This window comes from Lepus europaeus, chromosome 18 (genome assembly GCF_033115175.1).
Source record: "Lepus europaeus isolate LE1 chromosome 18, mLepTim1.pri, whole genome shotgun sequence".
In the NCBI taxonomy this organism is placed as follows: domain Eukaryota; kingdom Metazoa; phylum Chordata; class Mammalia; order Lagomorpha; family Leporidae; genus Lepus; species Lepus europaeus.
This window is the reverse complement of record NC_084844.1, coordinates 15,034,363-15,141,844: the sequence shown is the minus strand read 5'-3', so window position 1 is coordinate 15,141,844 and position 107,482 is coordinate 15,034,363. Positions and strand designations below refer to the sequence as shown.

Sequence of the window (107,482 nt, the reverse complement as noted above, 5' to 3'; positions counted from 1 at the left end):
AAAAAAAAAAAAGAATCATGTAAGAGAAGAGAGAGCACTTTTTGCTGCTCCACAGATTTTTGTAAGCTGAGGGACAAGGGACATCCCTTACCAGAACCATAGATCCAAGGTTTGTTAATCATTGCACAAGTTGCCAGTAGGTAATCTAGGACCAGTCTGTTGTCCATGACCTCTTTAGTCAGGGAATCTAAAGAATCTTGTAGTTGCTCTAGGGTCTGGCCAGTGGCCTAGGCTAAGTTGCCTGAGGCAACAGACATGCTTTTAAAACTGACTTCAGGGCATCTAGCAAGACTTTTTCCTGTTGCCATTATGGCAGAAAGATCTGCCAGAGGTTTTTCCTGCCAATGGCAGTTTTCCAAGAAGACAGAAGAATCAGGAAATGCATGTCAGTTGGGAATGCTCACAAGAGTAGGCCAAGTTATCCTCTGGGTGTGCCCATGAAGACTCGGAGTAGTGGTTTAATTCTTGACAGATGTACCCAGCTAGAAAGGCCCTGTCATCTAACTGCAGGAGAGGTGCCAAGGAGTACCTATTAGGCAAAGTGAACTGTCAGAAGAGGAGCTTGCCATCAACTTCCTTGATGACAACTCTTTAATGATGGGGTCACACATGGAAATTCAGAACAGAGTAGCTGCTTCATATATGAGTTAGAAAACTGATGTTCTTACCTGTGACGTCAGGGTCACCCAGGGCTCTGGGAGTGTGATGTTCATGTGGGTTGCGGGAGCTATCTAAACTCCCAGGCCCTTCAGTTTTCAAATGAGGACATGAGGGAACTGGGAGTCCTCCACTCCGTTCAGAGCTTGGGGCAATCCCATTTGTATATATAGCATCCCAAATGCTATAGCTAGCTTCTGGTTCATGGGCATTTGGGACCCCAATGCCAGTTTATGCAATTTCTTCTGAATATCTGGGACTCACTGATGAAATGGGTCCCGAATAAGACCTACCCTTCAGAGGTGCTGGAGTCCACATTAATACATCATTTTATGGCCTCTACCCACCGTCGCTGGAACAAGGCTTGATTGTCTTCCCTACATTGCATGACCTCCCTGATTTTGTCATAATTTATAGGTTTAAAATATATTTTTTTATTCCAGATACTAGACCAGACACCATATGTATGACCTCAACACTTTGAATCTTCATGACTTTGTGCATAGTTCCTGTTGGGGTCTCTGTGGAATTGCTGTGACTCCCACAGCACATTGGTTTGGACTGCTCAGCTGGCAAGCAGTCTACAAGGGCTTGGTCTTGGGCCCAGATTCGTACAAAACGTGGACTGGACAATGTGTAGGTCACCCTTGATCAAGTTAGAAGCCAGAGTCGGGGTGTGGAATTCCTCAGTAAATTTGCCAGGGTCTTTTGAAAATCTCCCAGGCTGTGGTTCACCTAGATTTAAGTCAGTCATGGAAAAGGGGAACTGTACTGTAATTATCCCAGCATGTCCATTAGCCACCACGCTCAGGGAACAAAGCCTATTTGTATCTGGATGGTAGGAGGCACCACTGCTAGTGATTCCCTCTGAGCTACCTTTCAGTAGTGGGAGACAGGTAGGCTTGCGCTGAGCTAGTAGGAGGTGAAGAGAATCATGGATTAAAGGAGAAGGGAAGGACTCATCACTCCCTGGGGACGGGTCCAGCAGTGGGAAAAGCTGAGTTTGAGGTGGTTGAGCCCTGGGTGGTGGAGGACCACTCAGTAGTTCTGGTCTTCTGAGTTTCGTGTCTCTAGAAGGGTATGGGCATAACAAACCCACAGCTTCCTCTGAGGGAGGAGTTTTGGAAGGGTCCATGCAGGCTTGGCTGTAAAGAATTTCTGACTATTTTTGTGGTCTCTTGAAGAAGAGGTTAATTTAGAGAATAATATTAAATTTGAGGTCTCATTTGATGGCCAGGCATCCCCCATTCTCTAGCTTATTTTGTGGCCAGTGTTGAAAGTTTTTTTTTTTTCCTTGTTTGGAACATCTGCTTTCCCAGTTTCCATGTGAATGGACAAAATCTCAAATATAGTCCATGGTGCCCAGGTGTTTGCAGGCCCCTTCATTTTGGTCAGGTGTCCAAGGCCCCTGGGGCTTTCTGTTGGGATGAGGGCTGGGGGGGGGGGTACCGGATTGGACGTAACAAATATTAGGTTGCATTTTTAGCTTTTAGCAAGGTGGTAGCATGTTTGGTACTTCTAGTCCAGCCTCAAGTAGTTCAATGTGATTTTAAAATAATCCTGAAAGTTAGCAATTGAAGGGGAGGGAGGTGGACCCTTCTTTTGAAGAACACAGAGAAACTGCCCTGTAGGCCCTCAGAGGCCCTCCATCCGTTGGTTCAATTTCCAAGTGGTTGTAATAAGGGCCAGGGTTGGGCCACGCTGAAGCCAGGAGCCTGGAACTCCATCCAGGTCTCCCATGTGGGCGGCAGGAGCACAGGTACTTGGGCACACCACAGGGAGGTAGATCAGAAGTGCAACAGAACCAGTGTCTGCATGGGGTGCTGGCATCACAAGCAGTGGCTTTAACCCACTGCCGCCACACGCTGGCCCCCAAGACTTTACTATTTTAAAGCTCCAAGGTTTATTTTGTGTTTTCAACCTTCCTATGTTGGTAAAGAAAGTATTAGCATCAGAGGGACAACCTGACTGAGCAAATCACCTCGCTGTTGAAGGAGGAGGTTGGGCCATATATATTATTTTGCAACAATATATTTATTGTTCTGGATCTGCTCAGAGTTACGAATCAACATGGAAGCAAAACCAGTTTCGGAATTTAGATCATTGTAGGTGCGTTCAGTGCTCGAAGGCAACTGGGAGGGATTAAGTACTAGGTCACCCTTCCCGTGAAGCGGCGGAACGGACTTCGCGGGCTGAGGGGACGTGTTTTTAGAACGGACCTAGGACAGGAAGTGTGCTACTCCATTAAGGGTCCCCACTCCCGGCTGACGCGGGGACGGTGGGGGGTCATTCCTTGTTGGACTGCCGGAGGCAACCATAAATAAGCCTTTAGATCTCCAGCGGCTGGAGCTGCTTTTTCTGGCTGCAGACAATAGGAGCTGACCTTGTCGACTGCTGTTTGTGGCGTGCAGCCCAGGGTCGGAGCCGATGGCAGCTTGGACCGCGGCCCGCTGGAGCAGGGCAGCTGCCCGGTGCTTACGGGCGCCAGGTCCCGGGTTCCGGGCGGCTCCTCCACGCGCCGCCCAGCCCGAGCCCCCAGAATGCGGCCCAGCTCTGGGCAGGATGCTGCACCTCACCGCGGCGGCCCCCGCCGGGCACAACAAGTGGTCCAAAGTCCGGCACATCAAGGGTCCCAAGGACACTGAAAGAAGTCGCGTCTTCACCAAGCTCTCTCTGAGCATTCGCCTGGCAGTCAAAGGTGAGAACCTGTTATTGCTGGCAGGCTGTGCCCTTCCGAGCCCAAGGCCTCACTTGCCTCCCGAATCTCGGGATCTGAGTTTTCTGTTCCTTCCACGATTCCCATCATCACCCACCTCATAAACCCTCCCAAACACCTTCCCACATTGGCTCTCCTCGCTCGCCTTTCCAGACACCTGTGCTTACCAGAGAAGGAGCCTAGGAAGACAGGATGGTAAGCGTAACTCCACCCTGGTACTCAACAGCTGATTTTTTGCTTTGCTTTCTTTTTATTTCTCAATTCTTGGTGCGAAGTTTGACCAACACTATTTTTTTTTTTTAAAGATTTTATTTTATTGATTGGAAACGCAGTTAGGGAGAGAGAGAGTCTGAGAGAGCTATCTTCCATCCACTGGTTCACTCGCAAATGGCTGCAGTAACCAGGGCTGGGCCAGGCCAGAGCCAGGAACCTGGAACTCCATTCTGGTCTTCCACGTGGGTGGTAGGGGCCCAAGTACTCAGGCCACCTGCTGCTTCTTTCCCAGGAGCATTAGCAGAGAGCTGGATCGGAACTGGAATGGCTGGGACTTCACTGAGTGCTCAGTGATACGCCAGCATCTCAGGCAGTGGCTTAATCCACTGTGCCGTAATGCTGGTCCCCGAATGTTTATTTTGTTTTGTCAGGCATTGATAATATAAATACAATAAGACACAGCCCCTACCCTCAGAGTCAATGAGCATGATTACAGTATCATTTAAACATTTCAGTATTATGTACACAATAATAAAGTAAGAGCAAGGGATATTAATAACTCCAGGAGATGCTGGTATATCCCCTAACTCCTTATTTCATACAAAGTGATGCTCACTAAAACATAGCAGAATAAAATTCTTAGCTAAAGACACAGTAAACTAGACACTTTTCCAAACTACTTCTTCTGCATATCCCACTCAAACACTAAATAAAAGTGTTCTGAACTAATGGAGAACTAAGTGGTAACATATCACTGTTTTGGCTGGGGGGGTGTGAGGACCTAGAAATCCCCCCTTTTTCTCCCATGTTGTAATGATAACTCACTGCTCGCTGTTTTCTCTTTATTTCAGAGGGAGGCCCCAACCCTGAGCTCAACAGCAACCTGGCCAACATCTTAGAGGTGTGTCGCAGCAAGCACATGCCCAAGTCAACGATTGAGGCGGCACTGAAGATGGAGGTGCGTCCTCAGTTTGGCATTCTTGTTGTTGATCATATCCCCCAGGATGTATACCTAGGAGACCACCAGAAACTCCTTAAGTGATCAGAGAAGGGTTGCGATGTGGTTGGCACCCTGAACCCAGAGGGTGCTGGGAGCTCTGCCCTTGACCACTGGTTGAAGGAGCATGGTTGGTAGCAGGCTGGCTAGACAGTGTGCAGAACCATGCAGCCTTGGGCTGCTTGGCTGAGTTGTGAGGAGATGGGGTGGAAAGAAGGAGCATGGTGTGGGGGAAGCCCTGGTGTTAGATTGAGGAAGGGTTTCTTTCTCTTTTTCAGATGTTTATACCCTAAGGGAGAAAAGCCAGTAGAAAGGGAGAGGGTAGAGGTGCTAGTGGTGGTGGGAGAGGCAGGATGAGGAACTCAGATGTCCTCTGAGACAAGGAAGAAGGACTGAGGAAGTTATAATCATGTTCATAGCTACCGAGTGCTTGCAACAGGCCAAGTACTTTGATAGGAACTCTGCATGCATTTCACTGCCCCTTAGGTGGAAATTGAGGCACAGAACGTTTAGGTGTTTGACTCAGTTCACACAGACAATGACGGACTGGGAACCAGAGAGTCCGCCTCCAGAGCCTGTGCGCTAGCCATGGCGCACACTGCCTTCATGGAGGCCACGGTATGGATGAGGTTGTGGAGACAGGGTTTTCCCCTCACCCAGGGCCCTGTATTTTCTTGTGAAACAGGAAAGGAGAAGTCATCAGATCAGAGTGTTTGGGAAGGTGCAGGGCAGGGTGCTTGGAGAAAGGAGCAGAGACTGGATATGGAGACAGGGAATGAGTAGGAAGGGGTAGAGGAATGAGCAGATGAGACTGGTCACTAGAGCTCTAGATGGCTTGAATTTTGAGACCACGTTGTTTTCTGTGGCCCCTGTGGGAAGGCCCAGAGGTGTGGTTTTTCTGCAGCAGCACTCAGCACTTCAGGGGTAGGAGTACTGAGGCTTCACAGGCGGCTTTCATGCAGAATGGGGGATTGGAGGATACATTTTGGTGGGAGTGACTCAGGGGCAGATTTGGGATTTGGCTGTGAAGGTGGGAGAGCAAAGCTAGGAGATGGCTGGATCGTTCTGGGACCAGGGAAACAGAGTTCATCCCAAATAGGAATCATAACTTAACAGCTACCTCCTTCCAGAGGATGGGGACAGAGTGAAGACCTGGGAGCCCACATCATGGAGTCAGCTTTGGGGCCTTATGATTCAGGGATGGCATGCAGGAAGAAATTGGGAAATAGGAAAACGTGCTTATGTTGTTGATTGCAGAAAACCAAGGATGTTTATTTGCTGTATGAGGGTCGAGGCCCTGGTGGCTCTTCTCTGCTCATTGAGGCGTTATCTAACAGTGGCTCCAAGTGCCAGTCGGACATTAGACATATCCTGAACAAGAACGGGTAGGTGTGTGTCTGGGAGAAGCTGTAGGGGGTGAAGACTTTAGGTTCCAATTCCATGCAAGGCAAGTACTAGTGGTCTCTGATAATACTTGTAAATAGCATTTATTTTTATTGTGTTTGACAGAGAGAGCGAGATCTTCCATCTGTTGGTTCACTCCCTAAATGCCTGCCACAGCCAGGGTGGGACCAGACTAAAGCCAGAGCCCAGAACTCAATCTGAATCTCCCACATGGGTGGCAGGGACCAAAGAACTTCAACCATCACTTGCTGCCTCCCAGGGTGTGCATTAGCAGGAAGCTGGATTGGAGTTGGAGGAGCCAGGGCTTTAACCAGGCACTGTGATATGGAATGCAGGCATCCCAAGGGGCTACTTCACTGTGGCACTTAAATGCCCACCCCACTGGTGGTGCTTTTAAGCATACTTCCTTAGCAGAACCCAGTGGGATAATTTATTTTCTCTGAATGTGTTCCGTACTAGGCAGGATCCAAAAGATGTGTTGTTCATCAAGTATAGAAGTAGATCTTTGTCCCACTCTTCCCATCTGTATCCTCTCTGTCTTAAAATGTTCCACCAGGAAGGCGTTTGATTGGCATGGAACATGATGAACAAAGTCTTTGATCCTCCAGGCTCCAATCTAGGCAGAAAATAAAAGGCGGGGATATTCCTGGACTGTTCCCTTATTGAGAGACAGCTGCATCTTCTAGTTCAGAGATCTTGCTGTAACATGTTTGTGTGTGCTACAGAGGCTGGGTGGGAAAGGGAATGTTTGCGTGCTGTGCTTTATGGAGGCTGAATGACCAGAGGCATTGACACTCCTCCCCTGGCCCGTTTGCTTTCCTGCCAGGGGAATGATGGCTGAAGGAGCTCGTCATTCCTTTGACAAAAAGGGGGTGGTCGTGGTTGGAGTGGAGGACAGAGAGAAGAACGCCGTGAACCTGGAGCGTGCCCTGGAGCTGGCAATTGAAGCAGGAGCTGAGGATGTCAAGGAGACAGAAGACGAAGAAAAGAGCTTCTTTAAGGTGAGTACGAAGCCTTTGTGTTTGGTGGGCTTCCGATGGGCCAAGTAGATGCTTAGCGCATTGTGGCCCATTAGGACACCTGAAATAAACTCAGATTCAGCAATAAATGTACCATTTATGGTAACTTTGTCAATTCCATTGACTTGTTTGCAGAATTGAAACCTTGGCACTTGATGGGTTAGCACATGCCTCTCTGTTCTTTCTGTACACTATGGCACAGGTGAAAGCAGAGTTCACATACTGTACATTTGTTAAGTGAGTACTGGATATGGACTGCTGTCCTGAGGACTACGAGAGGGGTTCATAACATTCAGAACTTGGGTCTGGGCCAGGGAGGAGCTTACACCCAGTGACACATTACAGTAGTTCCATCCAGGACTTTGCAGAGTTCTGTCTCGTTTGGTCTTATTACCTCCTGGCCCTCACCTCTTGACTCTCCTTTATCCCCAGTTTATTTGTGATGTCTCTTCACTGCATCAAGTGAGGAAGAAGCTGGACTCCCTGGGCTTGTGCTCTGTGTCCTGTGCGCTGGAGTTCATCCCCAACTCAAAGGTGCAGCTGGCCGACCCCGACCTGGAGCAGGCCGCTCTTCTCATCCAGGCTCTCGGGAACCACGAGGATGTGATTCGTGTCTATGACAACATTGAGTAACCAGGCCCGTGTGTCCCTAGGTTCCTTCCATAGACTCGAGCAAATGGGGGGCCTAGCAGGTTAGGAGACCTAAGACCAGGATTTGTGGTCTTAGGGCCAAGGGAATCCCACACTTCCGTGGAGGCCTTGTCAGCTCTGCTGGCATCTCAGAGTCTACCTGGATGAATAGGAGCCCCTGACACTGCTGGATGCAGGGTGAGACCAGTCAGCTGGTCAGGCTCTGATCTCAAGTAGTTGGCTCTTGTGAGTATTGCAGGTGCCCAGAGGCTCTGTGTACTAGAAGCTGCTCCTAAGTAATAACAGTGATTGAACTTGGTTGCTGTTGGGTCGCACTTGAATTTTCCTGAGTTTGTGTCTACCTGTTGGGACCCTCTGCTCAAGAGGCTTAGTTCTGCGACTCCAATCCCAGGCTTATTGATTGTGCTTTTACTTATTTGAAAGAGAAAGAGGGAGAGAGACAGAAAGAGATCTTCCCTCCACTGATTAATTCCCCAAATGGCTACAGTGGCTAAGATGGGGCCAGACCAAAGCCAGGAGCCTGGAACTCCAGCTCTCTTTGGCTGTGGGCAGAATACTGGGACTATTTTGCACTGCTTTTTCAGACATATTAGCAGGGAGCTGGATTGGAAGCAGGGCAGTTGGGTCTCAAACTGGCATTCTGATATAGGATGCTGTTGTCATAGGTAGTGGCTTAACCCACTATACCACAATGCTGGTCTCCTGTTTGTTTTGTTTGTTTTTTATTGGCCATAGAAATGTACCTCTATCCAGGTACTTGGTGGTCTCATGGTCTACACTTGTCTTTTATTCATGCAGCTAGTCAGCTAGTATTTCTGGAATACCTACAATATACTAGGAACTGTACTTTAGAGCACAAGCTGTTCAGATGGTGTCCTATGTTAGATCCTACTTTAAGACATGGAACCTTTGGCCGGCACTATGGCTTCATGGGCTAGGCCTCCGCCTGTGGCATCGGCATCCCATATGGGCACTGGTTCAGGTCCTGGCTGCTCCACTTCCAATCCAGCTTCCTGCAAATGGCCTAGGAAAGCAGCAGAGAATGGCCCAAGTGCTTGGGCCCCTGCACCTACGTGGAGACCCAGAAGAAGCTTCTGACTCCTGCCTTTGGATTGGCTCAGCTCCACCATTGCGGCCATTTGTGGAGTGAACCAGCAGATGGAGACCTTTCTCTCTGTCTCTCTCTCTCTCTATAGCTCTACCTCTCAAATAAATAAATCTTAAAAAACAAAAAAGCAAATCATTGTATACCATAAATATATCCAATTATTAAAAAAAAAAAAAAATGGAACCTCAGAGGGAAGACAAAGGACTGCTCCCTATTGGAGCTGCCCAAGGCAGCACGAGCTGCTGCACGTGCATCTTGGTTCACTTTGCGTGGCGTTGTGCCCTTCTTCCACCAGCAACTTAAGGCTGTAGCCAAGTAGATCAAGTGCCATTGATAAGAGACTCCCCTGGTAAGAGTTGACCTGTTAGCAGATTGGGCTTCTCTCAGGAAGAGCTGTACTAAGCTCATTTTGAAAACTGCTTTGTTCCCAGAAAGGCCAATGCTAGCTCCTTTTCACCTCTGATGCCAAATGACAGGACACTGATAACTGGAGAGAAAATGAGAACATGGCCAGGCAGGAATTAGGGCCCTTGGCACCTTTTGCTCAAGAGTGCTTCAAAAAGTTCACAGCAAATACATATTACTTTAACAACCACATGGATTTCAAAATGTTTTTCCACCAAAGTAAACTCATTTTCTAATTCCATTTTTCTTTTTGAAGTATCCTCATAGTCACTTCTAGCTTTAGAGAGGCCAGGAGTGCCAGCCACCTTTGGTGGAGCCTGTTAAGCATGTCAGGTCAGGAGTGGCTTTGGGATCCTTGTTACCTACCTACTTATTAGTTGTTCCAGCCAATTCTGGGCTCAGAGTAATTTTCCTGAAGGAGCTTCAGGCAAAAAAAGATGGAAAACAACTAAAATCAATTTGACTATACATAACTTGAGCTTCTAGAAAAAACAGATCACTAATTCTACAGTGACTTCAACAGTTGGAGAGCAGGGCCAGGGGTTGCGGGGGTGGGCAACCAATGAAGGAATCCATGATTGCATGCCAAAATATATGCTCTTATACCTCATTGCATAATCATACTAGCCAGGATTCTCTAGTTTTTGTAGGAGATATTCCATCCAAATATCTGAGTAACACATCATTAGAATCAAGGACCTTGAAGTTTATGTGCTGCTTCATAATTTACAAGATACTTTTATCTGTTATTTATTTGATTTTCCTAAAAAAAAAAAAAACTTACAAAATATCCCAATTATTCTACTAAGCAGGTGAGAACAGATCTAATACCACACCTTGTCTTTATAGACATTGGTTTATAAAATAGCTGTTTTGGAACTGTTGGATATAAACTAATTGGAAGGAATCTAATCATTTCTAATCTGAGAAATCTGTAGTGAGTGAGCCTGTTCTTGAAGGGAACTTGGCGACTCATGTGAATAGGCCTCTGCTAATCTAATGGAATTTATTAATATGGATTGTCGCATCACTAATTTTCTACATCAGGGCATGCTTGTAGTATCTCTTTGGCTTTGGGCTGACCCCTGGTGGTGCTCTGCAGAAGTGAACCTTTACTTTATCTCTCCTGCTTTCTGGATCCGGTAAAGATTTTGAGCTAGTTAAATAAAGATGGTTACATCCAGATGATGAGATGTTGTGCTGCCTCTAAAAATTATTTTTCAGGCCGGTGCCGTGGCTTAACAGGCTAATCCTCCACCTTGTGGCGCCGGCACACCGGGTTCTAGTCCCGGTCGGGGCACCGGATTCTATCCCGGTTGCCCCTCTTCCAGGCCAGCTCTCTGCTATGGCCCGGGAAGGCAATGGAGGATGGCCCAAGACTTTGGGCCCTGCACCCACATGGGAGACCAGGAGAAGCACCTGGCTGCTGGCTTCGGATCAGCGCGATGCGCAGGCCACAGCGGCCATTGGAGGGTGAACCAGCGGCAAAAAGGAAGACCTTTGTCTCTCTCTCTCACTATCCACTCTGCCTGTCCAAAAATATATATATATATTTTTCAAAGAATATATGATGTCAGAATATTTATAATATAATATTAAATGGGGAAAAATGATACAAGATTGTATGGTTCAACTTTTGAAGTATATGTGTAAATTTAAAAATATTAGAAGGAAATGTATCAAAATATCAAAACTGTCCTCAGGGTAATGATGATCTTACTGAGTTTTATTTTCTGTAGTCATTTATTATATGATATAGTGTCAAAATTATAAATATGACATATAATACTATATTATATAATATAATAATAAAAAAAAAAACCTTACATGGTTGTCCAGCTAGGAAGACAGCATCTGAGAGTTCAGCAGTCAGATGCACCTTAAAGTCAGAGGACTGGGGATCAGTACTGGCTGGCCTGGCCGTGTCTTTAGTAATAGTCTTAGCAACACAGAATCATTCAAGGCCTTGAAGCCAGCCTAGGCTTATTTTCAAGTGTCCTTGGTGGGATGAAAGTATCCGTGACAGGGTCAGCCCACAGCTTTGGCTCTTCTGAGAAGCACTCAAGTGTGAAGCTGCCTCCCTTTGCAGAAGGCCCTGGCTGAGTCGGAAGAGCCAGGAGAGCCGTGACGGCTTTGGCCACGGAGCTGAGTTGCTTTTCTTCTCGGAAACCAATAACACAAGCAGTCGGTAAAGCTTCAGACTCTAAAAGCCCCAACTCCCAGACTGTATCTGAATCCCTGTGGGTTCTCTGGAGACATTCTATGAAGAGAAAAAATTTTAAAAAGACCTACTGAGCGACCCAGTGGGCAAGAGGAACCTGATGCTAAATACCACACTGTCTTTACTCAGATCACTTTCCCTCCTTATTCCATGTCCAGCCGATGGACAGGATAGTAGTTTTCACTTTTCTTCTCTTTTTATCTTTTGCTGTCAAAAATATTTTAAAGGGAGGGAGTAGCGCTGTGGCATAGAAGGTTAAGCCTCTGCCTGCAGCACCGGCATCCCATATGTGTGCCAGTTCGAGTCCCAGCTGCTCCACTTTTGATCCAGCTCCCTGGTAATGCACCTGGCAAAGCAGCGGAGGACGGCCCAAGTGCTTGGGCCTCTGCACCCATGTGGGAGACCAAGAAGAAGCTCCTGGCTCCTGGCTTTCGCCTGACCCAGCCCTGGACGTTACAGTCATTTTGGGAGTAAACCAGCAGATGGAAGATTTTCTCTCTCTGTATTTCTGACTTTCAAATAAATAAATAGGTATTACCTTAAAAAGATAATATTTATTTATTTATTTATTTTAATTTTTTGACAGGCAGAGTGGACAGTGAGAGAGAGAGACAGAGAGAAAGGTCTTCCTTTTGCCATTGGTTCACCCTCCAATGGCCGCCGCGGTAGGCGCGCTGTGGCCGGCGCACCGCGCTGATCCAATGGCAAGAGCCAGGTGCTTCTCCTGGTCTCCCATGGGGTGCAGGGCCCAAGGACTTGGGCCATCCTCCACTGCACTCCCTGGCCACAGCAGAGAGCTGGCCTGGAAGAGGTGCAACCGGGACAGGATCGGTGCCCCGACCGGGACTAGAACCCGGGTGTGCCAGCGCCGCAAGGCGGAGGATTAGCCTAGTGAGCCGCGGCGCCGGCCTATTTATTTGTTTTAAAAAATAAAATCTTGGCTGGCGCCGTGGCTTAACAGGCTAATCCTCCACCTTGCGGCGCCGGCACACCGGGTTCTAGTCCCGGTCGGGGCGCCAGATTCTATCCCGGTTGCCCCTCTTCCAGGCCAGCTCTCTGCTATGGCCCGGGAAGGCAGTGGAGGATGGCCCAAGTGCTTGGGCCCTGAACCCACATGGGAGACCAGTGGAAGCACCTGGCTCCTGGCTTCGGATCAGCTCGATGCGCCGGCCACAGCGGCCATTGGAGGGTGAACCAGCGGCAAAAAGGAAGACCTTTCTCTCTGTCTCTCTCTCTCACTATCCACTCTGCCTGTCAAAAAAAAAAAAAATTAAAAAAAAAAAATCTTACAGAAATACATAACAACCAGAACAAAAGCATCCATTAATCCTACCTCCTAAGATACAACCACCATGAACAACCTAGTGTGTCGAGTTCTACTCTTTGGAGCCAGTCTGCTAGGGAACAAATTCTGGCTCTGCCAGTTACTAGCAACCCTAGGCAAGAACCTCTCTTCCCACCTGTTTCTGCCTCTTTTTTTTTTTTTTAAAGATTTATTTTATTTATTTAAAAGACAGAGTTACAGAGAGAGGTAGAGACAGAGAGAGAGGTCTTCCATCCGCTGGTTCACTCCCCAGATGGCTGCAATGGCCAGAGCTGTGTTAATCCGAGGCCAGGAGCCAGGAGCTTCTTCCAGGTCTCCCACGTGGGTGCAGGGGCCCAAGGACTTGGGCCATCTTCTACTGCTTTCCCAGGCCATAGCAGAGAGCTGGATCGGAAGAGGAACAGCTGGGACGAGAACCCACGCCCATACGGGATGCCAGCACTTCAGGCCAGGGCTTTAACCCGTTGCACCACAGTGCCGGCGCCTGTTTCCTTATCTTAAAGAGGGGAGTGGGCTAATAATAGCACCTATTTTATAGAGCTGTTTTGAGAAATAAGCTATGTATGTTAAGTACTTTTAGTGGGGAGCACTTGGAATTGAACCCTGAACCCTTAGATGGCTAAGCACATAAGACAGTGCCTGGCAATAGTAAGATTTTAGTAAATGTTGGCCTTTTCCCCACTAAGTATGAATTAACATTTTAAAACTGTGATGTGCTCACTGTGTACCTTTTGCTTTATAATCTATTTGGTTTTTTTTGGTTTCAATTCCACTTCACAAAATATATCGGATACCTTTTTGGTATCTACTCTCTTCATTCTTTTTAGTAGCTACCTAATATTGTATTGTATTAATATACCATAATTTCTTTAACTAGTCTTCTGTCAGTGGACATTGGGATGATCTCACACGAGATGCTACAATGAACATTCTTTTAAAAAAGAAAAAAAAAAGATTTTTATTTGAAAGGCAGAGTTAATAGAGGGAGAGACACAGAAAGAGAGATCTCCCATCTGCCAGTTCACTCCCCAAATGGCCACAGTGGCCACGACTGGGCCAGGCCAAAGCTGGGAGCTTCATTCAGGTGTCCCACATGGGTGGCAAGGCCCAAGCACTTAGCAGTCTTCCACTGCTTTCCCAGGCACATCAGCAGGGAGTTGGATTGGAAGTGGAACAGCCAGGACATGAACCAGCTCCCATATAGGATCAATATCAGAGGTGTTGGCTTCACCCACTGTGCCACAACACTGGCTCTGCAATGAACATTCTTTACCTTTGCTTGCTTGCAACATATCCTTTGGGACAAATTTATAGAAGTAGAATTTCAGGGGCTAGTGTTGTGGCATAACAAGTAAAGCTGCCACCTACGATGCTGGTATCCCATTTGGGTGCTGGTTCTTGTCTCAGCTGCTCTACTTCTGATGCAGCTCGCTGGTAATGGCCTGAGAAAAGCAGCAGAAGATGGCTTAAGTGCTTGGGTCCCTGCACTAACGTGGGAGACCCTAATGAAGCTCCTGTCTTCTGGCACTGGCCTGGCCCAGCCTTGGCTGTTGCAGCCATCTGGGTAGTGAACCAGCAGATGGAAGCGCTTTCTCTTTCTCTCTCTCTCTCTCTGATTTTCAAATAAATAAATCTTAAAACTTCAAAGTGGGCCGGCGCCGTGGCTTAACAGGCTAATCCTCCACCTTGCGGCGCCGGCACACCGGGTTCTAGTCCCGGTCGGGGCGCCGGATTCTATCCTGGTTGCCCCTCTTCCAGGCCAGCTCTCTGCTATGGCCCGGGAAGGCAGTGGAGGATGGCCCAGGTCCTTGGGCCCTGTACCCGCATGGGAGACCAGGAGAAGCACCTGACTCCTGGCTTCAGATCAGCGAGATGCACCGGCTGCAGCGGCCATTGGAGGGTGAACCAACGGCAAAAAGGAAGACCTTTCTCTCTGTCTCTCTCTCTCACTACCCACTCTGCTTGTCAAAAAAAAAAAAAAAAAAAAAAAAAAACTTCAAAGTGAAAAAAAAAACAAGTTTTATTTAGAAGTGCTAATTTATAAGACTTCCTGCTTGTCAGCATCTTGAATGAACTGTTCATTACTCCTTGATAACACAGATTAGCTGTTTAAACTGGTAATTCAAATATATTCTGCTTTGCCTCTAAATTAAAGGAATTTTCACCAAATCAGGTGATACGCTTGTTTTTTTTCTTTTTTTTTACAACAAATCTATGGAGCTTTCCTCTAAGAGCATTCATTCATTTGTGTTTATTGTTTTGTATCTTGTACCCAGGTGTTCCAAGTTCATGAAAGAAGAAAAGTGCAGCTAGTGTGTGCTAGGGTGGCTTGGTGGAACCAGCACTTTTTGTGGCTCTAAGCATTGGGGGCAAGTGTGGCTTGGAGCTTACCCAGGGGTATCCACTGCATGTAAAACCAGAGGGCAGCTTTGCAAAGCCATGGCCTGTCTGGGAAGCTTCACATAGGGAAAATGACAGAAAGCAATGTAGGAAAAGTTAAAATATACAACCGAAAAGCACATTTGTGGAAATTACATTCAATTACTAACATCTCCATTTGAGGTTGATTTATTCAACAAGCACTTATGTTTTTTGAATGTGCTAAGAAAGGTAGTAGGTGGGACCAGTGCTGTGGCAGCATCCTATATAGGTGCCAGTTTGAGTCCCAGCTGCTCTACGTCACATCCAGCCCCCTGCTAGTACACCTGAGAAAGCAGAAGATGTTCCAAGTTCCTGCCTCCTACACCCACATGGGCGAACCGGAAGAAGCTCCTGGCTTCTGGCATTAGCCTGGCACAGCCCTAGCCATTGTGGCCATTTAGGGGGTGAGCCAGTGGATGGAAGATCTCTCTGTCTCTCCTTCTCTCTCTAATTCTACCTTTCAAATAAATAAATAAATAAATCTTAGAGAAAAAAAAAGGTGGTAGGCATGCTGACTTGCTTACTTGGTTAAAGGCATTTACAATAGATTGGGACAAGTGCTTTGTTGAAGAAAGTACTGGGTACTCTGGGAGCATGTCAGAGGGCCTTAGCCCAGATTTGGAGGTACCTAGGAAGGCTTCCTGGAGGGAGTGTTGTTTAGGCTTACTTCCTTGAAAGAATGGGGGTGGGAGAGAATGAAGAGCTGGGTTTTTTTTTGTTTGGTTTGGTTTAGATTTATCTGAAAGGCAAAGTAATAAATACAGAGATCTTCCATCTAATGGTTCACTCTCCAAATGACCACAACAGCTATGTCTGAGCCAGAAGCCAGGAGCAAGGAATTCCATCCTGGTCTTCCACATGGTTGGCAACAGCCCAAGCATTTGGGCCATCTTCTGCCTTCCAAGGCACATTAGCAGGGAGCTGAATCTGAAACTGAGCAACCAGGGCTCCAACCAGCGCTGTGATAGGGGATTCCAGCAGCGTATGCATTGGCTTAACTCACTGAGCCACAACACTGGTCCCAAGAAGAGCTTTCAGTATAGACAACATAGCACATGCAGAGGTAGAGAGGCATGAGAGCTGTATTTGAGGAACCACCTGTGGTTCCATGGGGCTGGAGCATAGAATTTGAATGACAGGGTTGGTGCAGATGGAAAATGGGAAGATGTGTAGCTGGAGAAGGAATGCACTGGGTCCTGAAGGGCTTTGTAACTACATTTACATAACTAACTTACTTGAAGGGCGATGGGAAACTAAAGTTGTCAGGCAGCATATGACAGAATCAAGTGTCTGTTTTAGAAAGATGACTCTGTGATATGAATATCCACCCAAAGGCTGTTAGATTAATCTGAGTAAGAGATTTTGAGAGTTTGAACTAGGATAGTGGAGTGGGAATGGGAGAGGAGTGGACAGAGACATGGCCAAGACTGGCTGCAGGGGAAGGGAAGTGGAGAGGAAGCACTCTCGGGTGACTCAGAGGTATCAGTTGGGGAATGGAAGTTGGACAGATGAAATCTAGATTATGGAGCAAAATGACAGGTTCCATTTGGGCCTGTGGGTGATGCCCTGGAGCTCAGAAGACCCACCTGAACTAGAGACCCAGCCCAGATTCTGGAATCCTTAGCACATATGGTATGTGCAGTTGGAGATGTTCAAGGTAGCTGCTTGATGGACAGATGCTGGAAATAAAGCCAACGCAGAAGGCAGCTGTTGTAGGAAAGGTAGAAAGAAAACCAGAGGCTCCTTTCAAAGGCTGCTTGTGCTACAGTTTCCTGTGTGTGAGGCACTATTCTGAGTATTGGTGATAGAGTGTAGCACAAAATCCCTGCTTCTACACAGCTTATGAGTGTTGTAGTTGAAGGAAAGCAAAGAAATATATAACTTCAGGTACAATGAAGAAAAATTTTAGGCCGGCGCCGTGGCTCAATAGGCTAATCCTCCGCCTAGCGGCACCGGCACCCTGGGTTCTAGTCCCGGTCGGGGCACCGGATTCTGTCCCTGTTGCTCCTCTTCCAGTCCAGCTCTCTGCTGTGGCCCGGGAGTGCAGTGGAGGATGGCCCAGGTCCTTGGGCCCTGCACCTGCATGGGAGACCAGGAAAAAAAGCACCTGGCTCCTGGCTTTGGATCAGTGCGGTGCGCCGGCTGCAGCATGCCATCGGCAGTGGCCGTTGGGGGGGGTGAACCAATGAAAAAGGAAGACCTTTCTCTGTCTCTCTCTCTCACTGTCCACTCTGCCTGTCATAAAAAAAAAGAAAAAAGAAAAGAAAAATTTGAGAATACAGAATGACAAGGGGAGGGGCTATTTAGCATGGGGTGGTTATAAATGACTTCTCATAAGAGCTGATGTTTGAGCACACACCTGAACAGGATATAGAGGAGGGAACAAGCAGGCCAGGCAGAACAAATGGCAAAGGCAGAGATTCTGAGAAGAGGCCGGAGCCACGGCTCACAAAGCTAATCCTTCGCCTGCAGTGCCGGCACCCCGGGTTCTAGTCCTGGTCGGGGCACTGGATTCTGTCCCAGTTGCTCCTCTTCCAGTCCAGCTCTCTGCTGTGGCCCAGGAAGGCAGTGAAGGATGGCCCAAGAGCTTGGGCCCTGCATCCACATGGGAGGCCAGGAGGATGTACCTGGCTCCTGGCTCCGGATCAGTGCAGTGCGCTGGCCGTAGCGGCCATTTGGGGGGTGAACCAACGGAAGGAAGACCTTTTTCTCTGTCTCTGTCTCTCTCTCTCTGTCTAACTCTGCCTGTAAAAAAAATAATAATAAAAAGAGATTCTGAAAAGAAAAGCCTGGTGAGTTCAAAGAATAAGGCCAGGTGGGCAGTGATGGATGGAGAAAGAGAATGGTGGAAGAAAGAAGAGGCAGGAGACGAGGCCAGGGCCAGCTTCTGTTGGACTGGGTGGGTCATGAGAAGAGTTGGGGTTTTATTCTAAGGGGTGGGAAGCCATTGGAGGACTGACAGCAGGGAAGCCACGTGATGGGAACTACATTTCAGAAGGATTGCTCTTGGCTGCTGCTGGAGAATGATTTGTTGAACTGCCGCACCGGAAAGGGAGATCAGACAGGCATCCAGGAGACAAAGGCAGTGGCTTGGACCAGGCTGGTGGCAGTGGACATGGTTGGATTCAGATACATTTTGAAACAAGAGCTGAAAAGACTTGCTTGGATATATGGGTGGTAAGCGAAGAGAAGAATACAGGAAGATCCCCCTGCCCAGGTTTGTACTTAAATCAATTTTTAACTTGTATGTGAAATCAGAGGTGTGCACTAGACATTCCAGTGTAAGCTGCTGAGCAGACCTTCGCATACAGGCCTGGAGCAGGTACTAGATTTCCATTGACATAGTATGTACTTTATATATATATAAAACTCACAGGCCAATAAAACTAAGGGTCAGGTCCGGACCTCAGGTTAGCAAATAATGACTCCCAGTTTGGCCTGTTACATATATTGTCAGCAGGGTAATAATGTCCCCAGCAAAGCAAATATAGGTTCTCAAGGGGTAAAAAAAGAAAAAACCTAGGGGGTTGGTGTTTGGACTATGACTTAAGATGTTGGTTGGGATGCCTGCATCCCACAGTGCCTGAGTTCAAATGCTGGCTCTGCTCCCAATTCCAGCTTTCTGCCAGTGTATTAGATACTGGAAGGCAGAAGGCGATGGTTCCAGTAGGTGGGTCCCTGCCACCCATGTGGGAGCCCTGGATTGAGTTCTCAGCTTCCAACATTTGGGGAGGGAACCAGTGGACAGGAACTCTCTGTCTCTGAAAAAAATAAATTAAAAAAAATTTTTTTTTTTTTTTTGACAGGCAGAGTGGACAGTGAGAGAAAGACAAAGAGAAAGGTCTTCCTTTTGCCGTTGGTTCACCCTCCAATGGCCGCCGCGGTAGGCGCGCTGCGGCTGGTGCACCTCGCTGATCCGATGGCAGGAGCCAGGTGCTTCTCCTGGTCTCCCATGGGGTGCAGGGCCCAAGCACTTGGGCCATCCTCCACTGCACTCCCTGGCCACAGCAGAGAGCTGGCCTGGAAGAGGTGCAACCGGGACAGGATCGGTGCCCCGACCGGGACTAGAACCCGGTGTGCCGGCGCCGCAAGGTGGAGGATTAGCCTAGTGAGCCGCGGCGCCGGCTTAATAAATTAAAAATTTAAAACCTCAGATTATACAATGATGTATGGCCTTTGAAGCTCAATTCTGGCACAGTGTTATTAATGTCTCTTGTTAGGTAAAATTAACTAATTTAAATTTTTTCTTCTAGTGGAGTGAATAATGAGGATTGAGAAACACTGACCTAATATAAGAACATGGCCTTTAGGAGCCAGGCAGACCTGGTGTGAATCCTGGCTCCACCACATGGTTGTACCTGTTAACCTCTCTGAGCTTTATTTTCATCTCCTAAATTCCTGTGTAATACTGTATTTGAGGGGCAGAAGGAGAGACAGAGAATTCCCATCCACTGGTTCACTCCCCAAATAACTGCAGTGGCCCCTAGCTAGTGTCAAAGCCAGGGGCCAACTCAATCCAGGTCTCCCAGGTGGGTGACAGAGACCCAATCATTTGAGACATCGCCTCTGCCCCCCCCCCCCCTCCCAGGGTCTGTATTATCAGGAAGTTGGAGTCAGGAGCCAGAGCCAGGAATCAAACCATTGACACCCGTGTGGACATAGGTATCCTAATGGCTTTAAAGGTTAGATAAACGCCTACCACAGTATTATTAATTACCTTGGAGCTACTCAGATTAAATCAGGTGGTGTACATAGTGGTATATAACAAATGACGGTTTCTTTTCCTTTTACTCTTGTCTCCCCGTCAAAATAAATCGGGACTCAGAGACACAAGAGCTTGTTGGAGGAAAAAAACAAACAAAACCAACAGGACAAGGGAACTTATTACATATTGAGGGGTGGGGATAAAGATAGAAGAGCCCAAAATAATTCTTTAGGCCAAGCCACCATGAAAGGTTCTCAATTGACAGTGGCACCTGAGAAAGATTATTCTGGAGTCTGACATTACACTGAAACTGAGTCTGAAGATTTGGGTGTATAGAATGTTGAACAATGGAGAGGGTTGGAACAATTAATTACGGTCACTTTTTCTGAAATATTCAGTCAATATTGTTTTTGAAACAATGTTTAGTGGCACGGGAAAACGCTTAGAATAAAATGTACGCACACTACAAGACAATGCGAAGCCACTTTCGGCACACGGTGCATGATCTAAGTAGGAAACAGGTAAAGCCCTCTCTGGGTGGGATTTTCGTTTTCCTTTTTATATTTTTCCGTATCTTTCGATCTTTTCCTACAAAGAACTCGTGTTGCTTTCACAACCAGAAAAAAGGAAACTGTTTTCTGAAAGAACTCACCGAATTCCAGGAGCCCACACTGCAGGACTGTCCCAACCTCCGGGCCGAGGAACCCAGGCCGGAGGGCGTGGCCCCGGAGGTTTGAGACCCGGGGAAGAGGGGGTTAGAGACTCGGAAGAGCTACGCGTCCGGGCCGGAGGATCGACCCGGGATCCCGCGGCAGAGGTGGCCGCAAGCTGGGCAGCGCTCGGAGCCGGCGCCTCCCCGCTCATCCCGCGCACCGTGCTGGGCTCGGGAAGGAGCGGGATGCCGGCCTCCGGAACCGCCCAGCCCGCGGAGGACCCGGAGGGCGGAAGGCCTGAGGGGCCCGGCGGCCGCCTTCTCCTAACCCCAGCCCCTCAGTAGCCGGCAGGGAACCGCGCCAGCCCGCGCGCCCGCGGAGCCGTCGGGGACTGACGGGAGGTGGGAATGTGGGCGGAGCCTCGCGCCCGAGCCGTGATTGGAGTGAGCAACACCTCCCAGGGAGAGAGGGCGAGGCCGCCAGCGAGGGATGCGCAGAGGCGGGTGCTCAGAGCCCTCTCTTTGATTGGCTAGTAGCGCGGGGACCCGGGCGCTGTCTCGGTGATTGGCAGGCGCTAGACTGTCCTCGGAAACCGCCTTGGCTTCGCCCATTGGCATCCTGCGAGAGTGGGCGGGATTGGTTCATCGTGTGGTGCTGATGATTAGCTGGCGACTGAGAGTGAGGGTGTTGGGAGAGAGCGGGGGGGGGGGAACCAACGGGGGAGGGGCTGCCGACTTCCTCCTCGTCATTGGCTGATGAAGCGAGTAGGGGTGGCGCGAAGGTCCAGCTACTGCTTGGGATTGGCGAACGCTGGTGTGAGTGACAAGCAGGGGGGCGAGCTGCGCGACCAGCGGTTTGTTTTTCGGAGCGTTCCTGAGGTGGAGAACGGTGGCCGGACGGAGCGACTGCGGCACTGAGGGACTGGCGGGCGGGCGGGCCGAGCGGCGCCGCCGAGGCCGGGCTGGGCCGAGCCCAGGAGCGCCGGGGATGTAGCGGGCCACCTTGCCCATGCCACAGTCCCCGGTCGCGGCCGGAGCCGGAGCCGGAGCCTGGGCAGGCGGCGGGGGCCCCGAGCGCAGCCCGCGCCCCCCGCGCGGAGCCAGGCCCGCTGCCGTCCCCGCCGCCCGGGCCCCCGGCATGCAGCTCCGGCTGCGGAGGTGACACTCTCGGACCCGAGCCGCCGCCGCCATCGCCACCATGGGTGAGTGTCGCCACCGCCCCGGCCTGTGCCCGCGCTGCCTCGCGACGCCCCGCCCCGGGATGAGGGGAGGAGGACCCCGGGCCGCCGCCTGACAGGCATGGACAGCCCGCCGGGCCGGGAGCTGCGGACCGCCGGCCGGCGTCGCGGCCCGGGCGGGGGCTCGGGCTCCCCCCGGCCTGCCAGGGCGGCCCTGCCGGCGGCTCCCGCTCGGCAGCTCTCCTTCCGGGCGGCGCGGCGGGACCCGGGGCCCGTGCTCCGCCGGGCCGCCCGCTCCGGCCCCGGCGAGCCGGCGCGCGAGCCCGAGGGCGGGGGAGTGAGAGCGCAGTGTGGGGCCCGGGCTGGAGGCTGGTGCAGGCCCAGCTGCTGTTGTGTCTTTTCCTTGATTTGCTTTTTTTTCCTGCCTGTGTCATTTCCTTCCCTTTGCTCGCACTGGCCGGCCTGTGAGAGCTCCCGGGGCTTGCTCTCGAGCCTTGTGCGCGGCGCGGGGCGGCGCGGGGGGAGGGCGTGTGGGTTCGGCCGCGAGGGGATGGACGCGAGGCTGCGGGGCGGCGGGCGAACGCACGCTGCCCGCTCGGGGCTGGCTGGAGGCTCCGGGAGGCTGGGCGCTGCCAGTTACAGGGCATAGCCTACTTTTTGAACGATCCGGGGGCAGTGTCTTACATCTATTATCTTTATCTTGCGGTATCCCTGAAATTATGTAACTGCTGCACGAAACATTCGCTGCATAAAAGAATCTCTATGAAATCGTTTCCTTTTTGTCAGTATTTGCAATTTCTGCTGTGAAGATGTAATCTAAGAAAAGCTTTTAATGTCTTCCACACGCAGCGTCTGAACTGTTGTACTTAGTATCCTTTCTGGTACCTTAGCAAATGACTGTTGGACTAGATTAAGAAGCAAATGATCTTTAAAAAATAAAAGAAAGACATTGATTCGGTCGGGACAGGTGCTGTGATACTGTTGACCCCAGTAGCAAGCTTTGCAAGATCTTTTGTATTGTCCTAAATAATAAAGGGGGAAATGTCAGCGAAAGAAGGGGACTAAGTGCCCTGAGTGCAGAGGGAGCGTTCCTGTTTGCTTTGCCCTATAGCAAGGTCAAGTCATCTTTGTAGGAGGTTAGGTGTATATGCTATGTCACGTTGGCCACATAGTCTTCTGTGACCCCCCTCCACGCACTGGCTGTGAATGAGTTGCCTTGTGTTTCATGCTGCCCTATGCACAGTATGGGAAGGGTCTGTTGGTTTGCTGGAGTTACTCTTTCCTTCCTGTGCCCTACTTCAGAAATGCTTGCTCTTCTGGGGAAGATGGCCTAAGAGAGGAGGCATAACGGGAACCCAGTAAGGCCTGGAGTCTAATAATCTGATTTAACAAATTGAACATTTACTGTAAACAGGACACAGAATTCTTTATCTCTTCCCCAGGCTTCAGACATTTGTTCTGTGTTACAGAATTTGAGCCAACCGCTTGAACTGCTTTATGAACCTATATTGCCATAGTGTTTCTACTAAGTTTTCCTATGGTCCTGTAGGGGTAAGCTTCATTCTCAAGAGTGTGAAATACTTGAGGGGGTGCAAAGCTCTCCCCATTTCCTTGACTGTAAAACCAGTATTGGCTGCATTTCACTACCCAACATGAAAATAGATGTGAACCTGTATTCACATTTTAAGACATTTTTCAAAAAGTTTAACTGTGTGAGGATATGGAGAGAGAGTGATGGGAAGGAGGAAAGAGATATATGGATAGGATCCAGACCCCCAAAGAAAAGAGAGCAGGAACCCAGAATTTTTTCTTTTGTCCTCCTTGTCAAATTTACATAAAGAAGCAGTGAGGCAGCGAATTAACTTGCCTGGTGGCTGCAGTGTGTTAGGAAAGCTGGTATAAGAACCACTGCCCTGGCTTTCTTCAGCACCTTCCTCATGTACCATTCCCTTCCTCTTGTAGATGACCTTGATACATGATCAGAGCAAATGTGGAATTCTCCCCGATACCTGGCTATTTAGTTTTCTTTATATGGGGCTCAGTGAGGATATGTGTACATACAAATGAGTTTCCAGTTTGATGATGGAAATTCCCAGTATAGTTAGTTGTTGTAGTTGCTGTCATTCTAAATAAACTCAAGGGGTTGATAAGAGAGAAACATAGACTTCTTAATATTTTAGTTAACTTGTTAAACTCCAGCCCAGTGAGGGAAGGACTAAAACTAATTTGGCTCCCTGCCCTCAGGTTCTTTGGTTAGCAGTCATATTTTCCTGAGCTGTTCTTAGCCCAAGACTCAAGCCTGTTTGACAACTTAGGCTGTTAATAAAAACAGGTCAGATTTTATATTGGCTGTTAGCCCCAGTAAATTTCTAGTGGAAATGATATTTACCTTTTAAATAATAGGAAGTATTCCTTTTTTGGCTTTAACACTATCTGGCTGTTTAAAAAATGAGGATTGACTCATTTTTTTTGGTCATACTAGAATTCTCTCCCAGTTTTAGTAGTTATAGTGGCAAGTGATGTTATTAATACCTGAGACTAATTTTCTGGTATTTATTTCATTTTTTTTTAATAAATGCAATGTGAAACTTAGTGGGATATATTACCGAAAAATATGTAACAACTTGGAAATGTTACAGGAAATTGTAATGAACTGAGTACAGGATTAAAGATGGTCTGGTTCTGGTTTGGTAGCTTGGTTTGAGGTCAGAATCATGGTAACTTACAGACACCCTTCAGAGTTCTAAGTGTTGGGAGTCCCTTTTAGACAGTCTCAATTCAGTTTGGCTAGAATTCTACCACCTGTGTAGACTCAGAGTGGTTAGCAACTGTTTTGATAGAAACTTGGATCACAATTTAATAAGTCAACTTGGCTATGTCATGATTAGATTTCTGATATTTTTTAAAATAACAGATTTTTTAAAGATGTATTTTAGGTATTTGCCAAAAGTAGATACCTGTCCAGCTGAGCACTACTTAGGGAAATAAATGGAGGGGAAAAAAAATCATTTTCCTGCTTTTATGTAAACTGCCCATTTATTCTTTATTTATTGATTGCTTCTTATCTGTCAGGTGCAGTATAAAGCTCTGTACTGCATTATCCTGTCCTCAAGAAGTTATAGTTGGATGACCAGAAAAGTAGAAACAAATAAGCACAACAAAGTACTATAGGTACTTTGTCAAAAGTGTGTAAAAGTACACAGGAGGGAGAGATCAATTCTGTAGTTTTGGGTTTGGTACATCCAAACCTATAGTCTCGAGTCCTTTAGGTTAATTTCATCAAACTTTACATATAGTAGTGATGTAGATTGGTTTTCATGAGGAAGCAATGGAATCCTTTGTAATACATATTTTTGAATTTAGAGCCACCAATTAACACTGAATACTTATAATATATAAGCTAGAAACAGAAAAATAAACACTAGAATTTTAGTTTGAGATGTAGAAAAAGTTCAACTGTGTTCTTGAAGGAGAAAAGTTTCTTGTGAATTGACAACCAGGCTTTATTACATAAAGTTATTGTAAAAGGATGTTTGCTAGGATATGGACAAGGTAGAGGTAATGAAAATATATGAAAAGTCATGTAAAAAAGGTAAAATCTGACAAAGGGATAGTCTGAAGCAAGGCTCTCCTGTGCAAGCAGTATGATCAGATCTGGCAGAGCAGGGTAGAGCCTTGGCAAGATGAAGAAATAACATCATTAGCTAAATTAAAACAAGATTAAAATATTACTTTGGGGATTAGTATATATAAAGAAGAGAGTGTATGGCATAGTAAACAGACATCTTGCAAAATGACTGTGTTTATTAGAGGACCTGATCTTCTGGCAGCTTTTCTGGGTTTTTAGTCAAGGGAGCTCATAAATGGGAAGTGCCTTAAGACCTTGCTGTTAAATAGACTCTGCAAGGGTGACTTCCTGCTGGAACTGAAGAGAGGAATGTGTTACCTGGCAGCTTCCATACCATAGGTTCCACATAAATGAGAAGAAAAAGTACGTACCACTGTCGAATTACAGGTACCTGTCTGCTTACAACAAGTGCTTAAGAGCTTCTACTTTCTTCTTCTTTTTTTTTAATTTATTTTTATTAAAAACTTTTATTTAATGAATATAAATTTCCAAAGTACAGCTTATGAATTACATTGGCTTCCCCCCTCCCATAACTTCCCTCCCACCCGCAACCCTCCCCTTTCCTGCTCCCTCTTCCCTTCCATTCACATCAAGATTCATTTTCAATTCTCTTTATATACAGAAGATCAGTTCAGTATATATTAAGTAAAGATTTCAACAGTTTGCCCCCACATAGCAACACAAAGTGAAAAAATACTGTTGGAATACTAGTTATAGCATTAAATAACAGTGTACAGCACATTAAAGACAGAGATCCTACATATTTTTTAAAAATTAATTAATTTTCTATGCCATTTCCAATTTAACACCAGGTTTTTTTTTTCTTTCATTTCCGATTATCTTTATATACAGAAGATCGATTCTGCATATACTTAGTAAAGATTTCATCAGTTTGCACCCACACAGAAACACAAAGTGTTTCTTAGTTAAGTGGCTTAACAGGCTAATCCTCCGCCTTGCAGCGCCAGCACACCGGGTTCTAGTCCCGGTTGGGGCGCTGGATTCTATCCCGGTTGCCCCTCTTCCAGGCCAGCTCTCTGCTATGGCCCGGGAAGGCAGTGGAGGATGGCCCAGGTCCTTTGGCCCTGCACCCGCATGGGAGAACAGGAGAAGCGCCTGGCTCCTGGCTTCGGATCAGTGCGATGCGCAGGCCGCAGCGGCCATTGGAGGGTGAACCAGCGGCAATAAGGAAGACCTTTCTCTCTGTCTCTCTCTCTCACTATCCACTCTGCCTGTCAAAAAAAAAAAAAAAAAAAAAAAAAGAAAGAAAGAAAGAAAGAGCTTCTACTTTCTAAGCCAGATTCCTTGTTTCACAAGCCCTTCTTTTCTGGTTTCTAGGAGTACTCCTACTATTCCTAGATTATTCTTTTTAAGATAGATTTATTTATTTATTTGAAAGACTAACAGAGGGAGAGACAGAGCTCTTCCATCTACTGTTTCACTCCTCAAATGGCTGCAACAGCCAGGGCTTGGCCAGGCTGAAGCCAGGAGCCAGGAACTCCATCTGGGTTTCCTGTGTGAGTGGCAAAGGCCCAAGTACTTGGGACACATTGTACTAACTTCCCAAGCACATTAGTAGGAAGCTGGATCAGAAGTGGAACAGCCAGGACTCAAACTGGCACCCATATGGGATGCCAGCACTGAAGGCCAGGGTTTTAACCTGTGCCACAGAGCTAGCCCTGTGGATGTTCCAATTCTGATTCAACTTCCTATTATTGTGCCTGGGAAGGCAGTAGAAGATGATCCAAGTACTAGGGCCCCTGCCACTCATGTGGGACGCCAGGATGGAGTTCCTGGCTCCTGACTTTTACCTGGCCCATATCCTGTCTGTTGTGGCCATTTGGGGAGTGAACCAGTGGATGGAAGATTTCTCTGAATGGCTTGGCATTTCAAATAAATTAATTAAAAATATTTTTATGTGGCTAGCACTGTGGCATGGGTAAAGCCACCACCTGTGTTACCAAAATCCCAAGTGGGCACTGGTTTGAGTCCCGGCTGCTTCATATCCAATCCAGCTCCCTGCTAATGTGCCTGGGAAAGCAGCTTGTGCTTCTGCACCCATGTGGGAGACCCAGATGAAACTTCTGGCTCTTGGCTTTGGACTGGCCCAGCTCCAGCCATTGTGGCCATTTGGGGAGTGAACCAGCAGATAGAAAACCTCTCTCTCTTTCTGACTGTCTGTCCCTCTGTAACTCTACCTTACAAGTAAAATAAATAAATCTTTAAAAAATATTTTTAAGCTTTTATGTTTATGTGCTTTGTTTGATATATTTTTCCAATCTGTTTTTGTATGTAAACTCATATTTATTATGTTGTTTATCCTTTTGCTCCAGAGCTTAAAACACCTTGAAGTAACTTTTAAAACTTTTTTTTTAAGATTTATTTATTTATTTGAAAGGCAGTTACGGAGAGGCAGAGGCAGAGAGAGAGAGATATCTTACATCTGCTGGTTCATTCCCTGAATGATCACAGTGGCCGGAGCTGGGTGGACTGATGGGAAGTCAGGAGCCAGGAGCTTCTTCTGGGTCTTCCACATGGGTGCAGGGACCCAAGGACTTGGGCCATCTTCTACTGCTTTTCCAGGCCATAGCAGAGAGCTGGATCAGATGTGGATCAACTGGGACTTGAACCAGCACCCATACATATGGGATGCTGGCACTGCAGGCAGTGGCTTTACCTGCTACGCCACAGCACCGGCCCCTAAATCTTTTTAATGTATAATATATGATAAGTATTCAGTAAATGATGGTTGTTAATGATTAATAAAAATTCAGGAATAAAATTAAGTACTAGGGTAGATTAAGTGCCCTCCAGACTTTTTCCATTGACTTTTTCCCAATGATGATAATGCGGCTAGCATTTTTTTTTTTTTTTTTAGTGTTACTGTTAGGTACCATGAGAAATAATTTTTAAAAAAGATTTATTTTATTTGAAAGAGTTACAGAGAGAGAGGGAGAGATGGAGAGATCTTCCCATCTGCTTGGTTACTCCCCAAATGTCTGCAATGATCAGACCTGGCCAGGCCAGAGCCCAGAGTTTCATCTGGGTCTCCCACGTTGGCAGGGGCCCAAACACCTGGGCCATCTTCCACTGCTTTTCCTAGGTCATTAGCAAGGAGCTGTAACAGAAGTATAACAGCAGGACACAAACTGGCTACCATATGTAATGGCAGCGGCTTTACCCGCTACGCCACAACATTGGCCCCCATGAAAAATAATTTCTAAGTTTTCTTTTTAACTCATAATGTGAAATAATATATTTGTTGTCTCCATTTTACAGATGAGGAAATTGAAGTTTAAGGAGAACAAGGGATTTTCTCAAGGCCTCCTTAATGACTCCAAAGTTTGTGTTCCTGATTGCTTTACTCTAAGAAGTTGTTATTTGTCTTTAAGAGTTGTATTTGGAGTTTTGTTTGTTTGTTTTTGTTTTTTAGGAATGCCACACTGAAGGAGTACTGATAATTCAGTTAAAAATCTCAATCTAGGAAGAAATGCCTAAAAGAGAAACTTGGTTTACTTCCTATCTTTATCCATGCCATCAGTTTTTTTGCCTTTAGTAATGTGTTCTACTTTAACACAAAATCAAACTCTAAAACCCTGCTTCACTTGTGTCAGTTGTCCCAGATTTCAGGTGATAGTACCAAGCCATTCCTCTAGTATGTTTTCAGTGCTGGAACTATCAAGCAAGTTTATCCATTAAGTAAACCAGGAATTGGCTAGCTTCCTGGAGACAGAATTTGTCAAACTGATAAACCAGCTCTTATAATAGCATCATCTTACACAGAATTATAAATGATTTCTCTAATCACACTCATGGATTTTATTTGAAAAGTGTATGTGTGTGTGTGTGTGTATTCATATCTATCTTGGTTCAATATCTGAGTTTAGACAACTGAAATTTTGAATTCTCAGGGTGGTTAATGTTGATACTAAAGACTCTGTATACCTTATGCTCTTTAGAATATTGTTGGGTGCTCCTCAGAAAACACCTACCTAGTAATAATCCTCCTTATATTATTCCCAATTTATTGTTACTGCTTATATATTTACTAATATATAAGCCTATACATATTATATATAAACCAATCTTCCTAGCTAAGGTTTATGCTCTAATTTTAAAATCTTGGTTGTAAAGTTAAAAAACAAGATGTCAAACAAGTTCCCTTTTTTTAAGGAACTTATATAGAATTTGCTATAAAATGTAAAATAGTTCATGGGGTTTATGTGTTTTGATTTTGACAAGCCCCTTTTCTGTAGAAGCCTACTTCCTTCTCGTTCATTGCCCCCTTTACTGTGTGCTTTGGGCATTGCAGCTGTGTCATGCTCATGCATACTTTTGTATATGTTCTGAAGTAGAATCATACAGCAGTCTACTCTTGTGTTTTCCCTGCAAATTTTAAATCTATGAACAGACAAAAACCTCCTTATAGGCACTTTTTTCTCTTCCTTTACTGCACCTACTCAGAGGGCATGTAGGGCACCTAGGAAGAGGGGAGGGGCAAGTAGTATGGGAGAAGTGACTTGAGTGATTATACTTCCTATATTCCATGCTTTTCTTTCCTTTCCATTGGGTATTAGAATATTATCAAGGGATAACAATAAAGGACAAAAGATAGGTTCCCTCTGTGGGTGAGTCTTTAGTACTTGTTTCTTTTAAGTTGTGCCCCAAGTCTCCAAGTGATTCACTTGTCACAAAAGTAAGTTGCACAACTCATCCCTCATGTTCCTTCCAGATCAACAGTTTTTTGTGTTTTCGACTTCCAAATGCTATTTGAGTGGGCAAAGATCTCTTGAAGGACCTAGGAAAATTTTGCAAAACATGGAATTGGGATTGTCAGGTAGTGGGGTCCCTGGGTCAGGCCGTGTTTCCTGCCATCCACCTCTGTCCTCTGCTCTTCTGGTTGGTGCAGAAGGTTGGATGATCTGAGAAGTAGTATGCCGGTTGCCCCGTAGTTCACCTCACTGCCCCTCTCTGCAAGGCCTACCTTGGGAGCAACTTAACCATCTACTTAGGCCTGGGTAGCTGCACCATTTGGCCCTTCTACCGCATCATGTCTGCTCACAAGTGTCCCAGAGATGGCCATTTCATGGAGCAGTAGAACTGTTACAATCCACTCCCCAACAGTTATGGAGAAAAGTTCATTGCCCTCAACCTAAACAGGACCTGGCATTGCATTGGCTTTGGGGCCCACCTCTCTGAGCCTGTGAAAAAGCTTCTGGGTCTTGCTACCTTTTCCCCTCTGCATCCTATAATGATCACAAATACTGAGGGACTGTGAAGGAAATGGGTGCAGTGCTTAGCTCTTAGCTTCTCAGGAAACAGACATAAAGTCCTACAGAAACAGAGTACCTGGCTGCTCCACTTCCCATCCAGCTCTCTGCTATGGCCTGAGGAAGCAGTGGAAGATGGCACAAATACTTGGGCCCCTGCACCCATGTGGGAGACCAGGAAGAACTCCTGGCTCCTGGCTTTGGATCGGCGCAGTGCTGGCTGTTGTGGCCAATTGGGGAGTGAACCAGCAGATGGAAGACCTCTCTCTCTCTCTCTCTCTCTTTCTCTGTGTGTGTGTGTGTAACTCCGACTTCCAAATAAATAAATAAATCTTAAAAAAAAAAAAACATTGTGCAGAGCTCTTAATTTTGTTAGACTTGGAGGTCTATAAATTAAGTTTTCTGAGTCACCCCATTTCCCCCTACCCCCAAAAAAGCATGGAATTGGGCTACTTTGGCTTTTGGGTTTTGGCCATTTGTCTTCAGTGCATGAGAACTCTAGTACTCCAATGCTATTTCAAGAAAAGGGGATTAAAAATAATGCCAGTAAAATAGAGACAGTGCATTACTTGGTGAGTTAGTAAAGAAAAACACTAGAACTGCCTTTCAACTTCCCTATGGGAAGTAGGCCTATAAACTTGTAAAGGAACTGGTGTGGGGAGGCATTCCAAGGCTAGGCTTGTAAAACAACTTCTGTCAAAGCAGCTACCCGAGGTTTTTGGTCCTCTCCTACATATGTTTTAGGAGTACGTCTTGGACTGACTCTGTCCCATAGTCAGCTTTCTATGAATTCATTTTTTCAGTCAATACTTCACTATGCTGTGTTGTTCTTCACTCCAACTTTTCATCTATTTTCCTGGTTGAGTTTCTCTGGCACTAAACAAACTGTTCTATTTGAGTGCCTACCTTACTTGCAGTGAACTCATGTATATTGCTGTCAGAAATCTGAGTGAAGGGCTATTAAAAATTCATTAAAATTCAAGTTGCCATAGTCTGATCTCAATTAACTACTTTTGGGAGGCATGGTCTGTATGTGGTTATAATTACAGAGTCTGTCACTTTACCTGGGTAGAGAACTCCCTGAGTATCAGTCATATAATCTGTGAAAATGCTTTGTTGCTCTGTATGTACGTGTCTTATCCCATGTGCTCTCTTTCATCATTGCAGATGAACAAGAGGCATTGAACTCAATCATGAAGGATCTGGTGGCCCTCCAGATGAGCCGACGTCCCCGGGTATCTGGATATGAGACCATGAAGAACAAGGACACAGGTCACCCAAATCGGCAGGTGTGTGTAGCTCTGGAAGAGCTTAATTAGATTTGTTGGGGAGGAGTTTTGAAACGGGAAATATATGAGAAACCAAGGACACTAATACCAGAGGCTTGAACACTGTTGACCCATTTCTTTCTGGGTCTGTTACATGATAAAGATACTTGTATATACTAACCAAGCGTGGTTCATGATCTGGATTCCCAAAATCTTGTATATAGTGTTTCGCCTGTAAAGAAAAATTCCTTCACTTGTTATGGGGGCAATGTTCATATAATTTGTTTTCCTTTATTGATTATTTGGCAAATTTTCAGCTTTGTGATATTTAACCTAAGATAATTTTTAGCTACCTTACAGTAAATACTCAGGAAAAATTAATTTTGGTGTTAGCTTATGTAAAATATAATCAGGAAGGGAAATTTATTTATTAAAATATTGCATAATATGTTCTAAAGGCAATAATGAGTCATTTTGTTATTGTTGTTTACAATTGTTTCTACTCATTGACTCATGTAGTTGAGAGTACCTGATTTATTGAGAGTTGTGTGTTTCTTTAGGAAAACATTTCCTTTTTGTTAACATTTAAACTTGTAACCTCTAACATCATTTGACCTGCAGAAAGGGGTGAATGGTGGGGAGCTTCCATACCTAGTGGGTATCTAGTGCTATGTAAGATGGCTGTATTAGGCATGTTTAATGAAAATTTGTCCATGACATTTTCCCTTGTGGTAATCTTTACCAGCTTACCTTTCTCCTCATTTGCACCATGTCTACCAATTCTTCATAAGTGCCCTTGATTCCTAGGGAAAGTATAAGGCCTTAGATATTTTTCTATCTTAGGTCTGCTAGATAAAGCCTCACAGGGTATTTCCTGCTTTTAGGAATACTAGGAACTCTACAAAGGGATGAGTTTTTGTTTTATGTTATAATGGAATTAGTTTAGAAAGCTGCTTTTGTTACTGTGATTACTTTATAGAACTGAGGAAATACCAGATGAGGACCCACTCTTGTACTATTTTCATACATTATTCTGTTGGATTGTGTGGGTTCTCCCTTGCTGTAACTCATTTATATTCAAAGCCACTTTTGGAAGGAACATTTTACCAGAAGTGAGGCCCCTCCCCCAAGCTTGAGCCTAATGACCTCACTTTCCTTCCTGTCTTCCTATGTGAGTGTGCTTGCTAATGCCGCTCCAGTTAGCTGATTTTTTCTCCAAACTGAACTGTTACCATGGACATTAGTTGGTGGGTAAAAAGGGGAAGCTTTCTTGAGTTGGGAAGGCCCAAAGGGACCAGGCTAGGAAAAGAGGGTTGGAGTGGTCCCTGAAAATTCTTAAAAGAGGGTTTATATTTTAGAAATTCTTCTGTACAGAGCCTAAATGCTATTGTAAGAGAAGTCCCGATTTTTCACTCTGCCTGCTGCTGTGTTACTGGAGTGAGATCAGTAGTAACGAAAGTAGAAGACTGCAAAAAGAATTGACCAGTAGGATATAATCTTAGCAGAAAGGGACTGGCTCTTTTGATCCGCAATTTACTTGACTAATGTCAAACTGTTTTTGTTGCTTGGAGGATACAAATTATTAACCTCAGTTTTTTTGTTTTTAAAGAAAAAACACAACAGCAGCAGCTCAGCCCTTCTGAACAGCCCCACAGTAACAACAAGCTCATGTGCAGGGGCCAGTGAAAAAAAGAAATTTTTGGTAAGGACTCAAATTACCCATTAAAGCTAAAATGTACTTTTAAATCTGCTACTCATGCTGTAAGAGTGGAATTGATTTCCTAGACAAGTTGTTTTAATGGATTTGTAGGGAGCACTTGTACTTACAACCTGTGTTCTGTGCCTCTAAGTCAATATTTCTCACAGCAAAATTATAAGAAGCTTCTGTCATGCTGTCCAATAAATTTTCTATATAATAGAAATGTCCTATATCTGTGTTGTACAAGGTGGTGCCCACTAGCCAAAGAAACTGAATTTTAAATTTCATTTAATTAATTTGAATAACTACATGTGGCTAGTGGCTATTGTGTTGGACAGCATAGATGTATATACTGTGTAAGGAACTGTTGATTTGTTGGCTGAGAAATTTTTTTTTTAACTTTTATTTAATGAATATAAATTTCCAGTGTACAGCTTATGGATTACAATGGTTTCCCCCTCCCATAACTTCCCTCCCACCCACAACCCTCCCCTCTCCCGCTCCCTCTCTCCTTCTATTCACATCAAGATTCATTTTCAATTCTCTTTATATACAGAAGATCAATTTAGTATAAAGATTTCAACAGTTTGCACCGACATAGAAACACAAAGTGAAACATACTGTTTGAGTACTAGTTATAGCATTAAATCACAATGTACAGCACATTAAGGACAGAGATCCCACATGAGGAGCAAGTGCACAGTGGCTCTTGTTGTTGACCCAACAAATTAACACTCTAGTTTATGGCGCCAGTAACCATCCTAGGCTGTCGTCATGAGTTGCCAAGGCTATGGAAGCCTTCCAAGTTTGCCGACTCTGATCATATTTAGACAAGGTCATAAAAGACAGAGTGAGGATAGTAACCAATGATCCTAAGAGTGGCATTTACCAGGTTTGAACAATTATACAGCATTAAGTGGGGAAGAGGACCATCAGTACACACAGGTTGGGAGCAGAGCCATTGGTGGTAGAGTAGAGGTTATGATTACAAAGGAATGAGGCCCAAGTACGCTAGACAGGGTCTAGAACAAAGGACAGAGTCATTATTAGATGTGCTAAGAAAGGTGCTGTCTAAGCTACAATTAAGTTTTCTGATTGAGAGGCAAATAGAACCTGATAGAAGAGGCTTGATGGCTGAGAAATTAAGTATATGCTTGGTGATGTGTAGAGATTCATTGGTCCTTTCATTCCTTTCACACAGATCATGAGTTTCTAGGTATTGTGATAAGCCCACCAATGGGAATCTTATCTCAGATTCTATTCTAGGGGGAATCTGAAACTGTGGAACCAGCATGGCTGTTTAAAAACTGAATCCCCAAATTTTATGCTAGTATTTGGTATAAATAAATAAATAGTGAAAACATCAAAATAGTTTTTCCTGATTCTGAAGTCAAGCTTATAGAAGGTTCTTTCCTGGGAAATGTAGCAGATATTTGGCTTCAGATCAAAAGAGGTATTCTTTAGCAAAATCCTGACCACAGAAAGAGGGAGAAGGTTTCAGCAAGTGTGTTTCTAGGAAAGATGGGGAACAGGTTGGAGTGTGGAGAACAGGTAGGTGTGAAGGTGAGCTCAGTATTGCTAGGGTGAGCCTAGCAATGGTAATAATCTAAAATAGGACCTCTCTATTTACAGAGTAAATTCATATTTATTATTGTTCTTGTTTTTGTTAGCTTAGGTCTGGGACAGAATGAAACCGATTTCTTCATTATCAATTCTTATGCCAGAAGGTCCATATTTAGGAGGAGAGAGGAATGAAAGAGTAAAACCTAATTTAAATGGCAAGAGATGCCAAGTTGGGCTAAAGAGTCAGATTTCAGAGTCCTACTTGAAAGTAACCAAGTATTTTGGCTAGCAGGAAAGATTGTTTATTCCAGGGTAGAATGATGTTGGCAGAGGCAAATAGCCCTTGTGTGTGAGAGTGGAGTGCTGGCTACAGGGCTGAGTTGAGATTGGCACAATTTTTGTGGGGCTCAAGGTTGGCCTACCAAGGAAAGCCAGAGGAGTTGTAGGTTCACTGACAGAATGAATTTCCAGGCCTCAGCCTGGAAAACTAGAAAACCTAACTCAGTATCTGCTTGGCAGGACTTTAGAAATCCTCTTCTCTAAATAAATAACTTGGTAACTAATTGAAAGAGAGAATGCATTTGAGAACAAATAGGCATTCTGAGAAACTCCATAGACAATGAGGGGCTCAGTTATGAAGTATTTGGTAGGAAGTAGATTCTGTGTTCTCTGTCTTCTCTATTATGCATTAGGTCCCTGGAAGCCTACAGCAGACCAATCATTTAATGTGTGGCACATTCTAAGTGTGGCTGGGGACTGCGTGTGGTTTGCAGGCCATGATGTGCAACATCCCTTTAGCAGTCATCAACTCGCAGCACTTTATCAATGGGTACTAGTTCTCTATGGAGACTGACAGCTTAGTGTAGAGAAAAAAACACTGTCCTGGGAGACAGAGTTGTTAATCATTTATCAGCACAGAATTTTACTATTTATAGAGTGTTTCCCACAACAACAGTTTAAAGCATCAACCACTATGAGCATGTATATGATACTTTATGCTTTACAGGGCTTTTACACAAAGATATTGAGTAGAGCGAAGAAACATATCAAGGTTTTCTGAATTCCAGTCACAATAATTTTTACCATGTATAAGTCATCTATCCTTTCTGAACCTCAATTTTTTCCATCTGAAATAAAGACATAATACTGACTGTGTCTACCTCACAGGTTGTTATAAGGTCATTGACAGAATGTGAAGTATTATATTGTTTTGTAAAGCAACTGTAAATATGTAGTGACTGTCACTTCTGTTATGTTCCGGCACTGTAGGTACGAGTTTTGGGGAAACTCAGACAGCTTCTAACCAGAACTATGCATAGTGTCATATAACTTAAAAGGTTCAAGGTTTTCCACCATTATTGGATTGTCATTATTGTCTATCTGATGGTCCTTTGCAAATTTCTAAAGCTAGCCTGGTTTCTGAAAATCTCAATAGAGGAAGAAAGAGAATTCTTATTTCCATGGATTCCTGTTTCTTTTGAATCTTTATCAAAATGATAGGTAGATACTGGAACAGAGCCTAAGGTCTGGATCTCACTCTCCAGATGTTCACCAGTGAGTGCTTCAGAATGGAGTTCTGCCTTCCTGTGGCAGGCGCAAGTAGGGCAGGGCCTTGGGTATCAGTTCCAGAGGACAAGAATTCCAGGAGCTGTTCCCTCAGCAGGATCACTGAGTAAGCAGACCTGGCTCTTGAGGACTTCCCTTCTCTTTGAAGCGTGTAGAGGGCTGGCCAGTTTGAAAATAAGACATAAAGCACTACATAGCCTGGCATTAAATTTTGTAAGCTTGCTTTATAATCATGTCTTCTGCTGCTCTCTTATTGAGTTTCCTGGGTCACAAATAAAATTTTTATTTTTGTTGCCCTTTTATTTTTCTTTAATTTATTTCCTATTTTTGGCAAAATAAGAACTTCATTCCCAAAGATGTGGAAACCACCGATGGTATATAGCAAATATAAGGAAAGGGAACAATACAGAATCAGAGAGAGGGTAAGAGAGATGATAGATAGCTGAGGCTTTTACCAGGTCAGATTAGTCTACAAACATTTCTTTAAGAAACATTGTTTGATTTCTCTGGATTTTTTTAAAGATTTTATTTGTTTACTTGAAAATCAGAGTTATGGAGAGGCAGAGGCAGAGAGAGAGAGAGAGGTCTTCCATCCGCTGGGTCGCTCCCCAGATGGCCACAATGGCTGGAGCTGCACCAGTCTGAAGCTAGGAGCCAGGAGCTTCTTCCAGGTCTTCCCTCGTGGGCGCAGAGGCCCAAGGAGTTGGTCCATCTTCTACTGCTTTCCCAGGCCATAGCAGAGAGCTGGATCGAAAGTGGAGCAGCCAGGACTCAAACCAGCGCCCATATGGGATGCCGGCACTGCAGGCAGCAGCTTTACCCACTACACCACAGCACCAGCCCCAACAGGATTTTTTTTTCTTTTACATTTATTTTACTTATTTATTTATTTTAAAAGAGCTACAGAGAGAGAGAGGGAGAGACAGAGATATCTTCCATCCACTGGTTGACTCCCCAGATGGCTGCACGGCCAGTGCTAGGCCAGGCTGAAGCCAGCAGCCAGGAACTTCTTTGGGGTCTCCCAAATGGGTGACAGGGGCCCAGGCATTTGGGCCATCATCTGCTTTCCTAGGTGCATTAGCAGGGAGCTGGATTGGAAATGGAGCAGCTGAGACTTGGGATGCCGGTGTCACAGCTGGCAGCTTTACCTGCTACGTCACAGTGCTGACCCCACTGGATTCTTGAGAGTCTTCTTGGGTTACACGTTCAATCTTAGAGTCTGGACTTTAAGAAAGTCATTACTACTTAAGTTTGGTGTTGTCATTGGTTACTCCTGTCACCCCTGCTAAGTTCTGATTGTGGTTCTCACTTGTCCTCTCACTAGATTAACTGTGGTAGACAGAGAACTTGAATCTGTCTAGATCTGACTTTTGTGCTAGAACTTAAAAAAAAAGATTTATTTATTTATTTGAAAGTCAAAGTTACACAGAGGAGAGGCAGAGAAAGAAAGTGGTCTTCCATCCGATGGTTCACTCCCCAGATGGCCGCAATGGCTGGAGCTGTGCTGATCTGAAGCCAGGAGCCAGGATCTTCTTCCTGGTCTCCCACATGGGTGCAGGGTCCCAAGGACTTGAGCCATCTTCTACTGCTTTCCTGGGCCATAACAGAGAGCTGGACAGGAAGTGGAGCAGCTGTGTCTCGAACCGGCGTCCATATGGGATGCCAGCGCTTCAGGCCAGGGTGTTAACCCACTGCGCCACAGCACCAGCCCCTGTGCTAGAACTTTCTTCACAGCATAAGTGGTAGCTCGGTATTCAGTTCAACCTGTGCCTGTAGTAAAGCTTCTTATACACACAAAATAAATGTAAGTCACCTTCCCAGTACCCTGGGAATCATGCAGTCTTATTGGAACTTGAGAAATGCTTGAAAGAAAGAAACTAAAGTAGGTAGGATATGACTGCACCTAAATGTATGGTCCAGAGAATAAGTGCTGGGGGAAGCCATGAGAGTGAAGGATGGAGGAGCTTAGGCTAAAGGGGTTGCAGAGTCATCTCAGGTGGGGGCACTTTGGTTAGGCTGTGAAGAGTGTATAAAGTTTAGTTGGTTGGAATGAAAGAAGGGTGGCACTCCAGCTAAGGAAACAGAATGATTAAAGGTTTAGGAGAAGGAGTAAATAGGGCTGGGGTAAACATTTAGCCTAGCAGTTAAGACAGCTGTGTCTCATATCAGAATACCTGGTTTCAAGTCCCAGCTCTTGACTCCTGACTTCAGCTTTCTACCAGTGCAGATCCTGGAAAGCAGCAATGATGCCTCAAATGATTGGATTCCTGCCACCCACACGGGAGAACTAGATTGAGTTCTGGGCTCCCAGTTTTCTCCCAGCCCAGCTCTGGCTATTGAGAGCATTTGGGGATTGAGCCAGTAGACAGGAACTCTATGTCTCTCTCTTTGTCTTGCTGCCTCTCAAAAATAAAAAGATTTAAGAGAAAAAATATTAAAATGATGAGAGTATTTTTTAAAAACTAACAATGATAGGCTGGCGCCGCGGCTCACTAGGCTAATGCTCCTCTTCCAGGCCAGCTCTCTGCTGTGGCCCAGGAGTGCAGTGGAGGATGGCCCAAGTGCTTGGGCCCTGCACCCGCATGGGAGACCGGGAGAAGCACCTGGCTCCTGGCTTTGGATCGGCGCAGGATGCCAGCCATAACGCACTGGCCATAGCGGCAAATGGGTGTGTGTGTGTGTGTGTGTGTGAACCTACAGAAAAGGAAGACCTTTCTCTCCATCTCTCTCTCTCACTAACTCTGCCTGTCAAAAAAAAAAAAAATTGTTAAAAAAAAAAAAAAAACTAACAATGATAGGGACGGACGCCATGGCTTACTTAGTTAATCCTCCACCTGCGGCGCTGGCATCCCATATAGGCTCTGGGTTCTGGTCCTGGTTGCTCCTCTTTCAGTCCAGCTCTCTGCTGTGGCCTGGGAAGGCAGTGGAGGATGGCCGAAGTGCTTGGGCCCCTGCACCCGCATGAGAGACCAGGAGGAGGCACCTGGCTCCTGGCTTCGGATTGGCATAGCTCCAGCCGTAGTGGCCATTTGGGGAGTGAACCAACGGAAGGAAGACCTTTCTCTCTGTCTCTCTCTCATTTTCTGTGACTCTGCCTGTCAAATAAATAAATAAAAATCTTTATTAAAAAACTAACAATGATAAAAAATAAATCCCAAAGGGCTGTAAGTAATAGTGGAGAATTTAGACTTTATTCCATAGGTCATGAGTATCACTGATATTTTGTGTTTGTTTTTGAGATGCAGAGAGAGGAGAGAGAGCTCTCATCTGCTGGTTCACTCCCCAAATGCAACAGTGACTGGGGCCAGGATCAGCTGAAGCCAGGATTGGGGAACTCAAACCAGGTTTCCTATGTGAGTTGGCAGGGGCCCAAATACTTGAGCCAACATCTACTGCCTCCCGGGGCATGGAATAGTATGAACCTGGAATCAGGAGTGGGGCTGAGTCTCAGACCCAGCCACTCTGATTCGAGTGTCCCAAAGTGATGTCTTAACTGCTAGGCCAAACACCCACCTCTGGTTACTTCTTTTTTTTTTGACAGGCAGAGTGGACAGTGAGAGAGAGAGAGAGAAAGGTCTTCTTTTTGCCGTTGGTTCACCCTCTGTTGGCCGCCGTGGCTGGCGCCCTGCGGCTGGCGCACCACGCTGATCCGAAGGCAGGAGCCAGGTGCTTATCCTGGTCTCCCATGGGGTGCAGGGCCCAAACACTTGGGCCATCCTCCACTGCACTCCCTGGCCACAGCAGAGAGCTGGCCTGGAAGAGGGGCAACCGGGACAGAATCTGGTGCCCCGACCGGGACTAGAACCTGGTGTGCTGGCACCACAAGGTGGAGGATTAGCCTATTGAGCCGCGGTGCTGGCCCCCTGATTACTGCTTGAGCAAGGAAGGGACATGGTGTAAGAGAAGGTTGAGATGGCTGCACTGTAGAGGAATGTGAAGTGGGTTGAATCAGGGGAGCGTAGAAGTATAGAGGTGGCTTTCAGAACCTAGGGGAAAGTGTCTGAATAAGAGTGATGTCTGGAAAAAAACAAAACAAAATGCTGATGTCTGAGAGAATTAGAAAGAGTCTCATACCAGGGCCCTTTGAAGGGAGAACTGGAACTTATTGTTGGGCTGAAAGAACTCAGATGTTTGAGCCTATATAGCTGAGAGATTGGCAGTACCAGTATTAGAAATTGCAACACTAAGAGAGGAGATGAGTTTAAGGAGGGCAGTTGATGTAGATACATCAACTGTTGATAGGAAAAAGCTCTTAGAGTGTGTCGGGTATTTGTGTATGTAGAATTTTGTAGGTCCAGAGTCCTTTCCTCTAATTCTGAAATCCAGAGTATTGAAACTAAAGAGATTAAAAAAAAAAAAAATTTAAAGGAAACTCATTTGGCAACAAAACTCAGCCTGAATGGACACAGAGTTATTTATAGTCTCTACTTATTGTGAATATTTATACATTTTATTGCAAAAATTAGAGTATCTTAGAGAACTAGATTGTACAGTGTTAATAAAACCCTAAATCAGCCGGCACCGTGGCTCACTTGGTTAATCCTCCACCTGCGGCGCCAGCATCCCATATGGGCGCCAGTTCTAGTCCCAGTTGCTTCTCTTCCAGTCCAGCTCTCTGCTGTGGCCCAGGAAGGCAGTGAAGGATGACCCAAGTGCTTGGGCCCCTGCACCCGCATGGGAGACTGGGAGGAGGCACTTGGCTCCTGGCTTCGGATTGGCATAGCTCCAGCCGTAGTGGCCATTTTGGGGGTGAACCAACGGAAGGAAGACCTTTTTCTCTGTCTCTCTCTCTCACTGTCTAACTCTATCTGTCAAATAATAATAATAAAAAAAAAAACCTAAATCAATTTAGCAATATGTTGAGTACAACGAGAAGGAGGACAGTGTTCTCCACAGTCACTTGGTTACCTAGATTGAGGAAGATTCCCTGTCCTAGGATATGAGGCTGCCAGGGGAGAACGTATAGAGCTTAATGCTGTTCCTAGCTCTTGGTCAGAACGAGGCACAGTTCCAAACTAACTTCAGGAAATGCAGGGGAGTGAGGAAATACTTGTAAGCAGTGTGCCTCTGTCGCAGCAGTTCTGCCCTGGGCACCTCTTATTCCTGGGGGAGGCATCACATGGTCCACAGAACATACATACCACAGGACTCTAAATCCAAGTCATTCTGAAACAGTTTTGGTCAAAGGATAATGGACCTGTATTATTGTTATTGAGCACTTACTATATTTCAGGTGTTATTCTAAACTCTTTGCCCAAATTTATCATTTAATTCACTCAATTTTACCATTTAATTCATTCAGTAATATCATGAGATAGAGACTAAAATTCTTATCTTACAGATGAGGAAACTGAGTCACAAGTTTGAGATAGCACAGCGTGGAAATTGTATAACCAGGATTTGACTCCGGTGCTATGTTTTTAACAACTACAGATCTGCCTCAAATATGTGGCAGACAGATAAAGCTTTGCTTGAGGATTGGGCTAGAAATAGGAATTTGGGAACCATCTCTTCAGAGGTTGACTGATTAAGTTTATTCCTGCAAGGAAAAGGTGTGGGGAGAGGAGGAGAAAACCTGAAGGCAAAAGTCCAAATGTCAAGAAATGTTCACACATGGTGGGAGGGGTCAGAGAGGGTCTGGAGAAGAAGAACCAATGAAGAAGCAGAAGTGGTTACAAAAGTGTTTACAAAAGTGGCAGATTCCCTAGGCTTGAATAGAGTCACAGAAGTCAGAGGAGGACTTGGCCACCAGTACAGAGGGCCTTAAGAGAGGTCAAGAAGAATGATTGGCAGGAAGGAATCAGTTGGATTATCTTTATCTGAACTTTCCTTATCCATGGCTTTTTATGGTCAGTCTGACAAGAGAAACTCAGATTTAGGAACTCAGCAGATTCAAGTGCACCGTGTGGCACATGGAAGCCCATCAGGGCCTGCATCCTGCTCAGAGAAGCCATCTTTGGTTATACTGCTTACTTGTCATTTGATTATTTGGTTAGTCTTGAGGAGAGGTGATTTGTGGTTTATAGCCAAAGTTTAATTCCCTTTCTGACTAAATTCCTATAGATTAGTGCTTAAGTTATGGCCCATCATGAAATAAATTTGGTGCCTTGTAAAGGGTCTAATAAAATTCCTTGATAGGTGCATCTAAACAGAATGTTCTCCCAGCTTAAAAATGAGTATTATTTGTATTAACTTTAGTTAATATGCCAGTATTAGCTAATGAATTGTAGCAAAAAGAAATGTGCTATATAGTGTTAAGATGTTAATAATAGGGAGAACTGTGTGTGAGAGAAGGATATATGAGAACTCTGTTCCATTTTCTCAGTTTTTCTGAAACACTCTAAAACTGATCCAACAATAAAACACATTAATTAAAAAATGAGAGCTACACCAAGGTGTGCAGGCATGCAGTAACCCAAAGCTGGGATAGATAGACGGGACTACAAACTTCGGTGGACACTTGGGGTCCTCCAGAGCCAGATGTGGAGATAGCAGAGCTGGAGATGACATGTCACTGGTGGCAGCAGATCTCACGTACCCTGCTTTAGAGGGGCTCTTGTCATGGTAACTGCTAGCATTTGAGGGAAGTGAGAAAGAGAAGACAGAAAATTGCTCTCTCTTTTGTGTACCTTCAACCCAGGCAGTACTCCCTCTGAAGTCCTGTCCTATCTTTCCACTTGTGTACCAGTGAGTATGGTGCTCCCCCCCACATACAACACTCACCTAGAATGCAGATCACAGGGGGCTGTCAGACTTCCTCTTCCATCCCCAGTTACCCACAGCCTCAGTCAAAGGCTCCCCCATTGGTGTTGTAGCTTACTGCATGCTTGGAGTCCCAGTCTCCTGGGTCTCATGTCATTATTACCCCAGATATGAAGATTTTTCCATTTCTCTCCATGAATTCCAAAAAGTTAGATCAGGAAAGATCCTTTGAGGTATTGGCATTGTGTCACAGTGGGTTAAGCTGCTGCTTGCAATGCAATCATCCATATGAATGGATGGGTTTTGATTCAGTTCTCTGTTAATGAACCTAGGAAAGCAGCAGAAGATGGCCCAAGTTCTTGGGCCCCTGCCGTCCACATGGGAGACCCAGATAGAGTTCCTGGCTCCTGGGCCTGGCCCAGCCCCAGCTGTTGCAGCCTTCTGGGGAATGAACCAGTGGATGGAAGATTCTCTCTCTCTCTCTCTCTCTCTCTCTCTCTCTGACTCTTTCAAATAAGTAAATCAATCTTTTAAAAAAATCCTGTGATAGTTTACTTCTTTCAGTGCTCCCATTTAATCCCTGCTTCTGTAAGTAAAATAAACTTCATTTGCCTGTGTGACACTTAAGTTGTCGCATAGGAGGGTAATTAAGAGCCAGATTTCTAGGTTTTAAATCCTGCCTCTTCCTTTACAAGCAGTGAGACCTAACCTTAGGGAAAATTACTTAACCTCATTGTAACTTAGTTTCTTTTGTAAAATAGGGTAGTAGTACTTACTGTGAGGATTAGTGAATTAATACCTATAGTGTACTTAGAACAATGCTTAGTATGTAGTAAATGCTCAATTGTTATTATGATCTATATGTTATTAAAGGATAAGAGGGCTATATCAATACTTTTATTTTTAAGAGTTATCACATTACAGGCTTTATTCCTTAGAGGAGCCTTGCTGTCTACTTTTTTTATATGTGCACTTTCCAGGGATGTTAAACTCTCTTTCAGTTTCCTTGTCTCATTAGAGTAGAGAATACTATTGCTATACTCTAATTCAGTGATTTCCCGGGTGTTGTCTGGTAACCCTTAGATTTAAGAGAATCTTCCAGCAGGTCAGAAGTCCATTAAATCAAAACTATCTTCATAATAATACTGATTTGTTGGGGCCTGTGCTGTGGCTCAGCTGGTTAAAGCCATGACCTTTAGTGCTAGCATCATGTATGGGTGCTGGTTCAAGTCTCAGCTGTTTCACTTCCAATCCCGCTCCCTGCTAATGTGCCTGGGAAAGCAGCAGAAGATGGCCCACATGGAAGACCCAGATAATGCTCCTAGCTCCTAGCTTCTGGCTTCAGCCTGGCCCATTGTGGCCATTGTGGCCATCTGAGGAGTGAACCAGTGGATGGAAGGTCTCTCTGTGTAACTCTGCCTCTCAAATAAATAAATAAATCTTAAAAATATATATTGATGAGTTATTTGCCTTTTTTACTCTCATTTTCTTAAGAATGTACAGTGGATGGACCAGCATTAAGTGCAATGGTTAAGATGCTATTTTGGATACCCACATCCCATATTGGAGTCCCAGGTCTGTTTCTGTTTCTGGCCTCCTGCTAATGTACACACTGGGAAATAGCAGGTGATGGCTCAAGTACTTGGGGCCCTACTACCCATGCGGGAGACCTAAATTGAGTTCCTGGCTTCTAGCTTTGGCTTGGTCCAACCCGGGCTTTTGGGGAGTGAGCCAGCAAATGGAAACTCTGTTTCTTTCTCTGTCTCTAAAATTAAAAAGAATGTCCAATGGAGTTTTCAAGAAGCTATATGATATGTGTTATCACCACAGAATAAGAACAGAAGCAGCTATGAGAATCCAGCTGCCTTAAGGTGTGCATTGTGGGGGGTGGGTGTTGGCGCTGTGGTGTAGTGGCCTAAGACTCTGCCTGTGGTGCCGGCATCCCATATGAACACCGGTTCATGTCCCGGATGCTCCTATTCCAATTCAGCTCTCTGCTAATGGCCTGAGAAAGCAGTGGAAGATATCCCAACTGCTTGGGCCCCTGTTCCCATGTGGGATACCCAGAAGAAGCCCCTGGCTTTGGATCGGCCCAGCTCCAGCCTTTGTGGCCATTTGGGGAGTGAACCAGCAGATGGAAGATCCCTCTCTTTGTCTCTCCCTCTTGTCTGTAACTCTACCTCTCAAATAAATAAATAAAATCTTTAAAAAAAAAAAAAGGAAAGGAAAGAAAAAGAAATAGAGCATGTATGAAGCTAGAATTGGCAAGTCTGATTAGCAACTAAGCTGGTATAGCCATCGAGGAACCTTATCCCATGAACTTTGTTGCCCCAGAGGTTGGAACTGTGGGAGTTGTAACTGGGAAGGAATGCCTCTCAGAGTAGAGAAGCTGGAGGAAGAGCCATCGGGGCTATTTTCCTGTTGGTAAAAGGACTACCCAAAGCGTGCCTGGGAAAGGAAGGCATAACATGTCAGAGAACCTTCTAACCTGTCTATCATTTTTTTTTTTTTTTGGCAGAGTGATGTCAGGATCAAGTTTGAGCACAATGGGGAGAGGCGGTAAGTCTGCATTCTGATTGATAGTTGTGTTCGTGTGTACTAAAGTTCTCAGAAAGCATTCATGATTCTCCTTTTGTGACCACTGACTGGCTAGTGGGGTTGATTGGGCATAAAAGGGACAGTTTTACCCTTCCCTTGGGCTATCAGCTGAACCTTGTTTCTGGTCATTTCAACTCCTGATGTGATTCTATTCTGCTCTATTCCAGTATTGTGAGTCCTGTTACTTTGCTAGAGCTCCTGATACTCTCATTATGGCTTCTAGACACAGTGACACTGTAAACCTGTGTGCATTAGAGGGAGATCAGGATTCTCCTGTGATGTGGTGCCATTCCTGGCTTTGTCCACACCAGGGACCAGGTTTGTGGATTGAGAGTTTCCTCGGGGCAGCGCCGTGGCTCACGTGGTTAATCCTCCGCCTGCGGCGCTGGCATCCCATATGGGCGCTGGGTTCTAGTCCTGGTTGCTCCTCTTCCAGTCCAGCTCTCTGCTGTGGCCCACGAGTTCAGTGGAGGATGGCCCAAGTGCTTGGGCCCCTGCACCCGCATGGGAGACCAGGGGGAGACACCTGGCTTCTGGCTTCGGATCAGCAGAGCGCGCTGGCCGTGGCGGCCATTTCGGGGGTGAACCAACGGAAGGAAGACCTATCTCTCTGCCTCTCTCTCTCACTGTCTAACTCTGCCTGTCAAATAAAAATTTTAAAAAATAAAGTTTCCTAATGATGTCTCTAAGTCATGGGAAGCTGCACAAAGTCCATCAGTTGTGAAAGATTTTCAGATCCTTTAAGGACAAAGAAAGATGCAGTTCTAAGATTCAGAATCTTCATTAGGGAAGTGAAAGTAATATTATAAAACTCATGCTCTTTTCTCCACTGCCAGTGTTTTAGTTATTATTATTATTATTGTGTATGTGTGAAGCCAAGATAGAAGTTCTTGGTGGAAAAAAATATGACTCCACTTAATTTCTCACTATTTTGGCCGGCGCCGCAGCTCAGTAGGCTAATCCTCCGCCTTGCGGCGCCGGCACACCTGGTTCTAGTCCCGGTCGGGGCACCGATCCTGTCCTGGTTGCCCCTCTTCCAGGCCAGCTCTCTGCTGTGGCCAGGGAGTGCAGTGGAGGATGGCCCAAGTGCTTGGGCCCTGCACCCCATGGGAGACCAGGAGAAGCACCTGGCTCCTGCCATCGGAACAGCGCGGTGTGCCGGCCGCAGCGTGCCTACTGCAGCGGCCATTGGAGGGTGAACCAGCGGCAAAAAGGAAGACCTTTCTCTCTGTCTCCCTCTACTGTCCACTCTGCCTGTCAAAAATAAAAAAAAAAAAATTTCTCACTATTTAAAGAAAAATGTTTTTTGTTTGTTTGTTTAACTTTTATTTAATATAAATTTCCAAAGTACAGCTTATGGATTACAATGGCTTCCCCCCCATAACTTCCCTCCCACCCGCAACCCTCCCCTTTCTCGTTCCTTCTCCCCTTCCATTCACATCGAGATTCATTTTCATTTCTCTTATATACAGAAGATCAGTTTATTATATATTAAGTAAAGATTTCAACAGTTTCCACCCACATAGAAACACAAAGTGAAAAATACTGTTTGGGTACTAATTATAGCATTAAATCACAATGTATAGCACATTAAGGACCGAGATCCTACATGAGGAGTAAGTGCACAGTGACTCCTGTTGTTGACTTAACAATTTGACACTCTTGTTTTTGGTCTCAGTAATCTCCCTGGGCTCCAGTCATGAGTTTCCAAGGCTATGGAAGCCTTTTGAGTTCACCGACTCTTATCATATTTAGACAAGGTCATAGTCAAAGTGGAAGTTCTCCCTTCAGAGAAAAGTACCTCCTTCTATGATGACCCATTCTTTCCACTGGGATCTCACTCGTGGAGATCTTTCATTTAGGTCATTTTTTGTTTGTTTTTTGACAGGCAGAGTGGACAGTGAAGAGAGAGACAGAGAGAAAGGTCTTCCTTTGCCGTTGGTTTACCCTCCAATGGCCGCCGCAGCCGGTGCACCGCACTGAACCAAAGGCAGGAGCCAGGTGCTTCTCCTGGTCTCCCATGCGGGTGCAGGGCCCAAGCACTTGGGCCATCCTCCACTGCACTCCCGGGCCACAGCAGAGAGCTGGCCTGGAAGAGGGAACCTGGTGTGCCGGCGCCGCAGGCGGAGGATTAGCCTAGTGAGCCATGGCACCAGCCTAAAGAAAAATGTTTAAAAAAGATACAGAGGCCAGCGCCACGGCTCACTAGGCTAATCCTCCGTCTGCACTGCCAGCACTCTGGGTTCTAGTCCCAGTCGGGGTGCCGGATTCTGTCCCGGTTGCTCCTCTTCCAGGCCAGCTCTCTGCTGTGGCCCGGGAGTGCAGTGGAGGATGGCCCAAGTGCTTGGGCCCTGCACCCGCATGGGAGACCAGGAGGAAGCACCTGGTTCCTGGCTTCGGATCAGCACAGCGCGCCAGCCATAGTAGCCATATAGGGGGTGAACCAACAGAAAAGGAAGACCTTTCTCTCTGTCTGTCTGTCTCTCTCTCTCTCTCTCACTGTCTACCTCTGCCTGTCCAAAAAAAAAAAGGATACAGAACTCATGTGATGAGATACTTGGCACCCTTTGTGTGCACAGGTGCCGTCTGTGTGCATATAAATGTCCCTTTCCTGTTGCCATCTCCTCTCCCTCCCTTTTCTACGCTTTTCAGTGTTTGGAGAGGCAAAGGACACGCTCAGGAGGATGGGATCTTCCTACTTCAAGAGTTTCCCTTGGCCAGCACCGCGGCTCAACAGGCTAATCCTCCGCCTGTGGCACTGGCACACCGGGTTCTAGTCCCCGTTGGAGCGCTGGATTCTTTCCTCGTTGCTCCTCTTCCAGTCCAGCTCTCTGCTGTGGCCCGGGAGTGCAGTGGAGGATGGCCCAAGTGCTTAGGCCCTGCACCCCATGGGAGACCAGGAGAAGCACCTGGCTCCTGGCTTCAGATCAGCGTGGTGCGCCGGCAGCGGCGGCCATTGCGGGGTGAACCAACGGTAAAGGAAGACCTTTCTGTCTCTCTCTCTCACTGTCCACTCTGCCTGTCAAAAAAAAAAAAAAAGAGTCTCCCAAGGGGACCTTAAAAGCCTCCAACCTTTAAGATTTATTTATTTGAAAGACAGAGTTAGTGCTAAAAAAAAACAAAAAAACAGAGTTACAGAGAGGCAGAGGCTGAGAGAGACAGAAAGATCTTCCATCTGCTGGTTCACTCCCCAAACGGCACCATGGCCAGAGCTTACCAAAGTGAGGAGCCAGGAGCCTCTTCTGGATCTCCCATGTGGATGCAAGGGCCCAGGCACTTGGGCCATCTTCTACTGCTTTCCCAGGCCATAGCAGAGAGCTGGACCGGAAGTATAGCAGCCAGGACTAGAACCAGTCCCCAAATGGGATGCTGGCACTGCAGGCGGCAGCTTTACTTGCTACACCACAGCGCCAGCCCCTCCAAACATTCTTTTTTTCAAATATTCTTAATTGTGGTAGTTCTCTGCAGCTTGCATCTTTCAGCCCACTTTGAAGCTAGCTCTGGGAGAGATGGATAGCTGCTGTTCTCCCTTAGAAAGATCTATTCATGGGGCTGGTGTTGTAGTGGGGTGGGTTAAGCTGCTGCCTGTGATGCCAGCGTCCCTTATCAGTACTGGTTCAAGTACAAACTGCTCCACTTTCGATCCAGCTCCCTGCTAACGTGCCTGGGGAAGAAGCAGAAAGTGCTCAAGTCCTCAAGCCCCTGCACTCACGGGGAAGACTCAGATAAAGCTCCTGGCTCCTGGCTCCTGGTTTCTGCCTGGTCCAGCCCCAGCCATTGTGGCCATTTGGGGAGTGAAGCAGAGGATAGAAGATTCTCTCTATATAACTCTGCCTTTCAAATAAATAAAATAAATCTTTAAAAAAAAAAAAAAGATCCTTTTACAGCCTGCAAGGTTGTCAGAGGCTGCCTGGTGGAAGCATTGTGGAAAGTATGGTCTGCAGAGCCAGGATCTTGGTGTTTCCATGTGGGTTCTAAGGCTGTTGCTAGCCTGGAGGGAGAAAGACTTTCTAAACTCTCTCTCTACTCCTCTGCTTCTCTTGTGTTCTGACATTAGCCAGGAAGTAAAATTGTCACCTCATTTCTGCTGTTTTTCACACTTTCTGACCTGACTGGGTTTTGGAGGGATTGCCAAATTCATAACAACAAAGAGTTTTCAGAAGTAGATATGAAATCAAAAGCTCAATTGTGTTAGAGTCTAATTATGCAGTTACGCTCTCCCGAATTCCCTGTTCCCAAAGTAGTATGCTGTTACAGTGAGTGGACTTACACTCAGAAAGTCTATGTGTTTGGTTTTGGAGATGCTGCCAGATTGAAACCACAAATATTTAAGGTGGTCAGGCAGGAATGGCCTTTTGAAGCCCTGAGCGGTGGAACATTGATATCAAGGTTTTGAAAACTGTGCATTCTCTTTTTATGGAGCTATTTTCAGGAGCCATGGCATTTCACTGTGTGTGTGCTATGTGTGGAATTGAGGACTTTATAAACTTGGTACAGGGAAGCCAAGTTCAAGTTGCTTTGTGCCAGAGAGCACTAGTTTCATGTATTTTACTAGGATTTTGTAGAGAATGTCATTGTGGTCTTTCTGTACTTTTTACAAAGGATATGGGTAGTATCTATCTGAATACAGTCCCTTATAGAATTAGAATTGAGAGAAAAGAGGAAAGAAGTAGTGGCTTTTCCAAGTCCTCCATGCCAAGTGTCCTTTTTAGTGGGCTAACTGCCTTTCCTTTGGAAGGCTGTGGACTAGGTCCTTGACTCTCCTTCTTAGCTCCAGGACAGCAAAAGAAGCTAATCATAGATTAGGATCTCCTTCTCTTTTAAAATCTTAACAACAGGACACTGGTTGTCATTAACCATCAGTTGATGATTGTCAGAGTTGTTAGATTCCTCTTTGAGGCACTGTCCCAAAAATTTCTGCTATTCTGTGTGATAACAGCATCTTGGATGTCCCAAACTTGGAACTTCTGTTTCCTGATTTGACCATCTTTCTGCTTTGGAGAGTTTTGAATGGCTCATTACCAGGACAAATGCAGGAGAGTTTATCTCTGAGCCTGATCCTTTCCCAGTAGTGTGCTAGGAACATCTGAGCGGACTTCTGGCATTTTATTCAGAAAAACTGGCCTTTTTTGAACTGTTGTTGGGACCTTAATGTAGGAGGCATGGTCTGCTGTCAGGAATTAATGGGAAGCCATTCTCTCAAAAGGTTCCAGAATATGACACCCTACCCACTCCCACACACACCTGCTATCCAGATAGCACCTAGCAGTATCACTGCTTGGGATGTTTGATATGACAGGAAAAAACATTATACAGATTCAAGTGTGGATGGATTTCCTAGTGGAGAGAACTAATATTGGCAGTCTGATTTCCAAAAATGAAAGGTGGTGATGGAAAAAATTATGGAAAATTATTTTCTGAGATATTAGGCTTTGCATAACAGATAGACTGTGTGTAGTAGAGCTTATAGTAATATTCTGTCACTGTTGTCCAATAAAACTTAATGCTATAATGGAAATGTTGCCTATCTATTTTGTCCAATTAGTGAGCACTTGAAATGTGGCTAGTGAGACTGAGGAACCAATTTTTAAATTTAATTTATTTAGCCTTCTATGTCTAGTGAATAGCTCATTTCCAGAATATGAAGGCTGTTATGCTGCTCACTGATTTGAGCCAAACTGATACAGAAGAATATTAAAGAAATCATCTGGTCAGATTTCATTAAAACCCTTTGGCTTAGATCCCTTTTTTCTGTTTATTACTTCTTCCTCTGGTTATACCACCTCCCACTCTGGGAATAAGGTAAGATGTGACAGAACCACATACTTCTTCCTGTCAGCATGGAAGTGGATCAGAAGTAGAGGCCCATGGCTGAGTGCTGCTGCTGTACTACATGCTAGTCTGATTTCATCCTGCCTAGGCATACTGAGATGAAGTTGTCTTAATAAGCATTTCCCAAGCATATTTTCAAGTGTGTGTTAGCAACTGTTAACTCTTCTGTGAACTTGGCTGCTTTCTTTTTCTTAATGATTTTTTACAAATATGTTCTCCAATTTGGTATTTGTTTAACTTTATTGGTTTATTTTGTCATGAGAAGTTTAGCTTTTTTTGAGAAGTTAAAATTTTTGTCAAGTCTGTATTTTTTGTCCTCTGTATTTTATGTTATACTTAGGAAGACTTCCCGCACTCCAAGATTTTTTAATACTGTATTTTCTGTATGCATGAGTTTCTATCTGATATTCTCTTCTGTTTCATTTATCTCTTTGCTGTTACTTGTTTATTTATAAGTCAGAAAAAGACAGAGAGGCAGACAAAATTCTTCCATCTACTGGTTCACTCCCCAAATGCCCACAGCAGCCAGAGTTTAGTCAGGCTGAAGCCAAGAGCTAGAAACTCAATCTGAGTCTCCCATGCAGGTGACAGGGACCTAAGTACTTGAGCCATCACCTGCTGTCTCCCAGTGTATGCATTGGCAAGAAGCTGGAATGAAAAGCCAAGTTGGGACTTGAACTCGGGCACTCTGATATAGGATATATCAGAGTCTTAATAACTCAACAAATGGCTTTCCTTATTTTTAATTATTTAAGTTCACTGTATTGGCTTGGACCTATGTGAAACTGACACCTTTGTATATCAAAGGTGATGGAACATCATGGTCTTATATAGTTCAACCTAATACAGTCACTAAAATTTTTTAAAAGATTTATTTATTTATTTGAAAGGCAGAGTTATAAAGAGGCACAGAGAGAGAGAGAGAGAGGTCTTCATCTGCTGGTTCACTCCCCAAATGGCTGCAATGGCCAGAGCTAAGCTGATCTGAAGCCAGGAACCAGAAGCTTCTTCCAGGTTTCCCTGGTGTGTACAGAGGCCCAAGGACTTGGGTTGTCTTCTACTGCTTCCCCAGACCATGGAAGAGAGCTGGATCAGAAGTGGAGCAGCCAGGAGTCGAATCGGCACCCGTGTGGGATGTCTACACCAAGGCAGTGGCTTTACCTACTGTGCCACAGCACTGGCACCTCATTAAATTTTTTTATTATGGAAATTTCGAACACATGAAAATATGTAAGATATTATGCTGAACACTTATAGGCCTGTCACCTAGCTTCAGTATTATTAACATTTTCCCAGTCTTTTAGTCTTTCTTTTTTTTTTTTTTTTAAGATTTATTTATTTGAAAAGCAGAGTTACATAGAAAGAGAGATCTTCCATCCTCTGATTCAATCCCCAAATGGCTGCAACAAAGCCAGGAGCCTGGAAATCCATCCAGGTCTCCCATGTGAGTGGCAGGGGCCCAAGTACTTGGACCATTTTTCTGCTGCCTTGTCAGGCACATTAGCTGGGAGCTGCATTGAAAGTGGAGCAAGTGGGAATCAAACCAACACCCATATGGGCTGCTGGTATCATAGGCAGCAAGTTAACCCACTGTACCACACAACCAGCCTTCAACATTTGTCAGTCTCATTTCATCTATTCCCTCTTTTTTATTTTTGCTGGAATATTTAACAAGAAGTCCTTTTTTAGCACCTCTTTGGAAAAGTTCTTATTCAACCTTATTATATTTACAGAAATTGTTCTTTGGAGGCCGGTGTTGTGGTATAGCAGGTTAAGCTGCTGTCTGCAGCACCTGCATCCCATATGGGCACCAGATTGAGTCCCGGCTGCTCCACTTCTGATCCAGCTCCCTGCTAATGTGCCTGGGAAAGCAGTAGAAGATGGCTCAAATGCTTGTGTTCCAGCACCCACATGGGAGACCAGGAAGAAGCTTCTGGTTCCTGGCTTTGGCCTGGCCTAACCCCAGCCATTGTGGCCATCTGGGGAGTGAACCAGTGAATGGGAGACCTCTCTGTGTGTGTGTGTGTGTGTGTATGTCTGTAACTCTGCCTTTCAAATAAGTAAATAAATCTTAAAAAAATAAAAAAGAAATTTGCTCTTTTAACTGACCTAATGAGTATCACCAGAAAAGCTTCCATATCAGTGCAGCTTACTTATCCAGATATATCACTGGTTAAGAAAACTGACCTAGCATATAACCAACTCAAGGAGAATTTCTGTGACTGTACAGTAGGAAATCTCAGTCTGAGGATAACCAGTGTATGCCATCTCAAATGGAAAAGACTTTGAAAGTCCTGGAGATTAGTCAGTTTGGAGTTGAGGTTATGTTTTTAGGATTGCTACTCCAATCTCTATGTTTTCTTTTCTTTCTTTCTTTTTTGAAGATATATTTATTTACTTGAGAGTCAGTTACAGACAGAAGAGGGAGAGACAGAGAGTGAAGTCTTCCTTCCACTGGCTCACTTCCCAAATGGCTGCAACAGTTGGAGCTGAGCTAATCTGAAGCCAGAAGCCAGGAGTTCTTCTGGGTCTCCCACGTGGGTGCAGAGGCCCAAGAACTTGGGCCATCTTTCACTGCTTTCACATTAGCTGGGAACTGGATCAGAGGTGGAGCAACTGGGGCTCTAACTGGTACCCAGATGGAATGCTGGTGCTGCAAGCTGGGGCTTCAACCCACTGTGCCACAGCACTGACCCCTCTAGCTTGTTTCTTAACAAGAATATTTGGAACATAGTTTTTAAATTCAGTGGCCTACTTTAATACTTTGATTGTCTGAAGGGACCAAACTGACTAATCTCCAGGACTTTCAAAGTCTTTTCCATTTGAGATGCCATATGCTGGTTATCCTCAGAACTGAGATTTCCTACTGTACAGTCACAGAAATTCTCCTTGAATTGGTTATATGCTAGGTTCTTTCTTTCTTTTTTTTTTTTTTGACAGGCAGAGTGGATAGTGAGAGAGAGAGACAGAGAGAAAGGTCTTCCTTTTTGCCATTGGTTCACCCTCCAATGGCCGCTGCAGCCGGCGCATCTCGCTGATCCGGAGCCAGGAGCCAGGTACTTCTCCTGGTCTCCCATGCGGGTACAGGGCCCAAGTACTTGGGCCATCCTCCACTGCCCCTCCGGGCCACAGCAGAGAGCTGGCCTGGAAGAGGGCAACCAGGATAGAACCCAGCGCCCCAACTGGGACTAGAACCCGGTGTGCTGGCGCCGCAAGGTGGAGGATTAGCCTGTTAAGCCATGGTGCCGGCTTAGGTCAGTTTTCTTAACCTTTGATTGTCTGAAGGGTAGAATAGATCACTGGGATTGACCAATGCTTGTAGGAGCTATTGTCAAACTTGAGAGATAGGGGCAAGTGTTCTGGCAAGCAGGTTAAGCTGTCACTTGGGATCCTGCATCTGTATTGGAGTACCAGTCAAGAACTAGTTATTCAACTTCTAATTCAGCCTCCTGCTAAACATGGCAATAGATGGTGGCTCAAGTGCTTGGGCAGCCACCATCTACTTGGGAGACCCACATGGAATTCCTGTCCTTGATACTAGCTAACTGTCCTGGTCCAGTTCTCACTATTCAATGCATTTGGGAAGTAAACCAGTGGATGGAAGATCTCTTTTTCTCTCTCTCCCCCTCATTGTCTCTTCCTTTCTGCCATTCTATCAAGTAGATAATAAACTAACAAATAAATATGAAGAAAAAACCCTGAGAGATGCCCAGGTGAAGGATGAAAAGGTAAAGGTAGATAAGAGAGGAAAAAGAAACAATAGAGAAAAAGGCAAACTGAGGGAAAGAAAAAAGAGAAATTTTTTTTTAAGATTTATTTATTTGAAAAACAGAGTTACAGAGAGAGGTAGAGACAGAGAGGTCTTCCATCCGCTGGTTCACTCCCCAAATGGCCTCAATGGCCGGGGCTGCACCAATCCACAGGCAGGAGCCAGGAGCTTCTTCCCGGCCTCCCACGTGGGTGCAGGGGCCCAAGGACTTGGGCCATCTTCTAGTGCTTTCTCAGGCCATAGCAGAGAGCTGGATTGGAAGAGGAGCAGCCAGGACTAGAACTGGCACCCATATGGGATGCCAGTGCTTCAGGCCAGGGCTTTAACCCTCTGTGCCACAGTGCCAGCTCCCAAAGAGAAAATCTTACAGTGAGAAAAAAGGGAAAACATACTCAAACTATTGCTTTCTAAACCCTACATTTACCTTCCTGTTGTTTTTCAGAATTATAGGATTTAGCCGTCCTGTGAGATATGAAGATGTGGAGCACAAGGTGGCAGCAGTATTTGGACAACCTCTTGATCTACATTATATGAACAATGAGGTGAGAAAGTACATGTAGAGTGTGGGGACAAGCAGAACAGTTACCAACCTATTTTCTCTGCTTAACTGAGCTTTTTAATGTCATCTGCAGGTTTTCATTTTCTAGAACCTCTGTTCTTAATTCCAATAACTTGGAGATTTCTGTTTTTCAGGAATGGTACCAAGGGCAGGGCTTATATTGTCCCCTTTCCATTTTGTATGGGTATAAAAGCAGAGGGCTCAGCAGGGATAGGAAAGTGTTAGAAAACCACTGGGTGGACTTCCTATTACAGTCATAAATGCTGAATTCTTCTCTAACTCTTGATTATGCTCATTTGCAAAGTTAGCACCTACTTAATGCTGTTTTCAGCTGCCTCTTTCCCAACCCCACTCCCACCCTTCCATATTTATTCCTGCTTTGAATATTACTCAAGAATTCTTTCAATGTCAATTTTTCAGCTACTTTCCCAGCTCCAAGAAACACATTAAAGGCTGTTATGGGGCCGGTGCCGTGGCTCACTTGGTTAATCCTCCGCCTTTGGCGCTGGCATCCCATATGGGTGCTGAGTTCTAGTCCCAGTTGCTCCTCTTCCAGTCCAGCTCTCTGCTGTGGCCCAGAGGGCAGTGGAGGATGGCCCAAGTGCTTGGGCCCTGCACCTGCATGGGAGACCAGGAGGAAGCACCTGGCTCCTGGCTTCGGATTGGTGCAGCGCCAGCCGTAGCGGCCATTTGTGGGGTGAACCAATGGAAGGAAGACCTATCTCTCTGTATCTCTCTCTCTCACTGTCTGTGACTCTACCTGACAAATTAAAAAAAAAATTTAAAATTTAAAATAAATAAATAAAGGCTGTTATCAGTTTAGGCTGGTGATTTGAAAGGCGTTAGAGTTGGGGGGCAAGATGAAAATTGGGCAATATCATGGCTCTTTGAGAGTCAGATCCTCATTGTGTAGTCTTTTTTTTCTTTTAATGAAATGATAAAATTTTTTAATACTTTTGGGCTGAAATCTGTAGGTCCCAAGATATTTTTAAAGATTTATTTTATTTATTTGAAAGAGTTAGAGAGAGTGAGGGGAAGAGCAGATGGGGAAGAGAGAGAGAGAGAGAGAGATTGATCTTCCATTTGTTGGTTCATGCCCCAAATGGTTCCAACAGCCTGGGCTGGGCAAGGCTGAAGCAAGAACCTGGAACGCCCATCTGGATCTTTCATGTGAGTAGCAGGAGCCTAAGTACCTCAACCATCTCTTTTGTTGTTTCCCAAGGCATATTAGCAGGGAACTGGATTAGAAGTAGAGAAGCCAGGACTTGAAGCAGTACCCATATGGGATGCTGTTTTTTCAGGTGGTAGCTTTGCCTGCTACCCTACCATGCAGCCCCATGGTGCTGAGGTTTTGTTTGTTTGTTTTGTTTTGGCCTAACCACTCCCTGGTTTCTTACCTATAAAATATGCAACTACAGTTACATCTATCGTCAAATAACAAAAATAAGGCCATCTGATCTTTAGTCTTTTGGATTTATATTAGAAATATAGCAAATTTGAGGCTGGCACCATGGCTCAATAGGCTAATCCTCCACCTGTGGCACTGGGACACCGGGTTCTAGTCCTGGTTGGGGCGCCGGATTCTGTCCCGGTTGCCCCTCTTCCAGGCCAGCTCTCTGCTGTGGCTCGGGAGTGCAGTGGAATATGGCCCAAGTGCTTGGGCCCTGCACCCCATGGGAGACCAGGAGAAGCACCTGCTCCTGGCTTCGGATCAGCATGGTGTGCTAGCCATAGCATGCCAGCTGCAGCGGCCATTGCGGGGTGAACCAACGGAAAAGGAAGACTTTTCTCTCTGTCTCTCTCTCTCACTGTCCACTCTGCCTGTCAAATAAAATTTAAAAAAAGGAAAAGAAAAGAAAAGAAATATAGCAAATTTGGAAAATAAATTACTCTATAGTTAATATGGATGCAGATATCTTAAAATATATAAAAATAACACATTTTAAGTACAGAATATGAGAACCCAAACATAAAATTGTCAAATCCATGGAAGTGGAGGTGCCAAGACTCAAACTGACACTCCAACATGGGATATGAGTTATAGGCATCCCAAATAGAAGCTTAACCTGTGCCACATCTGCCCTTTGGTACCTCTTTAAAAAAAAAAAAAAAGAGCTAGTTAAGCTGCCTACCTCCCACATTTGCTCCTGGCTTCAGATTCCTGCTAATGCACACCCTGGGTAGCCACAGTGATAAGTCATTGGATCCCTGTGAAACCTGGATTCAGTTCCTGGCTCCTGGCCTGGCCCAGTCTCAGCCCAACCCCAGCTTGGTCCTGGCCCTTGTAGGCATCTGGAGAGTGAACCAGTGGATGGGAGTTCTCTCTCTCTTTTTCTTTCTCACTCTGCCTCTCAAATTAAATAAATAAAATTCTTCTATTCCTTTCTTTTTTTTTTTTTTTTGACAGGCAGAGTGGACAGTGAAAGAGAGAAAGAGAGAGAGAAAGGTCTTCCTTTGCCGTTGGTTCACCCTCCAATGGCCGCCGCAGCCGGCGCACCATGCTGATCCAAAGGCAGGAGCCAGGTGCTTCTCCTGGTCTCCCATGGGGTGCAGGGCCCAAGCACTTGGGCCATACTCCACTGCACTCCCGAGCCACAGCAGAGAGCTGGCCTGTAAGAGGGGCAACCGGGACAGAATCTGGTGCCCTGACCGGAACTAGAACCCGGTGTGCTGGCACTGCAAGGCAGAGGATTAGCCTATTGAGCCTGCCCTGTCAAGATTTGAGAATCTCAAGTGAAAATTCTATTGAGTTTTTAAGATTTTTGTAATAATAGTTATTGAGATATAATTCCCCTACCATTAAATTTGCTATCTTAAAGTATATGATTCAGTGCTTTTTAGCATAGTCACAGAGTTGTGCAACCAGTACCTCAATCTAATTCCAGAGCATATTGATCACCCCAAAAAGAAACCCTGTACCCATCAGTAGTCACTCTTTATTCTCCTCTTTCCCCAGCCCCTGGCAACAACTACTTTCTATCTCTTTGGATTTGCCTAATCTGTTTTGGATTTCATATAGGTGGAATCATCCAATTTAGAGCCTTTTGTGTCTGGCTTCTTTCACTAAGCATATGTTTTCAAGGGTCACCCAGGTTGTAGCAGGTATCAGCACTTCATTACTTTTATGATTGAATAATAAACATTATATAGATGTTCCACATTTTCACATCTTGTGTATTCATTCATCTGTTGACAGATACTTGGGTTGTTTCTACTTTTTGACCATTGTAAGTGAGGCTGCTATGAACATTTGTATAATTTTCATATGAACGTATGTTTTTAGTTTTCTGAGGTAGATACCTGTGAGTGGAACTACTGGGTCATAAAGTCTATTTAAATTTTTGAGGAACAATCTAATTTTTCTAAAACAGCTATACCATGTTACATTCCTACTAGCAATGTATGAGTGTAGCACTTTCTCTGCCACCCTCGTCAATACTTGTTATTTTCTTTTTCTTTTTTTTTTTTTTTAAAGATTTATTTATTTGAAAGTCAGAGCTACACAGAGAGAGAAGGAGAGGCAGAGAGAGAGAGAGAGGTCTTCTATCCAATGGTTCACTTCCCAATTGGCCATAACGGATGGAGCTGTGCCAATCTGGAGCCAGGAGCTTCTTCTGGGTCTTCCCATGTGGGTACAGGGCCCCAGGGACTTGGGCCATCTTGTACTGCTTTCCCGGGCCATAGGAGAGAGCTGGATCAGAAGTGGAGCAGCCAGGACTCGAATTGGCACCCACATAGGATGCCATCACTGCAAGTGGCAGTTTTACCCACTATGCCACAGCGCTGGCCCTTTTTTGTTTGCTTTTTTTTTTTTTAAATAGCCAGCTTAGTAAGTGGTATGTCATATTGTGGTTTTGGTTTGTATCCCCTTAGTGCTTAATAATGTGGAATGTCTTTTCATGTGCTTATTGGCCATTTGTCTATCTTCTTTGGACAAATGTCTATTCAGATCTTTGGCTCGTTTGAAAAATTGGATTATTGGGACCGGTGCTGTGGCATAGCTTGTGAAGCCACTGCTTGTGGTGCCAGCATCCTGTGTGGGCGCCAGTTCAAGTCCCAGCTGCTCCACTTCCAATCCAGCTCTATGCTATGGCCTGGGTGCTTCTGCTTTCCCAAGCACACAGCTGGGGCTCGAACTGGCATCCATATGGGATGCCGATACTACAGGCTGGGGATTTGACCTGCTGCACCACAGCGCTGGCCCCTGAGATTTTATTTTAAATGCTGTTATTACTATTTATCTTTTACTAACTTAGAATTTAGAGTTCTCATCTCCTTGTATTATAAAGTGGGAACTGAACTTTTACATAATTTTGTGTTTGCCACATTTATAAGATCTGATATTTAGTAGGTCCTAGGCAAAGAATACATTTCTGTATTTTATTTATATTGTTAAAATGTTTGTTTGTTTATTTTAATGATTTATTTATTTACTTGAAAGTCAGAGTTACACAGAGAGAGAGAGAGAGAGAGGTCTTCCATCCACTGGTTCATTCCCCAGATGGCCGCAACGGCCGAAGCTGTGCCAATCCAAAGCCAGGAACCAGGAGCTTCTTCTGGGTCTCCCACGTGGATGCAGGGATCCAAGGACTTGAGCCATCTTCCCTGCTTTCTCAGGCCACAGCAGAGAGCTGGATCGGGAGTGGAGCAGCCGGGACTAGAACCGGCGCCCATATGGGATGCCGGCACCACAGGCAGCGGTTTTACCCACTATGCCACAGAGCCGGCCCTATCTATGTTTGTTTATTTTATCTACTTGAAAGGTAGAGTGCCACATACATACAGGGTAAGCGCTCGAGAGAGAGATTTACTGCTGGCTCACTCTCCAGTGACCACAACAGCCAGGACTGAGCCATATCAAAGCTAGGAGTCTGGAACTCCATCTGGGTCTTCCATGTGAGTGGCAGGAGCCCAAGCACTTGTGCCATCATCTGCTTTCTCCCTGACATAATAGCAGGAAGATGGATTGGAAGTAGAATAGGCAGACTCACACCAGTACTCTGGTACGGAATGTGGATATCCCAAGTGGCAGCATAACTTGTTGCATAACACCTGCCCCCATTTTATATCTTTTAATACTGAATACTCATGATATTATCTGCTTTTTAAAAAATTGACACTGTTTCATAGTGGGTAAAGTCGCCATAGTGGGTAAATGGGCGCTGGTTTGAATCCCGGCTGCTCCACTTCCAACCCAGCTCTCGCTAAAGCCTGGGAAAGCAGTACACAATGGCCCAAGACCTTGGGCACCTGCACCAACATCAAGAGACCCAGAAGAAGCTCCTGGCTCCTGGCTCCTGGCTTCAGATTGGCCCAGCTCCAGCCATTGTAGCCATTTGGGGAGTGAACCAGCAGATTGAAGACCCCTTTCTTTTTCTCTCTCTGTCTCTGCTTCTCTGTAACTCTGCCTTTCAAATAAATAAATAAATAAACATTTTTAAGAAATAGACTAAAATTAATAAATTAATGTATTATTTGAAGGGTGAGAGAGACAGTGAGAGACAAAGTGCACCTATCTACTGGTTCCCTCCCCAAATACTGCAACAGCTGGGACTGTACCAGCCTGAAGCAGGTCAGCAGGGAAACTCAATTCTTGTCTTCCCTGTGGGTAGCAGGACCCCAATTACTTGAACCATCACTGTTGCCTCCCAGGATCTGCATTAGCAAGAAGCTAGAGTCAGGAGCCAAAGCTGGATATTGAACCATGATACTCTGATATGGGATGCTGGCATCTTAATTGCTAGACTAAAGGCCCACTCTGTTCTATGCTCTTAACAGTGTTACACTATGTGTACTCAAGAAATTTCTCCTAATACTTCAGTGGAATGAAAACAAAGGAGATAGTTTTCATATTCTAGTCACAGACTTTGCCTTTAAGCATTAAGATATTAAACTCTGGTGGCCACAGTTAGGGTGTAGCAGGTAGGGCCACTGACTGATGCCAACATCTCATATGGGCACTGGATAGAGTCCCAGCTGCTCCAATTCCAATCCATCTCACTGCTAATGGCCTGAGAAAGGTAGTGGAAGATGGCCCAAGTGCTTGCAACCCTGCCACCCATTTGGAAGAACCAGAGGAAGTTCCCAGCTCCTGCCTTTTGTCAGCCCTGGCCATTCTCTCTCTCTCTCTCTCTCTCTCTCTCTCTTTCTCTCACTCTCCAACTTTCTTTTTTATTTTTTAAAAAGATTTATTTTATTTATTTAAGAGGCAGCGTTATAGACAGAGAGAATCTCCTTCTGTTGGTTCACTCCCCAAATGGCTGCAATGGCCAGAGCTGGGCCAGGCCAAAGCCAGAAGCCAGGAACTTCTCAGTCTCCCATGTGGGTGCAGGGGCCCAAGAACTTGGGCCATCTGCTGCTGCTTTCCTAGGCCATTAGCAGGTAGCAGGATTGGAAGTGGAGCAGCTGGGACTTGAACTGGCACCCATATGGGATTCTGGCGCCACAGGCGGAGGCTTAACCTACTACACCACAGTGCCAGTCCCCCAACTTTCAAATAAATAAGTAAATATTTTTAAAAAAAAACATTAAATTCTGCTATGTGGTCTAAATTTGTGTTCTTACTTGAGTAACAGTTTTTACCCTCTGCCTATCCCCCACCCTGCTCCCATACCTTTTCTAATTCTATTAATGTCATTGCAATTAGAAATAGGGTAGGACCTGATCTATGGCTTAATTTGAGAAGAAATATGGGGACTGTAACTGGGAATTGAGTAAAAGGTATTTTTAGAGAGGAAGCTCTTTTCAGAAGAGATCTCAAAACAAAGTGTTGTGCAACAGCGTGGATGATCTAAAAAACATTAACCTAAGTGAAAAGAGCTAGATGCAAAAGACTGAATCTTTGAGTTGAATTGAATATGTATTGTATAATCTCATTTTTATGAAATATCTAGAAAAGGCAAATCTGCAGATACAGAAAGTAGATTAGTGGTTGCCTGGGACTGGAGGTGAGAAGAGGAAGTGACTATAACTGAACACTAGGGATTTTTTTAGAGAGATATTTTAAAATTATGTTACAATGATATTGCACAACTCTATAAAGCTACTAAAAATTATTGAATTGTACACTTAGAGAAAAAAACTCTAAGGTTTCTATTACATCTTTTTTTTTTTTTTAAAGATTTATTTATTTATTTATTTGAAAGTCACAGTTACACAGAGAGAGGTCTTCCATCCGATGGTTCACTCCCCAGTTGGCTGCAATGGCTGGAGCTGTGCCGATCCGATGCCAAGAGCCAGGAGCTTCCTCCAGGTCTACCATGTGGGTGCAGGTGCCCAAGCACTTGGGCCGTCTTGTACTGCTTTCCCAGGCCACAGCAGAGCCGCATTGAAATTGGGCAACCGGGTCTCGAACCGGATGCCAGTGCTTTCAGGCCAGGGCGTTAACCCACTGTGCCACAGTGCCTGCCCCCTCAATTAGATCTTTTAAGATCCCATGATATCCAATGAATTTTTTTTTACACTTGATCTTAGAAGGCTGAAAAGTGATAGATTGTTTTTCTCCAAATTTGTTTTTATTTTGTGTTTATTTTTCTTATTCTTGCAAACTGAAGCATTAAGATAAACCTGTATTTTATATTTCCTTTCTCTGTGTCCAGCTTTCCATCCTGCTGAAAAACCAAGACGATCTTGATAAAGCAATTGACATTTTGGATAGAAGCTCAAGCATGAAAAGCCTTAGGATATTGTTGCTGTCCCAGGACAGAAACCATGTAAGTAGCCCCTGTCGCGGCCCAACAGCTGAAGGCAAAGCTTGATTTCCTTCAGGAACTCGCCTTGCATCCTAGACAGAATTTTTCAGCCACTGCTAAAGTAAGGGCATAAGGCACAGTCCAGCCATTGAGTCGGCGAACGGCAAGCCTTCTGTATTTGGTTTCATTGAGAAGCCAGATTGTCAGTGTTAAAGTTGCAATTAAAAGATATTTATCTTACAGTGTTGGGAGAAGGAAAACATTTACAATGAAAGAGAAGATGCTTTTCTCCCATAAAAGTATTTATGTGATTTTGACCCCACCAAGAGAGATTTAATTAGACATTAGATTTAATTAAAGGATCCTGCTTAGCAAAGGCTGTCAAGGATGCAAAACTATCTTGTGGGTTTTTTTGTTTTGTTTTGTTTTTTGTTTTTTTTGACAGGCAGAGTTAGACAGTGAGAGAGAGAGAGAGAAAGGTCTTCCTTCTGTTGGTTCACCCCCAAAAATGGCTGCTATGGCTGACGTGCTGCGCCATTCTGAAGCCAGGAGGCAGGTACTTCTCCTGGTCTCCCATGCGGGTGTAGGGCCCAAGCACTTGGGCCATCCTCCACTGCCTTCCAGGGCCATAGCAGAGAGCTGGCCTGGAAGAGGGGCAACTGGGATAGAGTCCGGCGCCCCGACTGGGGCTAGAACCTGGTGTGCCGGCGCCGCAAGGCAGAGGATTAGCCTGTTAAGCCACGGCGCCGGCTCGCTGCACCATTCTGAAGCCAGGAGCCAGGTGCTTCCTCCTGGTCTCCCATGCGAGTGCAGGGGCCCAAGCATCTGGGCCATCCTCCACTGCCTTCCTGGGCCACAGCAGAGAGCTGGCATGGAAGAAGAGCAAACAGGACAGAATCCAGCACCCCGACCGGGACTAGAACCTGGGGTGCTGGCGCCGCAGGCGGAGGATTAGCCTAGTGAGCTGCGGTGCCGGCCCTGTTTTTTTTTTGTTGTTGTTGTTGTTTTTTTTTTTTTTAATTTTTGACAGGCAGAGTGGACAGTGAGAGAGAGAGACAGACAGAGAGAAAGGTCTTCCTTTGCCGTTGGTTCACCCTCCAATGGCCGCCGCGGTAGCACGCTGCGGCCGGCGCACCACGCTGTTCCGATGGCAGGAGCCAGGTGCTTCTCCTGGTCTCCCATGGGGTGCAGAGCCCAAACACTTGGGCCATCCTCCACTGCACTCCCTGGCCACAGCAGAGAGCTGGCCTGGAAGAGGGGCAACCGGGACAGGATCGGTGCCCCGACCGGGACTAGAACCCGGTGTGCCGGCGCCGCAAGGCGGAGGATTAGCCTGTTGAGCCACGGCGCCGGCCCCTGTTTTGTTTTTTTTAAAGATTTATTTTATTTATTTGAAAGAGTTACAGAGAGAGGTAGAGACAGAAAGAGAGGTCTTCCATCCACTGGTTCACTCCCCAGATGGCTGCAACGGCAGGAACTGCACTGATCTGGAGCCAGGAGCTTCTTCCGGGTATCCCACGTGGGTGCAGGGGACCAAGGACTTGGGTCATCTTCCACTGCTTTCCCAGGCCATAGCAGAGAGCTGGATCAGAAGAGGAGCGGATGGGACTAGAACCGGTGTCCATATGGGATGCCGGCACTTCAGGCCAGGGCTTTAAACTGATGTGCCCAGCACTGGCCCCTCTTGTGTTTGTTTTTTTAAAAAAATATTTATTCATTTATTTATTTGAGAGGTAGAATGACAGAGAGAGGGGGAAACAGATAACAGAAGAGAGAGAGAGAGATATCTTCCATCCTCTGGTTCATTCCCCAGATGCCCCTTCAGTAGCTGGGGCTGGGCCAGGAGTTGGGAACTCAATCTAGGTTTCCCACACGGATGGCAAGAACCTAAGTGCTTGGGCCATTACCTGCTGCCTTCCCAGGTGCTTTTGCAGGAAGCTGAATCAGAGGCAGAGGAGCAGGGATTTGAGCTGGCACACTGATTGGGATGCAGGCATCCCAAGTGGTGACTTAACCCACTGCACCATAATTTCTACCCCAAGACTATCATGCTTTGTAAACCCTGCCCCACAGCTTCTGAGCATATTTGCCTTTCCCCTGGGGCACACGTAGGAAGTAAACATTTTTTTGTGTTCAGTGGAACAAAAAGCCGTGGGCTAGAGGGCTCTCATAACTTACCAGCTGCCACTTTACCGAATAGAGACAATCTAGGGGACTATTCATAGTGAGGAATTATTCCTTATGTAGTTTCTTTTCTGGAAAGGTCCTTGAGGCCTGCGCTTCATGAGACTCCTTACAATCTGGGTCTGTCTTCTAATCGCTGAATCCTGTACCAGTTTCTTCAGAAGCATTTTCCTGAAGGCTTCTTGGCACTCTTTCCTTCCATTACACTTGAAGATAAGGAACTGTGGACAACTGACATGCTACATGAAAACTGTGGACACACCATACCTGGACAGACTTTAGGTACAATGGTACTCAAGCTGACTACTTATTTTCTAAAGAGACTTATGGGACTGGCCTGTTCTATTGATGAGAGGTAGGCAAAAGAGAATTCAGTTAGGAATAAAGAAGGGATTTTGTAATGTTATAAAAGTGTCCCTGTTCATGAGAGTGTTTTTCTCAGTCTCAAATATATCTACCTTTTTTTTCCTGGATATGTTTTTGGAGTATTCTGAAGTAAAATATAGGCCTTATTTCATTTCTCTGTTCAAGTTATTCACCTGCTGCCTAAATCCTTCCTTGTTGCCTGTCACGTAAAACCTAAATTTAGCCAGAATTCTCCACTGACAACTCCATGTTTCAACTCCCCAGTCTCATCTTTCCACATTTTTTCAGCATAATCCCCCACTTTGTAGCCCTACAGGTTTTCCTTCTTTGTCTTTGTCAGTCCATGGCTAGCACTTTTTTTTTTTTTTTTTTTTTAGTATCCATTTTGATTTTCCTGTCACAATTTGATTGTCATTTTTGACTGAGACCATTTTGATTACTCCTTATTCCTTTAGTCATTGGGTGTAGTTTGTACACTAATTTATAGGTTGTTTAGAAATTGCCTTCTAGTTGTTACATGTTTGTATTACTCCCAAAGATTTATAAAGTCCTCAGGAACAAGAGCTATATCATTATTTTAGAACCCTTTCTCAACCATTCACTTAACAAAACAGTGGATGCCTTTTGAATTGTTAGCAAGAGTCTAGCAGGCTCATTTTCAGCAAACCCCTTCCTTATAGAAACTGAAATTGCAGTTTGGCTAACTGATATAATTGCCTGACTAGGAGCTAGCACCCCTTACTGTGATTGTGATCCCTACATTCCCCTGATAAGAATTTGTAGACAGCTGGTTCTTTATAACAGCTTTCCCATCCATTAAGGGGATGTACTGGCAGGAAATATGCTGCAACTCTGCCTTTCAGATAAATAAATAAATCGTTCAAGCATGTTTATGTCTAACTCTTAAAAGAAGATTTTAAAAAGATTTATGTATTTATTTGAAAGTCAGAGATAGAGAGAGATCGTACATTCTCTGGTTCACTCCCTAAGTGGCCATAATGGCTGGGGCTGGGCCAGGCCAAAGCCAGGAGCCAAGAGCTTCTTCTGGTCTCCCATGTGGGTACAGGAGCTCAAGGACTTGGGCATTCCTCTGTTGCTTTCCCATGATCATTAGTAGGGAACTGGATTGCAAGTGGAGTAGCCAGAACTTGAACCAGCGCCCATATGGGATGCTAGCACTGGACTAAAGCCTTAAACTTCTATGCCACAGCGCTAGCCCCATAAATAAATCTTTAAAAAAAAGAAATATTAGGGGGGCCAGCACTGTGGCATAGTGAGTAAAGCCACTGCCTGCAGTGCCAGCATCCCATATGTACACCATTTGAGTCCTGGCTGCTCCACTTCCCATCCAGCTCTCTGCTATGGCCTGGGAAAGCAGTACAAGATGGCCCAAGTCGTTGGGCCCTTGTTACCCTCATGGAAGACCCAGAAGAAGCTCCTGATTCCTGACTTCGGATCAGCACAGCTCCAGCTGTTATGGCCAACTGGGGAGTAAACCAGCAGATGGAGGATCTCTGTCTCTGTCTCTGTCTCTCTCTGCCTCTCCTTCTCTCTGTGTGTAACTCTTTCAAATAAGTAAATAAATCTTTAAAAAAAAAAAAAAGGCCGGCGCCGCGGCTCAACAGGCTAATCCTCCGCCTTGTGGCGCCAGCACACCGGGTTCTAGTCCCGGTCGGGGCACCGATCCTGTCCCGGTTGCCCCTCTTCCAGGCCAGCTCTCTGCTGTGGCCAGGGAGTGCAGTGGAGGATGGCCCAAGTGCTTGGGCCCTGCACCCCATGGGAGACCAGGAGAAGCACCTGGCTCCTGCCATCGGATCAGCGCGATGCGCCGGCCGCAGCGCGCTGGCCGCGGTGGCCATTGGAGGGTGAACCAACGGCAAAAAAGGAAGACCTTTCTCTCTATCTCTCTCTCTCACTGTCCACTCTGCCTGTCAAAAATTTTAAAAAAATAAAAAAAGAAAGAAAATATGTTTTAAAATTGATAGAAACTTGTAAGATAATGTAAAAAAAAAAAAAATAAGAAAAAAGAAAGATTGGGGCCGGCACTGTGGCACAGTGAGTTAAAACCCTGGCCTGCAGCACCTGCATCCCATGTGGACACGGGTTCGAATACCAGTTGCTCCACTTCAGATTCAGCTCCCTGCTGATGTGCCTGGGAAAGCAGTGGAGGATGGCCCAAGTGCTTGAGCCCTTGCACCCTTGTGAGAGACCTGGAAAAAGTTCCTGGCTTTGGATCAGCTCAGCTTCGGCTATTTGGGGAATGAACCAGCAGATGGAAGACCTCTCTCTGTCTCTGTCTCTGCCTTTCTCCATAACTCTGTATCTCAAATAAAATAAATCTTAAAAAAAAAAAAAAAGATTTACATTTAAGACTGACAGTGTTGGGGCCGGCACTGTGGCATAGCGGATAAGGCCGCTGCCTGCAGTACTGGCATCCCATATGGACACTGGTTCAAGTCCCGGCTGCTCCACTTCCAATCCAGCTTTCTACTATGGCCCAGGAAAGCAGTAGAAGATGGCCCAAGTCCTTGGGCCCCTACACCTGCATGGGAGACCCAGAAGAAGCTCCTGGCTCCTGGCTTCGGATCGGCACAGCTCCGCTGTTGTGGCCAATTGGGGAGTGAACCAGCAGATGGAAGACCTCTCTCTCTCCCTCTCTCTCTCTCTCTCTCTCTCTCTCTCTCTGCCTTTTCTTCTCTCTGTGTAACTCTTTCAAATAAAAAATAAATCTTAAAAAAAAAAAAAAGACTAACAGTGTTGATGATGGTAGTGAAATCTTCCTTCAGGAAGTTCCTCAGATAGACTTTTGTTTCCTTAATAAATGGAAGAATCATGATCCAAAATTGTTATATGCTGAGGAGGCTCACCTTTAGAACAATGCTTCTCTAGCTCTCTATGGTGAAATACCAGTTTTATTCTTTAATCTGTCAGGGATCAGTGTTTTTAAGTACAGAAACTGAACCTCCAGTTTTTAGTGTTAGATTCAATAAATAAAGTCATTCTGCCAGATTATTGTAAAGGGTTATTCTCCATTTCTATACGAAGACTAGTACACCAGCCCAGAGATCACACTTGAAGAACACTGCTCCAGGATACCATCTTGCCTAGTCTTCATCTCCTCATGCTGAAAACTGACATTTCCTCAGTTTTTAGCAATTGCCCCTTTTGTTACCACCTATTCCTTTACTTCTCTTCTTCACACTTGATCTTAGCCAAAAGGCCGAGAAGCGATACTTCTCTTCTTATCCCTATTAGAAATGAGCGCTTTCAGCCGACGCCACAGCTCAATAGGCTAATCCTCCGCCTGTGGCACCGGCACACCGGGTTCTAGTCCTGGCTGGGGAGCTGGACTCTGTCCTGGTCACTCCTCTTCCTGTCCAGCTCTCTGCTGTGGCCCGGGAGTGTAGTGGAGGATGGCCCAAGTCCTTGGGCCCTGCACCCGCATGGGAGACCAGGAGAAGCACCTGGCTCCTGGCTTCGGATCAGCGCGGTGCGCCGGCCACAGCGGCCATTGGAGGGTGAACCAACAGAAAAAGGAAGACCTTTCTCTCTGTCTCTCTCTCTCACTGTCCACTCTGTCAAAAAAAAAGAAAGAAAGAAATGTGCGCTTTCTTCTGTTTGGATTCCTTTTCTTCTGATCCTCTGTGACAATCTTCCTTCTCTCTTAATCCCTCAGCCAAGTTATAAAGTCATGCCTTTCCCTGGCTGAGGCCATGCTTAGGCCTCAATATTTTTACCTAAAAACTCCTGGATCTTGATAATCACAGAACTGCTTCCTTATCTAAAGAGTCTCCACCCTTGGTGTCTGTTGTCATTTTAAGGTATGTCATCATCATTAGTAATTCTGCCTTGGACCGTCAACATTTAGCTTATGCCCATTAAGAACTTCTTCACTGAACACATTTGCAACTAACTCTAAATGTGTCATTCTTCTCCTAACCTTCTTAAGACTTTCTAGTCCCAGTGTTCCACTATCATAGTCTCAAGTTTAACATTCTCTGGTCACTTGTATTTGAATATGATAAAAATTAAACATGCAGCCACTGTACTGTGTTACCTCAGATTCTTTCCGACAAAAGTAAACTTCTAGTCTCATCCAGATGTTGCCCGCTTCTCAGGTTTCCCAACAATAAATTTGGCACTATCTTGCCAGCTATCAAGGGTACTCTACAGGACAATTCTTTTCTTTTCTTTTCTTTTCTTTTCTTTTTTAAAGGTTTATTTATTTATTTGAAAGAGCTACACGGAGAGAGGAAAGGCAGAGAGAGAGAGAGAGAGAGAGAGGTCTTCCATCTGCTGGTTCGCTCCCCAGATGGCCACAACAGCTGGAGCCATGCCAATCTGAAGCCAGGAGCTTCTTCCAGGTCTCCCACGCGGGTGCAGGGGCCCAAGGACTTGGGCCATCTTCTACTGCTTTTCAAGGCCATAGCAGAGAGCTGGATTGGAAGTGGAGCAGCCAGGACTCAAATCATCGCCCATATGGGTTGCCAGCACTGCAGGTGGCAGCTCTACCCATTATGCCACAGCTTTAGCCCCAACAATTCTTTTCAGTCCGCCTGAAATAATAGGACAGGTACAGGAAAATAAAACAAAACTGATTGGCCAGAATAGCTTTTGTCTCATCCCTACTTAAAAGTAATAACACCAGGGGCCGGCATTGTGGCATAATGAATTGGGCCTCTGCCTACAACACTGGCATCCCATATAGGCCCCAGTTTGAGACCTGGCTGCTCCTCTTCCAATCCAGCTTTCTGATAGTGCTCCTGAGGCAGCAGAAGATGGCCCACGTGCTTGGACCCCTGCATCCATGTGGGATACCCAGAAGAGCCTCTGGGCTTTTGGCTTCAGCCTGGCCCAGACCTGGCCATTGTGGCCCTTTGGGGAGTGAGATAGCAGATGGAAGATCTCTCTCTCCTCCTCCTTTTCCTGTAACTCTGCCTTTCAAATAAATATTTTTTTAAAAAGACTACAATTTAGCCAGCGCCGTGGCTCAACAGGCTAATCCTCCGCCTAGCGGTGCCGGCACACCGGGTTCTAGTCCCGGTCGGGGTGCCGGATTCTGTCCTGGTTGCCCCTTTTCCAGGCCAGCTCTCTGCTGTGGCCAGGGAGTGCAGTGGAGTATGGCCCAAGTGCTTGGGCCCTGCACCCCATGGGAGACCAGGAGAAGCACCTGGCTCCTGCCATCGGATCAGCGCGGTGCGCCGGCCGCAGCGCGCTGGCCGCGGTGGCCATTGGAGGGTGAACCAATGGCAAAAAGGAAGACCTTTCTCTCTGTCTTTCTCTCTCACTGTCCACTCTGCCTGTCAAAAAAAAAAAAGACTGCAATTTAAAAAAAATAGTAGTAACACCAGGGGTAGGCATTTGGCTTAGCAGTTAAGATGCCCATGTCACATATTGGATTATCTGGGTGCACTACTTGGCTCTTACTCCTAACTTGTTTCCTGCCCATGCAGACCCTGGGAGGCAATGACAATGGCTCAAGTAATCGAGTTTCTGCCACCCATGTGGGAGACCTGGATTGAATTCCCAGACCTTAGCTTTGACCAGGCCCAGCCCCAGCCATTGTGGGCATTTGGAGAGTGAACCAGTGGTTAGGAGCTCTCTCTCCCTCTGTGTCTTTCTCGCAAATAAATTAATAAAAATTTAAAAGTAAATAAAAATAATAACACCTTACATGTAAAACATGCTTTCATCTCTTCTTCAATTTTTACAACTTTGAGGGATCCTGGGTAGGCTCCTGCTACTAGTAGTCTACACCTCAGGAAACAAGACTTAGAGTTGCGTGCCGAGTTAAGACAGTAAATAATGACAGAACTGGTATTCAATCCTGATGTTCTCATCTATAGTCCAGTATCATCAGTTGCCACCCAAGAAGAAGGTCTTAGAACTAGTAAAGTCCTGGAAAATCTTACCTATGTTCCTCTACAATTGAATATCATTAGAAGTAGAATCGAAGGTGGCTGGTGCTGTGGCATCCCACATGGGTGCCAGTTCATGTCCCAGCTGTTCCTCTTCAAATCCAGCTCTCTGCTTTTGGCCTAGGAAAGCAGTGGAGGATGGCCCACATGCTTGGGACCTTGTGCCCATGTGGAAGACTCAGAGGAAGCTCTTGGCTCCTGCCTTTGGATTGGCCATTTGGGGAGTGAACCAGTGGATGGAAAACCTTCCTCTCTGTCTCTCCCTCTTTCTGTCTATAATTCTACCTCTCAAATAAATAAATAAAATCTTAAAAAAAAAAAAAGTAGAATAAAAAGGTACACTAATAGAATACCTGAAAGGTGATCTATAGGAGTAAAATTGACATTTTGAGATTCAGTGATTGTTTATAGTCCTTGTCTCTACTGTTGAGGAGCAGTGTTTTTTCTTAATACTATTTGTTGAACTCTTTACTTACTGTAGGGTTACTCTTATGAGTATAAAGTTAACTGAAAATAGATCTTTGTAAAAATTAAGAATGGGAATAGGAGAGGGAGGAGGAAGAAGGATGGGAGGGAAGGTGGGGTGGGAAGTATCACTATGTTCCTGAATCTGTACATAGGATATGCATGAAATTTGTATACCTTAAATAAAAATTTTAAAAAAGAAGCTCAGGGCACATAGAAATACCATATGTACATGTCTGATAGTAGTCCCACCTAACTCTAGCCTTTGCGCTATCCCAGCACAACTGTCAGATATGTGAGGAAGGAACCTCCAGATGTTTCTTGCCTCCAGCATCTTGAGCAAGTGCTGGCCGTTTGAATCATCCCAAATGAAGTCCCAGGCACTGTGGAGCAAAGAAGCCTTTTTTGCAGTGCTGTATCTCAATTCTTGTCCCGTAGAATCTGTTAGCAGAATGAAATCATTGTTTAATGTCATTAAGTTTGGGTTGGTTGGTTGAACAGCAATAAATAAGTATAATACAGATAATGTTTTTAAAAAATTAAAAAGTACAGTGTTTTCCATCGGAAAGATATGTGAGATTTTGTATTGTTCTGTTCCTTACAACTTAGAAGATAACTGAGCTAAGAAAGGTCCAGAAAACAAAATTTTCAAGAGCTCAGGGTCAGTTGTATATGTGAGTAGCATAAAAAACTTGAAACTCTTTAGTCAGGAAAACTTTAAATATATACATTTCATATATATATATATATATATATACACATATATATGTACATATATATACATGTACATATATATATAAAATATCAAAGCATTTAAGCATATGGATAATAAAAACAGATTTATTCATTAAATCTCTTTTGGATGAACCTGTTATCTTAGTACAAAAAGGAAATAAGAGGGGCCAGCATTGTGGCTCAGCAGGTTAAGTTGCCACTTACAGCACTGGCATCCCATATTGGAGTACCTGGGTTTTTTTTTGTTGTTGTTGTTGTTTTTTAAAGATTTATTTTATTTATTTGAAAGAGTTACAGAGAGAGGTAGAGACAGAGAAAGAGGTCTTCCATCCGCTGGTTCACTCCCCAGATGGCCACAATGGCCGGAGCTGCGCCGATTCGAAGCCAGGAGCCAGGAGCCTCCTCTGGGTCTCCCACCTGGGTGCAGGGGCCCAAGGACTTGGGCCATCTTCTACTGCTTTTCAAGGCCATAGCAGAGAGCTGGATTGGAAGAGGAGCAGCTGGGACTAGAACTGGCGCCCATATGGGATGCCAGCGCCTCAGGCCAGGACATTAACCCACTGTGCCATGGTGCCGGCCCCTGGAGTACCTGGTTTGAATCCTGGCTATTCTGCTTTGAATCCAGCTTCCTGTTAATGCACCTGGGAGGCAACTGATGATGGCTCAAGTACATGGGGTCCTTCCATCCACATAGGAGATCCGAACAGAGTTCTGGACCCTGGCTTCAACCTGGCCTGGTTGCTAGCTGTTGCAAACATTTGGGGAGTGAGCCAACAGATGGAAGATCTCTCCATATAGATGTATTTTCTCTCCCTCCCTGTTGCACTGCCTTTCAAATAATTAAATCTGTTTTTTTTTTTTTTTAAAGAAAATAAGGATTTGAATAACACATGATAAACCTGGCATCCATTTTTCTGTGTGGCTAAGACAGATTTTTTTAAAAAAGGTTTTTAACAAACTAATGGATGATAAAGCTGTAAATTTAATTAAATAGTTTGGAGTGCTTCTACAACTAAAATAATTATGGTTTTCGATACAAGTGTCTCTTGATTGTACCATTAAACCAGAGGACTGGACAGGAAGCTATTGGTGTGATCCAGCATGCCATTCCTTGTCCTATATTCTGCTGTACAAACTAAAGCAACCCCCTCCCTCTTTATTCCAATGCATAGTTGAAAACGTTTCTTTCTTTTGCATCATATCATCAGGTTTTTTATTGAGATAATTTGTGGGTTGACTTCTGAAACTTCTTTTCTTCCAGTTACTGCAAATCTTTATGCATGTAGTTTCCCAGCTTTTTTTCTTATCATTTGTGTGAGCCATAGCACATTGCTACCTACAAGTTCTTCACTGAGGTTGCATTTTAAAAAATTTATTTATTTATTTGAAAGGCAGAATGACAGAGAGATAAGGAGAGACTGAGAGAGAGAGAGAGAGGGAGAGAGAGAGAGAGATTCCATCTGCTGGTTCACTTCCTAAATGGCCACAACAGCCAGGCCTGGTCCAAGCTGTAGCTAGGAGCCAGGAACTCTGTTCTGCTGTCCACAAGAGTGGCAGGGGACCAAGTACTTAGGCCATCTTCCACTGCCTTCTCAGGTGTATTAGGAGGGGGCCGGATCAGAAGCAGAGTAGTCAAGACTCAAACCTACACTCCAGTGTGGGAGCCGGTGTTGCAAATGGTGGCTTAACCCGCTGACCACAATACCGGCCCATTCAGTGAGGTTTTATGGAATGATCACCTTTTGTGTGCTATGTTTAGAATGTTCTTCTAGGGCCAAGTGTTTGGCCTAGCAATTAAGATGCCCATATCCCGTATCAGAGAGCCTGGGTTCACTCTGAATTCCAGCTTCCTTCTAGTCCTTGCCACTCATGTAGGAAACCTGGGTTGAACTCCCTTGGGGAGATTTAAAGAAAACATAAATATTTGGGTTCCAAACCCAAAGATTTTGTTGTAGTTGATCTGAGGTGTCAAAGCTCCTACAGGCAGTTTTAATGAACATCTGGGTTTGAAAACCATTACCTGAAATTGAAGCATGACTCACTTTCTACTCAGAATGTGGCCTGTGGATCGGCAGCACCAGGGTTCACCAGAAGCTTGTTAGATATGCACCTCTGAGCCCCAGCTCAGACATCCTGAGTCAGAATCTGCAGTTACACAAGATCATAGGTGATTCATCTGTACACCAGAGTGAGAGGTCCTTTAGTGGAATTTTCACTGAGTCCTTTCATTTGCTTTCAACTCTGTTGCTACATCTTCAGCCTTCTCTTTCGCAAATCTGTGCTCATGCTGGATGTTGAACTCCCTTTTCTGTCTTAGCTTTTAGATTTTAAAATTGAAGGTATAAAGTGCATGTTTTTTGGTCTATTTCAAATTCATGTTGCCAAGATTTATTGAATTCCCATTGTATATAAAGTCCTGCATCTAAGTAGGTGCCCTCAGGGATCATCATATAACTCTGACTGCAGGGCTGTGGGCTTCCTTTGCCCTTCACAGACTTGCTTCCCCAGTATGTGGCTTTGACTGTTTTTTCCTTTTTGACTCTCAGCAGAGCTATTGCACATCAGAGGCCTCAGCAAGAACATTCACTTCCCCTTGGTTCTGACTTCCTGTTAGAGCAAGACAGTTTGTCAAGACAACCCTGCATGTGATAAAGTCTGGCATGGGGAGCCTGGAGCAGGCTGCTGGGAGTGGGAAGCCTTTTTCCTGGAGGACAGGATATAGAGTTTGTTTAGGTCAGACTTTTTTTTTTTTTTCTTATGGGAGGTAGAAGAGATAGAGAAGCAAGTAGAAACTTTGACCCAAATGTTTATAAATCCTGATATCCATTCCCACTTCCCAGTAGTACTCTGCTTATTTGTAATCAAATAAGCAAATTTGTAATCAAATCCTGATGTCATTTACTCATCTCCAGGTTTTACTTTTAAGTATTCTCAGTGCAAAAGCCCCTCTTTGTTGCAGTGTTTTCTCTGTAGGGCTCACCTGGTGGCTTGACTGGGCTGGTGCAAAGTGTGGGTAGAGGCAGACGGTGACTGACCCTGTTCTGAGGTCTTTGGCCTTTGACAGAAAGGTACTAGGCCAGGTTTTCCTGGGTGAAAATGATCCTGAAATGATTTGCCTGTAAATGCTAGTACTTTGTTGTAAGTGAGATCTTCTTACCTTAATTTTCAGGGAGTGATTATGGTTAGAGAATAAGCAGCATATTAAGCTACTTTTTGAAATACATAATTAATAGCCGGAATTTTGCTGAGCAGGAAAGTTGTCCTAATCCTCCATTCTGACACCCTCTCAGCCAGGTGATCTTGCTGCTGAAATAATTTCCTGCTATTCTTCCTAAGCTCTCTGGAGAATTTAATGAGAGGGTATTTACAGCTCCCATGTCAGTTGGGCATATTATTACAGGAATGCGTATTACTCCTGAGTGTCTGGGTCATCACCCATTAAACTGAGGAACCAGGTCTCAGTGCTCATATATATCACTGAGGCTGTAAAGCTGCATTGAGCAAATAGTGATTTCCCAAGACAGATTAAGGAGTGCAATTTGGGGGAAAGCCAGCTAACTCATGTATTAGAAAGTGTGAAGGTGGTTGAGAGTGTGAGGAATTCTAGGGAAGGGCCAGGGGACCTTTATAGGCCTGCTTGCTTGAAGATTTAGCTCAGCATTTTTCCTCTTCTTTTACAGACCAGCTCCTCTCCCCACTCTGGGGTGTCCAGGCAGGTGCGGATCAAGGCTTCCCAGTCCGCGGGGGATATAAATACCATCTACCAGCCCCCTGAGTCCAGAAGCAGGCACCTCTCTGTCAGTGAGTATTTCACTCCTTTTATTGCTCTGATCTATTTTACCTGCCCATGTTTTAAGAAATCAATTATTTATCAAGCAGTCATCAAATATTAACTGCCACTCTGTGGTGGAATCCTCTTTGCCAGTGTTTGGGGACAGATGTGGAAAAGTGACTAGGGCATTATCCTGGTCCTTCAAGGAACTTACCGTGTAAAGATGTAGTGGCATGACTACATTTCTTTTTTAACATCCCTGAAAAAGTGATATCAAACATCTGCTTCAAGACTTCCAGCAAAGTCTATACTCACTTTTGACCATTCTTTCCCCAAAGAACTGGGAGTCAGATTTAAGTTTGACTTTTGACTCAAACCTCTTGATTCCTCAAAAGTCCTCATACTTTGAGGAGAACGCTGGCTAATGAAACTCTTGGAGAGTCAAAGTAAGTTTTCTTGGAAGGACAAGAGCCTGTTACATAGTATTTATAGTTGGCTAAGCGGTGGGTAGCTGCTGCCAGCTGCCCCAGGAAAGAATCTCAGTCAGGCCTGTGAGTTGTACCAGGCAACTCAGTATTTTTCTGGATCACATTTCCCAGAGTCTGAGGAGAAAGCCCACTTCTGGAGTTAGGAAATTCCAAACATCTGTGTTGTGCTTACTGCCCTCATATTGCTGAGACCCCTGCTGCTGCTAGGAAGCCAAGTTTGCCCTTGCCACACAAGTAGAATTTCTCCAACAGCACTGCTCTCTGACGATCCGGAGCTGGTCTGAGAAGCCTGAGCTTGGGTCCTGTTGCTGAGCTGTCTGTGAGTGATTTGCCTCACTGAGTAATTTCTAGAACCCAAGCAAGCACTGATAGTGTTACCAAGTTGAACGTCTGAATTTCAGGTTTCTGTGGGTAACTGCTAGATGTGTTTTCACTAAGTTGGTAGAGGAGAGGGTGCCAACACTCAAGCAAAGAGACCCTGTCCCTGAAATCTGGATGCCCTGGTGACTGGGAAACTGCCAGCTTGGCCTCTTCACCAGAGTCCTTGCAGAGATTGGGCAACTCTATGTGTGTTATGGGAGGGCGGCAGGGAAAGTGTTGCAGCATTGTTCTTTGTAGAATAGTCACTGAAGATTGGCATAGGGCACTAATTGGTTTCGTGACCCCAAGCAGGAGTGGATGATTTGTGTGTGGAGGTAATAGCTAAATGGTAGGCCATTTGGACTCTTTCTCCATGTTGAAGGTAGCTATATATGGAAGTTATGTCCCTGGCTAAAAATGCTGAGGAATAAAAATTTTTTTTTGAAGATTTATTTATTTATTTGAGAGGCAGAGTTATAGACAGAGAGAGGGAGAGATAAAGAGAGAGGTCTTCCATCCACTGGTTCACTCCCCAGATGGCCTCAATGGCTGGAGCTGAGCCAGTCGGGAGCCAGGAGCTTCTTCTCAGTCTCCCACATGGGTGCAGGGGCCCAGGCACTTGGGCCATCTTCCACTGTTTTCCCAGGCCATCAGCAGGGAGCTGAATTGGAAGTGAAGCAGCGGGACTTGAACTGGAGCCCATATGGGATGCCAGCACCTCAGGCAAAGGCTTAACCTTCTACACCACAGAACCGGCCCTGTGGAATAAGATTTCTATGAGGTAGTTCCTGATTATCTAGAAAATGGGTCATATAGCCTCTCAGCACACGTAGATCCCTGCTTCCGTCTTTGAGCAAGCATTATGCACCAGCTATTGTACTGGGAGGAATTTAACAGTGGAACATGTAGAAGGGTAAGAGTAATGGGGCACAGAGTAGGCAATAACTGATTTTGCCCCAGAGAGAAGGACTTTGACAGAAGAGGGACTGTTAGAGCTGACATACATGTAAAGTAGACACACGTATTTCAGGCCCAGGAAAATACACCTGCCAGGCATGATCACAAAAGAATCTGGATAATATGTGGGGAAATCAAGGAATGGAGATGCAAACTTGTCGTTTTCCTCCACAGATGTCTTAGTGCTTGCTGTGGGTTGGTACAATACAAGGCTTTCTGAAAATAAAAGGAAACAGGAAGAGAGAAGAGTCAAAGTTAAAGCGCAAGAGATTAGGGAAAGGCCTAGCAGCAGAAGTAGGACCAAAAGTGCAGTAGCTGGTTAGTAAGCCTTAGTAATTCACCCTGCCACCTGCTCTTCTCCCACCTTCGCCCTCAAGATTAATATCCCCGTACTTGGTGAGAGACATTCAGGTCACTCAGTTCCCACTGCAACATCCACAGATAGTAATGGGCAAGATAGCCCAATGCAATTTTAGATAGCTCTGTTTATTTCAGATTCTTCCCTTTTTGCATTGGAAATCTGCCTTCTCTTACTTTACCCATTGATTCACGTACTGCTCTCTTGAGCAATAGAGATAACATCTTTCATATGACAGTTTTTCAAGCATTTGAAATCAGCTATCATTTCACCTTTCATTTTTTCCATCGTACTATGCATGCCTTGAATTCCAGTTTTTTTTTTCAGGCCAATTAGCTTATTAAATTAGTTCATGATTTAAAAAAAAACAAAAACAAAAACAAAAAACAAAAACTAAGGAGCAAAAAAACACAGAAGAACCTCCTAGGTAATGTGCTAACCCAAAAGAGTTAATCTCCTGTGAAGAGATCACCAGGCAGATAGAACTTCCCTATGCATAGACATAGATGTCCTTCCTCCTATCTTTGCCTATGGAAATTTTGCCTACCTTTGGGCCCGTCAGTCATTGAGTGGTACCCTTAAGCCATGGAGCCAAACTTCCGTTAAAGTATCTCCGTCTGTTCTAGTGCATCTTGTTCAGTGTCTTTGCCTCTGTCTTACTACATCTTTCTCCTTGTCTTGCTACTTCATCTCATAGTGAGACAAGCTAGATTGCTACCCCTAACATGTGGAGGTAATCAGTTCTTTCAAGGAATTGGGTAGTGGAAGGGGGAAGAAAAGGAGGTGGGCTCATGGCTTAAGGGAGCAGCAGAAATGAGGTCAGTATGTTTTTAAGCTACAGACCTGAGCACATTATGAAGGGAAAGATAAAAGTAAAGAGGAGACCATGGAGGAGCTTACTCCTGTAGGGCATAAATTGGAGAATTCAGGTAGAGCTTGGGACAGAGAGGAACCTCTGCAGAAGGAGAAGAGGAAACAAAAGAATGCTGAAAGGGTGTGGGGCTGGCCCTGTAGTGTTGTTGGTAAAGTCGCCGCCTGCAGTGTGGCATCCCATATGGCTGCCGGTTTGAGTCCTGGCTGCTCCACTTCCAATCCAGCTGTCTTCTATGGCCTGGGAAAGCAGTAGAAGATGGCCCAAGTGGTTGGGCCCCTGCACCCACGTGGGAGACTCAGCAAAAGTTCCTGTCTCTGGGCTTTGGATTGGCATAGCTCTGGCCGTTGCGGCCATCTGGGGAGTGAACCAGTGGATGGAAGACCTCTCCCTCTCTCTCTGTCTCTCTGCCTCTGCCTCTCTGTAACTCTGCCTTTCAAATAAATAAACATATCTGTAAACAAAAATAAAAGGGAGTGAGATGTCTTATAATGACAACTGGGCAGTAAAGAGTTGGAACCATGTGTATAATCCAAACTGTCAATCCCAGGGCAGGATTGAAAGTGTAGAAGCCAGGACTGCAGAGTTGGTGGCGAAACAAGATGGTCTGCTTTCCTTCACTTCAAAAGGGCTTCTCCTGCTCACTATAAATTCTTCTGTGACACGAGAAACTGTTTAGTGGTGTTAGCAACTTCAAAATAAAATGGAAATTTTGAAAACTGAAACATATTGGGAATGTTTTTATGATCTTATGTAATGAAAATGTTGAGAAGCACTGCTCTGCACGACCTGGTCTAGTGTGAACATAAAGAAAGATTTGAGTTTTCTCCCCCATCTCATCTGTCCACCAGTAGAGAAAAGGGTTTGGAAAATAGTTGATGGTCCAAAAAAAGCTATCTCTTGTACTTACAATGACCTGCACGTTAACACTGACTCAAAGCCCTAGAACTCCCTGTGGAGACAGCTTCCTGACTGCATCAGCTTCCTGATAAGGGTTCTCTATGAAATGGACCAGAATCTGAGAGCCTGTCTTTCAGCTTTGAGTCAGTAGAGAGCAAACGAACCAACTGTAGCCTAAAGTGAGTTTTTCTTGGACTACTTCTCTGGGATAAGGAGGCCAGCAGAAAGCTGGCATGCCCTGGGAGGAATGCAGATGACTGGCAGCCCAGTTGGGCTCCTCCAATGCTGTGGGCCACTTTGAACCAAGGACCACAAAGCACTGCTGTGCTCTTGTGTTTCAGTGGGTGCTGAGATAGACTCCTTAGCATAAATAGCCCAGTAAGGCTAGTGTTGCAAATCAGACTAGAATGCCAGGAAGGGTGTCCCAGGGAACCTTCCCCTGCTGCCTGCGCCTGCCTCCTGAGTCCTATGGAGTGAGCTGTTTCGCATGGGACTGTGCTTTGTACTGTCTGGCTCACTGCTGGTAAATATGTGACCATCAGCAAATCTGGTGGTCCACTGTCCTGTCCAGTTCAGCTCCTTGTCGCTCTTGTTCTTGACTGCTGTTGTATGTCTCATTGGTTTCCAATTTCTAAGATGAAGATAAAAACAAAACTGAAAATACCCTGGAGTAGTTCTGCCAACTCCTGGTTTTTCCATTCGTTTCCTCTGATAGCCATTGGTTTAGGGAGACTTCCCTTTCCTGCTCCAGGCTGTGGGCCTGTGCACAATAGCCCTTGGCATGTTGCCCATCAGATAATAATGCTGACTCTCTGTAGGCCACAGTGTGGATTGGAAAAAGTGAAAGTCTCTGGCTGGAAATAAAAGCTCAGAAAACCTTTGCTGTTTTCCCCTAGGCCCTCCTGAGTTTGTAGCGCTGGCCTTCTGTGAGCTACTCCCATCTCACCTGCAAAACCGGATAGTTCAGTGGAGCCGGTGAAAGAGAGCATAGGTATCCCCAGGGAGGTCTCAGCCCAGTCACTTAAGAGCAGTGTCATCCTGTCTGGGAATAGTGTGGACCAGAGTCAGATTTCAACAATAAATACGAGTTTCTCTTTCTCTCTAACCCCTTATAGATGACATTTTCTATTTGTTCTAGGTAAAATAAGTAATACCTTTTCACTCTATATGTGTGTGTATGTATATGTATATATATGCACATACACAATAATAAAGGATTTATTTTATTTATTTAAAAAGCAGAGTTAGAAAGAGAGAAAGATCTTCCATTAGCTGGTTCACTCCCCAAATGGCCACAATGGCCAGGGCTGGGCCAGACCAAAGCCAGGAGCCAGGAGCATCTTCCAGGTCTCTCGTGGGTGCGGTGGCCCAAGCACTTGTGCTACCCTCCATTGCTTTCCTAGACACATTAGAAGGGAGCTGAATCAGAAGTGGAGCAGCCAGGACCCAAACTGATGCCCACATGGGATGTCAGTGCTCAGGCAGCAACTTAACCCTATATGCTACAATGCTGCCTGGACTCCATATATATATTGGTCAGGGTTCAGTTACACAGAAGAAAACCCACTCTATCTACACTTAGGAAGAAGAGATGTAGTGCACATTCTAGTTTATGGAATCACTGGAAGATCAAGAATAGCAGGCTCTAGGTTAAGATTACGACACCCTGTAGAGCTCTTCCTCCTTATACTTGTATTGATCAGGAAACCACCAATTTAGAAGCCCAGTGCCTTGCATCTGTGTTCCACACTAGTTACATGGGGTGTCCATGCCTGTCTCTTGACATCGGCAAAGCTGAAGGCCAGGTGTGGAACCTCTGCTAATGCTGTGCCAGAAAAACCAAAAGTTTCAGTGACTGTACCCAGAAACCATGGACGGAGCTACGGAAAGAAGTGGGTAAGGCTGGGACAAGTATTTGGCATTGCAGTTTAGGTACCAGTTGGGATGCCTGCAGTGCCTGAGTTCGAGTCTCAGCTCCACTCCTGATTCCAGATTCCTGCTAATTTGCACCCTGGGAGCCAGCAGGTGATGGCTCAAGTCCTTGGGTCCTTAGCCCCTGGGGAGACCCAGATGGAGTTGCAGACTCCTGGCTTTGGTCTGGCCCAGCCCCAGCTATTACAGGCATTTGGGGAGTGAACCAGCGGGTGAAACACCTCTCTTTCTCTGCCTCTACCTCTCTGTAACTCTGCCTTTCAAATAAATAAATAAATCTTAAAAAAAAATCTGGAATTGGAAATGGAGCCAAGATTCAAACTTTATGCACTCCATTATGGGATGTGGGCATCCCAAGTGGTGTCTTGACTTCTGCACCAAATGCCTACTCCATCACGGTACCAAATTTGAACTGCATGGAACATGACACTGTGTTTCCCTTGTGCTGTCAGGAAATCCCCACATTAGCTTCCATCCTGCACCTGAAAGAAAGGCTGTCGCTTTGTCCATGGATTAGATACTCATCCTTGCTCAGTTGCTAAATGGACAGCATATGGCCTCACTAGTACAGGGAAAAGTTTTGGTCTCAAAATTGCCTTGACTGAACATCACCAAAAGTTAAAAGCCTGTTTTAAAGCAACACCCCATTGTTAAATCACTTTCTGGTTTTGAACCTCAGGTTCCCTTCTGCACAATGTGGATGATAGTAGTGCCCTTCCTATCAGGTGTATGCGATAAGGGTTCAATGAGAAGTAAACAGAATGGGGGAGAGAGAGAGGGAGAGAGAGAGTGGGGGGGAGGGAGAGAAAGCTGGGGGTGGGGAGACAGGGAGGGAGGGAGAGAGAGAGAGAGAAGAGAGAGAAAGAAAGGAGCGAGGGAAGATGATGAAGGAAGGAAGGAAAATTACCTTGGCTGATTTCATTACTGTGTTAGTTCATGGCACAGTATCCCTAAATTTACCCTCAGAACAACTTCAGTTTCTGCCAGGAATTAAAACACATTGGACAGGGGCTGATACTGTGATGTGGTGGGATTGACTGCCACCTGCGACACTGACATCCCATGTGAGCATGGGTTTGACACCCTTCTGCTTTACTTCTGGTCCAACTCCCTGCTAATGTGCTTGGGAATGGAGCAGATGGTCCGAGTCCTTGGGCCCCAATACCCAGATGAAGTTCCAGGCTCCTGACTTCAGTCTGACCCAGCCCCAGCCCTTGCAGCCATTTGGGAAGTGAACCAGTGGATGGAAGAGAGTCTCATCTCTCTCCCTTTCCCTCTCTCCCTCTCTCCCTCTCTTCCCCTCTCTCCCTCCCTCCCTCCCTTCCCCTCTCTGCTTCCTTCCCTGTCTCTCCTCCCTCTCCCTCTCTCCCTCCCTCCCTCCCTGTCTCCCTCCCTCCCCGGCTCCCTCCCTCCCCTTCCCTCCTCCCCCCTCCCTCTTCCTCTCCCTCTGTAATTCTGTCATTAAAATAAATAAACAAATAAATATTTTTTAAAGATTTTTTTAAAAGATTTATTTATTTGAAAGGCAGAGTTACAGAGAGAGAAAGTCTTCCATCCGCTGGTTCACTCCCCAATTGGACGCAATGGCTGGAGCTGTGCAGATCCTAAGCCAGGAGCCAGGAGCTTCTTCTGGTCTCCCACATGGGTACAGGGATCCAAGCACTTGGGCCATCTTCTGCTGCTTTCCCAGGCCATAGCCAAGAGCTGGATTGGAAGTGGAGCAGCTAGGACTCGAAACTGGCACCCATATGGGATGCTGGCAATGCAGGTGGCGGGTTTACCCGCTACACCACAGTGCCAGCCCCCTAAATAAATAAATCTTTAAAAAAAAATAGAATACATGGGCAGACTCTTGATATTTTTAAAAAAAGATTTATTTATTTATTTGAAAAGCAGAGGCAGAGAAAAAGAGAGATCTTCCATCCACTAGTTCACTCCCCAGATGTCCCAAAGGCCAGAGCTGAGCTGATCCAGGCAGCAACCTTATCTGCTACACCACCATGCTGGCCACCTTGAGATCATTTGAAAGGCATAGCTCAGGGGCCAGCACTGTGGTGTAGCAGGTAAAGCCACTGCATGCAATGCTGACATCCCATATACGTGCCAATTTGAGTCCCAGCTGCTCCACTTCCAATCCAGCTTTCTGCTATGGCCTAGGGAAGCAGTAGAAGACAGCTCAAGTGGTTGGGCCCCTGCACCCACGTCTGAGACCCAGAGGAAGCTCCCAGCTTCAGATTGGCACAGCTCCAGCATTTGGGCCATCTGGAAAGTGAACCAGCGGACGGAAGTCCTCTCTCTGCCTGTCTGTAACTCTGCCTTTCAAATAAATAAATAAATCTTCAAAAAAAAAAAAAAAAGGCATAGCTCAGGTACTACTTTATCTTAGAATTGGTAGCCTCTATATTGTGAGACATTGAAACAGGAAATCCCGCAGAATTGTGCCGGTTTTCAGAGCAATTTTATTTTTGGTGTAGTCGAGTGAAGCCAGATCAATGAAGGTCCCATGTTAGCCTTCCTACCTAAGACATATCCTTGGAGGGAGGCTGGGTTGATGCCTCCAAGAAGAGATTATAAGTGTTCTTCATGGTGAATTCATCAAATCTCCTGTGCAATCAGAGGGGCCATATGTTCTGAACATGTGGAAAAATGAAAGGGTTTAAGGACATTGAAGATAAAAATGATCTTTCAAAGAGCAACCCTCCTCACCATTCTTTTTGTCCACTGGGTATTTTTCTAACTTTGAGGATCCTTGGAATTATGGGAAGTTTTTTTGAGCCCTGGCAATTTTGTTAGGCCCTCCCTCTCTTGCAGGATGTTCACAGAGCTTGACTCTGCCCTTTAGCAGTCTCTGCAGTAGATGCCTGGTCCCTGGTATGCCACCTGTACCTCTAAAACACAGGCTGAGTGCTGCTGGCTCTACTTTTGAACAAGAGAAAATCTGTATAAAACTGAAATGGTGTGTATTCCAAAATTTCCCTCTAAAACTGGTATAGATCATAGTTCCATCAACAAAGGAGGGAGCTGGCTGTTGGTTGTTCCCCTCTACCATGGTAGAATGAGTCAGGTTCTTCCCCAGATCATTGGCTACCAAACTTCTCTTCTCTTTCTTCCTTAGCCATTCCCATAAAACAACTTAACTGCAGTTCTATTTCAGGAATCTTAATGCCATTCTGAGTAGTGTGATAAAGTTTCATTCTGTCCTGCTTGGGATATGAACCATTTGTGTGTCCAGCATATCCATACTGTATATGCTACCTGCCCATTAGTCATGTAGTCATCCTGATAGTCAGGTTGACTATTGCAATATTACAATATTTATATTCAAGTAACCCTTATTTACTTGAAAATGGCCGTAAAGCTTAAGAGTAGTGATGCTGGAAATTTGTTTTCAGTATATTGTTCTAATTGTTCTGTCATTAGTTGTGCTCTTACTGTGCTTAATTTATAAATTAATCTTTCATCATAGGTATGAATGTCTAAGAAATAACATAATCTATTTAAAGTTTGGTACTAAATATGGTTTCAGGCATCCACTAGGGGTCTTGGAATGTATCTCCCTGGATAAGGCAGAGCACTGCTGTATCGATCTTTTTTTCCTAGCTTTTTCTGGGATGAGAGGAAATGGTGACAGTGCTCTAGAGGAAGACAGAGCAGTGACACTAAGGAGGAATAATTACATGCAGGGATTTTAAGAAAAAAAGCTGGTCTGATTACCAGCTTAACTGGGTTTCGTGGGGTTTATTCTGCTCACGTTTGGTGCCAAGCTTCTTGATCGTCAGTGCTCCACACCCTGCTCCATCTCTGGAGGAGCTTGCTTCCTATTATGAAGAGACTGGAGCATGCTGGGTTTTGGTGCCATGACTCATCTGAGTCACATCCCTGATCTCTAGGGCTTGGTGTCTGAGCGAGCCCTGCGCCTGCTGTTCTTAAAGCATATGTCCTAGGCCCTGTTGTCAAAAGCTTTATTTCTTTGCCGTAGGCTCCCAGAACCCTGGCCGAAGCTCACCTCCCCCTGGCTATGTGCCTGAGCGACAGCAGCACATTGCCCGACAGGGGTCCTACACCAGCATCAACAGTGAGGGGGAGTTCATCCCAGAGACCAGCGAACAGTGCGTGAGTATGGGGGCTGGGGAGTGCCCATGGCTTGCATCACACCAGGGTTATAATGGAGTTCTCAGTGGCACAGTTCAGACCTGAAAGACTTGAATCCTTTTATAAACCAGGCCTACCCAAACATAGATTATTCCTTTCTAGGAGCCAAGTATCAGTTTCTGCCAAAGACAGTATCTTAAATACCTCCTTGGTGTTAGGTGAGCACGTGACAGTTTCTCTCTTCTGTGGTCTTCTCACTAGTCCCTTGCAGAAGACCACTCTGCGGTTTGTATGCTTCTTTATGATTGCTTATCTTCATTTCAGCTGAGCTTCAACATAAACCCAATCATAAATTGACAGCTTGTGTTTTTCATTGCCTGTATTTTAGTTTTACTGTTTCTTAATGAAAGGTATGGAGTAAACTGTATACAAATTACACTGTAGGATTGGTTAGGGTGACCTTTTAAGTTGGCAGCACTGTATTAGTGATCTGTTACTACATAAAAAACTACCAAAAGTTTGAAGCCTTAATATGACATACATTTATTTTTTTACATTCTCTGTGGAACACAAGTCTAGGCACATCTTATCTAGGTCACACAAAGCTGCATTCCTTTCTTGAGCTTGGGATTCTCTTCCAAGCTCGTATGTTTGTTGGCAGAATTCAGTACCTAGGGAGTGGGTGTTGTGGCCTTATGGACTAAGATGCCACTGAGATTCCCCCATCCTAAATTGGAATGCTGGTTTGAGTCACAAGTACTCCACTTTTAATCTAGTTCCCTGTTAATGTGCCTCAGAAGCAGCAAATGATGGCTCACGTACTTGAGTCCCTGCCACCCATGTGGCAGACCTGAATAGAGCTCCTGGCTTCAGCCTGGCCCAGCCCCAGCTATAGAGGGCACTTGGGGAGTGAACCATTGGATGGAAGATCTCTCTCTGTCTCTCTCCCTCTGTGTCATTTGCCTTTCAAATAAATAAATAAACAAGTAAATAAATCTTTTTTAAAAGGAGAGAGAAACTAGAATTTAAAAAAAAGAATTCAGTCCTAGTGGTTGGACTGTGGTCCCTGTCACCCAGAAGCTGCTCCCAAGTTCCAAGAGGCTACGAGCAGTTCCTGGCCTGTGACTGTCTTAACATGGCAGCTTCTGCAAGGCCAGCAGGAGAATCTCTGGCTCCATTGTGCAACAATGGGATCTTACATAACATAGCATAATCACGAGAATGAATATCTTAACCTCTTTGCTGTAGTCTATTGGCTAGAAACAAGTCATAGGTTCTATTTGCACTCAGGGAAAGGTAGGCTCATTGAGGTATCACTTTAGGATGTGTTTGCCACAATGGCTCATTCATTTTATTTTATTTATTTATTTGAAAGTTAGATTCACAGAGAGAGAGAGAGAATCAGAGAAAGTGATCTTCCATCTGCTGGTTCACTCCCCAAATGGCCACAACAGTTGGAGCTGGACCAGGTCTTCCACATGGGTGCAGGGTCCCAAGGACTTGGGCCATCTTCTGCTGCTTTCCCAGCTGCATCATTAGGGAGCTGGATTGGAAGTGGAGCAGCCAGGACATCCAATATAGGATGCTGGCACTGCAGGCAGAGGCTTAACCCACTACGCCACAGCGCCAACCTGGCTCACTCATTTTAATGGCTAGCTTTTTAATCAGTGGCTTATTGAATTGGCAGTTTGGCTTAATGACCTCAGCAATGGTGAGATCTCTGGCTATATTTTAGTCTTCTCAGTGAGTTTGCTTTGATTGCAAAAATAAAGGTCTACTCATAAATTTCCGGGATTTGGTCTAAAAAGGGGAAGTTTCTTAAGGGTAGAATGTTGGACGGAAGAGCCATGGGAGGTTTACAGAAAACCGATTTTTTTTTTCTATCTTTTCTTTCATTATTGCAACTATATAGCCATTAAGAGGCCCTTCCCACCCTTCTCCCTTCTGCACTGCTGCTTTCCAGTTAACTGCAGATTGGAGCAGGGACCCAGAGTGTCTGTTGGCTGCAGGCTCCCTTCCTGACATTTTACCGCCTATCCTTTGTGTTTCCCCAAGTGCAGCACTGCTGGACACCAGCTGCTGGTGTGAAGTCCCAGAGATTGCAAATGAGCTTCATTGCCATTGTTCTTTATATCCATCCTCATGGCGAATAAGAATAAATAAGAATCTTAATTGATTCTTTCCCATGTTGGTTTTATCCACTTTGAGCAGGATTTGCAATTTACTTTACAACTAATTTGCCCTAATTGGCACATTTTTTTTTAATTTTTTTTTATTTTTGACAGGCAGAGTGGACAGTGAGAGAGAGACAGAGAGATAGGTCTTCCTTTTGCCGTTGGTTCACCCTCCAATGGCCGCCGCGGTAGCGCGCTGCAGCCGGCGCACCACGCTGTTCCGATGGCAGGAGCCAGGTGCTTCTCCTGGTCTCCCATGGGGTGCAGGGTCCAAGAACTTGGGCCATCCTCCACTGCACTCCCTGGCCACAGCAGAGAGCTGGCCTGGAAGAGGGGCAACCGGGACAGGATTGGTGCCCCGACCGGGACTAGAACCTGGTGTGCCGGCGCCGCAAGGCGGAGGATTAGCCTGTTGAGCCACGGCGCCGGCCCTAATTGGCACATTTTTAAAACTCATCTATGGGGCCGGCGCCGCAGCTCACTAGGCTAATCCTCTGCCTGTGGAGCTGGCACCCTGGGTTCTAGTCCCAGTTGGGGCGCCGGATTCTGTCCCGGTTGCTCCTCTTCCAGGCCAGCTCTCTGCTGTGGCCCAGGAAGGCAGTGGAGGATGGCCCAAGTGCTTGGGCCCTGCAGCCGCATGGGAGGCCAGGAGGAAGCTCCTGGCTTCGGATCGGTGCAGCGCACCGGCCACAGCATGCCGGCTGTGGAGGCCATTTGGGGGTGAACCAACAGAAAGGGAGGACCTTTCTCTGCCTCTCTCTCTCTCACTGTCTAACTCTGCCTGTCAAAAAAAGAAAAAAACTCATCTGTGATCTAAAAGATTTGAAATTATGGGTAAGGATGGACCCTAGTATTAAATGAGAAAATGTATTTTCTCATGGTCCTATGCCCTGGCTCCTTTACTTTTTTACTTTCCCTGACTGGCCCTGGAAGGCAAGGGAGGATTTGACTCCTAGTGAAGACAGACTTCTAGAAAGAAGCCAAGGAAGGTAATGGCTGGGGACTGCCATGGTCCTCCCTCTTCAGCTGAAGAGAGTTGCTCCTGGAAACAGGTCCTTCAGACAATTCCACTTATCAGGGAGCCAAACAGCATAGTAAATAGTGAAAGAATATTCCATTGGGACTTTCTTGAAAAGTGAAACTAAGGCAAGTTTATTTTGTTTTTCTTAGGTAATGCTAATTTTTAGAATGGTCGAAGTATGATTCATGTTAATTTTTTTGGCTTAATTTTTCATACAGAAGTTATGCTAGCGCAATGTAACTTCCTTCACTTCCCCTTTGACTCTTACAGCACTATCATGAAGAGGGTCATGTTCTACAAAAGCATTCATGGGACTCAGCAGTTTTTCCCAAGGTCTCTCTTGACCCTTTGGTGCCTCCTCCTCCATCACACCTGCCACAGTTGGGTGTACTCATCTACTTTCTCTTTTTTGGCCAATTGGTCTAACTTTACCAAATGTACACTTAATTGATTCTTCCCCATGTTGATTTTATCCACTTTCAGCAGGATTTGCAATTTACTTTACTACTAATTTGCCCTAATTGGCACATTTTTAAAACTCGTCTATGATCTAAAAGATTTGAAATTATGGGTAGGCATGGGCCCTAGTATTAAATGAGAAAATGTATTTGAGTTGGAAACTACTTTTGTGAATGTTACTAGTAAATCTTCATAATTTTCATACTTTGCTTCCCTGTGTAACATTTTATCTTTGGGGCTTAAATAATGAATACAATTAGTTCTCTTGGGGAAAAAAGATTGTGTTTATATTGAAAATGTACAGATTTGTTAGTTATTCCTTAAGTAATGTAGCGTAACAACTGTTTCTATAGCATTTACACTGAATGAGGTATTGTAAATGTCATAGAGAAATGATTGAAAATATACGGGAGGTTGTGAGCAGGTGACATGCAAATACTGTGCCATCTCATGTAAGGGACTTGAGCATGTGTGGTTTCAGTATGGGCACAGGTTCTGACGCCAGTCCTATGTAGATCCTAGGACGACTGTACTCTGAAATGGAAGGCTCCGCTGCTACCTGTACAGAAAAAAAGGAAGGAGATGACCTTCAGAAAAAGCTGTTCTGAAGGCGTTTTATTACTGCACTTGACTAGGGGCAGAGAAAGATTTTAAATTGTGTAGATACCTGTTAACTGCGTCAGAATCAGGAACTGGAAAACATTTGTTCTGGTACCAGCTATGCACTAACTAGTTTATGACTTTTCTTGGCCCGCATTGCTCGTCTGTGAAATGAGGCAGTCCTTATCTCTGTAAATTATAAATTGTGGAGTGTAAACACAAGCATTAAGGTCCCACCCAGACTCACTGAAAGCCTCTGCAGGGTAGTGCCATCTCCAGTGCCAGGATCCAGTGCTAGTGAGCCAAGAAGATCCCAAAAGAGAATCAGGGCCTCTGCTTTGCTCTCTTGGCAGAGCTCTTAGGATGCCAGCCAGGCAATTTTCTCCCTCCTGGAACTCGCCTTTTAAACTACAAGGGAGAGTAGTACTTTACTAACCATTCATTTCCCAATGCATGGGAAGAGAAAGAACACTTTCTTACATTTGACAAAAAGAACCGTTTGCTGAGCATGACAGGGTCATAAAGCCTGGGTCACCTGGCCGGGATTTGGGGTGGACTGTGGTTTCATTTATAACTTGCCTTACAGATGCTGGATCCCCTGAGCAGTGCTGAAAATTCCTTGTCAGGCAGCTGCCAGTCCTTGGACAGGTCAGCAGACAGGTATGGGACTGGGGGTAGTTTGGGGGTTTCTGTGTAGGCATTTGGGGAGCTGGTAGATTGAGGACGTAGAGTTAGCTAGTGAGTGCTGTCTCTGATCTAGATAGGTCTGTAGGTCCAGAGTTTTCATACTGCTAGGAAAACTTCTCCTCCATTTCCCAAATGTCATGAGAACATTATGCTTGCATAATTCAATGGATGTAATAATACCTCATAAAATAGCAGCTCATTTATTACATGTTGGCTTTGTTCTAAGCACTTTTCATGTTTTGAATTTCTGCATACTATGTGCTGTTCTACTTTTGGCCTTATTATGATCTGGGCTGAAAAGTGGTGTATTGTTGGATGTTTTTTGGGGGGGATATGAATTCTCATACATAAGTTTACTTTCATTTGTTTCTCCAAGTATTTCTGGTACAATAAGAAACTGCGATATAAAAACCAGAAAACAGGGGCAGGTGTTTGGCAGTTAAAGTTGTTGCTTGTGGGCCGGTGCCATGGCTCAACAGGCTAATCCTCCACCTTGCGGCACCGGCACACCGGGTTCTAGTCCCGGTTAGGGCACCGGATTCTATCCCGGTTGCCCCTCTTCCAGGCCAGCTCTCTGCTATGGCCCGGGAAGGCAGTGGAGGATGGCCCAAGTTCTTGGACCCTGCACCTGCATGGGAGACCAGGAAAAGCACCTGGCTCCTGGCTTCGGATCAGCGCGATGCGCCGGCCGCAGCGGCCATTGGAGGGTGAACCAACGGCAAAAAGGAAGACCTTTCTCTGTCTCTCTCTCTCTCTCATTATCCACTCTGCCTGTCAAAAAAAAAAAAAAAAAAAAAGATTTGGCTTTTAGCACTAGGCTGCACCAAAGTTTAAGTACCCCAATGTTTAATTTAAAAAAAAAAAAAAAAGTTGTTGCTTGTGAAAAGCCTGTGCTCCCAATCAGAGTGCCTGGTTTGAGAGTGGCTCCGTTTCCAACACATGCTTCATGCTTATGTGCACCTGGAAGGCAGCAGGCTCAAGCAGTTGTATCCCTGCCACTCACATGAGAGACCTGGATAGAATTCTAGGCTTCTGACTTCAGTCGGACCCAGCCCTGGGTGATGCGAGCATTTGGGGAATGAGCCTGTGGATGGAAGATCTCTCCCTCCCTGTATCTCTTTCTCTCTCTGCCCTTCAAATAAAGTTTAAAAAAAAAAAAAAAGTAGAAGGAGAAGAAGAAAACAAAATATCCAGACTGCCTAGCGGGCCACACTGCCTAGTGTGTGATCCTGTTCTCACACCCTGGGAGGAAACAGGTGCTGTCCTTTACATACCTAGTGGCTCTGCGGAGCTGACATACCGGCAGCAGGGTGTGTTTGGAACAGGCCTCAGCCTTACTATGCCCAACAGTATATTTGCTCGCCTCTGGCTGGGCTTAGGGCTGTGGTTAGAGGATAAAGAGCAGGTTTAAGGATTTTTTTATTTCCAAAACTGATCAGTTGTTCATGTGGGCACTGATCTTGTAAACATTTGTGGTGTCCTTTCTAAAAGATCTGAGCACTGGGAAGCATTGTCTTCCCTCTGGATGTCCAAGGATATGATCATAGCTTGTGGGTTTCCAGTGTACAGCTTGATTTCCAGCTTGTTGTCCAACCGGGGGAGCAAGAAGGCACAGGTAAAAGGGCTACAGGTTGCTGCCTGGACAGAGAATTCTGGCTTGAACATCTCCTAAGCTTTGCTGGGGGGAGGGAGCTACAGAAGGCTAGTAGTTGGGAAGTAGGGAGCAGCCCCCAAGTCACTGCCTTGAGAGTTTCTGTTCTGTGGCCTTCTAAATGGCATTCACTTTTTTTTTTTTTAATTTGAAAGGCAGAGTTACAGAGAGGCAGAGGTGCAGAGGAAGAGAGAGGTCTTCCATCCCTGGGTCACTCTCCAGGTGGCCACAACGGTCTGAGCTGTGCTGATCCAAAGCCAGGAGCCAGGGACTTCCTCTTGGGGCCCAACGACTTGGGCCATCTTCTACTGCTTTCCCAGGCCATAGCAGAGAGCTAGATTGGAAGTGGAGCAGCCGGGACTCGAACCAGTGCCCATATGGGATACTGGCACTGCAGGCGGTAGCTTTACCCACTATACCACAGTGCTGGTCCCTGGCATTTGCTTTTAAAGGAAAGGGCCATGCAAATAGATGCTGGGAAAAACTTAAACTTACCCGCTTCTCTGGTCTCTGGTTTTTCCTTCTTCCCTATAGTGCTTTGTTTTCTTCTCCTTGGGAATAAACCCATGATCTGGATTTACTTCCTTGAGGCCTGGCCTAACTTGACCTCAGGGTTCTCATCTTCTTTTCATGGGATCTGGTAAAGGGCATGGGATCTAGAGCCAGATGGACCTAGAGCCAGTCCCAGCTCCACTAAATATTAGTGGAGTGGCTTCAAGACAGGTATTCGTAACTTTCCAGTTCCTCAGTTTCCCCATTAGTTTGAAAGGAAGGTGCCTTAGGGGGAAGTTTAGAGGCAAGAACACCAACTTTGGAATCACTACCTGGTTTGGATTTGAAGGCTGCCCTGTTGCTTATGAGCTGTGTCCTCTCTGGCACGTAAACAGACCTATTAATGGAGATAACATAGCCCTGCTCAGTAATCGGCACCTGTTATTTTACTTTTATCCCTAAGACTTTCCCACCTCAGAGGGTTGTGAAAATTAAGTGAGGAAAAGTTCACTTTGTAAAATAAATAAGAAAGCAGCAATCTGTAACTGTAATGTTGCTGATTTTGTTACTACCCAGGCCAAGGATTCTCTCACAGCTCTTCCTGTTTCAGAGGTGGGAAGGTGGAGAAAGCGGGAAGCTGGGCTCTTTCTGTGCTCAAGGCTGTTTTGTGATTTCTTTTTGTTTTCTCTAGCCCATCCTTCCGGAAATCGCGAATGTCCCGAGCCCAGAGCTTCCCAGACAACAGGCAGGAGTACTCTGGTGAGTTGCACAGAGCTCTGGTGGGCACTGCAGGATGTCTGAGTAGGCCTGCAGACAGTAGCTGAGTTGGGGAGCCAGAACTGGGTGATTTTCTTCTGGGCTGCTGCTCTGAGGTGACCTCAGGGCTGAGCAGCTCACTCATGTTGACCTACCCAGCGACCAGTGTCATTCCTGTCTTACTCAGATCGGGAGACACAGCTCTACGACAAAGGGGTCAAAGGCGGCACCTACCCCCGGCGCTACCACGTGTCAGTGCACCACAAGGACTACAGTGATGGTGAGTGTACCTCCACGCTGCCCCCTGCTGGCTTCAGAAAGAAGGTGCTTAGAGCCCTGCCATGGGAGACCCACCTTGTCAGGGAGGTGGGGACAGACACTTCAGACCCTGGGTTTTCCTTCTTTCCTGAGGAATTGTGCTTCAGGCTTGAGGTACCCGAGAGAAAAGACACACACACAGATGGGGGGGCATTTGTAGACCAAGATGTTGCCACTGATGATTCTGTCCTGTGTTTGTATCTGTGGCATATTCCAAGGACCTCTTCTGCCCACAGCAGCAGCAAATGGACTGGAGCTGTCACAGAGCGGTTAGGAGTAGGGTGCCAAGGAAAAAGAGATGACCATGGATTGCCTTTGAGACTAATTTCGTGCTTGGGGGCCAGCCCTGTGCCTTCCCTGTGGCCAGGGCTACCAAAACCAGGTTACTCCTTATTTTTACTTTTGTCCTGATTTTTGGGCTACTTGGAACAGCAGCCTTTCTGGTATGGGTCAGGCAGGAGGACAGACAGGACAGGCTGGGGCCAGTGTTATCTATCACTTCTAACTAGGACCTGGTTTGCACGACAAGCCATGTGGTGAGGGGGTCTAACTTGCTCTTCTCTGGCCCTTACACCTTTTCAGGCAGAAGAACATTTCCCCGAATACGGCGTCATCAAGGCAACCTGTTCACCCTGGTGCCCTCCAGCCGCTCCCTGAGCACAAATGGAGAGAACATGGGTCTGGCTGTGCAATATTTGGACCCTCGTGGGCGCCTGCGGAGTGCAGACAGTGAGAATGCCCTCTCTGTGCAAGAGAGGAATGTGCCAACCAAATGTGAGTCTTGCTTGCTTAGGAAGAGACCACCTAACGGGTGCTCAGATGAGCTACAGGTGTGGGAGGACAGCCACGCCCGGGGCTCTTCAGCACACCAGTCAGCTCCTGTGGCCCATCATGGCCCTGTGGAAGAGCCTTGGAGGGGCAGCACACCCCCAGGACCTCAGACCTGAGTCTCCTGTGGCGTGACAAGCTGCCTCTCTAGTCTTTAGTTGTTTTGTTTGTTTTTCAATGTTTGAACAGAAGAGCATACCTTTAATCCCTGCCATATTGAGATATTCAGGTGCTTTGGAAGTAAAGGCATTTGGTCAATGCAGAACATTAAACCATATAGGCCAGTCCTCTGCTTCTTGGGACCCTGACCTTAAGGTCCAGTTGGAGCACTGGGTCTATTCCAGATGGGGCTGGAGATGCTGGAAGATGTGTTAGCACTGGGTGTGAGGGGGAGCCTGAGCCAGTGATCCATTATAGGGTGAGGATATCCATAATGAACACACACGAAGCAATGCTCTTTTCCTCCTCTCCCCTGTAGCTCCTAGTGCCCCGATCAACTGGCGCCGAGGGAAGCTCCTAGGCCAGGGTGCTTTTGGCAGGGTCTATTTGTGCTATGATGTGGACACGGGACGTGAACTTGCTTCCAAGCAGGTCCAGTTTGATCCAGACAGTCCTGAGACAAGCAAGGTACTGCCTTCCCCATGGTCTGACTTCCAGTTCCCTTCTTTGAACAAAGATTCCTTGGTTATTATTGTACAGAATAACTGCTTGAGGGAAGGGACCACGTGAGGGTACCAGGCACCTGAGGGAGGGATTGGGTGTGAGGAACTAAGTCCATGCCAAATCCCAAGCCACCAAACAGTGAAGGGATGACCAAGGTCACTTTCTCCAATAGATACTACTCCCCTGCCCTTGATCCAGGAGAGCGCCGTGGGGTTCACTCACTTGGTCCAGCTCTGAAAGAGGAATAATGGAGCCGACAGTGCAATTTGATGGACAAATGCAGCAGATACTTTAGCTAAGCAGCCAGACTTTTTCCCATGTGCCTTTCCCAGTCTGCCTTCTTCCAGATATGGGAGTGCTGCCGTCCCTAAGGCTACCGAACTTTGTGACCCAGGGCCAGACAGTCAAGTGTTCCCCTTTTCTCTAGCTAAAGTTCCCAAGGCATTGACTAGGGTAAGGTGAGCTGATGCCTGGTAGGCAGAACTGGTCCCTGAGAGCTCGGGTGACCACTGACCCCTCTAGGAGGTGAGTGCTCTGGAATGCGAGATCCAGTTGCTGAAGAACTTGCAGCATGAGCGCATCGTGCAGTACTATGGCTGTCTGCGGGATCGAGCTGAGAAGACCCTGACCATATTCATGGAGTACATGCCAGGGGTATGTGCCCCTCACAGCGTGAGACACACACCCAGAAGGGGCCTCATCTGAGCCTGGGGGCGGAGGGTGGAGGGGTCACCTTTGACATGGGTCTGATCCCCTAAGGCACCAGAGGCTCAGGAGGCTAGGTGACGGCAGGACTTAGTCTGGAGCGTCCTGCCTCTGGCTGCAGTGACTGTCTTATACACTGTCCAGTAAGCATAGCCTTTACCTGGAGCACAGGCCTCCCTGTTCCTGAATTTGGGTCGTACGTTGCTTGAGGGAAGCGGTCCCCTAGCTCCTGGCGAAGTGCCTGACACATTGCAAATGGGAATTGGATGAATCACTGCTTTGCTGCTATGCTGGGGGCTGGAAATAACCTTACCCCTTCCCATCCCCATTGCCTCCGACTCTGTGGCTGGTAGGGCTCAGTGAAAGACCAGTTGAAGGCCTATGGAGCCCTGACAGAGAGTGTGACCCGAAAGTACACGCGGCAGATCCTGGAGGGCGTGTCCTACCTGCACAGCAACATGATTGTTCACCGGGACATCAAGGGTGAGCAGGAGCCCCAGGAGCTGGCTTCCAGTCTCTCACCATTCCAAGCTTTCTGTAAAGGGGGCCCCCAGCGGCTTTCTGGGGGATCTGTGTGGAGATGGTTTGAGCAGTTTGGGGAGATACTGTAAAGTTCTCTGCAAATGTTGGTGGTGGAGATGATCATCTTGTACGGTGGCTCTGAGGCTTCCCTTCACTGGACTGTTTGCTGTGTGTGGTTCCCCCAGCACGCTCAGGGAGAAGGGGAGGGAGGATGGTAGACGTGCACGAGGGTCCCAGGTTGTAGCCTCTGCCCTTTCGTGCCTTAGGAGCCAACATCCTCCGAGACTCTGCTGGGAATGTGAAGCTGGGGGACTTTGGGGCCAGCAAACGCCTGCAGACCATCTGCATGTCAGGGACGGGCATGCGCTCGGTCACCGGCACACCCTACTGGATGAGCCCTGAGGTGATCAGCGGCGAGGGCTACGGAAGGAAGGCAGACGTGTGGTGAGCGCGGGGACGTGCTGGGACCCCATCTCCCTGCCTGGGCTGTAGTGACTCTAAATTAGGAACGTGCCTTGGGGAGTTTTCCGTGTGGCAGGAGGGACTGAGGACCTGCTTCTTACTGGCTGGTGCACCCAGGAGCCAGGCTCCATGTGTGCAGGGTGGTAGTGTGTAAGAGTGAGATTCCACTGTGAAGGCCGGGATCAGTCTCTAAACAAGAAAGAACAGACTTCCAGCCCCTCTCCAGGTAGCTTGTCCGTGCTTGGGAAGGGCCCAGAAGTCATGAGAGCGTCTCTCCTTGGAAGATTGTGGGTGGGTCCGACACGTCCACATCCTCCTCCCTGGAACCTGTAAATGCCACCCTCCAGGGCCTAAGGGTCTTCGCAGGTGATTAAGTTAGGATTGTGCGGCTGAGAGATTATCCTGGGTCATTCAGGTGGGCCTGGTGCGATCACAAGGATCTTTGTAAGCGTAGGCGGTTCAGTGGATAGTGGGAGATGTGCCCACGGAAGCAAGAGGTTGGAGTCATTCAAGGAGGGGACCCTGAGCAACTGCAGGTGGCGTCTAGAAGCTGCAAAAGGCAAGAGAACGGATTGTCCCTCAGAGCGTCCTGAGGAGCCAGTCCTGCTGCCCCTGGCCTGTAGTAGAATAATTTCACATTGCTGATGTCCAGAGCTACGCTTGGTGGTTCTCTTTTCTTCCCCAGCCTCAGGAGGCGCTGAGGGGGTGGTGATGTGTAGGTTGATGAAGCCCACGAGGACAGGGCTGAGGGTGCTTTGAAGCCTCTTCTGGCCTCGGAGACCCAGGGGGTTTCATCCCTCAGCTCAGCCTGTACCTAGCGTATATTCTGACAAAGGCACCTCCTTTCAGCGTGTGCCGGGCAGCTGGGAGTCAAGGCTGGCCCGGAGTGACCTGGGTTTGTCTCTTCAGGAGCCTGGGCTGTACCGTGGTGGAGATGCTGACAGAGAAACCACCTTGGGCAGAGTATGAAGCTATGGCTGCCATTTTCAAGATTGCCACCCAGCCCACCAATCCTCAGCTGCCCTCCCACATCTCTGAACATGGCCGGGACTTCCTGAGGCGCATTTTTGTGGAGGCTCGTCAGAGACCTTCAGCGGAGGAGCTGCTCACACACCACTTTGCACAGCTCGTGTACTGAGCTCTCAAGGCCGCGCTGCTGCCAGCCGCTCCTGCCGCACAGGCAAGGAGCTGCTGCGGGGCACAGTGGAGTTGCTGCTGCTCCCAGGCAAGGCTGTGCACCGTGCGCTGCAGTCAGCCAGCGTCTGCCTGTGCCCCTTCTGCCACGGGGCTCAGAGCCAGGGTGGGCGGCGACAGCCTCGAGGACTGGGAGCCCCTAGCCTGCCAGACCAAGAGTTCCAGAGTCCTAAGCTCAGCGTGGAGGGGAAGGGGGCTGGGAACAGCGTGTGAGGCAGCTGTGTCCCGACACTGCAGTGGGCACGGAGCCCAGAGGGTCTGGGGGCAGTGGACTGCAGCCGGTATGAATAGTGTTACTTTCATTCAGAGTGTTATTTTGTTTCTCCTCCCAATGTCTGGAGACCACCAGAGCACCTCTGGGCTGGATGAGTCCACTGAAGCCTGAGGGAGAGCCCAGCACCCCCCGACCAATGGGAGGCAGAGACTGGGGCTGCCCTCTCCCTTGGAGCTCCCCAGGTCAGCTTTGCCAGTCCTTGGCCTTTACCAAAGATGAACGGAGCAAACGTATGCTGCCTTATTCAGGGAAGGAGGTGCCTGTCCTGCCTGACCCCCAAAGCAGGGGCCTGAGACATGGAACTGTCCCCACTGAGGGGGACAACCTGGTTTCGTCAATGCAATTGTCTGTTTTCCAAGTTGGAGTCACTCCTATGCTGTACCCAGTTTCTAAACTGGAGACTGTGTGTTCTCCGGGCTCAGTACCCTGCTGTGGGCATGGACTTTGGGCTGGACTGGAAAGAGCTGAAGGTAATGGCCTTAGGGTTCCTGGCCTGGCATCTGTCCCCCCACTGGAACAGACAGGAGAGTGGCAACACAGTAAGGGCATCTGGTCCAGCTGGCTGCCCTCATCCCAGACTGGGACATTCAGGAGACAAGGAGTTGTGTCAGGCTGGGTCTCACTCTGTCAGGCCAGGGAAAGCCCACGTGCCACCATCACGTGTGTCCAGAACCGCCAGCTCTGTTCTTCCTTAGCCAGCCGTGCCCATCCCCGTGAGGTCCCAGTCTCTTTCCCTTCTTGCTCCTCATCTGGGGGAGGAGAGGCGGTAGGGGGGTGGGAAACAGTATCTCCAAGCAGCTTAGAGTTGGCCATATTTACCTCAGCCTGGGCGCTGGTCCTTTCTTCCGGCCCCTCCCCTCCAAAATGTGCCTATTGCTAGAGCTCCTCCCTCTCAACACCCAGTTTCCTTGGGAGTTGTTATTAAGGAAAGGAAAAAAAAAAAAAAGAAAGCCAGTGCCAGGGCGGGGTGGGCATCTCCAGGGAGCTGGGGATTAGCCCTAGGCAGCTCATTGCCAGCCATGCCCACATGCCCACTTCCCCACAGGCACAGAGCAAGCCAAAGCCTTCGTTGTATGTTGACGATGCACTTTTATGAATGTAGTTTCTATCGCTGTTTTTAGCCTTTTCACATCATGTAATGTGAGGCCTTGTACTTGTTAATTTATATCTCAGATCATATTGATGGTTTTTATATATATCAACTCTAGACTGTTACAGGTGATGGACGCCTCAAGAGAGAAGAGCAAATGAAAGCAGCTGGTTTTGCAGAAGTGTGTGTTGCACGGTGCCATTGGGCCTGGGCCCCTCTGTTTCCCTCTGTCCCTTTTCCCCCAGGGGCCTCTGTCAGACCCCGTCCACTCTCCACTGCCCCGTGAAGACAGTGAGCATGTGTTCTGCCTCCACGCTGGCCCTTGCCCAGGGTGGGGACTGGCCCCTCATCTTGACCAAAGCTGCCCTATGGCAGCTCGGCCTTTCCACAGATCCATCCTGACGGCTGTAGCTCTCTCACCAGCCTGTATCCCAAACCCAGCCCCTGTTCTCCAGAGGAAGCAGTGTGGTGCTGGCTGACGAGATGAGATGACTCTGCGTGTCCCAGGTTCAGGCTCTCACAGAGCCCCAGCCCAGGGGTCTTACCTCACAGGGAGATGTTTGAAAATGAATTCAAAAACAAGTCAACAAACCTTGTACTCCAAAACAAAGTAACTCACCCAAACCCAGATTTTTGTGCCAAAAACTGTGGACATGCTGGCTCAGCATCCTCAGGACCAAGATGTTGCTTAATTTTAACTTATTTTTAACTGATCCAGATGAAAATTGTGGGGCTCTAGGGCAGCCTGGGCTCTGAGTTCCAAAGGGCGGTTTCCTAGCAGCCCCCTGCTTGCTGTGGGAAGGGGCCATGCTGCCATTTTCTCATCATTCCATGGGGTGTGTCTGCCTTGGCCAACCCCGCACATCATGGCCAGGACCCACCTGCCTGTCCCCGTCCCGCCCAGCGCTGTGTCAGTGTCTGAAGTGTGGATCGTGCAGAGGAACCTGCAGCCATAGTTATCTGACTATACCTTGACCGAGGGCTTGCAGTGCAAAGCCAGGCCAGTGTCGCGCATTACTTACAATAAAAGGGATCATTTCTACCAGACGGCTCTTGTCATGCTTTTTAGGGTGCAAGTGGAGGGGCGGATATGGAAGCCCTCAGAAAGAAAAGAACTTGAAATGACTGAAGAGGAGGGCTGGGACACTATGGCTGAGTAGCGCTGGGGGGGCCCTCCGCCCTCCCCTCTGGAAGTGCCACTGAGGGTGTTTGCCTCAGAGCTGGCTTACCCATGTGGCACTGTTGGCCGTCCCGACCTGAACACCATCAGCAACTGGGTTCCTGGGCCTCTGTGCTGTTGAGGAGGGTCTTCTCAGGCAAGAGAACTCCCTCTGGTCTCATCTTGGCAGGGCAAGGGCCGGGTGCCTCCAGGACCCTCTCCATCGTCTCCCCCTGTCCCCTCTGCCTGCTGCTTAACTCCGCGTGCAGGTCGTCTGTGCCATCTGAGACCTGCAGGAAGCTGGTCTGTCCTGAGGAGGCTCTGGGGCCCAGGGCGCTGTCAACGTGGCTCCCTCAGGCAGCAGAGCCCGCCTCAGCACACAGGTGGCCCATCTGCCGCGGCAGCTCGAGGCCCAGCTCGCTACATGCTCTTCCCTGCGGTCACTCAAACTCAGGGTGTTGTATGGGGCAGCAGCACAAGCTCTCAGGGCCCGCCCTCTTGCTATACCAACTCTTCTATCCCAGTGGCAGGCTGGGGAAACCAGGACAATCCACACTTCCTGCCTAGGGCCCACTGGTGAGGGGAGCGGTCCTCCAGCCCTGCTGACCGTGGCCTGTCCTCCCTCAGTGTGCCCGGGGCTCAGGGAGCAGATGGCCCTCTTCTCTCCAGCCTGGGACTGCAGCTCTGGACCCCAGAGCTCGGAAAGGCAAGTGGAAAATGACAGCAGGGCGGGGCAGTCACCAAGGCCCTCCGCACTGCTGCGTCTGCGGCTTCCCACTGGCTGACAGCCAAGGCCAAGGGCTGAAGGGGGCTCTGAAGACCCCACAGAAGGGCTTCTGCCAGGCAGCACAGCCAGGAACACCACCCACCGACAGCCTCCCACTCCCGCCCCCCTGCGTCTCACTGCCCTTGTCAGCTTGGGGCATCTTGGTCAACCCAAAGCTAAGAGAGCAAGGTGGGGTTCCAGTTAGAAAACCCTTCTGGGTTTAACATCACGGAGTCGAGGGTGGGGAGAGCACCCCCCCACTGCCAGTGCCCCCCAACCATGGCCAGGTGTATCCTGGGCTGACCCTAGCCTTGCCTCCCTTCCCTGTGGTGAGTCTTCAGCCTTCCTACCACAAAGCCCCCCATCAGGCCACATAATACAGAGTCGGAATCTGGTCAAACACCTTTAAAATGGGGCAATCACAACAGAAGGGGCAGAAACAAGGGGGGAGGGGAACATGGCCACTGCCAGCCCCCTGCCAGTCTCTGAGGCGCTCAGCCTGGCGGGCGCTTTAGCTTCCGCTTCTCAGCTGTGGTTCGGGTGGTGCCAGGTGGTCCCCAGCCCCATGGGGGCAGTGGGCTGCACTTTCCCTTCCCATCCCCTCCCCCATGGCCGTGGCGGCTCCCATGTGGCCCAGCAGGTGGCACTTGCTCTCCTTCCTCCCAGTCTCCATGGCTCAGGACCAGGCTAAGGGCAGAGGTAGATGGGGAGACCTGGGTGGGGGCCATACAAAGCCCTGGTCGGCAGTGAGGGAGCTGAGGACCCTGAGGGGGGCATGCTGACTCCTTGCTGGAGAAAAGGCACCTAAGTAGGGAAGTTGGGCTTGCAGGCCTACCACACGGCCATGGGGGAGGGTGGGCTCAAAGCAGGAAGCAGGGTGGCGACCAAACCGATCCTGGTTCCCTCGCCCCCACCTACTTTAGAAGGAAGGAATCCCGGAGCAGAGCCCTGTCCGTGGAAGCTTCTGTCTGTGCAGGCCCGGCCCTCTCCCACCTGCCCCCCCAACCCAATCCCAGCTCCCACCTCTTTCCCACCCTTTCCACTGCCCAGCTCCAGGCCCTCTGCCGGGGGAGTGGAAGGTCAGCGTGGCCTCAGGCTGTCTTGGGGCCGGGGTCCACCTCCTTGTGGGCCCACAGCTCCTTGTGCTGCTTCCGGCCAAAGCCCTCATCGTAGTTGCCTTTGCTCTTAAACAGCTGCTGGAAGTGGGGTTTGCAGTAGAACTCCCCGTGCAGCGCCGCGTAGCTGCCCAGGCTGCAGAAGAACAGCGGCGTCAGGGCGGCCCAGGGCTGCAAGGCAAGGGAAGGGGCAGGCAGAGGGGCCGGTAGGGGGCGCACCTGAGCTTGGTGTGGCAGTGCTTGCAGCAGAAGCAAGAGTTGTGGAAGATGAGCTTGTCTGCCACCAGCCGCTCCATGGGGTACACAGTCTTCTGGCAGGCGGTGCAGGTCTCCTTCACCTGGGCGCGCAGGCTGAAAGACTGTGCCGAGCCAGCCTCAGCCAGGGGCCTGGCGGCACCGCCCCCTCCGCCGCACAGCCACCAGCCACCCTCCGCACCTACCTTGGAGCGCTGCACAGTGCTGCTGCCGCCGCTGCCTTTGGCTTCCTGAGGGAGAGAGGCCGACGGGCAGGGCAGGGCTCAGCTCCGGGATGCCCCTGCCCAGCTCCCCGGGGCATTCAAGAGGGGACGAAGGTGACAGCAAACCCGTGCTCCTCTCCCCTTCTCCCCTGGGTAGGGCACCTGCCGAGGCCCCCTCCCACCGGGCTGGTCACCTACATGAGAGGGGGTGGCCTGGGCGGCTCCCGCAGCCTGGAACATGCTTCGCTGGAGGTGATGGAGGCCCCGGGTGGAGGCGCGGCACCCGCTGGTTTCTGCAAGGGGAAGTCGGTCCCTTCGGGCCCCACGAGCCCTCCCCCAGCCTGCAGGGGTGGGGGTGTTTACAGGCAGGGGGCTGGGGGGCTGCGGTTGGGACTTTCCCTAAGTCATTTCCTGTTGCTCTTGGTCTTGCCACTTCCGCCGCTCACCCACCTCCCCCCTCGCCCGCCCGCCCCCCGCGCTGCTCCCCCAGGGGCAGGGGTCCCTGAGTGGAACCATGTGTGCAGCGAGAACAAAGTTAGCGAGGGCCGGCGCGGGAGAGGGCGCCCCGCGGGACGGGCGCCCGCCTGGGGTGAGGGTGCGAGGAGGCCAGGGGCGCCCGCCTGGGGTGAGGGTGCGAGGAGGCCAGGGGCGCGCGGGGCGGGGCCGCGGTGAGAACCCGCGGCCCCGGCCTGACCCGCACCCAGCGCTGCCCAGCGCCGTGTGGCGGCTCCGAGGCCACCGGCCGCCCAGCTCCGCCGCCAAGCTCCTGGACAGCGCCCGCGGGCCCCGCCGCCGCCCGTGCGCCCCGCTCCGCGGCCTCCGGACCCCGAGGGCTGGCCGAGCCTCGGGACTCCGAGCGAGACCGATGCGCGGAGCCGCTGGGCGGCGGGACCCCGCGGGCGGCGGCCCTCGCCGGGCACCCCCCCCCCCCGCGCGCCCCAACCTCGGCGCCGCGGTCCCTGAGCCGCACGCAAGCCCCACCCACCCCGGGCCGCCCGCCGCTCTCACCGGGCCCCGGCCTGGGCCGTGGGGCGGGGGTCGGTCTCCGAGGGAGGGGGCGCCTCGGGTGCGAGGAGGGCGCGCGCGCCAGCCGCCGCCGCTGCCAGTGGTCCCCGAGCGGCCGCCGCCGCCGCCGCCTTATCGCGGCACCGCCCCCGCCGGCCCCCGCCCCGCGCCCGCCCATTGGCTCCGCCGCGCCCGGAGCCGCCTCCGGGGCCCCGGCGCCGCCGCCGACCCCCCTCGCGCTTTGTCTTTCCCTCGCCCGCTGTCCCCCGCCTTTGTCTGCCCCTCGCCCCGACCCCGCATCGCCCCTCGGGCCTCGCGCGCGCCGGCCACCGCGAACCGGCCTCTCCGTCTGCCCACTCCCGACGTCGCCGGGGCCTCGGCCGGCAGCGCGTGGGCGAGGGGCGGCGGCGGAGACAGGAGCGGGAAGACCCCGCACCGCAGCCCTTGGGCGGGGACAAGTTCAGGTGGAGACGGCTGTGGTCGAAGGACACTAGGCGCTCCCGGCGCGGCCCTCCCGCCTCAGGGCCTCAGTTTCCCCTGGCTGGTCTCTGTGGACGCAAGTCTTGGCGGTCCCTGCAGCCGTAGAGCCCAGGCGGGGCGACCCGGAGGCGGGCCTAGGGGTTTAGAGGCCCGTTCCCGCACCCTTTCCGCCCACGGAGTCCTCGCGCCACCAGGGGCCGCCTCCACGCGTCCCCACGGAGGCAGAGGAAGGTGGTAGCGGCGCTGGGCACGCTGTCCCGCCAAGCCGGGCCGCGAGGCTCCGAGACCCAGGCGGGCCCGGGAACAGCAGGTCAGCACGGAGCCGCACTGTACGGGCGACCCAGTGGGGTCACCGATCGTCAGCGCCTTCCCGCCGCCCTGGATGGACTAGAGGGCCAGGCCATCCGAAACCCTCGGTTCCCCAGAGCACCACGCTCCCGAGGCTTGGCGTTCCCATGGCCAGCGTTGGTGGGACTGGTAACCCCCGGGAAGACGAGGGCACCCTAATTCCATCTCTCCGAGGAGCACACCTCCACCTCGTGCGCCAGGCCTGGCCCTCCGAAGTGAGGGTTCCGGGGAACCAAACGGGTGCAGCTGCCCTGCCTAGCGCACGGAAGGGCGGAGGCGTGCAGGAGGCAGGCGGAGGTCGCGCCTGGGTGCTGGGGGGACACAGGAGCTCTGCTGGGAGGCTGGGGCTCCCTGAGCACCAGGGGCTGCTTGGTGCCGCCTGAAATCGGGCTGCAAGCTGTTTCACGAAGCACAGCCCGAACACAGCGCGTTCGCACCCCGCGGCAGGAATAGAACCGGTGGCTCCAGCACACAGCCCACGCGTTCAGGGAACAGGCCGGGGAGCTGGCAGGCAGCAGGCGGCCTCACCGTCCCCCCCCCGTTTCCTTGGCTCCCTGCATGGGCCCACGCCACGTCCTGTGCCTCTCTGTGCCTCTCGGAGGAAGACATGTGTTTGCCTGCGCACTGGCCCTGATGGCGACCCTGGTGGCGAGTGGGTGTGAAGCCTCCACAACTGCTTCTCCCCGGGGATGGTGCTCCGGGCTGTGCGGCCCGGAGGGCATCTGTGGGCCCAGCAGCAGGGAGCCGGCCAGAAGGGCAGCTCTGGCTTGAAGATGGGCTGACAGCGCGGGCCGCAATGAGGAAGGAAAGGAAACTGATAGGGTGCTGGGGTGTTGGGGGGGGGGCTGGAAATACATGTGACCTGCCCTGCCCCTCCTCCCCCGCCCCGCTGGGTGCCACTCCCTTCCCCCAGAGGGTTTCTTTTTCCTCTCTAATTTGGTGTTATGATCTCTGAGGAAAGGGACAGTGGGGGCATCTGAGAGGGAGGGGCACTTCCCTAATCTGACCTTTGCAGTGGCCCTCTGGACCAGGAGGGGGGCA

The 107,482-nt window shown here is 47.1% G+C and overlaps 3 protein-coding genes across 8 annotated transcripts; 2 read left to right on the top strand and 1 right to left on the bottom strand.

Annotated features, from left to right (window-relative positions):
* The first annotated feature begins 2,916 nt into the window (after positions 1-2,916).
* LOC133776978 (translational activator of cytochrome c oxidase 1) lies at positions 2,917-10,710 on the top strand. The gene is made up of 5 exons (XM_062216336.1): positions 2,917-3,355; positions 4,438-4,544; positions 5,841-5,968; positions 6,814-6,988; positions 7,439-10,710. The coding sequence occupies exons 1-5, from the start codon at positions 3,085-3,087 to the stop codon at positions 7,637-7,639; spliced, it is 882 nt and encodes a 293-aa protein (XP_062072320.1). The 5' UTR covers positions 2,917-3,084; the 3' UTR covers positions 7,640-10,710.
* A 10,877-nt stretch (positions 10,711-21,587) lies between these two features.
* MAP3K3 (mitogen-activated protein kinase kinase kinase 3) lies at positions 21,588-102,151 on the top strand. 5 transcript variants are annotated; one of them, XM_062215654.1, is made up of 17 exons: positions 21,588-21,695; positions 31,737-31,858; positions 33,447-33,539; positions 45,886-45,926; positions 56,009-56,108; positions 63,724-63,837; positions 77,165-77,285; positions 87,102-87,235; positions 92,055-92,116; positions 94,990-95,057; positions 95,242-95,334; positions 95,955-96,146; positions 96,679-96,827; positions 97,386-97,517; positions 97,922-98,051; positions 98,357-98,534; positions 99,462-102,151. In XM_062215654.1, exons 1-17 carry the CDS (start codon positions 21,692-21,694, stop codon positions 99,688-99,690), a joined length of 1,962 nt encoding a protein of 653 aa, XP_062071638.1. In that variant the 5' UTR covers positions 21,588-21,691; the 3' UTR covers positions 99,691-102,151. The 5 variants fall into 5 exon arrangements, with proteins under 5 accessions (XP_062071638.1, XP_062071637.1, XP_062071640.1 ...); XM_062215653.1 differs by having other exon boundaries at positions 92,055-92,128; XM_062215656.1 differs by lacking the exon at positions 33,447-33,539.
* Positions 102,152-103,431: 1,280 nt separating this feature from the next.
* LIMD2 (LIM domain containing 2) lies at positions 103,432-105,700 on the bottom strand. Of its 2 annotated transcripts, none has more exons than XM_062216238.1 (5): positions 105,617-105,700; positions 104,807-104,901; positions 104,591-104,635; positions 104,370-104,509; positions 103,432-104,286 (listed from the first exon to the last, which is right to left on the bottom strand). In XM_062216238.1, exons 2-5 carry the CDS (start codon positions 104,846-104,848, stop codon positions 104,127-104,129), a joined length of 387 nt encoding a protein of 128 aa, XP_062072222.1. In that variant the 5' UTR covers positions 104,849-104,901; positions 105,617-105,700; the 3' UTR covers positions 103,432-104,126. The 2 variants fall into 2 exon arrangements, with proteins under 2 accessions (XP_062072222.1, XP_062072223.1); XM_062216239.1 differs by having other exon boundaries at positions 104,807-104,949; positions 105,617-105,632.
* Between the last annotated feature and the right edge of the window lie 1,782 nt (positions 105,701-107,482).

Coding starts and splice junctions, on each gene's coding strand:
- LOC133776978 (XM_062216336.1), top strand. CDS start 3,085: ATGGCAGCTTGGACCGCGGCCCGCTGGAGCAGGGCAGCTGCCCGGTGC. Junction 3,356..4,437: donor CATTCGCCTGGCAGTCAAAG/GTGAGAACCTGT, acceptor TCTTTATTTCAG/AGGGAGGCCCCAACCCTGAG. Junction 5,969..6,813: donor CATATCCTGAACAAGAACGG/GTAGGTGTGTGT, acceptor CTTTCCTGCCAG/GGGAATGATGGCTGAAGGAG.
- MAP3K3 (XM_062215653.1), top strand. Junction 95,058..95,241: donor CAACAGGCAGGAGTACTCTG/GTGAGTTGCACA, acceptor TGTCTTACTCAG/ATCGGGAGACACAGCTCTAC. Junction 98,535..99,461: donor GGAAGGAAGGCAGACGTGTG/GTGAGCGCGGGG, acceptor TTGTCTCTTCAG/GAGCCTGGGCTGTACCGTGG.
- LIMD2 (XM_062216238.1), bottom strand. CDS start 104,848: ATGTTCCAGGCTGCGGGAGCCGCCCAGGCCACCCCCTCTCAT. Junction 104,636..104,806: donor CCCAGGCCACCCCCTCTCAT/GTAGGTGACCAG, acceptor TCTCTCCCTCAG/GAAGCCAAAGGCAGCGGCGG. Junction 104,287..104,369: donor CACTGCCACACCAAGCTCAG/GTGCGCCCCCTA, acceptor GTTCTTCTGCAG/CCTGGGCAGCTACGCGGCGC.